This window comes from Notechis scutatus, chromosome 3 (assembly GCF_049901735.1).
Source record: "Notechis scutatus isolate UNSWTSFEM ecotype Mainland chromosome 3, rNotScu1.2, whole genome shotgun sequence".
Classification (NCBI taxonomy): Eukaryota; Metazoa; Chordata; class Lepidosauria; order Squamata; family Elapidae; genus Notechis; species Notechis scutatus.
The window spans coordinates 4,566,589-4,700,930 of NC_142011.1; the positions used below are offsets into that span (position 1 = coordinate 4,566,589).

General features: G+C 43.9%; 4 protein-coding genes, 1 long non-coding RNA gene and 2 other non-coding genes across 8 annotated transcripts; 4 read left to right on the forward strand and 3 right to left on the reverse strand.

Annotated features, from left to right (window-relative positions):
* The first annotated feature begins 8,839 nt into the window (after positions 1–8,839).
* Positions 8,840–50,953, forward strand: CSNK2A1 (casein kinase 2 alpha 1). Its single transcript, XM_087959144.1, has 13 exons — positions 8,840–8,934; positions 26,994–27,218; positions 30,186–30,297; positions 35,179–35,280; positions 36,439–36,489; positions 38,523–38,582; positions 40,113–40,196; positions 41,441–41,551; positions 43,627–43,728; positions 45,256–45,356; positions 46,536–46,684; positions 49,025–49,111; positions 50,822–50,953. Exons 2-13 carry the CDS (start codon positions 27,118–27,120, stop codon positions 50,932–50,934), a joined length of 1,173 nt encoding a protein of 390 aa, XP_087815270.1. The 5' UTR covers positions 8,840–8,934; positions 26,994–27,117; the 3' UTR covers positions 50,935–50,953.
* Positions 50,954–55,934: 4,981 nt separating this feature from the next.
* Positions 55,935–64,581, forward strand: LOC113427590 (uncharacterized). 2 transcript variants are annotated; one of them, XR_015749081.1, is made up of 6 exons: positions 55,935–56,186; positions 57,352–57,839; positions 58,685–58,792; positions 60,563–60,711; positions 61,254–61,347; positions 64,274–64,581. It is a non-coding gene; the product is annotated as an uncharacterized LOC113427590 (long non-coding RNA). The 2 variants fall into 2 exon arrangements; XR_003372875.2 differs by lacking the exon at positions 60,563–60,711.
* LOC113427592 (small nucleolar RNA SNORA5) lies at positions 58,909–59,041 on the forward strand. Its single transcript, XR_003372877.2, has one exon. It is a non-coding gene; the product is annotated as a small nucleolar RNA SNORA5 (small nucleolar RNA).
* LOC113427591 (small nucleolar RNA SNORA5) lies at positions 62,468–62,602 on the forward strand. The gene has a single exon (XR_003372876.1). It is a non-coding gene; the product is annotated as a small nucleolar RNA SNORA5 (small nucleolar RNA).
* On the reverse strand, positions 64,155–76,765 carry LOC148131064 (immunoglobulin kappa light chain-like). Its single transcript, XM_087962383.1, has 4 exons — positions 76,623–76,765; positions 71,789–72,121; positions 66,359–66,673; positions 64,155–64,468 (listed from the first exon to the last, which is right to left on the reverse strand). The coding sequence occupies exons 1-4, from the start codon at positions 76,720–76,722 to the stop codon at positions 64,323–64,325; spliced, it is 894 nt and encodes a 297-aa protein (XP_087818509.1). The 5' UTR covers positions 76,723–76,765; the 3' UTR covers positions 64,155–64,322.
* Positions 76,766–79,970: 3,205 nt separating this feature from the next.
* Positions 79,971–101,497, reverse strand: LOC148131065 (signal-regulatory protein beta-1-like). Its single transcript, XM_087962384.1, has 4 exons — positions 101,380–101,497; positions 87,718–88,041; positions 86,510–86,830; positions 79,971–83,553 (listed from the first exon to the last, which is right to left on the reverse strand). The coding sequence occupies exons 1-4, from the start codon at positions 101,477–101,479 to the stop codon at positions 83,411–83,413; spliced, it is 888 nt and encodes a 295-aa protein (XP_087818510.1). The 5' UTR covers positions 101,480–101,497; the 3' UTR covers positions 79,971–83,410.
* Positions 101,498–122,619: 21,122 nt separating this feature from the next.
* LOC113430004 (tyrosine-protein phosphatase non-receptor type substrate 1-like) lies at positions 122,620–125,217 on the reverse strand. Its single transcript, XM_087958974.1, has 4 exons — positions 124,989–125,217; positions 124,488–124,850; positions 122,710–123,030; positions 122,620–122,639 (listed from the first exon to the last, which is right to left on the reverse strand). Exons 1-4 carry the CDS (start codon positions 125,215–125,217, stop codon positions 122,620–122,622), a joined length of 933 nt encoding a protein of 310 aa, XP_087815100.1.
* Positions 125,218–134,342: the final 9,125 nt, after the last annotated feature.

Below are 134,342 nucleotides of genomic sequence, written 5' to 3' on the forward strand. Positions count from 1 at the left end.
TCAATATTTGAGGGGCTGCCCCAAAGAGGAGGAGGTCAAGTTATTTTCAGTGGCGGGATGCAAATAATTTAACAACCGGTTCTCTGCCTTAATGATTTCTTCCAACAACCAGTTCACCAAATTGCTCAGAAAATTAACAACCAGTTCTGCCAAACTGGTGTGAACCAGAGTGGTCAAACAAATGGCAACTTCAAATCTCAACAAATAAATGCTCTGTCTTACATATTGGCAAAAAAATCAGAAAATAAAATACAAGCTGAATAGTCAAGATCTTGTTGATGACCTAAGCTCTGTAAAGGACCTTGGAATACTCACCTCTAATGATCTAAGTGCTAGAGCCCACTGCAACTACATAGCCAAAAAGGCATTAAGAGTTGTTAACCTAATCCTACGTAGCTTTTTCTCTGGTAATATCACACTACTAACCAGAGCATACAAAACATTTGCTAGACCAATACTCGAATACAGTTCATCAGTCTGGAACCCACACTACGTATCTGATATTAGCACAATTGAGAAAGTCCAGAAATAATTCTCCATGGTCTAGAACTAAAACCTTGAATTACGCTTCGGTCTGACTTAAGCATGGTATATAAAATCATACATTGCAATGTCCTACCTGTCAATGAATACTTCAGCTTCAACCATAACAACACAAGAGCACACAATAGATACAACTCAAAGTAAACCGCACCAAACTTGATTGCAGGAAATACGACTTCAGCAATAGAGTGGTCAATGTCTGGAATACTCTACCTGACTCTGTGGTTTCTTCCGCAAATCCCAAAACTTTAACCTTAGACTGTCTACTATTGACTCACCCCTTTCCTAAGAGGACTGTAGGGGCGTGCATAAGCGCACCAACGTGCCTACCGTCCCTGTCCTATTGTTTCTCTTATTTTTTATTTTCTTATATGTACCCATTTCATGTATTCACAACTATGTATACATTTATACTTATTATCTTGTAAACAATTGGCAAATCAAATAAATAAATAAATAAAATAAAATAAATTATGGTCATATTTGTATGTAAATGTGGAAACCTGTAAATCATGCTGTTCACTAAAAGGAGACGTTTTTAAAATGTGGAAAATTGAAATAAAACTTGTTTTTAAAAAAATAGTAGTAACTGTGAGAGTCCTAGTGGACGATCACTTAAACGTGAGCCAGAAGTGTGCAGCAGCTGCCAAAAAAGCTAATACGATCCTGGGTTGTATAAACAGAGGCACAGAATCAAAATCACGTGAAGTATTAATCCCGCTTTAGTAAGGCCCCACCTGGAATCCTGCATCCAGTTTTGGTCACCATATTACAAAAAAGAAATTTGGAAAAAGTGCAGAGAAGAGCAACTGAGACGATTAGAGGCCTGGAGACTAAAACATATGAAGAATGGTTGGACGATTTGGGTTTGACTAGTCCGGAGGAAAGAAGGAATAGAGGGGGCCATGATAGCAGCATTTCAATATTTGAGGGGCTGCCCCAAAGAGGAGGGGGGTCAAGTTATTTTCAGTGGTGGGATTCAAATAATTTAACAACCGGTTCTCTGCCTTAATGATTTCTTCCAACAACCAGTTCACCAAACTGCTCAGAAAATTAACAACCAGTTCCGCCAAACTGGTGTGAACTGGCTGAATCCCACCACTGGTTATTTTCCAAAGCACCTGAAGGCAGAGCAAGAAACAATGAATGGAAACCAGTCAAGGAGAGAAGCAACCTGGAATTAAGGAGAAACTTTTTATTTTGTATTTGTATTTATTTATTTATATTTGCCAATTGTTTACAAGATAATAGGCATAAGTAAAAACATAGTTATGAATACATGGATACATATAAGAAAAATACAAAAGGAAAACAATAGGACAGGGACGGTAGGCACGTTGGTGCGCTTATGCACACCCCCCTACAGACCTCTTAGGAAAGGGGTGAGGTCAATAGTAGACAGTCTAAGGTTAAAGTTTTTGGGGTTTGGGGAAGAAACCACAGAGTCAGGTAGAGTATTCCAGACATTGACCCCTCTGTTGCTGAAGTAGTATTTCCTGCAATCAAGTTTGGTGCGATTAACCTTGAGTTTGTATCTATTGTGTGCTCTTGTGTTGTTATGATTGAAGCTGAATTATTCATTGACAAGTAGGACATTGCAATGTATGATTTTATATACTATATTTAGATCGGACCGAAGGCGGCGTAGTTCTAGCTTTTCTAGGTCTAGAATTTCGAGTCTGCTGGCATAAGGTCTTCTGCAATGAGTAGAGGAGTGGAGAACTCTTCTTGTGAAATATTTCTGGACTTTCTCAACTGTGTTAATATCAGATACGTAATGTGGGTTCCAGACTGATGAGCTGTATTAGAGTATTGGTCTAGCAAATGTTTTGTATGCTCTAGTTAACTTCCTAACAGGGAGGACAATTAACCAGTGGAACTGCTTGTCTCCAGAAGTTGTGGGTGCTCCATCACTGGAGGTTTTTAAGAAGAGACTGGACAGCCATTTGTCTGAAGTGGCATAGAGTCTCTTGCTCAAGCATTGGTTTGGACTAGAAGACCTCCAAGGTCCCTTCCAACTCTGTTATTCTGTAATGGAAAAACTTGTTCTGTAACCAGCTTTTAATCTGGGTCAGTATGGCTCAGGGCTGCCATCTAGCTGAGACGGAGGTTAAACTTGGCTACGCTAAACTACAGTACAGGTAGTCCTCATTTTAAGACCATAACTGAGTACGGAATTATGGTCGTGAGTCCCGACAGCCATTAAGCAGATTATTGCATAACCTTTTCCTATTCCATGACCGTCTTTGCAGTGGTGGTTAAGAGAATATTCTGTTCATTAAGTGAGTGTAGCGGTCGTAAACCGAATTCTGCAGTTGTTAAGGGAAAAGCCACCGTTGTTAAGCAAACCCATTGTTTGCTTTGGGGCGGTTTTTTTGGTGGAAATTGGAAGCAAATGTCGGTTTCTGGCCATAATGTCATAAATTGTCTTCACGTGATAGCTGGCGCTGCCAATGGAGCAAGAACTGAACTTGTGTTCCCGTCAGAAGTTCAAATCTGTTGAAATTAGAAGTGGGAAGAATATTATTATATACAACAGGGGTCCCCAACCGCCGGTCCGCGGACCGGTACCGGGCCGCGGAACAAGCCTTACCGGGCCGCTGGTTGCTGGCGCCGCCATCTTTTTGGTAAAAAAGCAATTTTTCGTCAAAAAGATGGCGGCGCCAGCGTGGTGAGCTTTTCCGGGTAGAAAGCCATTTCTACCGAAAAAGCTCACCAAAGCGCTATGCGCCGCTTATTTGACGAAAATCACTCGTGACGTCACGGAAGTGATTTTTCGCCAAAAAAGATGGCGGCGCCAGCTGACGCTGAACCGGGCGCGGCGCCCAGCTGGCGCCGGAACCGGGCCGCGGCGTCGAAAAGGTTGGGGATCCCTGATATACAAGATTAACAACAACAAACAACAACAACAACAAAAACAACAACAACAACAACAACAACAACAACAACAACAACAACAACAACAACGATGATGTAAAAGTTCCCCTCGCACATCCTTGCTCATCGTTTCTGGCTCTAGGGGTCGCTGCTCATCTTCGTTACAAAGCCGAAGAGCCAGTGCTGTCCGAAGACATTTCCGTGGTCATGTGGCCGGCATGGCTAAACACCGATAAGGCGTACAGAACGCCGTTCCCTTCCCACCAAAGGGGTCCCTATTCTTCTACTTGCATTTTTCACTTGCTTTCGAACTGCTAGGTTGGCAGAAGCTGGGACAGGGAATGGGAGCTCCCTCCGTGACGTGGTGCTAGGGATTCGAACCGCCCCATGGCCAACCTTTCTGATCGACAAGCTCAGCATCTTAGCCCCTGAGCCCCCACATCCCTTTTATTAATAGCAATAGCAATAGCCCTTAGACTTATATACTGCTTCCCAGCCCTCTCTGAGCGGTTTACAGTGTCAGCCTCTGGCCCCCAACAATCTGGGTCCTCATTTTTACCCACCTCGGAAGGAGGGAAGGCTGAGTCAACCTTGAGCCAGTTGGTCAGGATCAAACTGCTGGCAGTGGGCAGAGTTAGCCTGCAGTACTGCATTCTAACCACTGGGAGGGAGAGAGGGAGGGAGGGAGGGAAGGAAGGAAGGAAGGAAGGAAGGAAGGAAAAGAAAAGAAAAGAAAAGAAAAGAAAAGAAAAGAAAGAAAGAAAGAAAGAAAGAAAGAAAGAAAGAAAGAAAGAAAGAAAGAAAGAAGGAAGGAAGGAAGGAATAGCACTTAGACTCATATACCGCTTCTCCCAGTGCTTGTACAGCCCTGTCTAAGTGGTTTACATAGTCAGCCTCTGGCCCCCAACAATATATATATGTCTATATCTGTATCTAATCTATATCAAATCTATATCTATGTCTAATCTATATCTATGTCTAATCTATATCTATATCTAATCTATATCTATGTCTATATCTAACCTATATATCTATATCTATATCTAATCTATATCTGTGTCTATCTCTATATCTAATCTACATCTATATCTATATCTGTCTGTCTAATCTATATCTATATCTAATCTATAGCTATTAATGATTACAAATAATAAATAAGTAAATATATATTTACTCATTTATTATTTGTAATCATTATTTTTTTATTGACATGTTTCTTTTATGGTTTTTATTTTTATTTTGTTTAAACAAAATAATGAAACATAGCATATTTGCCTAAAGAGTCCTGGCACTATATATCATCACTACATATAGAAACAGCCCAAAGCTCTGTTTTGGTAAATTTTTATCAATTACCCAAAGCAAAGCTGCTTTTTTTTTTTCAAGAAGCAACTGGACTTTCTGGTTTTTCTTTGAAGATGTTTCGCTTCTCAAGAAGTTTGTTGCAGGAATTGGGCCTGGCTAGTCTAGTGAAGAGAAGAGAAGAACCAGGGGAGACAGGATAGCAGTGCTCCAATGTTTGAGGGGCTGCACAGAGAGGAGGGGGTCAGGCTATTTTCCAAAGCACCTAAAGGCCAGACAAGGAATAATGGATGGAAACTGAACAAGGAGAGAGATTCAACCTGGAAATAAGGAGGAATTTTCTGACAGTGAGAACCATCATCGAATGGAATAGAAGTTGCTTCAGAAGTTGTGGAAGTTTCATCACTGGAGGCTTTCAAGAAGAGGCTGGACTGCCATCTGTCAGAAATGGTATAGGGTCTCCTGCTTGGGTGGGGGGTTGGACTAGATGACCTACAAGGTCCCTTCCATCCCTGTTAATCTGTTCCTGTATCTAAGTGAAACGTCTTCAAAGAAAAACCAGAAAGTTCAATTGCCTCTTGAAAAAAGCACCATTAGGACAACCATGACCTGGATGACGGAGAATCTCTTCAGACTCCCAGTAATGGAGAATCCACAACTTCTGGAGGCAAGCAGTTCCACTGGTTAATTGTTCTCACTGTCAGGACATTTCTCCTTAATTCCAGGTTGCTTCTCTCCATGATTCATTTCCATCCATTGCTTCTTTTCTTGACTTTTCCTTGATTGGTTTCCCGTTGCTTCTTGCCCTGCCTTCAAGTGCTTTGGAGATTAGCTTGACTCCCTCTTCTTTGGGGCAGCCCCACAAATATTGGAAGACTGCTATCATGTCCCTGCTAGTCCTTCTTTTCATGAAACTAGACGTACCCAATTCCAGCAACTGTTTTTTGTATGCTTTCACCTCCAGTCTCCTAATCATCTTTGCTACTGTTCTCTGCGTTGATTGTAGAGCGCAGTGTGTGTTTTTCCAACAGAAATGTGCTTTGGGTTCAGTTTGAAGTGCATGCATTTTATCTATTTATTCTCCTTTATTGATGCATTTTATAACACAGCACTTTTTGTTTAGCACTACCAGGAATTAAGTCTGCATTGTATAAATCCGCACTACATGCGTTGTAGCGTTTTATTAGCATTGGCTGAGAAGGCAGCATGGCTAAGAAGCATGGGTAGAGTTAAAATGCCCTCTAGTGGGAAATGGTGATTTATTTATTTGTTAACCAAGTAAAGATAACAGGTATAAGTATAAACATGGTTATGAATACATGAAATGGATATGAATTAAAAAAGAAACAATAGGACAGGGACGGTAGGCACGTTGGTGCGCTTATGCACGCCCCCTACAGACCTCTTAGTAGGGGGGTGAGGTCAATAGTAGACAGTCTAAAGTTAAAGTTTTTGGGGTTTGGGGAAGAAACCACAGAATCAGGTAGAGTATTCCAGACATTGACCACTCGGTTGCTGAAGTCGTATTTCCTGTAATCCAGTTTGGTGCGATTACCCTTGAGTTTGTATCTATTGTTTGCTCTTGTGTTGTTGTGGTTGAAGCTGAAGTATTCATTGACAGGTAGGACATTGCAATGTATGATTTTATATACTATACTTAGATCGGACCAAGGCGGCGTAGTTCAAGGTTTGTCTAGGTCTAGAATTTCGAGTCTGGTGGCATAAGGTATTCTGCAACAAGTAGAGGAGTGAAGAACTCTTCTTGTGAAATATTTCTGGACTTTCTCAACTGTGCTAATATAAGATACGTAATGCGGGTTCCAGACTGATGAGCTGTATTCAAGTATTGGTCTAGCAAATGTTTTGTATGCGCTAGTTAGTAGTGTGATATTAACAGAGAAAAAGCTACGCAGGATTAGGTTAACAACTCTTAATGCCTTTTTGGCTGTGTAGTTGCAGTGGGCTCTAGCACTTAGATCATTAGAGGTGAGTACTCCAAGGTCCTTGACAGAGTTTGGATCACCAACAAGGTCTTGACCATTCAGCTTTTATTTTCTGATTTTTTTTACCAATATGTAAGACAGAGCATTTGTTTGTTGAAATGTGAAGTTGCCATTTGTTCGACCATTCTGACACATAGTCGAGGTCATTTGCAAATGCTACCCTGCTTCCTTTTTGTGATTTTAGGCTCTTTCGGTCCTAGAAGGAGATAATGGCCAAACCACTTCGGGAATCTTGCCCAGAAAAATTCAGAGGTTTGTCCAGGCAAAGAGTGTCTGTTTGCATGTGTATTGCATTTCATTTCCACCCATCTCACTCTTGTAAGCTTTTGTTGTTTATACAGGTCGTCCTCAACTTATGGCCACACACAATGGAGCCCAAAATGTTTCTGTTGCTAAGCAAGACAGTTGTTAAGGGAGTTTTGCACATTTTACGACCTTTCTTGCCAATGTTGTTAAGTGAATCACTGCTGTGGTGAAATTAGTAACAGGTTGTTAAGTGACTTTCATCCCCTCCATCCACTTTGCTGGCTATGGGGGGGATCATGTGACCACAGGAAACTGCAACCGTCATAAATGAGAGCTGCCAACCCTCTGAATTTTGATCATGTGACCGTGGGGATGTTGCAGCAGTCATAAGTGTGAAACGGTCATTTTTTCAGTGCCGGTGTAATGGTCACTAAACAAATGCTATCTCTATATAAATTTGTTCAATGAATAATTAAAACAGATAATAAAAGTCCCATAAGTGTTGGGAATAAAGCGGCATATATTTTAATAATAATAACAATAACAATAATTTCCTGATTCTTGCAGCCCAAGGACAAGCCATCAGAACGAATGCAATCAAAGCCAGAATAGAAAAATCTGCTGATGACCCCAAATGCAAACTGTGCAAAGAAGTGGATGAAACCATCGCTCACATGCTGAGCTGTTGCAAGACAATAGCTGAGACTGACTACAAACGTCACAACACAGTCGCTCAGACGGTCCACTGGAACTTGTGTCACAACTACCATCTGCCTGTAGCAAAGAACTGGTGGGATCATAAGCCTGAAAAAGTGGTCGAAAATGAGCATGCAAAACTACTGTGGGACTTCCGAATACAGACTGACAAAAGTTTTGGAACACAGCACCCCGGGTCTCACAATTGTGGAGAAGAAAAAAGTGTGGATCGTCGGCATCGCCATACCCGGTGACAGCAGAATCGACGAGAAACAACTTGAAAAAAATCACCAGATATCAGGACTTGAGAATCGAACTGCATAAAGAGACTCTGGCATAAACCAGTGCAGGTGGTTCCAGTGATACTGGGCACACTGGGTGCTGTGCCTAAAGACCTAGGCAAGCATTTGAAAACAATTAGCACTGACAAAATCCCCATTGGTCAGCTGCAGAAGGCCACCTTACTGGGATCTGCTCGCACCCAGTCCTAAACGCTTGGAAAGTGTTGGACTAGTGATTTGTGATATGAAACCCAGCATAGTTATCTTGCTTGCTGTGTACACTGTCATAACAACAACAACAACAACAACAACAACAATGCAAAATCCAGTCTGAACATCTGGCTGACTGTGCAAAGAACAACAACCAGAAAACTGAAGAACCGAAGAAGCTTCTTGGATGAGAAGTGAAATGTCTTCAAAGAAAGTCATCCCCATCGTTCCCAGCCAGACTGTCCCGATGCCATGAGATGAAGCCTGTGGATAGGAGGGAGGGAGGGAGAGGGAGAATAAGAGAGAGGGAGGGAGAGAGGGAGAGAGAGGAGAAATTGCAAGAGAGAAAGAGAGAGAGAAAGGGAGAGAAAGAAATTGAAAGAGACAGAGAAATTGAGAAAGAAAGAAATTGAGAGACACATAGAAAGGGAAAGAAAGGAACTGAGAGACACAGAGAGAGACAGAGAAGAAAAGAGAAAGAGAGAGAGAGAGAGAGAGAGAGAGAGAGAATTGGGGGAGAGGGGGATAAGGCAGGCCGCGCCTCTCAACCAACTCCATCTCCCAGCATTCGCGCGGAAGGCGAGGGGCATAGAGGCACGAGGGCAAGAGAGGCCAGGGGGGCGCGAGGAAAGGCGGAGGACCGAAGCGAGCAGCTTCCGCTTCCGGCCAGCCTCGCTTTGGGCCCTGCGGTGGCGGCCGAGCCTTGTGCCGCCGCCATATTGTCTGTGTGAGGCCGGTGAGGCGGGTGGACGGCGGGGCGCCCGGCGGCTGCTCAGGTAACGGCGAGGCGGGAACAGTCCGAGAAGCGGGGGGAGGGGGAGAGCCGGGCAAGGGGAGGGAACCCTCCTGCAACCCCTTTGGAGGAGGGGCAGCGATGAATGGAGTGGCGGGCGCTCCCCCTCCCCTCCCCGCCTCTGTAGCCTCCGGGAAGGGAGGGGGGCAGAGGGGAAAAAAGGGGGTTCCTTGAATGGGGGCGCTGCTCCCGCCAAACCCTCCCCCGCCCATTGAAGCGAGGCTCCTTTGGGGTGGGCCTTCCCTCGACTCCCCTCCCCTCCCCCATTTCGGTGCTCCTTCCCCAACCTGGCGCCCTCTAGCTGCGCTACATTCGCCCCTCCCCCCACCAGAATGGGGTGGGGGGTGGGGGTCCTTGGCAGGCCGGGCTGGGGAGGGAGGATCCCCCAACAAGAGGGGGGAGAGGGACACCCCCTGTTGCAAGAAAGTCTGATGGGGGGAGGGGCCCAAGGACCCCTCCCAAACCAAGACCCCCTTATATCTAAGTTAATGGGAGAGCAGGCGGGGAACCCCACCAATAGGGAAGACCCTCAGATTCTGGCTTTAGATTCTCCCTCACCAAGGGACCCCCCCCCTCCCCCAATATATCTAAACTAATGGGGGAGCAGGCAGGGGGACAACCCCCCCAATAGGGAAGACTCTTAGATTCTGGGTTGATTCTCTCCCTCCATGAACCCCCCAATATATCTAAACGAATGGGGGAGCAGGCAGGGGGACAACCCCCAATAGGGAAGACTCTTAGATTCTGGGTTGATTCTCTCCCTCCATGAACCCCCAATATATCTAAACGAATGGGGGAGCAGGCAGGGGGACCCCCAATAGGGAAGACTCTTAGATTCTGGGTTGATTCTCTCCTCCATGAACCCCCAATATATCTAAACGAATGGGGGAGCAGGCAGGGGACCCCCAGGAACACACTCAAATTCTGGGTTAAGATTCTCCTCCACCCAGGACTCCCCAACCAAGACCCCCTCCCCATATCTATACTAATGGGGGACCGAGCAGCGGGACCCCCCCCAATAGGGAAGAGTTTTGGATTCTGGATTCAGATTCTCCACCAAGGGCTCCCCCAAGCCAAGAACCCCCCCCATATCTAAATGGGGGAGCATTCAGGGGGACACCCCTTCCCCCAAATAGGGAGGACCTTCGGATTCTGGATTCTCCCCAAAGGACCCCCCCCACCCCCAATCCAAGACACCCTCCCACCCTATATCTAAACATTGGTAGTAGCATTAGATTCCTGCCTCCCGTGCTAGATGGCATATGGGGGGCAGGATCTGGTGCTAATGCTACCAGCAATATTTGGATATCTGGAGTAGGGGGGGTGTCTTGTTTTGCAGAGTGATGGAGAGTCTTCATTCAGAATCTGAGAGTCCTCCCTGTATGGATGGTGGGGGGGTTGGAGGTCCCCTTATTTGCACCCTCCATTCATTCATTCATTCATTCATTCATTCATTCCTCTAGGGCCGATTCAGGGGCGTCTTGGCTCCTGCAGCAACGTTGGGATCCTGGCATCGGGATGGAGAGGGAGGGGGGGGGGAAAGCTGCAACTCGCTGGCAGTGTGATGTTGGCAGTGTGATATTGTCGTTGTGCGAACAGGGAGGGCGAAGGGAGGCTGGCTGGGAGGTCTGCAGTGCTGCATCGTTCCTAGGTGGTGGGGTTGTTGTGGTTGTAACTGGGTTTCATTGGAGGGGCTGCTAATCCCAGTTTGCATCCTGGTTTACCATGGGCTGCAGGGCGTCCCAACACGTGTCTTTTGCTTGTGTTCAGGATCTCTTTTGTGCTTTGAGGGATCTTCTCCCCCCCCCCTCTGATCAAGGAGGAAAGGTGCATTTAAAAAAAAAAAAAAAACTTTCTCGTTCCCTGTGGTTTTCTGGTAATTGAGCTGAGCCTCTTTGAAAAGACCAGTGGGGCTCCAGTGTCTGGCAGCTAGAAATAATTATGGGTGGTTTAAATCATGCTTGTTGATCTCCCAGTCAGAAGACCTTTGGCTTGGGAGTTAGTTTCTCTGGAGGTTGTTTTCTGCTTTAAACTTTTGTTTGTTTGTTTTCCCCCAGATCACCGGGTTAAGAGAGAATATTTGTAGCTCCGGGTTGAACTGGGAGGCTCTTGGTGCTTTCTGAGCTGGCTTGTCTTCTTGCAGATGTTGCATTGCCAAACTTGGTAACATCATCAGGGCTGGAAGGGAATGACCTTTGTGGAAAGGAGGAGGATTATGGGGTCCCTGATGATCTCTGAGCTTGGTGGTTTTCTTGCAGATGTTTCATGACCCAACTAGGGGATATCTTCAATGCTAGAAGGGAGTAGGGTTTGCAGAGAGGAGGAGGATTATGGGGTCCCTGATGTTCTCTGAGCTTGGCTGTTTTCTTGCAGACATTTCGTGACCCAACCAGGGAACATCTTCAGTGCTAGAAGGGAGTGGCATTTGCAGAGCAGAGGAGGATGTTATGGGGTCACTGGTGCTCTCTGAGCATTTCATGACCCAACTAGGTAATATCATCAGTGCTAATCTAGCACCGATAATGTTATCTAGTTGGGTAATAAAACGTCTACAAAAAAACCAATCTCAGAGACAGTAACAACCCCATAGTTCTCCTCCTCCTCCTCCTCCTCCTCCTCCTCCTCCTCCTCCTCCTCCTCCTCCTCCTCCTCTCCACAAACCCCATTCTCTTCTAACACTGATGATGTTACCTAGTTGGGTAATGAAACGTCTACAAAAAAACCAATCTCAGAGACAGTAACAACCCCATAGTTCTCCTCCTCCTCTCCTCCACAAGCCCCATTCTCTTCTAACACTGATGATGTTACCTAGTTGGGTAATGAAACATCTGCAAACAAAACCCAACAAAACTCAGGAGCCCCTTTCTCCTTACTACTGGTTGAATGTATTCAGGGCATCGTTACTCAGGGCATCATTACTCCATCCCTCAGTTGGCAATCTTCAAGAGACAGCTGGTGATTACTAAGCAATCCTGTGGGTTTAAAACAGTTAAGCAGAACAGTTTGGAAACTATTTCTTGTATTTGAAACTTGTTGAGGCTTTTCCAAAGCAGGATTGCGCCTCTTGTTGTAAGTAAAAAATGTTACAGACGCAGCCCAAACTTTCTGTGGCTAAGCAAAACATTGGTGAAATGAGTTTTGCCCCATTTTACGACTTTTCTGGCCACAGCTGTTAAGTGAATCACTGCAGGGGGTTCAGCTAGTCACCCGGTTGTTAAGTGAGTCAGCCTTCCCCATCGACTTTGCTTGCCAGAAGGTCGCAAAAGGGGGACCCCTGGACACTACATCTTAAAATATTGCCAAGCATCCAAATTTTGACCACGGGGACGCTGCAACAGTCATGTGTGAAAAACGGTTGTAAGTCCCCTTTTTTCCAGGGCTGTTGTAACTTCGGTCACTAAATGAACTGTTGTAGGTCGAGGACTACAACCGTAACGACACTGGGGTGTTCCTTATCCTTGCAACGAGGACATCACAGCTGCCTCTTGCTCTCAATTTCCTCCCAAAGGTTCATTTTTCCTGCATTTCCTGAACTATGTTGTGTCCTCCCTCCTTAATCGTTGTGGAAAAACCGTCCTGGTTGCCAGGAATCGCAAGAGCCGCCTCCCTCTGATTTCTTAACACAGGTCCTAAATATTGGTGCCAATAGTTGTGTAGTTGTTCTTCCTGGGGTTCTGGAAGGATATGTAGAGCGTACCTATGTTTGTTGGATATAGTAAGCTGGAACGAGAGTAAACAGAGAAAAAAACACAGTAAATACAGGTAGGGCTCGGCTTACGGCCACGTTTGAGGTCAAAATTTGTGTTGCTACGTGCGACGGTTAAGTGAAACCGTCATAAATACGAGTCAGCCGCCACGTGATCATGGGGATGCGACAACAGCCGTAAGTGTGTGAGAAATAGTCGAAAGTCCCCTTTTTTTTTCCAGTGCTGTTAATAACTTTGAATGGTCACTAAGGGAACTGTTGCAAGTCGAGTTCGGCTTACAACCACAACTGAACCCAGCATTTCTTTTGCTAAATGAGACAGTTGTTAAGTGAACTCTCTCTCATTTTAGGGCTCGCTTCGGTTCTAACTAACCCGTTGGGGAAAGGGAAGGATTTACAGCTAGTCCTCGACTTACGGCCACAATGGAGCCCAACGTTTCTGCTGCAAAGCGAGGCATTTATTAAGTGAGTTTTGCCCTGTTTTACGGCCTTTCTTGGCCACAGTTAACTGAATCGCTGCAGCTGTTTGGAGAGTAACGTGGTGGTTACATGAATCTGGCTTCCCCATTGGCTGGTCAAAAGGTGACCAAAAAGGGAAATCACATGACCCCAGGATACTGCAACGGTCATAAATATGAGTCAGTTGCCAAGTGCCCAAATTCTGATCACATGGCCATGGAGATGCTGCAACAGTCATAAGTGTGAAACACTTTTCTTCAGTGAGGTTGTAACTTCGAATGGTCACTAAACACACTGTTGTAAGTGGAGGATTACCTGGATGAGGAACCGGCCATGTGTTTTGTGTTACTCAGGGAGATTTTTGAGGTGGGAGATTATAGAATCACAGAAATCCAGGCATGGAAGGGACCTTAGAGGTCTTCTAGTCCCAGGGGTCGCCAACCTTTTGGACCTCAGGGACCACCAAACTCATAATTTTAAATCCCGCGGACCAGAGACCCTGGGAAAATCCTCAAAAATGTCTGAAGGAAAATTCCCCACCCTGTTTTCCCACCGATCGATCGTTCTTTATTTGGGATTGCAGGATACCATCCCCAGCTCTGTTCTCAGGGGGGAGAGAGAGACTTTTGGCTTTTTGCAAGGAAAACAGCAGAAGTCTTTCTTTCTCTCTCCCAAGCTCCGCCAGAAATGAGTCTTTGTGAGACTTGTCATGCCGGCGCAGCCTCTTGGAGCAGGAGGCCTTGCAGGGGCCCAAAGACTCATTTCTGGAGGAGTTTGGGGGAGAGAAAGAAATACTTCTGCTGTTTTCCTTGCATGCAGCCAAAAGCAGAAGCAGAAAGAAGTGGAAAGAAGCAGCCCGGTGGCCAGTCGAGGCACAAGTGGGGCAAGTTCCCCCACCCCGTTTTCCCACCGGTCAATCGTTCTTTATTTGGGATTGCAGGATACCATCAGCTCTGTTCTCAGGGGGAGAGAGAAAGAGAGACTTTTGGCTTCATGCAAGGAAAGCAGCAGAAGCAGCAGAAGTCTTTCTTTCTCTCCCCCAAACTCTGCCAGAAACGAGTCTTTGCCGACGCAGCCTCTTGGAGCAGGAGGCCTTGCAGGGTCCCAAAGACTCATTTCTGGTGGAGTTTGGGGGAGAGAAAGAAAGACTTCGGCTGCTTTCCTTGTATGCAGCCCAAAGCAGAAGTGGAAAGAAGTAGCCCGATGGCCAGGCATGTGGGGCGAGTGGGACAACTTCCTCCCCTCCACCCTTTTCCCCCTCCCCTCACTACCTCGTGTTGTTCACAATGCAAGCGACGCAAGTTCCCATTTGGGCCGTGTGGGCGGCACAGCCTTGTGTTCCCGCGCAGCTTGGATTCATTGCTTTGGGGGGGTGACATTTCTCTGCGGACCGCCACAATTTTCTCGCGGACTACCAGTAGTCCCCAGTCCACTGGTTGGCGACCACGGATCTAGTCCAATCCCTGTTCCAAGGTCATCTCAGCCAAATGGTTGTCCAATCTTTTCTCAAAACCCGCCAGGGATGGAGCATCCCTGGAAGGCAAGCTTGTTCCATAGATTAATCGTCCTATAACTTTTTATACTACAATTTAGAATAGATCTTGATGCTTCCCCCTCCCCAATCCCCGTTTGTTTATAGGTATGGCTTCCATGTCTCCATCAATAATACTGTGGAGAGAATGGGGCCTTCTCATGCAGGCAGCCCTGAACTTACGACCACAGTTGAGCCCAGCTTTTCTGTTGCTAAGTGAGGCATTTGCTAAAAGTGAGTTTTTGCCCCATTTTTATGAATAGTCTTCCTTGCCCCATTTGTTAAGTGAACCACTGCGATGGTTAAATTAGTCACACGGTTGTTAAGTGAATCAAGTCACAAATACGAGTCGGTTGTCAAGCACATTCGAATGTAAATCGTGGCCGCGGGGATTCTACAAGTCGTAAATGTGAAAAACAGTCGTAAGTCACTCCCTCTTCCCCCCTCAGGTTGCCGTTATAACTTCAAACGGTCACTAAATGAACTCTTGTAAGTCTTGCACCACCTGTATTAAATTTTTGGGTTTTTTTTGTTTGTAAACATCTGATCTTACTGTCTTGGGGAATTTGTTTCCTCCCCTCTTTAAAATGACAGGAGTCTCTAGACCCCACCTTTACCTGAAGGTAGAAATGTCTGTTCGAGAGGCATAAGGAATCTCCTCCTAGTTTTTACTCTTGTCTGTTTGATCATGGACTTTATACTGTGGTGAAAGTTGAACCGTGAATCAGCTAGGAACCGTGTTTTACTGCGGGCAAGGCATGATTTAATTGGCGAGTCCAAATTTGGTGGAAGAACTCAAGAGTAGATTTGTTAATGGAATTCTTTGGGTGGTTTGCGATTTGTTCATTCTTGTAGGAAAAAGCAAAATCACTGGCCTTTATTTTATTTTATTTTATTTAGAAAATTCATATTGCCGCCTACTCCCACATGGCAGATAACAGATAATCAGAGTTGGAAGGGACCTTATAGGTCATCTAGTCCAACCCCCCACCCAAGCGGGAGACCCTACACTATTTCTGACAAATGGCAGTCCAATCTCTTCTTGAAAGCCTCCAGTGATGAAGCTCCCACAACTTCCGAGGGCAACTTTTGTTCCATCGGTTGATTGTTCTCACTTTCAGAAAGTTTCTCCTTATTTCCAGGTTCCTCTCCTTGTTCAGTTTCCATCCATTATTCCTTGTCTGGCCTTCAGGTGCTTTGGAGAATAGCTTGACCCCTTCCTCCTCTCTGGGGCAACCCCTCAAATATTGGAAGATGCTCTCCTGTCTCCCCTGGTCCTTCTCTTTGCTAGACCAGCCATGCCCAGTTCCTGCAACCGTTCATCGTATGTTTCATCCTCCAGTCCCCTAATCATCCTGGTTGCTCTTCTCTGCCCTCTTTCTAGAGTCTCAGCATCTTTTTTATAATGCGGTGACTCAAGGTGGCTTACAGGGATATAAAAACAGCATATAAAAATAACACACCCCTCCCCAAAGTTATTAATGTAGAAGTTGTCCTGGACTTAACAACCACAACTGAGCTCAAGATTTCCGTTCCTAAATGAGACAATTATTAAGTGAGTTTTCACCCTACGGAGTCCCTCTATGAGGGAGATGGGCGGTTTAAAAACCTGACAGGTAGATAAATAGGTTTTATGAAAAGCGCCATTGTATTCTAGAAACCTTCCAACTCTCAGACAAACAGGGAGAACTATGGTCTCCTGTCGGTCTTATTTTCCAAGTAACCATAACCCTAATCTATGCAGCCAAGCAAAGGAAAGTGTGAATAACAGGTAAATTCAGCTTCTGATGGTCTTTGTGGAGAAGGTTAGGTCTCAGGCGGTTCTATTTTGATGCCTACAGGTAGTCCTCGACTTACGACGACAGTTGAGCCCCACATTTCAGTTGAGCGAATATCGTCCCCTTGTGCAAACTTTTCCAGCCACGGTCGCTAAGTGAATCAGTGCGGTGGTTACGTTAGTCACGGGGATGTTAAGTGAATCGAGCTCCCCCATTGACTTTGCTTGTCAGAAGGTCGCAAAAGAGAATCACGTGACTTCGGGACACAGCAACCGTCATAAGTACATGCCAGTTGCCAAGCCTCTGAATTTTGATCACATGGCCCTGGGGATGCTGCAATCCAGGATTGTGTGAAAAACAGCCGTAAGTCCCCCCCCCCTTTTTTTTTTCAGTGCCGTAAAAACTTCGGACATCCACTAAATGAGCAGGTTGTAAGTTGAGAATTGCCCGTATGCAGTTTCCTAATTTAAACCCATTTGACTTCCAGTGGAGTTTCCACAGACAATCTACCTTTACAAGGTGGTTCTTTGTGGACCAATTGAGTTTTAAATTGCACATAAACCCAAGTTTATTTAAACTTTACCCTTGAAGAAACAGGAGGGGTTTTATAACGTCTGTTAAACACCATTTCTGCTTAACCAGTTTTTTTTTTCCAAGAAGGCTTTCCATTGCAGCCAAGATTGGCAATGGGGATGTCAGCTAAATTAAGTTGCCAATTGGGCATGTCCTTTCCCTGAAAATGGCTTCTTTTCACGAAATAACTATTATGGAATTTACTTCATGCTGTTGAGTAATGTTTCTCACTCTTGTGCTGTTTTTTTTAAACACTTGTGCAAAAACATGGGAATTTGGGTATCCAATAATATCGTGTTTCCCTGAAAATGAGACCCTGTCTTATATTTTTTTCCACCAAAATGCCCAGGTCTTTTTGGGGGGTGTTCCTCCTTGCTGTCTGCGCCCTTTACTGTATAACCTCTGCGCAGAAGGCTTTCATGGAGGCCTTTGCAGCCAATAACAGAACTCCGGATCGATCTGGAGCTCTGTTATCGGTTACAGAGGCCTTCGGGAAAGCCTTGCAGAAGAAATGGGCCGGCAAAGCAGATGTCAGGGGTGTGTATGTGCAAGGCCTGGTTGCAACTATCCAAAGGCAAGTAGTAAGGCAGCTCCACCATCCCCACCCTAGATTAATTTTTACCCATGCACCCTGGAGTGGGCGAGGTCTTAGGGCAGAGGTCTTCCAACTTGACAGCTTTAAGACTTGTGGACTTCAACTCCCAGAATTCCTCCTCCGGTCATGTTAGCTCAGGAATTCTGGGAGTTGAAGTCCACAAAGTCTTAAATTTGCCAAGTTTGAAGACCCTTGACTTAGGGCTTATTTTTTGGGTGGGTGTAGGGCTTATTTTGGGTGCACGTGTAAAAAAAACAAGCTAGGGCTTACTTTCGGGGGAGGTCATATTTTTAGGGACAGGGCAAAAAATGAAATGGTGGTAAAGCAGAAATCCCTGAACTTTCTGACTTTGTGGACTGGCTGGGGGCAGGGAGGCGGGGGGAAGAGAATGGTTATGTACGAGCGGCAGGCAAGCATGTAGCAGCCCGGTTCTGAACGGGCCTTGGACCAGTAGGGGTTGGTGACCTCTGTAGTAAAACACTAAATGTTGAAATGAAAATGGAAGGCCTGGCCTAACGTTACCCTGAGTGAATTAATCATGGGAGGAAGGATGGTTTTTCCTCCCTGGTGAGTAATTGCAAGGTTGCGTTGTAATCGGCTGTCAGTCTAAAGGTTCCCCTTTGCGAACCCGGAGATTCTTCCGTTATACTGCAAGGATTGACTTCGCATGAATTCCTTGAATCCAGTTTACAGTGTATCTCAACCGTGGCGACTTTAAGATGGGCGGACTGCAACTCCCAGAATCCCCCAGCCAGCCACGGCTGGCTGGGGAATTCTGGGAGTTGTAGTCCACCCATATCTTTAAAGTCACCAAGGCTGAGAAATAGTCTTTTATAAAGATTTCAAATTTAAGAATAAGAGATGCAAAGAGTCTTTCAGCTTTTTTTGACGTTTGTAGCATCCTGCGATCACTTAATGATATTTTTGTTGGAAACCGGTGCTTCTCCTTTCTGTCAGAACCCCCTTATAGCAAACTGGTTTGTTTAATGGCCCTGCTGCTCCCTTTATAATTGCCCTGTTGCTTAACAACCACTTCAGAAAGTGGAAAAATCAATCATGGCCCCGTGGCGACTTATTTCCCCAACCCTGACCGTAATAGCAGGCGCACTTATTGTCATAAGGACAGCCAAGGACTTCACACCATTTTACGACTTCTCTTGCCACGTTAAGTGAAACACTTCAGTTGTTAAAGTAGTAACCCCGTTGTTAAGGGAATTTGGCTTCCCTGTGGACAGCCCACTCCGCTGGTCGCCAAAGGGGATCACATGTCCCTGGGACACTGCAACTGTCATAAATGCGAGTCAGTTGTCAAACGTCTGAATTTTGATCGCATGACAGTGGGGATGATGAAATGGTCGTAAGTGTGAAAATTGGTTATCTCAAAAGGGCTTCTTTTTCAAGAGACAACTGGGCTTTTCTGGTTTCTTCTTTGAAGACGTTTTGCTTCTCATCCAAGAAGCTTCTTCAGCTTTGACAGGACAGTGGAGAACGGAAGGATTTATATTCCTTGCAGACAGCTGGTCATTTGCATCCTTTTAGAGGGTCATTGAGGCCACTTGGAGGTTTATCTGTGTCCACAGGGTCACCTGAGTGGTGCTCTTGGATCCTGTAGTCTGCAGTTCCTTCAAAGGGTGTTCCTCCCAAAGTGCATGGCTAAAAATCTATGGAGATTCTCCTTCATCCAGATCACAGTTGTCCCCAAGGTGCTTTTTTTCCAAGAGGCAATGGGGTTTTCTGGTTTTTCTTCTTTGAAGATGTTTCACTTCTCATCCAAGAAGCTTCTTCACCTCTTCCTGAATGGTGAAGGATGGAAGGATTTATATTCCTTGAAGACAGCTGGTCATTTGCATCCTTTTAGAGAGCTGTTGAGGCCACTTGGAGGTTTAAGGACTGCCTGTATACCGATTTTGGCCCTGGCCTTGCTAGTTGTGCCTCTGCTGATCATAAAGTATGATGATCATAAAGTATGAAAAATAAATAAAATTAAAAGACGGGGAGAGTCATATTCCCCCTGGGATGAGTCAAGATATTTTGCATCTTTGCAAGAGACGCCCTTCACACCCGGTCGAGCAATGACGCAGCACGCTCCTCCTTACAGTGCAAATTCCGAAAACTTGCTCGCAGAGGTAAAATATTTGGGAGGAGACTTTCTAAATATTTTGTGTGGGGTTTTTTTTTTGAACATGGCTTTTATATTTAGTCACTTTTCTCGCGTCTTTCCCTTCCGAAGGTAGGAGGTGATATCTTAAAACATAAGTGTCATATAAATTGGGTACAGAAATCTGGGTCTTACTTTTCGTTGAGGCTTTGCGTGGAAGGAGAAAAGGAAGTTAACATTTTATACGGGTCGCCCCCTTTTAGAAGAACCCAGGTGAAGCTTTCCAAGTCTTCAGCTCGTTAGTCCCATTTGAAGAATATAATTGGATTATTGACATTGAGTGACGGTTGAGAACTGACAGTTCATGCCCTGGTCTAAATTAGCGTGCAGGTAATTCTTGGCTTAACGACCACCATGGAGCCCCAAATTTATGTTGTTAAACAAGACATTTTGCGACCTGTGTGTGAATGGTATCACTGCAATTCATGGCAAGATGCGTGGCAAATCAATTTAAGAAATAAAAATGTTATACAACAGAAAACATGAGTCTAAAGTGGAATCAAAATGTACCAGAGTGTCACTTATAGCAATAAGACTTATAAGGATGAGACATAGATACATAGATTGATAAATCAATAGATGAGAGAGAAAGAATTACATTAAAGAATCTTAAAAATTAGACAGTTATCTTTTAAAAAAAAATAGAGATAGATGACAGGTAGTATCTTTTAAAAATTAGAGAGGTGAGATGGAAACTTTTAAACATTAGATGATAGATAGATACAGAGATAGATCTCTTCTTTCTTTCTTTCTTTTATATATATAAAGCGAAATACCACTCGTGCATCATCACAAAATCTCCAGAACCGTAAAACATACAAACTTGAAATTTGGCACATATGTTCCTCTTGGCTTCTAGGTGTTCACCAAGAAAGGATTTTTCGAATTGACCATCAGAGCATTAGTATTTCCTATATTATTATTATTAACACGCTCTGATGCTAAAGAGTTCTACTCCCCCTCCCCACCTGAAAAGAAACCTGTTCCAAATGCAAAACACAAGCAGAGGAGTTTCAGTTTCACAGCAGCAAGCAGCTTTAGTACAGAACAGTTGAGCTAAGCCACGCCCAGGCTCCTTACTGTCTCCTTGTTGCTCACACAGCAAATACTGCTTCAGTTTCCAAACGGCCCTCCACTCTCTGACACACCGACAAGACGCTAGCCAGATGAATACCGATGGATGCTGGTAGGAAGAGGCAGAATTCCCTCCCCCTTATTTTCCTCCCCCAAAATTAAGCCCGACCACATAGTTTCGTAGCGAAGAACTGGCATAGAGCTAGTAGATAAGAGATAGATAGATGAGAGAGGTAATAGAGAGATGCATAGAGATAGATAGATGAGAGAGAGAGATAATACGATGGATAGAGATAGATGAGAGAAAGGGGTGGTATCCTTTTAAGATTAGATAAATGGACTGATTAGTTGATTCTTGGGGTGGGTATTAGGGTTGAGGTTGGGGAGAAGCCATGATGGATCCCATGCCAGTCACCCACAAATCTCTCTCTCTCTCTCTTGGTTGGATGGCTCTGATTTTTTGTTTTCTTTTAGATTTGTTAAGCAATCAGACATCCACCCCTGCTCTTTTGTTCTACTTCCATTTCCTGTTCCCTGGCTTGAAACCGAGCTCGTTCTGATGCTTCTGGTTTCCAGGAGCTGCCCCCCGTCGTCTGTCATCCATTATTCAGCCTATCCGCCAAAGCACCATTCTGCTCTTCCAGTTTTTCACACCGGTTCCAGCAGTCGGGGCTGCAAAATCCCTAGACCAGAGAGCTGAAAGTGTGCTGCTGTGTGTGTGTGTGTGTGTGTGTGTGTGTGTGTGTGTGTGTGTAAAATGCTTCTGCTCACAAAACGCATAAATCCTGTGGTTTTCTGTTCCATTTTCGTTTATTGAAGGGTGGTCAGTTCAACATTGATGATATTCCCTAGTTGGGTCCTGAAACGTCTGCAAGAAAACAACCCCACTCGGAGAGCACCTCAGTTCAACCCTGAGCTACAAATAAATCTCCTTTATATGGGGAGATAATTACTGGGAGAGTTATTCATTTTGTTTGTTTGTTTTACAAACCTAGGTGTTCGCGTTGAGTTGAGAGAACTCAAAATACATTACGTCCTCCCATCAGAGCTGTTTTTAAATGTTAAAAGAATTCCGCAGTGGTGTGGAATATTCCCTATTTCACGGAGGTCTATTATTTGCAAAGAAAATAGAGAAAAGGGCCACGATTGCAAAAAAAAAAAAAAAAAAAAGAAGAGGGAACCAAAGAATGGAAATCAAACACATGCTCTCTGGTTTTGGAGATTCTGGATAGTTTTGTGCAACAACGGCAGAAACATGGAGGCCGTGTTGGTTTCGGTGTACGTTCCTCATAACTGCAGCTTTCAGCTTTTAATTTCTTCAAATATAGACTTCCAACAGTTTAGTGTCTGTTGAAAGCTACAATGGCACTGAAATACCTGACAAGCCAAATGTCAACTCATAAAACATTCCTATGCCTGTTTTATTTAGTTGCCATATAAAAAAAAAGGGGGGAGGAAATTTGGAAGAGCAGTGCAGCAGTTTGGAAGCAGAAGTACATTCCAACTCTATATCTTTAAAAGATTGTAACTAATATACCAGAGCTTTTGCCCGGGAATATATTTAATAGGAGAACACCAGCGTGAAGGTGCTCAATGGGAGAATCTGGTTTGTGAGACACCCAGGGTGGAGGGGGGAAACAGGGTCCCAGGGGACTGGAAATGACGTAGGCCAGGGTTGGCTTCATACAGGGCAGGGCCAGGATGTCACCTCTAATGAATCCTTTGAAGCTTTTTGAAGTTTGGCTTGAGAATCATTTCATTAGGGCGATTGCTGGAATCCTGACAGTGAGTCAGTGGGGCAGCTGGATTCTCTTAACAGCCAGGTTACCAACTTATCAGCGGCAGTGTTTCACTTAACAATGGAGGCAAGAAAGGTGGTAAACAGTCACTGAACCAAGTGCTTGACTTTGCAACAGAAACCGGGGGCTCAGTTGTGGCCGTAACACGAGGACCATCTGTATTATAAGAATTTCTTTGTAGGTCCAGTGTCAGCCTCTCCTGGGTGCTGGAGAGTCAGCGAACAAACCACTTTACTCCCAGGCTTGTAGGTGAATTTCAAAGGTTTCGAAGGAGCCAGAAATGGAAATGTGGGGGTACACAGGTAGTCTGCAGGTTATGACCGTAATTGAGCCTGTCATTAATTGGGTCGTTAGGTGGCCCTGCCTGATTTTAATGCCTTTTTTGTCGTACAGGTTACTTGTCATGTAACAAGTATGTACTCACAGTCATTAAAGCAAACTCATTTTACATCTGATGGGTGATATATAGGAGAATATTCAAATGCTTATGTAAATTGTAGCCTTCCTGGAAAAATTGGTTTTTAGGAAATTATTTCTTTGTCTTCTGTTTACGTCTTTCTTACTCTGCTTTGTGGTTTGTATAGTTGTTCCTCGACTTAAAAACATTGGTTTAGGGACTGTTCGAATTTACAACGCCACTGAAAAAAGTTTTTTCACACTTAACGACCGATTGCAGCATCCCCACAGTCACATGATCAAAATTCAGCCACTTGGCAACCGTCACATGTTCACGACGGTCTCAGCGTCCCGGGGTCACATAATCCCCTTTTGCGACTTTCCGACGAGCAAAAGCCCACGGGGAAGCCACATTCACTTTACAACCATGTTGCTAACTGCAGCGATTCACTTAATGACTGTTGTAAAATGGGGGAAGGTTTTCACTTAGCGACAAAAATTTTGGACTCAATTGCATTCATTTTTACAGCATAGGCCTTCAAACTTGGCAACTTTAAGACTTGTGGACTTCAACTCCCAGAATTCCCGAGCTAACATGACTGGAGGAGGAATTCTGGGAGTTGAAGTCCACAAGTCTTAAAGCTATCAAGTTTGAAGACCCCTGAATAGATAAAGAAAGAGAGATATATAGAAGAGAGAGAGAGAAAGATAGAATAGATAGAATAGAATAAAAAGAGGTAGAATAGATAGAGATAGGATAGATAGGTAGGTAGGTAGGTAGATAGATAGAATAGAGCAGGGTCTTCAAACTTGGCAACTTTAAGACTTGTGGACTTCAACTCCCAGGATTCCCAAGCTAACATGACTGGAGGAGGAATTCTGGGAGTTGAAGTCCACAATCTTAAAGCTATCAAGTTGAAGACCCCTGGAATACATAAAGAAAGAGAGAGAGATATAGAAGAGAGAGAGAGAAAGATAGAATAGATAGATAGAATAGAATAAAAGAGGTAGAATAGAGATAGGGTAGGTAGGTAGGTAGATAGAATGAGCAAGGGTCTTCAAACTTGGCAACTTTAAGACTTGTGGACTTCAACTCCCAGGATTCCCGAGCTAACATGACTGGAGGAGGAATTCTGGGAGTTGAAGTCCACAAGTCTTAAAGTTGCCAAGTTTGAAGACCTAAATACATAAAGAAAGAGAGAGAGATATAGAAGAGAGAGAGAGATAGAATAGATAGATAGAATAGAATAAAAAGAGGTAGAATAGAGATAGGATAGGATAGGATAGGTAGGTAGGTAGGTAGATAGAATAGAGCAAGGGTCTTCAAACTTGGCAACTTTAAGACTTGTGGACTTCAACTCCCAGGATTCCCGAGCTAACATGACTGGAGGAGGAATTCTGGGAGTTGAAGTCCACAAGTCTTAAAGCTATCAAGTTTGAAGACCCCTGGAATACATAAAGAAAGAGAGAGAGATATAGAAGAGAGAGAGAGAGAAAGATAGAATAGACAGAATAGAATAGAATAAAAAGGGGTAGAATAGAGATAGGATAGGTAGGTAGGTAGGTAGGTAGATAGAATAGAGCAAGGGTCTTCAAACTTGGCAACTTTAAGACTTGCGGACTTCAACTCCCAGGATTCCCGAGCTAACATGACTGGAGGAGGAATTCTGGGAGTTGAAGTCCACAAGCCTTAAAGCTATCAAGTTGAAGACCCCAGATTTACAGGGTTAACTGTAAAAGTTAGACCTGATCCAGCCTTGATTTTTAGCAACATAGCTTAAGGCAGGGGTCCCCAACCCCAACCCCCCCAGGCTGTAGCCCACCCCCGGGCCTTGAACCATTTGAAACCGGGCCAAGGAAGGGGTGGGCGAGTGCATTTTTACCCATCCCCACTTGCATGAACAACGGTCGAGCGCAGGCATGAGTGGTGGGGTGCCTTTGCAATATCCTCTCCTCCCCTGGGCAGCAAAGCTGAAAAAGGTTGTGGGACTCACTTGAGACTTTCAAGAAGAGATCGGATTCTGCCATTTGTCAGAAACGGTGTAGGGTCTCCTGCTTAGGCAGGGGGGGGGGGTTGGACTAGATGACCTACAAGGTCCCTTCCAGCTTTGTTACAATCTGTAAACCTGTGCAGATCGCCTCGTCCTCACTGTGGATCGTGCCATAAACGAGAGCGATCCTTTTGGAGAACAGAAAGTGGGTCGTTGGTGCTCAGAAAAACCTCTCGTCCTGCCCTCAAAGCACGCCAGATCCGTGCGGCTCACGAGGGGGGAAAAAAACAACAACCACAGAACATTTTGCACATCCCCGCTGAAGCTTCCCTATGGTTTGGAACGTCCCAGCCACCGAGTCCGATGTGCTGCCAACATTAACTTTAAATTAGACTTCGCACACTTCGCTAGAGCTCTGGCTTATGGCGAAGCCGGAAGGGAAGAAGTGTCCATGCTGACTAGAGATCGGGATGAGTAAAATGCCCAGCTCTGGGGGGAGGAGGAGGAGGGGGAGTCAAGGCCTCAAAGCCTTACTATCTTGTCCCTTTGTGCCAGGGGGTAACACAATTATTGCAGTTCCTGCATAGCGCAGAGAGGGTCAAACTTCAAATATTCTATTTATGTAACTCAATGCTAATCTTTATTCGGTCAGAGACCAGGGTGTCGAATTACTGTGCAGAAATGACAGAATACAGATAATGATAATAAAATGCAAAAGAAAGGGGAGAGAGAGAGAGAACCTACGTGTATGTATGTATATATGTGTGCATGGATATGTGTGTATGTATATGTATATGCCTGTGTCTGTATACCTACCTACCTACTTATGTCTGTCTATCTACCTACCTATCTACATCTGTGTCTTAGCTACCTACTTACATCGTATCTATATCTATCTACATCTGTCTTCTCACTGTGTCTGTCTGTCTTTCCATATCTATCTGATCTATTATCTCTCACATCTATCTATTATCTCTTTCATCTATACCTGTCTATGTTATATCTGTCTGTCTTAATTTATCTTTCATCTATATCTATATCTAATCTATTATCTCTCAATCTTTCTCTCATATCTAATATCTCTTTCATCTATATCTATGTTATATCTGTCTTTCTCTTAATCTATCTCTCATCTATATATCTAATCTATTATCTGTCTCTCTTAATCTATTATCTCTCATATATATCTATTATCTCTTTCATCTATATCTATGTTATATCTGTCTTAATCTATCTTTCATCTATATATCTAATCTATTATATCTCTCTCCCTCTCTTAATCTATTATCTTTCTCATCTCCCTCCCTCCCTCCCCCCCCCTCTCTCTGTCTTACCTTTACCTTATCTACCTACTCAACCATGCTCCCATCTATCCATCCATTTATCTTCTAAAAGGGGTTAGAACCACTCCTGTGGCATAAAGTGCAGACCGCCAAGCAGTACTTTTGTAGACAGAGAGGTGGAATTGGATTGATCTAATAACACCGGTAGCATTTTAAAGATAAAAACAAATTAGACTGGCCAGGGTATTTAATAAAAAGTGGAAATACTAACTCGTGACTTTGTTTATGTACTATCGATCTGCTCTGTGATGCATGACATGGAGGAGACTGAGCAGTAGACTTCTTGCTTTCTCTAAACCGGCGGTGTCCAACCTTGGCAACTTTTAAAGACTTGTGAACTTCGACTCCCAGAATTCCTCAGCCATGCTGGGGAATTCTGGGAGCTGAAGTCCTCAGGTCTTAAAATTGCCACGGTTGGACACCCCTGCTCTAAGTGGCAGAAATGTTGCACTACCTTCTCTAACAGAAGAAAACTCTCCTTTTAAATAAAAAAGCCTTTAATGAAAGGTTAAACCTTGAACCTCCTTGATATTTAAAACTTAAGTTTCAGTCCAAACTTGTGGAACTGTTTGGTCACCTACCTTGAAGCGTCGCTTTCTTTCTTCAGCGTCCTTGCATTTTTTTTTTTTGTCTTTGCAGTGAAGAAGAAAAAAACAACAACCATCCAGATCCCCATCTGAGGCAATCCTGGGATCGATCCGGGATCCGGAAGAGGCGTGAAGGCCAGATCCGTAGACCAGCTCCACCTGCCAGCCTGTCCAACATGTCGGGGCCTGTGCCAAGCAGGGCCAGAGTTTACACAGATGTAAATACACACAGACCACGGGAGTACTGGGATTACGAGTCGCATGTGGTGGAGTGGGGGTAAGTTGTCCTGGTCTAGATGTGGCCTCTTGGTTCCTTTTTGGTTCCAAAGCTCTTGTAACACTTTTACAAGAGGTTTTTATTCTGTTCTGTAAATTCTATTCTGTTCTATGGCGATTCTCCCCCCCCCTCCAGGTCACGGTTGTCCCAGAGGTGCTTTTCCCCCCCTTCCTTCTTCCAGAGGCAACTGGACTTTCTGCTTTTTTCTTTTGAAGGCGTTTGCTTCTCAGCCGAGATGCTTCTTCAGTTCTTCGACTGGATGATGGGGAAGGGAAGGATTTATACCCTTTGCGGACAGCTGGTCATTTGCATCCTTTTTAGAGAGTCATTGAGGCCACTTGGATGTTTGTCTGTGACATCTGGGTCATATGAGTGGTGCAAATGGATGTGGAGCCTTCTTGGAACTGTTGAAAGGACTCTGTTCTGTCCTTATCCTGTTCTATTTTCTGCTCTATTTTATAATCTCCTCCCTTCCCCCTCTCACCCTCTCCTCCTCCTCCTCTCCTCATTCTTCTATCTTCTGTTTTCTTCTCCCATTCCTCTTTTCTCTCTTCTGTTTTCTTCCATTTTTCCCTTTTTCTCCTTCCCTAACCATGTGAGCCGCCACACTCCACTGCCAGCTGGGGCCAGAACTCATTGTCTTCTGGGGATTGTCCCAAAGTCACCCAGGCATCTTTCATACCTAAGGTGGGACTAGAACTCACCGTCTCTTGGGGATTGGCCCAAAAATCATCCAGCTGGTGTCATTTCCCACCAATGTTGAAAGGATCCATCGCATACTTTATCCCTCCTCCCTCCGTGGCTAAAACCATGCATGTGGTGGAGAAGCTGGGATCTTTCAAAGCCAGTCAATAAGAAAATAAAATTGGTCAGGGAATGATTTAGTGGCTGCTGCAGAATTAAAAAAAGAAGAAGGCTTGATTCACTGCCTCTCCTCCCTATTAAAAGGGAGCCCTTATTGACACATTATCTGTTAGGTGTATCTTTTCAAAGCAACCTATATAGCACTCTCACCTCTATTTTGTATCACGTCCCCGCTGCAGTGTGTTGGAAATTAGGCAGAGAGATTATTCAAATCTCTGAGTCAGCTTCCATGGCTGAAGGTGGCCTTGTTTCTGCACTCTTAGGTCCTAATCCTGTCATTCCTGAAAATTATTTAGAGAATTAGGGAACTAGAGGCTAAAACATAAAGAGGAACAGTTGCAGGAACGGGATATAATCTCTAGTCTAACAAAGAGAAGGACTCGGGTGATATGATAGCCATCTTCCAATATTTGAGGGGCTGCCAATGAGAAGAGGGGGGTCAGCTTATTCTCCAAGGCACCTGAAGGTGGGACAAGAAGCATCGGATGGAAACTTAATTTAGGGGAGAACTAAAATTCTAAAACGAAGGAGAAATTTCCTGACAGAACAATTAACAGTGGAACTCCTCGCCTCCAGAAGTTGTGGGTGCTTCATCACTGGAGGTTTTCAAGGAGAAATTGGACAGCCAGCTCACGCAGAGGGGTTGGACTAGGAGACCTCCAAGGTCCCTTCCAACTCTCTTATTCTGCAGTCTATTAAATTTGCATCCTGCCCAAGTGGCAAGGACTCTTATGTGCATTAATCTGTGAACCGTTGCAGATATTCTGCCGGTTTTAGCCAGCAATTGGTTTAGATGGACGAGTGCTCTCTGCACATGTTAACTCTTGCTACAAACAAACAAAAAATCTGGAGCTTTTTGGTCTAAATTTTGACCGTGGGAAGAATACATAGGAAGGTCTGGTGGTTAAGGGACCAGGCTAAAAATTGGACCATTGAGTTCTAATCCCGCTTTAGGCATAAAAGCTGGCTTGGATGACGTTACGCCAATCCCCAAAAGACCCTGAATTCTAGTCTTGTCTTAAGAAAAAACAAAGTCAGCTGGGTAATTCTGGACCACTCACCGGGAGTTCTAGTTCCGCCTTCATCATGAAAGCTGGCTAGGTAACTTTGGGCCAGTCGCCAGGAGATGATGAGTTCTAGTCCTCCTGGATGACTCTGGGACAATCACTAGGAGACTGTGAGTTCTAGTTCTGCTTGCAGCACGAAAGCAGGCTGGGTGACTTCGGGCCAATCACCAGGAGATGGTGAGTTCTAGTCCTGTCTTAGGCACGGAAGCTGGGTGGGTGACTTTGGGCCAATCACCAGGAGATGGTGAGTTCTAGTCCCACCTTAGGCATAAGCTGGGTGGGTGACTTTGGGCCAATCACCAGGAGACAGGTGAGTTCTAGTCCTGTCTTAGGCACGAAGCTGGGTGGGTGACTTTGGGCCAATCACCAGGAGATGGTGAGTTCTAGTCCTGTCTTAGGCACGGAAGCTGGGTGGCATGTGACTTTGGGCCAATCACCGGGAGACGGTGAATTCTAGTCCCATCTTAGGCATGAAAGCAGCTGGGTGACTTTGGGCCAATCACCAGGAGATGGTGAGTTCTAGTCCTGTCTTAGGCATGAAAGCTGGGTGGGTGACTTTGGGCCAATCACCAGGAGACAGTGAGTTCTAGTCCTGTCTTAGGCACGGAAGCTGGGTGGCTGGCTTTGGGCCAATCACCAAGGGGATGGTGAGTTCTAGTCCTGTCTTAGGCACGGAAGCTGGGTGGGTGACTTTGGGCCAATCACCAGGAGACGGTGAGTTCTAGTCCTGCCTTAGGGGGAAAAACAAGACTGGCCAATTACCAGGAGAACTGAAGTTTCTTGGATGAGAAACAAAACATCTTAAATAAAAATTAAAAAGTCCAGTTATCTTTGAAAGTTGAGGTAAGATGTCTTAGTCAGAAAAAAATGCTACCAGAATCCTGATTTTTTTCCCTACTGCAGACTTAACAGTTCTTCTACACTGAGTGATTTCTTTGAACATGAGAATGCTTTTAGTTGGTGAATCATTTAATTCTTTCCCCTTGCGTCATGCTCCTCTTTCTTCTTTTTTTCTTTTGGTCTTTTGTCATTACAGGAATCAAGACGATTATCAGCTAGTTCGAAAGTTAGGCCGGGGCAAATACAGCGAAGTCTTCGAAGCCATCAACATCACAAATAATGAAAAAGTAGTTGTTAAAATTCTGAAGGTGAGGCTGCTGTGCAGAGGGAGATATTTTTATATATATAAAAATGCCCCTTATAGTTAATTTCGGTCAAATTTTTATGTCTTGTCATTAGAATCACACAGGAGATCGTATGCCAGTTGACCGCTTCGTTAATTGGCCTGTCCCTGTTGTGTTCTGGGGTAAATGTCTACAGTAAAAATAAAATTATCAATAGAAGAGAATATTTGTAGCTCAGGGTTGAACGGAAGGGTCCTTGGTTCTCTCTGAGCTCAGTGGTTTCCTTGCGGACGTTTTGTGACCCAACTAGATAACAACATCAGTGCTAGAAGGGAGGAGGAGGAGGAAAGGAGAAAAGGGAGAGAGACAGGAAGCGGGGGAGGAGGAGGAGGAAAAAGGAGGAGGAGGAAGAGGAGGAGGAGAGGAGGAGGATGACTGTGGGATCCTTGGTGCTCTCTGAGTTTTCTTGGTTTCTTATAGACATTTCATTACCAAACTAGGTATCACCATCAGTGCTAGAAGGGAGGAGGAAGAGGAGGAGGAGGACGAAAGAGGAAGGAGGAGGAGGGGAGGAGGAGGAGGATGACTGTGGGGTCCTTGGTGCTCTCTGAGCTTGGTGGTTTTCTTGCAGACTTTTCGTGACCCAACTAGATAACATCATCAGTGCTAGAAGGGAGTGAGGTTTGCAGATATTTCATTACCCAATGAGGTAACATTATCAGTGCTGGAAGGAAGTAGGGAGGTGGAGGAAGAGGAGGAGGAGGAGAACATTGGGGTCCATGGAGCCTTCTGAGCTGGGTGGTTTCCTTTTAGGCGTTTAATGACCCAACTAGATAACATCATCAGTGCTAGAAGGGAGTGTGGTTGGGGAGGAGGACGACGACTGTGGGGTTCTTAGTGTTTCCTGCGCTTGATTTCTTGCAGACCTTTTATTACCAAACTAGGAAACATCATCAATGCTGTTGTGTGCAAGAAAACCAGATGATTCTGGGCAGCTCTTTTACTGTTAATTACTGTGTCAATATTTTAAGAACGGGACTTTTAAAGATAAAAGATAAAAATGTTAACGGTGGCGAACAGCAGTGAAACAGAGATATGCATGCCATCTTAGGATGATCTTGGGTGAGATCTTATACCATCCTGGTTAAATGGTTGTCTTGTCCCGTCTTGAAAACCTCCAGTGTTGGAGCCTCCACAACTTCTGGAGGCAACTTCTGTTCCACTGGTTAATTGTCCTCACTGTTAGAAGATTTCTCCTTAGTTCCAGGTTGCTTCTCTCCTTGATTAGTTTCCATCCGTTGTTTCTTACCTGCCTTCTGGTGCTTTGTAGAATAGCTTGACTCCCTCTTCTTTGGGGCAGCCCCTGAGATATTGGGACACCACTGTCATGTCACCCCTAGACCTTCTGTTCATTAAACTAGACGCACCCAATTCCTGCAGCCGTTCTTTGTATGTTTTAGCCTCCAGTCCTTTCATCATCTTCGTTGCTGTTCTCTGCGCTCTTCCCAGAGTCTCAACGTCTTTGTTCTGTATCGTGGTGACCAAAACTGGACGCATTATTCCAAGTGTGGTCTTACCAGTGCAATATTAAGTGTTTTATTTATTTATTTATTTTGCCTGCGCTCAGGGAGATGACATAACAGAGCGTCTGGCCTACTTTTCCTTCCACGTTTAAGAGCTGCTGGGAAGAAGGTTTTAAATTTGCCTTTTGGATTAGCTGAAAACTTCATATTCCTGTGACGTGAATCCATATTCTGGAAAGGCTCCAGAAAGAGTGCAGAGAAGAGCAACTAAGATGATTAAGGGCCTGGAGACTAAATCATATGATAAACGTTTGCAGGTATTGGGTATGGCCGGTCTAGATAAAAGAAGAACTAGGTGTGACATGATAGCAATCTTCCTATATTTGAGGGGTGCCACAAAGAAGGAATCAACCTATTCTCCAGAGCAGGGGTCGCCAACCTTTTGGACCTCAGGGACCACCAAACTCATAATTTTAGATCCCAGGGACCACTAACCAGTTCTGTGAGTGTGGCCTAATTTGTGGGTGTGGCTTGGTGGTCATGTGACCGGCTGGGCATGGCTTGTATGCAAATATTATAAATATTGATATAAATATTGATATATTTTTTTTATAAAAAAGAGCAACTTTTACCCAAAATCAGGCAAAGCAAGCAGATTGAGTTGCTCACAGAATCACAGATTCATTCAGAGATCTATCTATCTGCCATCGGCTAGCTCCATCTGTCACATAACATTTGCTTGCAAGCAAACTCATAAAATTTGCTTGCAAGCAAACTCACAAAATTAACTCACAATACACCATGTATGTAAATATTGAATTTTTTTTATAAAAAAAAAGAGCAACTTTTATCCGAAATCAGGCAAAGCAGGCAGATTGAGTTGCTCACAGAATCATTCAGTGATCTATCTATCTGCCATCGGCTAGTTCAGTCTCTCAAATTTGCTTGCAAGCAAACCTTCAGTCCTAAGGGAGGTTCAGCTGTGCTGAGTGGAACATCTAAAGACGAGCTAGAAAGCAAGAAATCCAACCATTTCCTGCTTCCTAGCTAATCTAAATCTCCCGGCACAGCAGAACAGCTGATGGTCGGAAAAAGGAAAAATAGCAATTTAGCAGGCAAGTTTGCTGGGTAAGGAGTGAGTGGGCGGGGAGGGTTCCCGCTGGCCATGTGGGCAGCGCAGCCTTGTGTTTCTTGCGCAGCCTGGATTAATTGCTTTGTGGGGGGTGCTTTGGGGGTGAGATTTCTCTGCAGCCCACCAAAATTTTTTCACGGCCCACCGATTGGCAACCGCTGCTCCAAAGCATCTGAAGGCAGGACAAGAAGCAACGGATGGAAACTTAATCAAGGAGAGAAGCAACCTGGAGAAACTTGCTGATAGTGAAGACAGCTAATCAGTGGAACACCTTCCCTTCAGAAGTTGCGGGTGCTCCCAACACTGGGAGTTTTTAAGAAGATGTTGGACCATCATTTGTCTAAAATGCTATATAGGGTTTCCTTCCTGAGGACTAGAAGACCTCCAAGGTCCCTTCCAGCTCTGTTATTCTGTTCTTTTATATAACTTAAATATTTGCATCTGCAAGTTTTTTTTTTTAAAGAGTTACAATGGTCTGTTCTACTGGGAAGGAAATCTAGGGAGCGGTTCCCAAATCACATTTGCACAGAAGAAAACAGATCTTTGGGTTGTGTCATTGTTTTCCAAATCATTGACTTCATTAATTAGGGATTCTGGGATAATTAACTCCTAAGGGCCCAGTTCCAAAGAGCTCAGTGAGGGTTGCAGGACCAGTGGGTTTTTCTTCTTGTTTTTCTCTCAAAATAACAAGACTTCCAGAATCTTGCAAACCTGTTTTTTTGAATTTCCACTCATTTCACTATTCTATTACCATGGGAAGTACAGTTTTTGAGTGAAGGAGACTCAAAGAGTTGCCCAAAGTCGACTTCCTGAATTACTTTACTGATAATTCTTGGTTATTCGTTTCAGAATTAATTGAAGCTGAGCATTGGAAATTCTCCTTGGTGCATGTTTGATGGATGGTCGTGTCAGGAGTGCTTTCTGAGCTTGGTTTTTCTTTTTTTGCAGACGTTTTCATGACTCGCCTAAATAATATCAGGGCTAGAAGTGAGTGGGGTTCGCAGAGGAAGGAAGAGGAAGGACTGTGGGGCCCTTGGTGCTCTCTCAGCATGGTTGTTTTCTTGCAGACATTTCATGACCCAGCTAGGTAGCATTGTCAGTGCTAGAAGATAGGGGGTTTGCAGAGGGAGGAGGAGGAGGAAGAGTTTGGGGTCCTTGGTGCTCTCTGAGGTCCATTGTCTTCTTGCATATCTTTCATTACCAAACTGGGTAACATCATCAGTGCTAGAAGGCAGGGAGGAGAAGGAAGAGGACTGTGGGGTCCTTGGTGCTCTCTGTTTGGTTGTTTTCTTGCAGACGTTTCATGACCCAACTAGGTAACGTCTTCAGGGCTAGAAGGGAGTAGGGGTTGCTCTAAGTTTATACACAAAGATCGTCCTTGTCCGTGTTGGTAGGAATGTTCTTGGCGGTTCTTTGATTGGGCTGTGATTTGCTGTTTAGCTTGTTGGTCCGAGCTGCTAGTTCCTTGGTCGTCCTGCCAAAACGAACAGAGCAAGCCACTTAACATGTAAACAGAGAGCAAAACTCCACTCCTGTTGCACTGATGGTATTCCCTAGTTGGGCCATGAAACGTCTGCAAGAAAAATACCAATCTCAGACGCTGACAAAAGCATCAAGGAGCCTGCATCCTCTTCCTCCTCCCCTTCCTCTCCTCCTCCTCTCCACAAACCCCACTTTTTCTAGCACTGATGATGTTCCCTAGTTGGATCATGAAACGCCTGCAAGAAAACGATTATGCTCAGAGAGCAACAAGGACCCCACAGTTATCATTTTCCTCCTCCTCGTCCTCCTCCTCCTCCTCCCCTCCCCCCCCGCCTCTCCACAAATCCCCCTCCATTGATAATGTTCTCTAGTTGGGTCATGAGACGTTTGAAAGAAAAGAACTGTGCCCTGAGAACACCAAGGACCCCAGTTTAAGCCTAAACTAGAAATAAGTCTCTTCTATTAATGCTTTATTATCCTTTGTCTAACAACTTGTCTACAGATTCTTGTTCATCTCTCCTCTGAATTTACATACATCTTTTTCAAAAGACACAATATTTGCTTCCACAAACTCCCACGATGCAGTTGCCACTTTTCTGCTGCGAAATTAAATGCAACCTTGGTTGTTGTTTTTTGGTAACCCAAATATATTCAGTAAACAGAATCAATAAGAAATGCTGGTTGCAGCTACAGTGGGGAATTCCCCCCCCCCCCCTCTCCTGGAGCTTTGGCTGACCCAGATAACTGATTGCTTTTTCCTTTGGTCAGCCGGTGAAAAAGAAGAAAATTAAACGAGAAATAAAAATCCTGGAGAACTTGCGAGGTGGCCCCAACATCATCACCCTTGCCGATATAGTAAAGGATCCAGTGGTGAGTTATTTTGATGGGTGGCAAGTAGGTGGGCTGAGGGAATACAGGGTCCAAAGGCATTGGGTTTTTTAAATTTAATTTAATTTTATGTATAAAAAGATAAAGAGAATGGATTCCCATCTGTCAGAAATGGTGTAGGGTCTCCTCGTTGGGCAGGGGGTTGGACTAGATGACCTACAAGGTCTCTTCCAACTCTGATTATCTGTTATCGATCTATCTATCTCTATTTTTATTTTTCTATCTTATCTCTACGGTATCTATATCTGTCTTACCTCTTTCTCTTGTCTATTTATCATCTACCTATTTATCATTATCTACCTATCTACCTATCTCTCTCTCTCTCTCTCTCTCTCTCTCTATCTATCTATCTATCTATCTATCTATCTATCTATATCTATTTCTTATCCATTTATATTTATCATCTATGTCTGTCATCTATATCTGTCTATATCTATCTGTCTATATATCTATCCATCTTTCTGTCTTTCTACATCCATCCATCCATATGTATAACTGTCTGTCTGTGTGTCACATTTTAAAATTGACCATCTCCCTCACAGAGGGATTCTGGGCAGTGTCTATTGTTCTCTTTGTACTGTTGTTATCTGCCCGGAGTCTCGACGCTGAGATGGACAGCCTATAAAACTAATAAGTCCGGGATCTAGTTCATCAGAGGCGCCGAGTCCAGCTCGCAAGTTTCAGACAAGACCTCCTGTCACCTGACTAGGCAAAAGAGCACATTTTAAGCCGGGTCTGGCTAGGATGGGCCAAACTGCTTACCAACACCTGTTGCCTTTGTCATTTTCAAATAATAACCTAATTAGAGAACCTCCAAGGACTGTATCATCATCGGGTAGCTCAGCATTTCAGGCATTGGATTCTAAAATGGTAAAAGTGACATTTTATTTCCTGTTTTCACCTCTGGTTCTCCTCCCCCCCACCAAAATAAGGCCCGTTCTGAATAGTTTGATCCTATCAGGCCTTAGAATTAATTCGGCTTTCTGCAAAATGCAGCCTTCTCCCTCTATAAGCTTTTCCTGGATTCTAGAAATGTCGGCCAGCAATCCAGCCTCTGAGCAGCCTTTAATGCGGCCTAATAAATCATGCATTGGAAGAACCCCAGGTGACTTGACCTTCTCTCTTCCTTCCCTCTCCTAGTCACGGACCCCTGCCTTGGTGTTTGAGCATGTGAACAACACAGATTTTAAGGTACGTTTTCCCATCCGTCGGAGAGTGCAGCGTTTTTTAATTTCTTGGCTTTGGGGTGTGTGTGTGTGTGTGTGAGATAGGAAAGCAAGCCTCGATGGGGACATGGAAGCAAAGTGATGATGAACCTGGAAGCGCATTAGTGCTTTTTTAAAAAAGATATGTTTTATTGATTTTATGTTTTTTTAAAAAATAAACCTAAAAAAGTTTTCGTACGTTCAGAGTTTTGCAGCGATCATTCAGCGCCAGAAAAAATAAACCCAGATGGCTGATGCTTCCTTTAACATCTTTATAAACTGAATAAGTAGATTTTACAAACCAGTTGTAGATTTCTCCCAAGGTGGAGCAAACTCAAGACAGAAACATGTTGCAAGTTCAGAGCAGAGCTCCAGTCTTCAGCAAGTAAGCAAGCAAGCAAGTTTCATTTTCAATAGACAGGCTCAGAGCTCAACATAGCTGCAGAGTTGCAGAGCTTAATATAGAGCCACGCCTCGACTATGTCTAGTTTCAGTTTCCAGCCTAGGCTACTTCTAGTTTCAGTTTCCAAACTGTCCTCATTGGCTGATTTAGTCACTATGCCTATTCATTGGCTGACCTTGTTACCAAGCTCTATTCCAGTTCATGAATATACTCTTGACGCCATATCTATCTGAACAGCGTGTTGTCTGGGCACAGTTAGTTTTAAGTAAAAGTACAACAATAATCATAATCATAATAAATATGTCAACCCCTCACAGCTTCAACCTCGAACTGTCTACCTCACCCCATTCCTAAGAGGTCCTTAAAGGGGGCATGCATAAGCGCCCCACCGTGCCTACCGTCCCTGTCCTACTGTCCCCATTCATGTGTATTTACTTCCTTTGTTCTTGTTTATGTTCCTACTTATACTTGTTATCTTGTACAAACAAACAAATGTCAATATTAATCAGAAAGTAATAGTGCAATTAGTTTATCCATCTTGCAAAATTTTCAACACAAAAACCTTTTATTATCTTTTTAGTTTCTAACCTGTTTCTATTAGTTTAGCCATTGGTAAAACAAGTCCCAAGTTAAAAAGAATTCTGCTTCTTCCTTTTATTTTCTTTTAAATGTTAATCTATCCATGTCAGCACATTCTAATATATAATAATATATCTAACAAACCCCACTCCCTTCTAGCACTGATGAAGTTCCCTAGTTGGGTAATGAAAGGTCTGCAAGAAAACAGCTAAACTCAGAGAGCACCAAGGACCCCACAAGGCCGCCTCCTCCTCCTACTCCTCCTCCTCAACCCCACTCCCTTCTAGTACAAGATGCCATCTAATTGGGTAATGAAACACCTAAGAAGCACCAAGCCAGAGACCCCAAGGACCCCCACCCCTTAGGAGCCACACCCACCGCCCCAACCCCGTTCGAGCTGCAAAGAGTCTCTTTCATTAGCTTCTATTTTATTTCATTGGTTTCCTCCCTCTGGCCTGTGAAAATATTTGCCGGTTCACAACTTAACAAACAACGAAGTAATGATTGACACATGTTCCCAACTCCTTCCTCTTTTAGCATTTGCGCTCCAAACTCCTTGCAGTGTAGGTCCCGAACACTGAAATTTCCCAATGCAGGACACTCCCAAGTCAATGAGGGGTTTACTTTGGGGGTTCCGTAGAGGCCATCTATCTTTTTTTGCTTTGTAGGCACTGCACTCAGCCACTAGGTGGCAGCTTAGTGAAAAAGATTAAATAGAGCCCCTGATTTGCACCCCCCTTTTGTTAATGGGGAGGGGGGCGGCTTTGGCCTGGGGGATGGTGTCAATTATATGTGCATTACAGCCCCACCTCTGAAAACAGGTGAAAAAAAAAAAAAGTCCTCAGCTACAGGAATCGACGCAGGAAAAAAATTAAATTAGGCCAATGACCAGTTCAGCAAAGGTTTTTAACTCTGTGCATTTTTATGCCACCTAGAATAGCATCTTGGGCAGTGAGATTGTGTGTAGTAACTTCCTTGTTGGGTTAGACATGGGAAGGTTGCTGCTTTATTCATCTTCATTTGTTCCTTTCCGACAGCAACTATACCAGACGTTAACGGACTACGACATTCGGTTCTACATGTATGAAATCTTGAAGGTGAGTTGCCTTCCGTGAAGTCTTTTGAGATGGCCCCGGAAATGGCGTTTTGCGAAATAAGAGGCCGGCCATTTTGAAGCGGATGATGTCTTTCTTCTTTCGCCAAGGCGTTGAACAAGTTTCTTTGGGTTAAGACAGACCAGGATAGATGAAATCAGATGTCTCTTCCTTCAGAAGTGTCCCCTTCCTCCTTTCCTTTTCCTTCCCTTCCCTTCCTCTTTTCTTCCCTTCCCTGCCCTTCCCTCTCCCTTTCTTTTACCTTTCTTACTCTTTCTTTTCTTTCCTCTTTTATCTTCCTTTCCCCTTCTTTTTTCTTCCTTTCCCTTTCTCCTCCTTTTACCTTTCTTACCCTTTGTTTTCTTTCCTCTCCTTTTCTTTCCCGTTCCCTCCTTTCCCCTCCCCTCTTGTTCTCTGCTGTCCGCCTTCTCTGTTTTCTTTCTCCCTTCTTCTCCTTCCTCTCCTCTCCTTCCCTTCTCTATTTTCTTTCTCTCTCTCCTCCCTCCCCTCCCCCACTATTTTAATAGCATTGTAACCAATAGCATCTGAGAGTAGTAAGATTGCTTCCTCTTTAAGAGTTGCCATTCCTTGACAATCTCCCCTTTCTACCTTCAGTGAGAATTGCCTAAGAAAACGTTTCTCAACCTGCACGTGTCTAAAATGGGCGGACTTCAAATTCCCAGAATTCCCCACGCAGGCTGAGGAATTCTGGGAGTTGAAGTCTACAGAGTTAAAGTTGAGAAATCCTGGTTTTTAAGGTTTTGCCTTGTTCTTCCAGGCCCTACCCTGCGCCTCACAGAGCATCCTCCCTGCTGCCAAGGCACCTCATGCTTTACTTCCCACCTTTCGGGGTCCCCACAGGCCTTGGGCTGCATCCCAGCCCACCCTGCCCCACACCCTCCATTAAACCCCCACGTCAGCCATTCAACACTTTTAAAGCTCAGCTTAGGGAAGAAAGATAGGTTGCGACTTCCGAAGCGGCCGCCATTTTCTTTTTATAAATATTTTTATTAAACCTATCATTTTATATCGCTTTTTACAGTCTTTGCAGCGCTCCAGCATCAATATTACTCTCTCTCTCTCTCTCTCTCTCCCTCTCCCTCTCCCTCTCCATCTATCTATCTATCTATCTATCTATCTATCTATCTATCTATCTATCTATCTATCTATCTATCTATCTATATGGCATTCAGCTTTGTTCGGGTATTTTCCCACGTCATTGTAGTTGTGCTTTTAAAGTTGTAGCAACGTTTGGCAGAATCTCATCTGCCATCATCAGGCTTCTGTATGGCAGATGAGATTCTGCCAAACGCTTGCTACAACTTTAAAAGCACAACTACAATGACGTGGGAAAATACCCGAACAAAGCTGAATGCCATACATGTAAGTACCGAAAACTTAAGAAAACATACACTGAATTGTGGCCCTTCGGAAAATGGGACTCCCTATCATTTGTTCCACTTTGGGCGTGATGTGACTTTCATATACGAAACCCCCCTTTCTGATGTTGGGGTGTCTCTCTCTCTTCTCCAGGCCCTGGATTATTGCCACAGTATGGGCATCATGCACAGAGACGTCAAACCTCACAACGTCATGATTGACCATGAGCATCGAAAGGTAAGGACCGCTGGGCCTTGAGGGGGTCCTTCCCTCTCTGTCCTTCGGGGAGCTGCTACGTTTCCCTACTTGCATTGTGGGTCAGGTCTTGCTAAAAGCTGATTATTTATTTTATTTATTTATTTATTTGATTTACTCTGTAGAGATTCTCCATCATCCAGGCGATGGTGGTTCCCAAGGTGCTTTTTTCATGAGGCAGCAGGATATTCTTGTTTTTTTTTCTTCGAAGACGTTTCGCTTCTCATCCAAGAAGCTTCCTTCGGCTCTGACAGGATGGTCAGGAAAGGAAGGATTTATACTTCCTTGCAGACAGCTGGTCATTTGCATCCTTTTAGAGGGTCATTGAGAGGCCACTTGGAGGTTTATCTGTGTCCTCAGGATCACCTGGTTCCTATAGTCTGCAGTTTTTTCCTCTGGAAATCCATTCCTACTCCCACGCCATTCCAAGGGGATCCATCCCAAATTGTATAACTAAAAGTCTCTAGAGATTCTCAGTCACCCAGTCCTTAAAGGTGCTTTTTTTTCCAGGAGGCAACTGGACTTTCTTCTTCTTTTTTTTTTTTTCTTCTGAAGAAGTTTCGCTTCTCTTCCAAGAAGCTTCTGCGGCTCTGACTGGATGGTGGGGAAGGGAAAGATTTCTATCCCTTGGAGACAGTGACCATTAGTGACCGTTCAGAGTTACAACGGCACTGAACGAAGGGACTTTAACGGCCGTTTTTCCTACTTCACGACCATTGGCAGCCTCCCCACATGATCATAATTTAAAAGACTTGGCAAATGGTTCATATTTACGACGGTTGCAGCATCGTTTATGACCGTTGCAGCTTCCTGGGGTCACTGGATCCCCTTTTGCAACCTTCTGATCCGCAGATTCAATGGGGAAGCCAGATTCACTTCACAACCGTGGCAAGGAAGGTCGTAAAATGGGGTAAAATTCATGTAACAACTGCCTCGCTTAGCACCAAACAGAAACGTTTGGGCTCCATTGCAGCCGTAAGTCGAGGACTGACTAAAATTCAATGGTACTTTTGAACCGTGGCTGTTTCATTTCTGAGCCGTCTCAAATAATTAATTACTTTTGGATTTCTACAGAGTTTCTCTCCCCCCACCTTTGTTTCTGGTTTTGTAAATTCTCTTCTGGCAGCGGGGTTGCAAAGTTGCCCGAGTGTTGCTGCCAACCCAGGAAAAAATATATATACATATATTTCACCTTCCATCTTTAATCTCTCTCCTTCATTTTTCAGCTGAGGCTAATAGACTGGGGTTTGGCTGAATTCTACCATCCGGGTCAGGAATATAACGTCCGAGTGGCTTCCAGATACTTCAAAGGCCCCGAACTCCTTGTAGATTATCAGGTAGTAGCTCGACATCCATGCTTCGCTATGAAACTTATGTGGTCAGGCTTAGCTTTTGGAGAGGAAAATAAGGGGGAAATAATTCTGCCTCTGCCTACCAGCGTCCATTGGTATTCGTCTGGCTAGCATCCTGTCAGCGTGTGAGACAGTGGAGGGCTGTTTGGAAACTGAAACATGGAAACTGAAACAGTATTTGCTGTGTCAGCAAGGAGCCTGGGCGTGGCTTAGCTCAGCTGTTCTGTACTAAAGCTGATTGCTTCTGTGAAACTAAAACTCCTTGAAACTCTTCTCCTCTGCTTGTGTTTTGCATTTGGAACAGATTTATTTTCATGAGGGAGGGGAGTAGAACTCCTTAGCATCAGAGAATAATAAATAATAATAATAATAATAATAATAATAATAAACAATAATAAACAATAATAAAAAAATAATAATAACAATAATAATAACAACCACCAGCACAACCACAACAACAAACGAAATGCTAATGCTCTGATGGTCATTTTGAAAAATCCTCTCTTAGTGAGCACCTAGAAGCCAAGAGGAACATAGGTGCCAAATTTCAAGTTTGTAGGCTTTAGAGTTCTGGAGATTTTGTGATGATGCATGAGGGGTATTTCGCTTTTATAGAGAGAGAGATTTGTGCTCTTGATGTGGAATGATCACAAACCTGGAAAAAAGGGATTGATGGATTGGCTGCCCCGGTAGAACCTAAAAACAAAAAAGGAAGCAAAATGAAATGAATAAATAACGATATTTAGAGCCAGTTTGGTCTAGCGGTTAAAGCACCAGGCTTGAAACCAGGAGAGGGGGAGTTCTAGTCGCGCATTAGATAGGAAAACCAGCGGGGTAATTTTAGATTGGTCACCAGGAAGCTGTGAATTCTAGTCCCGCCTTAGGCATGAAAGCTGACTGGTTGACGGGCCAATCAACAGGAGGTTGTGAGTTCTAGTCCCGCCTTAGGCATGAAGTGGGTGACTTTGGGCATTGGCCAGACTCATTAGGAGACAATGAGTTCTAGTTCCACCTTAGGCACAAAAGTTTCACTGGGTGATAGATACAGATAGAGAGATGATAACAGATACAGATATGTGATAAATAGATAAATTAATCAGATAGATAGGTAGGCAGGCAGGCAGGCAGGCAGACTAACTCAGACAGACAGATGGATGATAGATTAGACAGACATTATGGGTGGATGGATAGAGGAAAGGAGAAAGAAAGGAAGGAAAAGAGAAAGGAAATGAAAGAATGAAAGAAAATGTCATGCCCCTGTTGGAGACTGACTCCGAGGGACAGGAGGGTGGCAGCCGACAGGGAGTGGAAGTGTGGCTCCAAAGGTTGTGGAGGAGGCTGGGGAAGGGCAGAGGCCGGCTGGGCAGTCAGAGGAGGACCCAGGCCCATCCCCTCTCCATCCTAGGGCACACAGGGAGGAGAGAATAAGGGAGAGACAAGAATGGCATGGTCTACGGGGTAGGAAAGGGCCTTGATCCCCTTCATGAGCTGCAGCTGTGAGAACTGGTTAAAAGGACGGACATGCGTATGGGCCAGTGCTGGAAACAAAGCGTGGAAATATCTCTAGTCTGTCGTTCCTCTCTTGAGTTTGGCGTCCTTCCCAGTGTGTGTTCCGATATCTGTGGACGTCTTCAAGCCCTTATCTTGCCTGGCTCCCATAATTGTTTCAGTGTGGTTTGTGTTGTTTTTACTCTTCATAATTTATAGGCATTTTTAGTTTAAATGGCATTTCCTCCTTTCCATAATTGTTTTTGGGGGAGTTTTTTTGTCTCCAGTCAAGGATATTTGGAGTTTTGAAGCAAAGTGAAGGAATAAAAGGGGCTTCCTCTGTTTTTGGGACTTGGCTTATTTTGTATCCCCACCCTAGGTCATCACAGAAAACATCACTGGACATTCATTGTATTGAATTATATTTCTGACTAAGCATAAGAGTCACAGAGGTTTTTTATTGTGTGACGCAGTCCAACATTTCCAAGCGAACACCGCCCGTGCTGGTTGGGTCTTTCCCTTGTCAGTCTGCGAGCGCGCCATGCTCATGAGTTTCCTTCCCTTTCTCATAGATGTACGACTACAGCCTGGACATGTGGAGTTTGGGGTGCATGCTCGCCAGCATGATCTTCCGAAAGGAGCCCTTTTTCCACGGTCACGACAATTACGATCAGGTGAGAAGAGTGCGGGGAGCAAAACCTCGCCGCCTGCACCTTCAGCATGAGATCAGGTATGGGCAGATGGGTAGATGCCCAGGTAGACCCCATGGCATGTCCTCCTGGTAGGTTGTTTAACCCTGACCCCCTCCCTTGTCTGTGCAGCCTTTGAATGGGGGTCTACAAGTCCCTTGTTAGCCAAAAATGCTCCTTTCAGGGCGCTGTTTTGGGGTCCCTTCAAATTCACAATTCAGCTTCTGGCCATTGAAACGATGAGAATTGGCTTAGTGGCCTGGCTCACGCAGGCAGGTATATTGTAGAATCCAATCTGGGTTGGTCATCAGGACCGGAAGTTTTGTCTTCTGAGCTTTCGGACTCGTGGTGGAGTCCATCTTCATGAGGATGGATGGATGATACTGATAGATAGATAGATAGGAGATAGCTGATAGATATACATAGCTGATAAATGATAAATATAGATAGATGATAGATATAGATAGGTGATGATGATAGAAACAGGATGGATAGATAGATAGATAGATAGATAGATAGATAGATAGAGTAGATATAGATGATAGATTGATAGATTTGATAGATAGAATATAGATAGATAGATATGGTAGATACGCTAGAGATAGATATGATAGAGATAGATAAGTAGATAGATAGATGCAGTAGAGATAGATAGGGTAGATACGGTAGATTAGATAGATAGATAGATAGATAGATAGATAGATAGATAGATAGATAGATATGGTAGATAGATATGGTAGATAGATATGGTAGATACGATAGAGATAGATACAATAGAGAGATTAGATAGATAGATGCAGTAAAGATAGATAGGGTAGATACGGTAGATATAGATAGATTGATAGATAACGATATAGATAGATAGGTAGGTAGGATGGTAGATATGGTAGGTAAGCTAGAGAGATATGAGAGAGAGATATGCAGTAGGTAGAGATAGATAGATAGATAGATAGATAGATAGAGTAGATAGAGTAGATGTAGATGATAGATTGATAGATTTGATAGATAGATAGAATATAGATAGATAGATATGGTAGATACGCTAGAGATAGATATGATAGAGATAGATAAGTAGATAGATAGATGCAGTAGAGATAGATAGGGTAGATACGGTAGATATAGATAGATAGATAGATAGATAGATAATAAATATAGATGATAGATGGATGGATAGATACATGATAGATACGGACAGACAGACATAGAGATATAGAGATGGATGGATGGATATAGCAGGGTCATAGGATCATAATAGCTATAGCGCACACACTGCTAGAGGGAAGTTTCCAGAAGGTGGGTTCCAGCAGGAGTTGCCAAGCGTCTGAATTTTGATCACATGACCGTGGGGATGCTGCAACGGTTGTAAGTGAGAAAAACAGCCATAAGTTGCTTTTTTTCCGTGCCGTTGTAACTTTGAATAGTCACTAAATGAACTGTTGTAAGTCGAGGATTATCTGTAATGAATTTTTTTTTTAATCATTGCATCCACTATCTCCCGTTGTCTGTCCGCAGTTGGTGAGAATAGCCAAAGTCTTGGGAACAGAAGACCTATACGACTATATTGACAAATACAACATTGAGCTGGACCCCCGTTTCAATGACATCCTGGGCAGGTAGGGTGGAATGGATTGAGAGCCAAACATGTCCCACAAATTATGTCTCTGTGTGGATGGGTGTGTTAGAGGAAGGGAGGGGAATGGAAAATCCAAGAAAGTCCAGTTGCTGTAGGAGATGACCAGGCTGAGCCGAAGGAGAGACGGGGGTGTCAAACACGTCATAAGCCACGAATCCCTACGTTCCCACAAGAGGTCTAAGTCCAGCCCGCCTGGGATGCCTTCTTAGTTTCCACTCATTTCCCTTGACCGTTAGAAGCTCAGATTCTTGTAGCAAACTTAAGCTAGCAATAATCCTTTATACTCGTTTGAACTTCCCGAATATCCTGATTGACAGTTGACTTTTGGAACATTATCTTTGGGATCCTGGTTTTGGAAAATGAGCCTGGGGACACAGAGATCATCAAGTGCCTGGTTCGATTCTCTCTCTCTCTCTCTCTCTCTCTCTCTCTCTCTCTCTCTCTCTCTCTCTCTCCTCTCACATCTATCTTTCATCTATATATCTAATCTATTATCTCTCTCTCCCTCTCTTAATCTATTATCTTTCTTCTCTATCTATCTATCTATCTATCTATCTATCTATCTATCTATCTATCTTTCATCTATATATCTAATCTATTATCTCTCTCTCCCTCTCTTAATCTATTATCTTTCTTCTCTATCTATCTATCTATCTATCTATCTATCTATCTTTCATCTATATATCTAATCTATTATCTCTCTCTCCCTCTCTTAATCTATTATCTTTCTCATCTATCTCCCTCCCTCTCTCCCTCTCCCTCTCCCTCTCTCTGCTTGAAAAATGTGGGGTTTTATTTTTGTAAGGTGCCCAGAATACCAATAAAGGAGAATATTTGCAGCCAAGGATTGAAATGTGGGTTCCTAACATCATCAGTGCTAGAAGGGACTGACAGCAAACCCCACTCCCTTCTAGCACTGATGGTGTTCCTTAGTTGGGTAATGAAACACGTGCAAGGAAACAACCAAGCTCAGAGACCACCAAGGACCCCAGATCTTGGGGTGAGTTGAGCGGCCATGTAAATTTCCTTAAATAATAAGACAGTTTAGATGAATAGAGTCGCCATGGCGAATAGGCGGCGATACAAATCTAATAAATAAACGATGATGCACCTACCAGAGTTAAAACAGTTGCGCTTCTTCCTTCTCTCTCTCTCTCAGGCACTCACGGAAACGATGGGAACGTTTCGTCCACAGTGAGAACCAGCACTTGGTCAGCCCCGAAGCCTTAGATTTCTTGGACAAGTTGTTGCGATACGATCACCAGTCCAGACTGACCGCCAGAGAAGCCATGGAGCACCCTTACTTCTGTGAGTCTGGTTCTCGGGAAGGCCAAGTCAAGCTGGCAGGATGAAAACCCATCAGGAAACCTGCAGCTTGAAACAGCTGATCGTCGGGGAGGCTGATCCAACCGACAGTCAGCTGCTTGGGCTAAGCGGGCTGTGCTGAAGCTGAAACCAGGTTGTTTGCCGCAAGGAGGCAAATGGCTGGGAGGCAGAGGCTAAAGGGTGGGGGCTGGCGGGAGGGTGGGGCTTTGGCAACATTAGCTGTGTTAAGACGCACAGACGTTTCCATCCACTTGGGAAAATGCGTCATATACACCGAAAAAATACGGTAAATGTTCCCTTTTATTAGGAGCACCGGCAAAAGGTCTCTCTCTGTCTACGCAGGCTAACAAGTCTGTCCAGCAGGGAGATGAAAAGTTGTCTTCCGCATCTATTCATCTCCACCCCCTGCCTTTTATCCCCAGAGCTAGGGTGGGGCTTCACTAGCAGCAGTGGCTCCTCCGTCCCAAGGACTGGCCCATAGATTTCCACTGCTCTCCTCTCCTCTGCCTTCTGCTCATCCATGTGTCAGGCACTGGACCCAGCTGTACCTCCTCTTCCTCATCAGCCACTTCCAGTCCTGGGGACTGTTGACTCCCAATCTGAGGGCTGACGGATGGCTTAGGCTCCGCCTCAGTGTCTCTCACTCTCTCTTTCTCTCAGCCAAATCCATTCCCTCTTCCCCCCTCGGAGCTCTCAAGTTGTCCTGATGTTGGCCCTGATTCCCACACCATCACTTCCTCCTCTGATTTGGCTGCTGGAGGGGCCCGCGGCCAACAGGCCGTAACAGTTGCCGAGCTGGCGGGGGAATTCTGGTGTCAACTCATAAAACATTTTGTATACACGTTTTATAGTTGACTAAAGAAAGAAGGGGGGGAGAGTTTCAAAGATCAGGTGGCAGTGTGGAATCGAAAGTACATTCCATTCATATTTTCTTCAAAGACTGATTAGATGACTGAAGCTTCTGACGTGCAAAAATCTAATTGGAGAACATGATTGATGACTCTTGGCTATGGACATTTTTCATTGGATGATACGCCCAGAGGGGTGGGGGGGGGAGCAGGATCAAGGGTGACAGTGAATTACGTATCTCTGAGTTGGCATTAATGCCGGAATGTTAACTTCTAATTTTTTTAGTTTTGGGAGTGTGGCTTGAAGCTCATGATTTAATTGGAGTAACTGCCGGAATCCTGACATCTGGGAGTTGAAGTCCACATATCTTAAAAATTGCCAAGGTTAGGAAAAAAATAGGAGTTGAGGCCCTCTAAATGTATTAAACTACAGGATTGTTAGTCGGTGGGTTGGCTAAGGATGTTGGCATTTGTAGTCCCTCATGTTTGGAGGGTTCTGGAAGGCTGCACGAAATACAGATAGTCCTTGTCTTAACAGTTCATTCAGTGACAGTTCAAAGTTACAACAGCACTGCAAAGAATGACTTATGACAATTTTTCACACTTACGACCTTGGTCAGGTGATCAAAATTCAGATTTTTTTTGGCACCAAGACTCACATTTATGACGGTTGCAGTCTCCTGGGGTCACATGATTCCCCCTTTTGCGACCACCTTGTTAAGCCTGGATTCCCCAACGGGTGTTAAGGAAAACAAACTAAACAGAACGTGCAGCGAAGTCAGATAGGAAGACAGGTAATTGTGTGAGATAAGTTTTCTAGTTAACACGCAGTAAAAATACAGATACGCTTGTGTTATCAAAAATATTGTTTATTCCATTTAAGAATTATAGCATAGTCAAATGTAACGGTCCATTAGTCATATATCAATTTCAGTCAAGTCTTGTCGGGGATACTCTATTTGCAAAGTCCGTGTTGAATAGCCAATGTCAGTTCACTTACAATAAATCAGTCCAATCTTTATCTTCTCTCCGTTGAGAAATATCAACACTCCGTTTTCTCTCCCCGTTCCAGCAAAAACGCAGTCATCAATCCTTCCAGTAATTAGGGATCTTCAAGCCAGAGAGAGCGAGCTACAATTGCCTCGCTTCTTATATAGTGCTTTTACAACCACACCCTTAATTACATTCTTGCAGTTAAAGTTACACACACTTTAACTAACAAACCATGATACCATATTTATTATTTTACCAGTTAGGGTAAACAATGTTATCCCTAACACACCTAAACCAGCAAAGTCCACGGGGAAGCCAGATTCACTCAACAAACGGGTTTCTAAACTGATGACCTGCAGCGATCCACTTAACAACTGTGGCTAGGAAAGGTCATAATATGGGGGGGGGGGGGCAGAGCTCACTTGACAAACGCCTGAAGCCCATGCCGGGGGTCATCGTCTTGTCTTCCCCGTCTTTTCAGACCCAATTGTGAAGGACCAGGCTCGGATGAATTCGGCCAGCCTTCCAGGGAGCAGCACACCTGTGAGCAGCGCTGGGATGCTGTCAGGTGAGTCCCTCTGGGATGCTGTGGTAGGGAGCAGCCTGGTTCTCCCGAAAGCCATTCTGTCGTGCTGCTTGGGCTCCCCGACAGGGCAAGCCACTGCGTATAAACCACCCCACTTCCCTTCTAGCAATGATAATGTTCCCTAGTTGGGTCATGAAATGTCTGTAAGGAAACAGTCAAGTTCAGAGAGCACCAGCAACCTCAGTCTCCTCCTCTTCCTCTTCCTCCTTCTATTCTCCTCTTCTACCATTGATGATGTTCCCTAGTTGGGTCATGAAATGTCTGCAAGGAAACAAGCTCAGAGAACACCAGGGACCCCAATCCCTTCCTTCCATCCTTCCTTCCTCCCTCCCGTAATGACATTCCCTAGTTGGGTCATAAAATGTTTGCAAGGAAACCACGTTCAGAGAATACCAGGGACCCCAATGTCCTCTCCTTCCTTTCCTTCCTTTCCTTCTTTTCTTTCCTTCTTTTCTTTCCTTCTTTTCTTTCCTTCCTTCCTTCCTTCCTTTCCTTCCTTCCTTCCTTCCTTCCTTCCTTCCTTCCTTCCTTCCTTCCTTCCTTCCTTCCTTTTCTTTCCTTCCTTCTTCTTCCTTCCTTTCCTTCCTTCCTTCCTTCCTTCCTTCCTTCCTTCCTTCCTCCCTCCCCTCCCTCCCTCCCTCCCTCCCTCCCTCCCTCCCTCCCTTCCTTCCTTCTATGATAACCTGGGGCGTGGCACAAAGGCAACACAGTTAGAGAATAAGTCTGGATCCCTTTATTAGCTCCAACTTTGCTTCCAGTGTTCCGGTTACCATCCGGTCTGGAGAAAAACTCTCCTCCGAACCTGCAACAGCCTTTGGCTGCAGATATTCCAATTCAAACGTTTTAAACTAAAAACTTTAAACTATGAATTCAGCAAGGCAAGATAAGATAATAAATCCGGCAGGGTAAGATAAGGAGTTCCAGAAGTGAAGTAACAGAGTGGTAAATCCAACCAGTTGGGAGGATGCCAGGAACTCATAACATCAGCCAACACAAGATAAACTCAACGTTTGTTCCCAAGAAACACCTCTCCCAACTGCCTCTCCTTTAAACTCTATTCCCAGGTGTGCCCTTGTGAATGGAATCGAGGCCTTTTCCTTCCCCATAAGCCACGCCACTTACATTGCTCTCTTCATTCCTCCCTGCGTGCCCTAGGATGAAGAGGGGGTGGGCCTTGGTCTTTTTCTGAACCTCCTCTCCCTTGTTCTACCTCTCCCCTGCTCTGCCCAGCCAGACTTTGCCCTTCCCCAGTTTCCTCCACAGCCAACGGAGCCACACTCCCACTCCCTGTTGGCTGTTTGTCTTCCTCCTCAGATTCAGACTCTGACAGGGGCATGACATTTTCCTTCCTTCCTTCCTTCCTTCCTTCCTTCCTTCCTTCCTTCCTTCCTTCCTTCCTCCCTCCCTCCCTCCCTCCCTCCCTCCCTCCCTCCTGATGTTCCCTAGTTGGGTCATAAAATGTCTACAAGGAAGTTCAGAGAGAACACCAGGGATCCCAATCTCCCCTCCCCCTCCCTCCTTTCGTTCCTTTCCTCCCTCCCTGCTGATGATCCCTAGTTGGGTCATGAAACGTCTGCAACGAAACAACCAAGAGCACCAAGCACACCAGAAGCCATTCTCATTGGGGGAGGGGGCCAAAATTTCTCACTCCGGGTCACTAATTTTCTCCTTTTTTTCCTCTTCTTCCCCCAGGAATTTCTTCTGTGGCAACGTCTTCCCCTCGGACCTCTAGCCGGCTCCCCGTGATTGCCGCTGCCAACCCGCTGGGAATGCCAGTACCTGCTGCCGCAGGGGCTCAGCAATAAAGGACCCCCCACCCCACCCTGTCTCCCAGACGCCGGACTGGAGCCACCCAAGCGCTGAGGGTCCTCCTCCACTCACACACCCCCACCCTCCACAGCCTCTTGTAGCCAATGTGGGGAAGGGGGGAGGAAGGAAAGAGAGACAGGAGGAGCCATGTTGGAACTGTTGCTTGTGGATCGATTGTCGTTCTGTCACATCATCCATATGTATCTTTCTCTCTCTCTCTCTCTCCCCCCACCCCCGGATACATACATATATACATACATACATACATACATACATACATACATACATACATACATATGGTATTCGGCTTTATTTGGGTATTTTCCCACGTCATTATAGTTGTGCTTTTAAAGTAGCAACGTTTCGGCAGAATCTCATCTGCCATCATCAGGCTTCTGTATTGTGTTCATCTGGCAGCAGACTTTACAATACAGACGAACATTGTAAATCTGACTCACAGACGAACACAATACAGAAGCCTGATGATGGCAGATGAGATTCTGCCGAAACGTTGCTACAACTTTAAAAGCACAACTATAATGACGTGGGAAAATACCCGAACAAAGCTGAATGCCATACATGTAAGTACCATGAAAACTTTATGTATTAATGTGTATATGTATGTATGTGTGTGTGTGTGTATATATATATATATATATATATATATATATATATATATATATATATATATATATATATATATATATATATATATACACACACACACACACACACACACACACACACACATACACATACATACATACATACATACACTGATGGATCTTCTAACGCCGAATCCCCTCCTCCCTCCCCAGGCCTGCCTTTTTTTTACTTGAACTTTTTGTAATTCAGAGGAAAACCCCTGGCAAAAAATATATACATACATACATGCATACATTCATACATACATACATATATGTTTTTTTAAGTTTTCGCGGGTACTTACATGTATGGTATTCAGCTTTGTTCGGGTATTTTCCCACGTCATTATAGTTGTGCTTTTAAAGTTGTAGCAACGTTTCGGCAGAATCTCATCCGCCATCATCTGCCAAAACGTTGCTACAACTTTAAAAGCACAACTATAATGACGTGGGAAAATACCTGAACAAAGTTGAATACCATATATATATATATCTTCACCCACGGGGCGATTCACAGACCCGTTCCTCGTCTGTTCCTGCTCTCCCCATTTCCCAGGTCCTCCTTGAAGACTCTCCCAAACTGAGGACGCCGGTTCTTCCTCACCTCGGTTTCTCTCGTCCTTACGACGCGCCGATGCCTCTTCTCTCTCTCCCGCCCCCCACTTTGCAGGGGAATATAATATCTTCCCATCGCCTGCCCACACCTCTGTGGAATTCCAGCCTTGGAAAGCCGGCAAAGATTTGGAGGACAAGGGGCGTCTTGGGAAGCCACGTCGCCGTGGCCTGCAGCGGCTTGGAACGGATGGTTTGCCGAAAAAAAGAGGACAACATGCTCCGTTATCCTATGGGATGGTCTTCTCAACATCTTAATCCAAAGCCTCCAGGCCTCGCCATCTGATCCATGCCACCCCTCCAAAGTTAGCATCCGGCTCCACCGCCAAGCTCTTCCCCGTTACGTTCTTCTGGGATTCTGGGAAAAAAAAATAATCCAACTTTTCACCTGTTTTTCCTGGAGAAATCCATTTTTTTCACCTGTTTTTTTTTTTTTCTCCTGGAGAAATCCATTTTTTCACCTTTTTTTTTTCCTGGAGAAATCCAATTTTCCCTTTCCTTCTCGAACTTCTAACAGGTTAGATCGTGGAAAGAAAAAGAAAAAAACCCCAAACGGATCTAGGGGTTGCTTGCTTGCCCTGCCTACCCTCCCATATATCTTTTTCTCTCCACGTGCCATGTGGTGGCAGGGGTGTGTGTCCACGTGCGTGTGACTTAGAGGAACTTGGCGGAGAGTTGCAAGCCGGCTGTGATTTTCGAGAAAACAAAAAGGCGTGTGAAAAACAATGCAAAAAACAAGGCCAGCTTGTAAGAGAGCCTCCTGGTGAAGGATGGTATCCAGTCCCTGTGTGACTGTGTGTTTGTCTACTACTATTACTACTACACACATACACACCCACGTGCACACCCCAGAAATGCAGAGGCCTCTGTAGGTAAATCGGTCTCGCTCTTCTTTATGCTGAAATAACCTTACGTGGGAATTCTCGGCTGTAAATAAAAACTATTAATTTTTTTTTTAATTTATCAAAGGTTAGGTTTAACGTCGCCTGCGCGGAGTCTCTTCCCCGGGTCAGTATCAAAACGTTTTACATGACGCGCAGCCTCTTAACCCCGAATTGGGGCTTCGGACCAGGAGGCTGGGATCTGGGTGTGTATGTGTTTGGGGTGTGTATGTTTTTTTCCCATTTCGGCACCTTGCCAGGAATTCGGTGGCCGCCACGACCCAGTGCTCGGAAGCCTTACAAGAAGCGTGCTCACAAGCCAAAATGTCGTTCGGGTTTGGGGGTGCCTGCGTTGTCCTCTCGCTGAGCTGGGACGTCAAGGGGGCGGCCGCAGCGAAGGACAAGATGGAAGCTCCTCTTTCCGAATCACCGCGGTCTGTAGCTCGCTGTCGGAGCCTTGGAAGCCCCATCTCAGATCCTCCGTGAAAAATCTCCATTGGCAGCATTGCTACGCGTGGCCTGCTAACCGTCTTGGGGAGGCCTCGAGTTCTATAAATATATGCAACTTTCTGGAAACTTGGGAAATTGGGGGCACGTATTGCGTTCGTCGGGGACGGGATGGGTGCTGGAGCAGGAAGCAATAGCACGAGACTCCCCCCCTCCTTCCCTCTCCTTGGCAGATGAGAAAGGACTTCCGGATGTCCGACGGCAGGAAATTTCCCATGGTGGCGCCTGCGGGAAATTGGGAAAGGCAGCACAGGTGTGCCTAGATTTTGCACTAGGACAGCTCCCTTCCGGAGGGTTCTGGAGCCGGGGATCGACTCAACCCTTTGCTTTCTTTTGATCCTTGAATTTGGCAAGCAGGGCAAAAGGAGGGATTCATCGCATGCTTTCCAGAGGGTGCCGGGTGCGAGGTGACGAGGATTTCAGGGGTTGGGGGGGGTCACCAGGGGGAGCAGTATCCATCCAAGCTAACCCAAGATGGAAATATTGAGGTTGAGTTGATGTAAACCAGTGTTTTCTCGACGCCTGCCCCTTTAAGATGTGTGGACTTCAACTCCCAGGATTTCCTGGGAGCCAGGGAATTCTGGGAGTTGAAGTCCACGCACCTTAAAGGGGCAGGCGTCGAGAAAACACAGATCTCAACTTTCTTCCCGGTGCTTATCCTGGCCTTGCAGCCCAAAAACCTGCAGATTGTAACAACGTCTGTGTTGTAAATTACCTCATCTGTATACGTCGTATCAGAACACTTTTTAAATTACTCAGCACTTCCTGGGGAGATATATCTATGTATATATCTATATACATATATATATATTCTCATTTTTCTCGGGAAAGGGGATGCTGGCATTTGGTGCGTGTTGGCAGGAAATGAAAAGGAAATGAAACGCCAGTATAAATAGCCCTATTTGCAAATTTGATTTTTTTTTAAAAGAAAGACCTTGTTTGAAGTGATCTTTTTTATTATTTTGTTGAAATTTAGATTGGTTCTCTCTTTCTCTCTCTCTCTCTCTCTCTCTCTCTGGATTTACCTGAATGGAATTGTAGTGTCACTATTGAAAACTAACCTTTAATTGTGCTGAGAAGTTTGTGCCATGGAGGTCTTTAATTTTTTTAAAAATAAAATCATTGAAACAAAAAGTCTGGTGAATTCTTACTCCTAAAAAAAAAGAAAAAAAAAGATGTGGGATAGATTTTCACTCCTAGGACAGAAAAGCTGGTTTTAGACTAGGAGTCTTCAACTTTGGCAACTTTAAGCCTGCAGAACTTCAACTCCCAGAATTCCCCAGCTGTTTTAGCCGTCTTTCCTTGTGGATTGCTGAGTCCTTGACTTAATAATTTGCTTAGTGACCGTTCAAAGTTACAACGGCAGTGAAAAAAGTGACTCGACTGTTTTTGCAGCATCCCCGCGATCACCTGATCAAAATTCAGATGCTGAGCAAATGACTCCTATTTATGACTGTCGCGGTGTCACGTTTTCCCCCTTCTAACAAAGCAATGGGGAAGACTGATTCGCTTAACAACCAGGTGGCTAAACTTATCAACCTGCAGGGATTCGCTTAACAACGGTGGCAAGAATGGTCGTAAAATGGGACGTAATCAAATGTCTCACTAGGGAATGTTGGGCTCCATTGTGGTCGTAAATGGAGCACTAGTATATTTCCTGCGTTTTATAATGCACTTTTCTGCCCTTTCGGAGCCAAGGAAGACATCAAATAGTTTCATGTTTGGCCATGAAACTTTCATTGGTGGAAATTCAAACTATGGTCCATCAAGAGCCAAAATGTGCTTAGAAAATATATTGGAAATGTGCAGAAATGAATAGATTAACACTTGCAATTAAAGGGAAAGAGCAAACTGAATATTATAAAATATGGGAATTATTTTATCGATGGCTGGAGGAAAAAATATGAAAGCTAGAAATAGCCAATAGATTAGTGAAATACAGAAAATAGCTTTATAGAATTAAACTTGTTAAGAAGTTATAGTAATCGAGATATATATTAATAAGATAAAAATAGAGAATGAATACCAAAGTAGTAGAACATGGATGTAAATTTTAATTGCTATTGCACAAGATATTTGTACCCAGACGACATACCGTTAAATGGAAGATGAATTGTATGCAATTTAAAATATTGTTTTTAGAAAAGACCATAGAGATACTATAGAGAAGAGCCGCGTACATCTCATGATGAATCCTGGCTAATATTGAGGCTAACGAGCCCCTTCCACAGAGAAGAGTCGGGAAACCGACGGCTTACCTTTAACAAAGATGGCGTCGGAGGCATTTCCGGCTGCTTCCCTTTCTCTGGCCATGTGAGAAAGCGCAGTGATTTGCCGTAGAAGAGCAGGAGGAAATGACGTCACGGTGGTTTCCGGTTCTGAGCGAGGAGAGCGCGTGGCCGGGTGAGTGGCATGGCGCCTGAGGGAGACGAAGAGCCTGGCGGAGGAGAGACGGCGGAGGCTTTCGAAGAGGGTTTGGCGGCGGGGACAGGCTGAGGGAGGCCCAGTAAGCGCGGGGATAGGGCAGGGCCGCCGGTTGGGTTGAGGAGGACTTCATCCCGCAGACTTCCTCGCCAGGCTCCAGGTTGGACTCGTCCTTCCGAGGTGGGTAAAATGAGGAGCCAGATGGTTGGGGACAGCAGGCCGACTCTGTTCACCGCTCAGAGAGGGCTGGGAAGCAGTATATATGTCTTAAGTGCTATTGCTTGCTGTCTATGTCTTCTCTCTCTCTCTCCCCCCATGTCTTCTATCTATCTATCTATCTATCTATCTACCCTCTATCTATCTATCTATCTATCTATCTATCTATCTATCTATCTACCCTCTCTATCTATCTATCTATCTATCTATCTATCTATCTATCTACCCTCCCTCTATCTATCTATCTATCTATCTATCTATCTATCTATCTATCATCTATCTATCTATCTATCTATCTATCTATCTATCTATCTATCTATCTATCTATCTACCCACCCTCCCTCTATATCTATCTATCTATCTATCTATCTATCTATCTATCTATCTATCTATCTATCTATCTATCTATCCTCTATCTATCTATCTATCTATCTATCTATCTATCTATCTATCTACCCCTCCCTCTATCTATCTATCTATCTATCTATCTATCTATCTATCTATCTATCTATCTATCTATCTATCTATCTATCTATCTATCTATCTATCTATCTATCTATCTACCCAACTATCCCTCTATCCATCTATCTATCTATCTATCTATCTATCTATCTATCTATCTATCTATCTATCTATCTATCTATCTATCTATCTATCTATCTATCTATCTATCTATCTATCTATCTAAGCTAGCTAATTATTTATCTACTGTATCTATTCACCCACCCACCCATCCATCTTATCTATCATCCATCCATTTATCTTCATCTATCATCCATCTGCCCTATCCATCCGTTTATCTATATCTCTATCATCCATCTATCTACCCATATCTAATGGGGGTGGGTGGGTGGGGGTCGGGGGTTGCATATGCATTGTATCATTGGTGCAGGCATGCACACTTTTGGCTTGCGACGTGGGAAAGGTTAGCTATCACTGCCCTATACCATTTTACACAAATGGCTGTCCAATCTCTCCTTAAAAACTTCCAGTGTTGGAGCGTTTACAACTTCTGGAGGCAAGTTGTTCCACTGGATAATTGGTCTAACTGTCAGGAAATTTCTCCTTAGTTCTAAGTTGCTTCTCTCTCTGATTAATTTCCACCCATTGCTTCTTTTTCTGCCTTCAGGTGCTTTGGAGAATAGCTTGACTTGGCTATCATGTCACCCCTAATCTATGATGACCCGGGCTTGGCACGGAAACCACACCACCAGAACGAAGATTTAACTCCCCTTTTTTTGTTCCAACTCCCCCCCCCCCAAAAATCCCTCCGTTCACTGCAAATCCAGGAACAAAGCTCTAAGCATGCACCTCCAATAGTTCCTGGCTGCTATTAATCGAGAGGAGCAGCTCAGTTCTGAGAGCAGCCACGGTTCAGGGAAGTTGGCTCCAAGGAGTCCTCGTCACAGACAAGAAGTCACTGGTACTGCAGCATCACCCGGAGTATAACTGTGTCACTGCGACCTCACACATAGCCAGGCCAGCGTGGCAAACAAGGCAGACAAGCCCAACAAAGTATCCAGAGGTCGGTAACAGCAGGTGAAGCTGGAAAAAGCAACTCTTGCTCATGACAAACATACCTCCCAACTGCGTCTCTTTAAAACTTCATTTCCCCAGGTGAGCTTTGTGAAGGGGTGGGGCGCCCTCCTCCCAAGTAGTTGGGTTGCCTTCCACTCCATTCTCCCTGCTTGTGGGGAGGAGGTAATTGCTCGTCTGCTCCGCTGCCTGTCCTGTCCTGCTCACCTGATCTCTTGCTCACCCTCACTGGCGACCCTTCCCAGGCCTGAGGGACCCAGGACTGCCTCGTCCTGCTCCTCTGGTCATTCTCCATCAGCTCTGTCTCAGACTCAGGCTCCGACGGGGCCATGACATAGTCCTTCTTTTCATTAAACCAGCCATGCCCAGTTCCTGTAACTGTTCATTGTATGTTTTAGCCTCCAGTCCCCTCATATCTTCGTTGCTCTTCTCTGCACTCTTTCCAGAGTCTCAACATCTTTTTTATAATGTGGTGACCAAAACGGGATCCATTATTCCAAGTGTGGCCTTACCAAGGCATTATGAATTGATATTATAATACATTATAAAGTGGTATTATAATGTGCTCATTATTATGAGCCATGGTGGCGCAGTGGTTAGAATGCAGTATTGCAGGCTACTTCTGCTGACTGTCGGCTGCCGGCAATTTGGCAGATCAAATCTCACCAGGCTCCAGGTTGACTCAGCCTTCCGTCCTTCTGAGGTGGGTCAAATGAGGACCCAGATTGTTGGGGGCAATTATGCTGACTCTGTAAACCGCTTAGAGAAGGCTGTGAAGCTCTGTAAAGCGGGATATAAGTCTTAAGTGCTATTGCTATTAATACTTCCTGTGATCTTGATTCTGTTAATGCAGCCTAGAACTCTGTTGGCTTTTTTGGCTATAGCACACACGCCTGGCTCATAATTTTTAAACACTTATCTTTTAGCATTTTAATGTGAGGCCAGAGCAAGTTCTTAAATGGCCGTTGTCTCCAGACCTGTTTGAGGCAGAGACGGAAGATGAGAGCACCACAATACAAACCGAGGCAAGAGAGGTAAGGCCAATGTAACAAGGTTTTTTTTTTTTTTCTTGCATCAGAATTCTCTTCCAGCCTGTCCTGTTTTCTCACGGGTCCCTCAACTGTGAGTACCTTTGGCCAGGGGAAGTCTCTGCAGCTGTGTCAAATTCATTTCCTACCTTTTCATGGTGGGCATTGGTCCAAACAGCTGCCAAAGTAATACCTGTAGTTCATGGGCCTCGGAATTCTTTGTGGATTCTGGGGATAGTTTTTCTGCAGACACCTGTTTCCGCTCGTCCATTTTGTGTGTGGCGTTATGCAGACAAGGAGAAAAGTATTGATAAAGGAGAATATTTGTAGCTTGGGGTTGAAACGAGGAGTCCTTTGATGCTCTTTGAGCTTGGTTGTTTTCTTGCAGACATTTCTTAACCCAACTGGGTAACAACATCAGTTCAAACCCTGCTCCCTTCTAGCACTGATGATGTTACCTTGTTGGGTAATGAAATGTCTGCATGAAAATCATCCCAAAGGTGTTTTTTTCCCCCCCCCAAAGTCAACTGGACTTTCTTTGTTCTTGGTTTTTCCTTTCAGCAGTCCCAAAACCACAGCCATTTGCATTCTGATTCAGATAACCCCAATGATACAGATAAATTTCCAAACATCCTCAGTGACTCTCAGAGAGCTAACAACCCAGATGACTGCAAAGGCTAGAAATATTTCTATGTTCCCCATCATTCAGTCAGAACTGAAAGATCTTCTTGGATGAGAAGTGAAATGTTTTCCAAAGGGGGGGAAAAAAAACACAAAATCCAGTTGCCTTTTGAAAAACATCTTTGGGACAACCACGACCTGCATCAAATGAGAAACTTCCTAACAAGTGTGGACAATGAACCAGTGGAACAGCTTTCCTCCAGAAATCGTGGGTGCTCCGTCGCTGGAGATTTTTAAGAAGAGACCGGACAGTCACTTATCTGAGAGTGTATAGTTTCTCCTGCTTGAGCAGGGGGCTGGACTAGAAGACCTCCAAGGTCCCTTCCATCTCTATTCTGTTCTGTCATTGAGAATCTCCATGGATATCTGCGTGAAATCAACCAAAACTCGGAGAGCACCAAGGACCCTATCGGGGAGAAAAAGTTTCCAACAGGATTCTGTGTTAAACAGAATTAAGTCCACCTTACTTGTTGCTTACTTAACTGGATGGGTTGAATGGATTTTAGAGAATACACTTGGTGTTCATAAGAGTAGAAGAGGGGTGTCAAACTTGATTTCATTGAGGGCCGCATCAGGATTGTGTTTGATCTTGGTCGAGGGGGTGTAGACGTGGCCAGAGTGGATGTAGCCAGCCTGACATCACTCATGTCAGGGGCACCTGTGGTGGCCAAATGCTAAGGCAGGACTTCCCTCAGACCCTCCCTCATTATAATCCCTTCCTTCCTTTCCTTCCTTCCTTCCTTCCTTCCTTCCTTCCTTCCTTCCTTCCTTCCTTCCTTCCTTCCTTCCTTCCTTCCTTCCTTCCTTCCTTTCCCTCCTTCCTTTCCTTCCTTCCTTCCTTCCTTCCTTCCTTCCTTCCTTTTCCTTCCTTTTCCTTCCTTGCTCTCTTCCCATCTTTTTTCTTTCCTCTTTCCCTTTCTCCTTTCCTGTCCCTTGCATGCTCAAATGCAAAAGAGGAAACATTTCTCCTTTAGCCCTCTGCCCTCCCAAGCTCCATTTTCGATGGAAGAGGGCTGCAGGAGGCCGTCGCGGCTGAAAACGGAGCCCAGGGGTGGCCTCGTGGTCCAGACCCTGTGTTCCGGATCCAGCCCGCAGGTCTTGAATTTGACACCCCTGGAGTAGAAAGTCTTGGTCTGATTTAAGCTGCCTTGGCAGAAAAAGGTGTGAGATTTCTCAAACCAAACCAGGCAGTTTGGTGGCATCTGGCCATGCAAGACTTCAAGACCAGTGGTAACAAATACAAGGTAAGCATGTAATGTGAACAGTGAAGAGACCTGATGAAGATTCACCGGTAATCCTGGCTTATGAAACTGACTTGACAAAAGAAGGGATGTGTCAACTCATAAAATATTTCTATGGTCTTTTTAGAGTTGCCAACAGAAAGAGAGGGGGGAGCAGTGCGGCAGCTTGGAAATCGAAAGTGCATCCCATAAATAGTTTTTCAAAGATAGTAACAAGGTGACTGAAGTTTCTGCCATGCAAATATCTAACTGGAGAGCGTGATTGATGGCTCTTGGCTATGGAGGTGTCCCATTGGAGAATATGAATTACAGTACACCCAGGGGGTGGGGAAAAACCAGGGTCAAGGGTGACAATGAATGATGTGTCTCAGAGTCGGCTGCACCCAGGCAGTGCCGGACATGTTAACTCTCAATAAATCCTTTTTAAGTTTTGGAAGTTTGGCTCAAGACTCACGATTTAATTGCAGGAATCCTGACAGGATGAGCATCAGTTACGGAAATAATGCTTCCTTAACTTTATCCCACTCTCTTTTTTTTCTCTAAAGGAAACTGAATTTCCCTCTTTTGTAGAAGATTTCAGATTAAGGTGGCGGATGTTGTGCCCATCTAATGGTTGCCTGCCCTTTAATCTTTGCAGAGGTGAGGGCAGAGGCCAGCTGGGCAGTCAGAGGAAGAATCGGGCCCATCCCCTCTCCATCCTAGGACACGCAGGGAGGAACTGAGAAGGAAACAACTTGGCTTACAAGAGAGGAAGCGGCCATGATTCCCCCTCATTGGTTGCAGCTGGGGAGACTAGTATATAAGAGAGAGGATTAAAACACAGCGTTGCCAGAAGCAAAGTTATCTTCGTTGGCGTCCTTCCAACAGACTGTCCCTTGTTATCTCCTTAAAATTGGTAATTATCCTGGTCAGTTGTGGAAATTCCGTCATTGTAGTTTGTTTTAGGTTTTTATTTCACCTCTATCTGCTCATTGTCTTGCTTTCTTTTGAAGACTATTTTTGAATAAGTTTTATCTCCAACTGAGAATTATTGAACAGTGGGGCCAAGTTGGAGGCATTAAAAGACATTTATTTACGTTTTGGATTTTATCTGTTTGTGTTACGCTCTGGGCCATCATAACATGCATAAATGTTTTTTTTAATATATTTTTTTTCAGTTTTCCACATTTTAAAAACTTTTTTAGTGAACAGCATGATTCCGGGTTTTCACATTTCCATGCGAGCATGACCATAATTAGATACTCATCTTTCACATTTAGTTTCATATCTTACCAATACTTTACGTACTTTGTTATTATATTTTTCCCCAAATACTTTCCTCCAGCTTAAACCTTAAATAACTCTCATACCTTCATATTCATTATCCTTTTATACTTTTATCTGTCAGGTTTGCAATTTCATTGCATATTCTTATTTCATCATTTCACAAATTCTAATTCAATTCAAACAGTTCAAAAAGATTTCCCCCCGCAATTACTAATTTGAGTGTGCCACCCATACAGCTTATATATTCTTTAATTAACTCCCTTTTAAATTCCAATATTCATTTAACTTTTAATTATTGCCTAAACAATTAATAATCATAATCTCCTAACAACTATATAACATATATATACCTTTTAGGTCAGCATGCATAAATGTTAAATGATATATTTATGATATATTTCAGGATATGGGTTCTTGTCTCTTAAGCTCCAGTTTCTAGGTTAAAATTGTCACAGGAACTGCTTTCTTTTCTTTCTGAACCGGCGCCTCCAAGTGCAGCCATGTCAAATTCGGTCCCTGCCTGCTCCGTGGTGGGAACCGGCCCTGAGGCTGCCACATCAGAGCTGTAGTTCATGGGCCTCTGGTTCACGTAGTTGGACCCGGGGATAAAAATAGGCTACAGACATGTATGGTATCTGGATGGGTATGGTTGGCAGGATATAGGTATAGGGATAGTATAGGACAGGGGTCGGCAACCCATGGCTCTGGAGCCACGTGTGGCTCTTTCATCCCTCTGCTGCGGCTAGCTGTCGCTGGTTGGCTCCACAATTAAGAGGGCTTTCGGTTAGGACAGGTAGAGGAAAAAGGACGCCATGCTAGGAGGGAGACTCTATGGTGGGGGAACCAGACTTCCAGTTGACAAGAAAAAGGATGCTGCGCTAGGAAGAGACTCTATAGTGGGGAAAACCGGACTTCCGGTAGGCAGAGGAAAAAGGACTCTGCACTAGGAGAAGACACTATGGTGGGGGGAACCGGACTTCCGGTTGGTTCTGGAATTGATAATGATTTTGGTTAGGATAGGTAGAGGAAAAAGGACACCATGCTAGGAGACTATGGTGTGTGTGTGGGGGGGAACTGGACTTCCGGTCGGCAGAGGTAAAAGGATGCTGCACTAGGAGGAGACTCTATGGTGGGGGAACTGGATTTCCGGTCAGGAAAAAGGACGCTGCGCTAGGAGGAGACTCTATGGTGGGGAACTGGATTTCCGGTCAGCAGAGGTAAAAGGATGCTGCACTAGGAGGAGACTCTATGGTGGGGGAACTGGATTTCCGGTCAGAAGAGAAAAAAAGGACGCTGCACTAGGAGGAGACTCTATGGTGGGGGAACTGGATTTCCGGTCGGCAGAGTTAAAAGGATGCCGCACTAGGAGGAGACTCTATGGGGGGGAGCGGACTTCCGGTCAGCTCCAGAATAGAAAGGGAGGCTTCCGGTTAGGACCTTTGTCGCTCTTGTTTTAAGCAGGGGGTTGGACTAGAGCAGGGGGTTGGACTAGAAGACCTCCAAGATCCCTTCCAACTGTTATTCTGTAAATCTGCCACCCACTCCCAAGCCCCAAAACTGGTCCAGAAGGAGACCATGCTCAAAAAGCCACTGAGAAGTTCAAGAGCCAGAACTCTCACGGTCGTTTCTGTAATGTCCATCTTTTTTTTTTTTTTAAAGTGTTAAACTAGACCAAGATTAATAATATAGGTAGTCCTCGACTTAACGACCACAATTGAGCCCAAAAATTACATCGCGAAGCATTTGTTAAGTGAGTTTTGCCCCATTTTCAGCCCCATTTTTGCCACAGTTGTTCAAACGAATCACTGCAGTTCACTGCTATGTCAATCACATGGTTGTTAAGTGAATCCGGCTTTCCCATCGACTTTGCTTGTCAGAAGGAGGGGGGTCACATGGTCCCAGGACCCGGCAATCGTCATAAACACGAGTCAGTGGCCAATTGTCTGAATCCCCACACAACCATGAGGATTGCTGCATCGGTCATAAGTGTGAAAAACGGCCGTAAGTCACTTTTTTCCAGTGATGATGTCACTTTGAACGGTCACTAAACGAACTGTTGTAAGTCGAGGACTACCTCCAATTCAACTTTTTTTTTAAAAAAAGTATTTAAATATTTTGAAGATGGGTTCATTTAATTTTGGAATCCAAGAGGATGGGAAGTTGATTTCTTTCTCTCTCTCTCTCTCCCCAAATAGTTTTTATTCCTTCTATTCATTTGTAAACAATACAGATCATTACAGAAAAAAAGCATTGTACATTTATTAAAAAAAAAATAACATTCTTCTCAATTTCCCGGCAGATCTTCTCTCATCCAGGATGTCGTCGGGAGTAGTAGTTAAATCGGGATTTCAGCCTTGGGAAGACGGGGCAAAAGGTCTCGCAACGCAGCTTCCACGCGACTTCATTTTGAAAAGACTCGCGAAGAAAACAAACAGTCCCATTTTGTTCAGGAAAAGGCCCAGATAGAGACCCATCATGGATTGTTGCAGCGAGCCTGCTGGGGAAAAGACGGTGGATCATTTTGATTTACTTGTAATAAAAGCTGGAAGTCTTTCGTTTAATAGCTTCCTCTCCTGAGTGGGGGGGAAAAAAAAGTATTTCGAAACACATTTGCTTGTTCTAGTCTTTCCCCATTTCCGTGTAGCTTGCAATGTTTCACTTCATTTTCCCTGTTGTTCCCCAAAGACTTGATTTTAGATGAATTAGCAGATCCACACCAGAGATGGTGAACTAAGCAGGTTCTGACCAGTTCTGGAGAACCGGTAGCGGAAATTTTGAGTAGTTGGGAGAACCGGCCAATCCCACCTCCGACTGACCCCACCAACCCCATCTATTCTCTGCCTCCCATTGAGTCCCAGCTGATTGGCTGGGTCTTCTTTGGTTGCCCTGCACAGGAGAACGGAGCTGCAAAGCAGGTTAGTGGGGTGGGGAGGGAATGGAGATTTTGCAATAGCCTTGCCCTGCCACTCCCACCAAGCCACACCATGCCCACCAAGCCCCGCCCACAGAACCGGTAGTAAAAAAAAAATTGGATCCCACCACTGATCCACACACTTTATTTCATTATACAAGATATGTTAACACTGACTTCACGTTGGGTGTAATGGGAAAACAACACAAAATTGTTTGCACAGACATGGCAAAAACCTGGTTTCCACGCCTTTTGCCCACCAGTTCTGCATTTCTATAATGTTAATCTCTCACAGCTTGTTGGCCAGAATTCTTCCAAATAGTATCCAATATTCTTTATTTACTGGATTGTTATCCCGCCTGTATTATTTTGTAAGCAACTCAAGGCAGTGAACATACTCCTTCCTCCTATTTTCCCCACAACAACCACCCTGTGAGGTAGGTTGGACTAGCCCAAAGTCATCCAGCCAGCTTTTATGCCTAAGGCCGGACTAGAACTTTCAATCTCCTGCTGATTAGCCCAAAGTCACCCAACTAGCTTTCATGCCTAAGACGGACTATAATTCTCCATCTCCTGGTGATGGGCCCAAAGCTTTCATGTCTAAAGCAGGACTAGAACTCAAGTCTCTTGATGATTGGCTCAAAGTCACCCAACAAGCTTTCATGCCTAACTTCGCTCATTGGAAGGTCACAAAAGATGATCACCTGATTTGCCAAGCATCTGAATTTTGATCCCATGATTATGCTGCAAAGTTCATAACTCTAAAAAATGATTATAAGTTACTTTTTTTCAGTGCCATTGTAACTTAAAACAGTCACTAAATGAATTGTTTCATATCAAGGATGACCTGCATTAACTGTGCACAAGTCAACAATGTTCTGACCCAGCTCCCCAAACACGACAAACCCTCTGAAGTGAACTCAAAAGATTCCTTTCATTAGGAATGCCAGCAGCTCCGGCCAAAATAGTTTCTCTCCCACCACAGGCTAACAAGTCCGTTCGTCCGGGAGGTGAATAGTTATCTGCCGCACCTAGTCATCTCCGCCCCCTCCCTTTTATCCCCAGAGCTAGGGTGGGGCTTAGTTAGCAGCCGTTGCTCTTCCTTCCCAAGGACCGGCCCATAGATTTCCACTGCTCTCCTCTCCTCTGCCTTCTGTGCATCCATATGTCAGGCACTGGACCCATTTGTTCCTCGTCTCCCTCATCAGCCACCTCCAGACCTGGGGGTTGTTGACTCCCCATCTGAGGACTAAGATGGCCTCTGCCTCCATCTCTAACAGCTCCGTTCCCTCTTCCCCCTCGGAGCTCTCAGGTTGATGCTGACCCTGACTCCCACGCCACCTCCTTGTCTGATTCACTTGCTGGAGGGACCGCCAGCCGACAGGCCACAACAAGTAATTTGGACTCAACCTGGACTGAGATGGGGAAGGAGAAAATGGAAGAAAAATTCATCAACCTCCCCTCCCCACTTACCTTCTCCCAGTTCTGTCTTAATAAACAGTCTTCTTGTAGCCTTAAATACCGTCGAGTTATGTTTAACCAGACAAGTGAAGAGCGAGGAGTTCCAATTTTCGGTGGCCATGATTTTCAGGGAACTCTGGCGAGAGTACGTCCCGTTTGAATTCAAAGTTGCCCTAGCAGACTTTCCTTTCCCGCTGGGATTCTTGCAAAACAAGTCCACTTTGGCCACGTTTGGATAGAAATATTCTGCGTTGCAAGTAACCGTCACTGAGGTGTTCAGCTGGATGGGAGAAAGCGGGTCGGTCTCTAGACGTACCGTGGGAAGAACTGAGCAAAGAAGACCAAAGAGTTTGATCAAAAGAAGCTGGGATTCATGGTTCCTGCACGCAGATGCGTCTGGAAGACTTAATGCGGTTTGGTCTCTGATTGTGGTATGGGTGGAAACAACCCTTGTACGAAAAATCCAGAACCTGGTTTGCAGGAAGCCCAAGATCAAATCTTAACCACCATGAACAAAGAAAAAAGAAAGAACTTGTTCTGACCCAGATCTCCAAACACGACAAATGCTCTGAAGTGAACTCAAAAGATTCCTTTCATTAGGAATGCCAGCAGCTCCGGCAAAAAAGTTTCTCTCCCACCACAGGCTAACAAGTCTGTTCGTCCGGGAGGTGAATAGTTATATGCCACACCTATTCATCTCCGCCCCCTGCCTTTTATCCCCAGAGCTAGGGTGGGGCTTCGTTAGCAGCCGTGGCTCTTCCTTCCCAAATACTGGCCCATAGATTTCCACTGCTCTCCTCTCCTCTGCCTTCTGTGCATCCATATGTCAGGCACTGGACCCAGTTGTTCCTCGTCTCCCTCATCAGCCACCTCCAGACCTAGGGGTTGTTGACTCCCCATCTGAGGACTAAGATGACCTCTGCCTCCATCTCTAACGGCTCCGTTCCCTCCTCCCCCTCGGAGCTCTCAGGTTGATGCTGACCCTGACTCCCATGCCACCTCCTTGTCTGATTCACCTGCTGGAGGGACCGCCAGCCGACAGGTAATTTGAACCAGGCATGATATTCTTCCGATTAAAATCGGAATTCCAATTTTGGGAATCGCCCCTCCTTTCCCCTACCCCTTCTTCTCCTCCTTCCCCTCCCTCGGGGGCCCCGAGTCAGGAGTTGCTGGCGCGGCTCCGCGCAGCTCCAGTCCTGCGTTGCCTCAGGAAGGAAAAGGCAAAAAGGAAGAGCCGCGGCGGCGCTTTGCAACAGCAGCAGCGGCTCCTGGTTTTGCCTTTCCATTCCCGAGGCAACGCGAGACTGGAGCCGCGTGGAGCTGCGCCGGCGGTAGCAACTCCTGACAGCCCCAGCTGGATACCTGAGCGGAGCCCGGGCGGTGCGAGCGGAGGCCGCTGAGCGGCAGGAAAAGGGAGCTGGGCCAGCCACAGACCAGCCTCCGTGCAACACGCCACGCCGCGGCCCGGCGAGGGAAAGCAGCGGGCGCTCCCGGGCGCGCGGCGGGGGTCTCTTGGCCGGCCCCGATTTTTTTTCAGAAAAACTCATCAACCTCCCCTCCCCACTTACCTTCTCCCAGTTCTGTCTTAATAAACAGTCTTCTTGTAGCCTTAAATACCGTCGAGTTACGTTTAACCAGACAAGTGAAGAGCGAGGAGTTCCAATTTTCTCTGACAGCTCCGTTCCCTCTTCCCCCTTGGACCTCTGAAGTTGTCTTGATGCTGACCCTGACACCCACACCGCCTCCTCATCTGATTTGGCTGTGAGAGGGGCTTTCGGCCGACAGGCCACAACACGACCTGAACCAATTCTTGGCAAATCTCTGTCCTCATTAAAGTTTACTTTGGGTGTGTCTGGACCTTGCTACCATCATAAATAGGAGTCGGTTGCCGAGCATCTGAATGTTGATCGCGTGACCATGGGGATATCGCAACACTCTTTATGTATGAAAAACTGTTGCAAGAGGCAAATTGACTTCCTAGTTTTTCTTTGAAGAGGTTTCACTTCTCATCCAAGAATCTGCTTCAGCTCTGACAGGAAGGCGGGGAAGGGAAGGATTGATATTCCTTGCAGACAGCTGGTCATTTGCATCCTTCTAGAGAAGAGTTGAGGCCACTTGGAGGTTTATTCTGTGTCCTCTGGGTCACCTGAGTGGTGCAAATGGGTGTGGAGCCTTCCTGGAACTGCTGAAAGGACGGTGTTGTAGACTGGAGATAGATTCTGTTGTATCCCCCTCCCCCTTTGTTGAGAAAGGGCTCTTTTATTTGGAGATAGATGGCTTCTTGGACCCCTCTTTCAAACCAGTGGCCCTCTCGGTCCAAAATGTGGACTTTGCTGTCTTCAAAAGAGTTGCTTTTGTCTTCTAAATGCAGATAGACTGTTGAATCTTGTCCTGATTGTCAGAGTATATTCATGAACTGGAATAGAGCTTGGTAACAAGGTCAGCCAATGAATAGGCATAGCAACCAAGTCAGCCAATGAGGGCTGTTTGGAAACTGAAACCGGAAGTAGCCTAGGCTGCAAACTGAAACTAGAAGTAGCTTAGGCATGGCTCTATGTTAAGCTCTGCAACTCTGCAGGTATGTTAAGCTCTGCAGCTCTGAAACTATGTTGAGCTCTGAGTCTGTCTATTGAAGATGAAACTAACTTGCTTGCTGAAGACTGGAGCTCTGCTCTGAACTTGCAACATGTTTCCGTTTGAGTTTGCTCCGCTTTGGAGAAATCTACAACTGGTTTGTAAAATCTTATTATGTTTATAAAGATGTTAAATGCAGCATCAGCCATCTGTGTTTATTTTTCTGTCGCTGAATTATCGCTGCGGAACACTCCCTACTGATGGGTTTGCCCTCCTATGTTGTGCCATGTGTTTACGAAGTGGCTGTTTTGTTTCCCAAATGTACAGATCTGCACAGGGTTCACTGCATTGTAGTGCATATAATGGATATTGGAATGAAATCCTTCCATTTTCCCCACTATCTAGTCAGAGCTGAAGAAGTTTCTTGGAGGAGAAGCGAAACGTCTTCAAAGAAAAACCAGAAAGTCCAGTTGCCTCCTGGGGGAAAAAAAAGCACTTTTGGGACCACCCTGACCTGGGTGATGGAGAATCTCCATCGGCATCTACCACTTGTAACTTAAAATGGTCACTAAATCCATGGTTGTAACTCGAGGACTTACTTGGATGGCCACATATTTGCAAATGCTGATCACAGGATTCTAAGTGCTGCAAACCACTGTAAATATGTGCCAAGGGACAAACAATGAGTTAAATGTCAGGGGAAAGCAACCAGAGCCACACATGAATAATGAAAGTTACTAACTTTATTGTTTACCACCTCTATTACAAGAATTTCCCCCAGATCGCTTGCCTTCCCCTAGGAATGACCAGATAATGCAGGGGTGACCAGATCAAGGCCAGTGTGTCAGGATTCTGGCAGTTACCCCCATTTAAATCATGAGCCGAAACAAACTTCCAAAACTTCAAAAGGATTTATTGGGAGTTAACATGCCGGCACCGCCTGGGTGTAGCTCGAATCTGAGACACATCATTCATTGTCACCCTTGACCCTGCTTTTCCCCCCATCCCCTGGGTGTATCGTAATTCATATCCTCCAATGGGACACTTCCATAGCCAAGAGTCATCAATCATGCTCTCCAGTTAGAATTCTGCACGGCAGAAACTTTGGTCACCTAGTTAACTATCTTTGAAAACATTTATGGAACGCACTTTCAGTTTGCAAGCTGCCGCACTGCTCTCCCCTCCCTTTCTGTTGGCAACTCTAAAAAGGCCATAGAAATATTTAATGAGTTGACACCTTGTGCCAGATCCAGCCTGTGGGGTCCTTTAGATCTGGTCCGTGGGGCTACCGTGCGGTACCCTGCCAAGCTCCATTTTTGCTGGCAGAGGGTTTCAGGGAGCCGTCACAGCCGAAAATGGAGTTCAAGAACCCATTTTCACTGGCAGAGCATTTGGGCCACTACAGGCACCCCCAACACAAGTGATGTCAAGCTGGCCATGCTCACCCCGCCCCCCTGAGATCAAACACAAGCCTGATGCAGCCCTCAATGAAATCAAGTTTGATACCCCTGAGATAAAGCTGCTTGGATCCTGGGTGTAAGTCAAGCTTATGCTGCTTGGCAACTGTGTAAGGATGCCAAGCTACCGTATTTTTCAGAGTATAGGACCCTCCGAACTTTTAAGACGCACCTAGCTTTTTTGGGGGAGAGGGGACAAGAAAAAAAATGCCTCTGCCAGCAATTTACCTCCATGCAGCAAACAGCCTGTTTCAGTGTCGGCACAGTCTGATTTACGACAAGCAGCTGATTGTTGGTCGAATCGGCCTGATGATCAGCTGTTTCAGGCTGCAGGGATCACCATCAGGTATTGCTGCCTCAGCGTGCCCCATTTTCGGCCCCCGCATCCCGTTTTCAGCCTCCTCACCTTTTTCAGCCTCCGCGTGCCCCTTTTTGGCCCATTCCAGGTGGCGGGGATCGAAATGGGTGGAAAACGGGCCATGTGGAGGCCAAAAAATGGGATGCAGTGGCCAAAAGAGGGATGCACCGAGGCAGCAATAGGCTATGGCGATCCCTGCAGCCTGAAATAGCTGATCGTCGGGAGGCTGATCCAACCAACAATCAGCTGCTTGTGCTAATCCGGCTGTGCTGAAGCTGAAACAGGCTGTTTGCTGCAAGGAGACTGTTAGGAATAACATAGGTTACCTAACATAGTTTGGGTAAAATAATATATATAGACTATGATAGTGAGTTTAAGTGTGTGTCACTTTAACCGCAAAGCAATGTAATTTTGGGAGCAAGAGAACTGGATTGATTGCTGGCTTACTGGATTGCTTGCTGACGATGATGGATTGAAGATAACTGCGTGTTCTCTGCTGTTGCTGAAGGAAGAAAGGAGGTTCGACTTCTTCATATCTCTACTGCAAGGAGATATATTACTGGACTGATATTTGTAAGTTTAATGACCTTTTTTGACACTGGACTTTGCAACTGAATAATCCCCGGACGGACTGAACTAGTGTATGATGTATGGACTGTTTGACTATGCTATAAATCTTATTGGAATAAACTATTTAACTAGCACATTGTATCTGTTTTACTGAGTGTAAACTACAACAACATTTATCTCACATATTTGCCTGCCTGCCTGACTGCTGTGCAGGTTCTGCTAGGGTGTATATCCCTAACAGAGACAAATTACTGGGAGGCAGAGGCCGAAGGGTGGGTGGGCTTTGGCAACATTCGCTGTATAAGCCACACAGACATTTCCACCCCCTTTTGGGGATGGAAAAAGTGCATCTTATACTCCGAAAAAATACGGTAGTTCCCTGCTTAATCCCTCCGTCCATCCTGGCAGTTTTCCCCACAGATTTACTCCACAATGTCTCAGTTGACAAGAGCGGATCTCCCTCCCTCTCTGAACGGCACCTACCTATCACGTAGACCGCAACCTGTTTCTTTAGATTAGATTCTTCCCTTCGGAGGACTTTATTGATCGTAAAGCAGTGATAGGTCCCGTTATCATCAGGTTCCATGTTGCTGAGGCTGATGCTGAAATCCGTTCTCGATCCTGGAACGAGCCTCACCCCGCGAGAAAATTGGTAACGCTCCCTGTAAGTTAACTTCGGGTCATTGCTCAATTCTTTGTACCATTTTGCGATAGCTGGCAGATCCATCTGAGTCAGGGTACAGTTGAGAGTGAGGGTCTTGCCTGCTGTGATTTGTATGAACTCAGGTTCGATGCGTAGTCCGGGACCACCAACCGCTGAAATGGAAAATACCTTCTGTTTATTATTATTACCTTTATTGTCAGAGTACAACATGTGTACAATGAGATTGCCTGAGCGTCCCTTCATGCACACACACCCCAACACAACTCACAGTGAGTTAATCCAGTCCCAATCTTATGCTATGTGACTTTGTTGCACAATGCACCGGCCCCACAAGTCTATCCTACTATGTTGACATGACGTTATTTTCCGTTCAGGAGTCTGACAGCCCACGGGTAGAAACTGCTCTTCAGCCTGTTAGTGTGGCTGGCTATGCTTCCTGGGTGTCAGGATTCGCCATGTGTGCTGGCTGAGAGAAGGTTAGCACTGGAAGCTTCTGCCTTACACTGTTATTTAAAGGTATAAACCCACCCACCTAAATGCTTCTATCTCCTATCCACGCCCCTAATTATTCCCTTAACCATCCCTTATTCCCATCATCCGGTTTACCTAATGTCCACTATTTCCTTCCCTGTCCCCTATCCATCGCTGATGATTCCTATCTCCTTGTGAGTAAACTAAATAGTTAAACCCCACCCACCCCCATCGCCCGTTCCTCCATCACAGTTACTGGCTGAATGTATAAAGGCAGACAGATAAAACTCCACAAAGGCATCCATACCAGGTCTAATTGAATCATCAGGCTTCCTCAAATATAACTCACGGTTACATCGAGATTCACCTCAGTGTCCAATTCTCTGTATAGCTGACTTATCTTTCTCAGTTCAGCTTCGGCAGAATCATCAGATTAATGTCTAACAATCCATCAAACACAGACAGGAGTTTCCCTTCAAGGATCCCCTCGCACGTCATGATTCTCCGACGCTGCAGCTGTCACAATTACCCAGAAGTATCTATCATCGGCAGGGTGCGACAGCTCCTGCAGATGTACTGATGGGCTCAGATCATCTATCATCCCTAACGGAGCTCAATGCTGTATCTCCTACCCGATGGTAGGAGAGTCAAGAAGTGCTGACCAGGGTATGAGTCCCTGAGAAATTTCCTCACTCTTCTAAGGCAGCGAGCTCTAGCGAGGTCATCTAGTGGTATCAAGCAACAGCCCACGATGTTTTGTGCTGTGCTCACCACCCTCTGTAATGTCTTCCTACCCACGGTTGTCAAACCAGCATACCACACTGTAATGCTTTCTATGTGAGGATGCTTTCTATTGTGGACTGTTTATCTATTTGTTCTGGAGATCCAAAAGGGCCATAGTTTGAGCAACGGGATATGTGGCAGGATTATTTAGATCCCACTTCTGGGCCTGATGCCATCTTACTTTAACACTAGATTTTCCCTTCTGCACACCCAGTCCGAGTAACAGAGGGATTCAGTCAAGAGCAAATGAGATAGATAGCACCACCACTAGATGGACCTGCAACTGGTTGACAAACTGTACTCAACGAGTAGTCCTTAATGGGTCTAAGTCTACATGGAGGGATGTAAGCAGTGGGGTGCCACAAGGTTCCGTCTTAGGCCCAGGACTCTTCAATATCTTCATTAACGACTTAGATGAGGGAATAGAAGGGAAAATTACCAAATTTGCCGATGATACTAAGCTGGCAGGAATAGCCAACACCCAAGAAGATAGGCTCAAGATCCAGATGGATCTTGACAGACTTGAACCCTGGGCCCTATCTAACAAAATGAAATTCAACATAGAGAACAGTAAAGTCTTACATTTAGGCAAGAAAAATCAAAAGGACACATATAGACTGGGTGAAACCAGGCTTAATAGCAGGAACTGTGAGAGGAATCTCGGAGTCTTAGTGGACAACCAGCTAAATAGGAGCCAGTAGTGTGCGTCAGCAGCCAAAAAAGCTAATGCAATCCTAAATTGCATTAACAGAGGGATACAATCAAGATCAAGGGAGGTACTATACCACTCTATAAAGCCTTAGTAAGACCACACCTAGAGTACTGCATCCAGTTTTGGTCCCCACACTATAAAAAAAGTTGTTGAGACTCTAGAAAAAGTACAGAGAAGAGCAACCAGGATGATTAGGGGACTGGAGGCTAAAGCATATGAAGAACGGTTGCAGGAACTGGGCCTGGCTAGTCTAGGAAAGAGAAGCACCAGGGGAGACAGGATAACAGTCTTCCAATATTTGAGGGGCTGCCCCAGAGAGGAGGAGGGGGTCAAGCTATTTTCCAAAAAGCCAGACAAAGAATAATGGACGGAAACTGATCAAAGAGAGATTCAACCTGGAAAGAAGAAATTTCCTGATAGTGACAACAATCAACCAATTGAACAGAAGTTGCCTTCAGAAGTCTTGGATGCTTCATTGCTGGAAGTTTACAAAAATAGACTGGACAACCACTTGACTGGAATAATATAATGTATCCTGCCTTGAGCTGGGGACTCAACTAGAAGACCTTCACGGTCTCCTGGTGATTGATCCAAAGTCACCCAGCTGGTTTTCACGCCTAGGATGGGACTAGAATTCCCTATCTCCTGGTTTTTTGGACTACACTTTCACGACTAACCTGAACTGGCTCCTCATTATGACGATCGCTGTATCATTGGACTCTTGGCTTCTTACGCTGCACGAGTTTGAGTCCCCATCAGAGCTGTCTCTGATTACAGAAAATGACGTATGCAGACCAATAGCTAAATATGAACTCAGCCCTGGAAAACACAACAGGTGAGAAAGAAACTCAAGATCCCCTCCTTTGACTCTCTTTGGTATAAGAAGAACAGATGGGGAAACACTTTCATGGTTCTGTTATTATAACTCAGGCCAATAAAGTTGAGTTTCAATGTTTCGGTATTGTCAGTTCCCCAATCTAGCTGATCTCAAAGGACTGACTCTGACATGAAGCAACAGAGCTAACCACTCCCTGACCACATATTACAACAAAGATGACAGATTTACAGATTAACAGTATTAGAAGGGACCTTGTAGGTCATCTACTCCAACCTCCAGCCCAAGCAGGAGACCCTACTCTATTTCTAACAAATGGCAGTCCAATCTCTTCTTGAAAGCCTCCAGGGATGAAGCTCCCACAACTTCCGAAGGCAAATTTCTGTTCCATGGGTTGATTGTTCTCACTGTCAGAAAATTTCTTCTTATTTCCAGATTTAATCTCTCCTTGTGCAGTTGCCATCCATTATTCCTTGTCTGGCCTTCGTGTACTTTGGAAAATAGCTTGATCCACTCCTCTCTGTTGCAGCCCCTCAAATATTGGAAGAGTGCTATCCTGTCTCCCCTCGTCCACTGGGCCTGGCTAGTCTGGTGAAGAGAAGGACCAGGGGAGACAGGATAGCATCTTCCAATATTTGAGGGGCTGCCCCAGAGAGGAGGAGGGGGGTCAAGCTATTCTCCAAAGCACCCGAAGGCCAGACAAGGAATAATGGATGGAAACTGAACAAGGAGAAATTCATCCTGGAAATAAGGAGAAATTTTCTGACTGAAAACAATCAACTCATGGAACAGAAGTTGTGGTAGCTTCATCACTGGAGGCTTTCAAGAAGAGACTAGACATCCATTTGTCAGAAATGGTTTTAGGGTCCCCTGCTTGGGTGGGTGTTGGACTAGATCAGGGGTTGCCACCCTTTTGGACCTCAGGGACCACCAAACTCATAATTTTATATCCCATGGACCACTAATATGGATTTTGGCTGCAGGAAAAAAGTCTGCAGGAAAATTCCCCACCCCGTTGTCTTACCAATCGATCATTCTTTATTTGGGATCGTAGGATACTGTCTCCTGCTCCATTCTCGGGGGGCGGGGGAGGAGAGAGAGACTGTTGGCTTCATGCAAGGAAAGCAGCAGAAGCAGCAGAAGTCTTTCTTTCTCTCCCCCAAACTCCGCCAGAAAAGAGTCTTTGCTGGCGCAGCCTCTTGGAGCAGGAGGCCTTGCAGGGTCCCAAAGACTCATTTCTGGCAGAGTTTGGGGGAGAGAAAGAAAGACTTTGGCTGCTTTCCTTGCGTGCAGCCCAAAGCAGAAGAAGAAAGAAGCGGAAAGAAACAGCCCGGTGGCCAGACCAGGTGTGTGGGGCAAGTGGGGCAAGTTCCTCCCCTCTGCTCTTTCCCCTTCCTCACTACCTCGTGTTGTTCGCAATGCAAACAACACAAGCCTTGTGTTCCCGCACAGCCTGGATTAATTGCTTTGGGGGGGACATTTCTCGGCGGACCACCAAGATTTTCTTGTGGACCATCAGTGGTCCCCGGCCCACTGATTGGCAACCACTGGACTAGATGACCTACTAGATCCCTTCCAACCCTGTACATCTGTATTTGATGGTGTTCGAACAAGAGAGAAAATGCTATGCGAAAATCAAGATACCCAAGGACGACACAATATTGAAGATGCCACACTCCAGAATTGGAGAGGAGGTGAAGGCAACCTCAGAGGGACATGATGAAGAAGAAGATCGTGCAAGGACATGTCTTTGAGGCAGGTATAAGTGTGGGCAGCCTTTAATCCACATCTTTAAACAACCATTTACTAATCTCCCTGTCTTCCAGCTGGAAATCTGAGCAACAATACTCACTTATTTCCTGAAACGAACACATCCTCAGGTCTCGGAGAAGCAAGAGGGACCACAGCTGAAATGGACCCAGGATGGTCAAGGAGGACCTCAAGGAAACCATGCTGGTAGCAGCAGGAGAAACATCTGGAGCTATTTCATTTCTGGATCCTCCCCAAACACTTTCTTTTCGAGACAAAAGGGGAACTTGCGTTTCCTGCTAAATAAATTTGAACCAATTGCCTCGTTTGGGACGGTTGCCCTATAAGAGAGTGACTAAGAAGAGATTCTGGAGTTGTAAATTTAGAATTCTCAAGACGGAGTTAATTAAACCGAGATGGAGACTTCAGCAGCAATTTCTGTTTTGTTTCACCCCGTTGGGTCATGAAATGTCTGCAAGAAAACCACCAAGCTCAGATAACTCCCTAAGGACCCCACAATCCTCCTCCCTCTCCTCTTCCTCCTCTTCTTCTTCCTCTCCTCCTCCCCACCCCTTCCCCTCCTCCTCCCCCCACAAATCCCATTCCCTTCTAACACTGATGATGTTACTTAGTTGGGTCATTGAAACATCTGCAAGAAAGCAACCAAGCTCAGAGAGCTCTCTAAGGAACCCACAATCCTCTTCCTCCTCCCCCTCTTCTTCCTCTCCTCCTCCTCTTCCTCCTCCTAAAGCCCACTCCCTTTCATCCCTGATGATGTGACCTCGTTGGGTCATGAAACGTCAGCAAGTAAACCACTAAGCTCAGAGAGCACTAAGTCCTGATAATGTTACCTAGTTTGGGCATTGAAACATCTGCAAGAAAGCAACCAAGCTCAGAGAGCTCTAAGGACCTCACAATCCTCCTCCTCCTCCTCCTCCTCCTCCTCCTCCTCCTCCTCCTCCTCCTCCTCCTCCTCCTCCTCCTCCTCCTCCTCCTCCTCCTCCTCCTCCTCCTCCTCTGGAGCAAATCGCTCCATTCCCAAGGACCCGATAGGCAACCAAACACTTTTTGCCCAGATGGAGAAATGGAGACTCAAAACTTCATGTGCTTGTAGAAGGGACAGTTTGAAATGGAGTGATTAGGGCCGTTTCAAAGGGTCCCCTTTGCAAGCACCCAAAACTTCATCTCTCTCTGGGCGAATAGCGCACAGCAGAGCCAGGCAGAGAAGATCCCGATAAATGCTGCCCACTCCGTCCCACCGTCTCACAGCTTGCCTGCGGCCACATCAAACAAACACCCACCCAGGGCATTGGTGTCGACCTGGAAGCTGACCTGGCCAAAGCCATTTTTGACTGCTTCAGTGTTGCCACACTAGAGACAAGGGATGGGGAGGGAGGATTTGAAATAGAGGGGATTCTGTAGCTAAAACAAAGTATTTTCTGTTGGGAACCAAGGACATTCTCACACCTGGTCAGAGGAGGGAGGAGTGATGCTACCAGGTTGCCAGATTGCACCATGATTGGACCATAGCATCAGGGTTCTGACCAATGCCCTCATTAAATCATGAGCTTCAAGCCAAACTTCAAAAGAAATCCAGTTATTTATTAGGATGTCAGCACGGACCAAGTGAACCCAACTCTGACCTCACTTAATTTGCACTTTGGCTCGGACCCTGTTTCCCCCTCCCCCCGAGATGCGTCATCAGTCACATTCCTCAACAAAGCAATTTCACGGGTTGTAGAAGTCACTCCCTCCGGCTACTGTGGGTTTCCGTGGAGATGACCTTGACAGTACCGGCTGGAATGTGCTTTGTTTTGGTCTGTTGCAGCTGTGGAAAAACAAACCGTGGGATGGAGAGGGCGGGGCCGGTAGTAGCTGCATTCCCGCATCCATCGGCCCCCATGTTCACCACCTCCTGCACTTTAAAAAAATATGTTCTATCAATATAAGAAAAGGTACAAGACAAGGATGCCCACTATCACCTTTGCTATTTGTATTAACTTTGGAAGTGTTGAATAGAAATATCAGAAACGACAAAAGTATAAAAGGAATGAAAATTAAAAAGGAAGAATTTAAATTGCAAGCCTTTGCGGATGATTTGGCCTTTATTTTGGAAGACCCTTTAGAAACAGCACCAAAATTGTTGGAAAAGATAGAGGCATATGGTAAGGTGGCTGGCTTGAAAATAAACAAAGATAAAACAAAGATCTTGATAAAGAATATGCTACTAAGACAAAAAGAAGAGCTGGCAGACTTATTGAAAATTCAAGTTATGAACAAGGTTAAGTATTTGGGGATACATTTGACAGCAAGATGTAGTACAATAAAAGAGAACAATTACATTAAACTTAAACAACAGATAGCGTTAGATTTGATGAAATGGGAAAATCTACAATTGTCATTAATAGGGAGAATCTCAACAATCAAGATGAATATTCTACCCAGAATTTTATACTTGTTTCAGACAATACCAATTAGGCTTGGAAAAGACTATTTTGAAGATTTAAATAAAATTGTGTTGAAATATATATGGCAAGGTAAGAAAGCGAGAATAAAGTTAAAACTTTTGCAAGATGCTAGAATAAGAGGAGGATTTGGTTTGCCTAATTGGGAGTTGTACTATCAATCTACAAATCTGATGTGGGTTAAGGAATGGATAACACTAAGAAATGCTAGTTTGTTGACATTAGAAGGACATGATTTATTGTTGGGGTGGCATGCTTTTTTATGGTATAAAGGAACTAAAACACAGGGGTATTTTAGAAGACATTATATACGGGAGTCTCTGTGGTTAAACTGGGAGAAGATTAAAAGACAACGTTATTTGAAAATTCCAGTCTGGTTATCGACTATTGAAGCATTTTCTTATCCTATAATATACAAAAAGGAACAAACAGTTAGATATGGTGAAATATTGAATGAAAAGGGTGAACTCAAATCTATACAAAAGCCAGAGGAACAAGGTATAAAGATGAATTGGTTTTCATATGCGCAAATACGTTCTAGATATGATAAAGATTCTAAAATGGAAGGTTTCTATGATAAATTGACTGATTTAGATAAGATTTTGACAGGTACTGATGAAAAGGTGATTAAAAAACTGTATGGATATTTATTAGAAATTAAATTAGAAGAAGTTAAAGAAACTATGATTGCTTGTGGGAAGAATTTTGGATATGGGATCGATTTAGAGAAATGGCAAAAATTGTGGTCTCAAAATTATAAAATGACAATGTCAACAGCATATAAAGCAAATTTGTATAAGATGTTTTACAGGTGGCATTTTTCCCTGACAAGAATAGCAAGAATGTTCAAGAATAAATCCGAAAAATGTTGGAAATGTCATCAGACACCTGGCTCATATTACCATATGTGGTGGACTTGTGCGGATGCTAAAAAATACTGGACTAAAATCCACACGTGGTTGGAAAAAATGACAAAAAAACATATAGACTTGAAACCAGAGATATTTTTATTGGGAATTTTACCTGAAATATATAGTAAAGACTTGAAATACCTGATTGTAAATGTATTAATAGCGGCTAGGATTGTATTTGCTAAAAACTGGAAAAATGAGAAAACACCATCACATGAGGAAATCATTAAGAAAACATTGGAATGTGCTGAAATGAGTAGATTGACATTTGAAATTAGAGAACAAGAGGATAAACAATTTTATAAAATTTGGGATCTTTTCTATCAATGGTTAGACAATAAAATACAGTAATGAAATATGTAGACTTTTAGAAAATAATAAATATATAAAGATGTACTTCTTTCTTATTATATCTACAAAATGATTTTAGGATAGTTTTGGGATGATAATATGAACTGTTATAAAATAAACTAAGTAAATTATGATTTTCTTGTAAAACATGAATGAAAAAAAGTATAGTCAAATGATTGATTAATAATGATACTAAGGTATTTAATTTTTGATTGAAAATATGAGATTATATGCAATGTAATTGTAATTGAAGACTACGAAATGGAAGCACAAAACAATTTGTAAACCAACCAGCACACTGTATGTACACCTATGGAAGATAGCTTGATGTTTTTATGTTTTGTTTGTTTATGTTTGTTTTTAAAAACCAATAAATTTTTAAAAAAGAAAGAAAATAAGACCAGGTCTTATTTTTGGGGAAACACAATATCAACTAGTTGTGATTCACTTCACAACTATGGCAAGAAAGGTCTAAAGGGGGCAAAGCTCACTTAACAAATGTCTCACTTAACAACAGTAATGTTGGGCACAATTGTGGTCATAAGTTGAGGACAACTTGTAGTTTGCAATTGCTTGCAAAAAGATACTTTGCATTCTATTCTTGGTTTGTTCACATGCAGTTTGGAATTCTCTAGACTTTCAGTTTGCTTAATGACGGCAGAGGTCATTTAATGAACTGAAGCAAACAGCAAGCCCAATCGTTGTTCACTTAATGACCTGAGTGATTTGCTTAATGAACATGGTAAAAAAGGTGTTGTAAAAATGATTCCGATTCATTTGACAAAGCTTTGATTTACGAGCCTAACGGGCAAATTCCATGAAGGCCGTATCTCAAGGACTACCTGTATAGACCCAGGTTGTTGTGGCCCGCCGGCGGCTGACAGACCTGGCAGCAGAGTCAGACAGTAGTGAGGAGGTTGGGGAGGAACCTGGGCCAGAATTGGAGGCTGAGGAGGGTTCACACGAGGGCTCTGCATCAGAGGCAGGGATGCCAGGGCAGGCTGGCAGTCAGCAGCTCAGACAGCAGTGAGGCGGGGGAGCTTATGGAACCAGTTCCCAGCCTGCACATGCACAGGGCTACCAGAAAACAAGAACAATTGAGAAAGCAGGGTCAACTCAGGAGTAAGGCCCCTCCCATGGGACAAAAAAAGAGGAGTGAATGGGATGTGAGCTTTCGCAGGAAGCAATTAGTTCATCTGGTCGATGCAAGCTTTGAAAAGTTCTGTTTGACTCTGTGTCAAGTTTGGCCTTGCCCTGCGTCTGGCAATTAAGTTCTCTGGCTGCATCCCAAGTGTGATAAGGTGGGTGTTTATAAACATTCCCCTGAAAGACTGTTTGTGAAGCCTTGCAGGCTGTGAATGAACGTAATTCACATCCATGGAAATAAAAAGAGGTTTTGCCAGGACTAAGATTGCGTTTTATGCTTTCTAAGGAAGCCTAGGTCAGAACAGAAGTATTGTCTCTTCTTCATATTTCCAAAGCATATCTACACCCTCAATTTATGCAAACTTTTATATTGGCTCCTTTATAACTTCTTTAAGCAAATGCTTTTAATTTTTATTTCCTTCCTTATCTTTTTTTTTTTTTTTGGAAGAAAAATTCAATCCAATTCAAGCCAGGAGAAAAACCGTGGAAATAAAATGGAGGCTGGCTGGAAGGAAAGGAGGTCTCTGTTTGTTTGGTTTCCCAGAAACTACAGTGACAGCAACATGTTTCTGGGGTAGCTGACAAAATGGCTGAATGAGTGGATGGATTTATATAGGGTTCTAGGCAGTGGTGGGATTCACATTTTTTTTTTACTACCGGTTCTGTGGGCGTGGCTTGATGGGCGTGACAGGGGAAGGTTACTGTAAAATCTCCAGTCAGAGGTGGTATTTGATGATTCTCTGAACTACTCAAAATTTCCGCTACCGGTTCTCCAGAACTGGTCAGAACCTGCTGAATCCACCACCTGTGGTTCTCGGGTTTGGTGATTGAGATGCTCCAGAGGGGTTGTGCAATGCAGTGAGCCTTGTGTCTTTTGCTATTTCAATGGTGGTGGGTTAATCCTATTCTGTTCTGAAGGTCCTGTCCTTGGAGCTGGGTGGGGGGATGTAAATTATTCATCCCAACAGCTCCAACCTTGGGTGGCAGCTTGTGGCTGAAGGCGTTTTGTTTATGAATAGGATGACCTGGACTTCTTAATAAGTACAAAATATTAATCTCTAAAGACTTCAAGCTTATGCTTGAGGCTATGGCAGGAAGATTGGGGTGGCTTTTTTCCTTTGTTAAGATTTTTTTCCATTTCTCCTTTGGGGAAATATAATATTCTGCCTCTTTTTAATATGCCCCAAAATATTTCATTCTCTAGGAAGTAGGAGGGGTGTCCCACAATTTAAATGAACGTCAAAATTGCTTCAGCTTACTTGTTTTATTTTTTTTAGAAAAAGCAAACCCAAAGAATAAGAAATTTACCTTTAAATATCGGTTCCTCTGCGCCACAGACCCAGCAAAACAGTGTGAGCTTGATTTTTATATCTCCATTTCAGTTTTATAGGCTTATAACATGATGGGGTTGCAAGGATGAAGCATTATACAAGTATTTTTTAGCAATGATATGATTGATTCCCTAAGCCAGTGATGGCGAACCTTATCGTTGTGGTGTGCTGAAAGTGTGTGCGCATGGGCGTGCCAGCACCCACAATGCAATGCGCTCCGGTCCCCTGCGCATGCACGTGCAACCCCCCCTGCCCCCTTACCTGCACTGCGCATGCACGTGCCTCCAAGCTGGGTTTTTTTTTTGGCCCGTTTGAGGCCTTTTTTGCCCTCCTGGGGGCTCGAGGGAAGCCTCTGTAACCTTTGGAGGCTGAAAAACGGGCCCGTTTTGGCACTTCCAATTTCAGCACTTCTGGTATTTCCAGAAGGCCCATTTTCCGGCCTCCAAAGGCTGCAGAGGCTTCCCTCGAGCCCCTGGGAAGGCAAAAACATCCTCAAACGGGCCAAAAATCAACTGGGAGGCGCACGCATGCGCAGTGCAGGTAAGTTCGGCTGGCGCTTGCAGGCCCGCACAAATGGCTCGGTGTCTCAACTGTGGTATGTGTGCCATACGTTCGCCGTCATGGCCCGAAGCCGATTCTTTCTCCTCCTGAAAATCTTTCGGGAATAGGAACCCTTAACTTGAGTTTTCAGACGGCTTCGTTTCCTGGGATGTTCTGGAGTGGTTTCTTGCACAGTTTTATTAGGAAGAGGAAAGAGACAAGAAGAAGGACGGCTGCTTTGTTCAGGAAAAGGGCAATCCAGAGACTAGTGGGAGAATTTGGTGTCCAGCCTGTGGAGAAAAGACAGTGGATTATTTTGATTTAATCCTAATAATGTCTGTTCAAAGTGTGGGAGAGGTCTTTGGGGGGTGGGGGTGGGGGGCAGGGCAGATGGCTAGGTGTCTGTGCAGGGCCACCTAGGATCTCCCCCATGCTGAGGCACCCTAATTGAGATGATTAAGGGCCTGAGATGAGAGAGAGAGAGAGAGAGAGAGGGAGGGAGGGAAATAGAAAGAAAAGAGAGGGAGGGAGGGCCTGAAATGGGCCTGAAATCAGCTGGGAGGTGCGCGCATGCGCAGTGCAGCTACATTTGGGTGGGCCTCACGTCCCCGCACAAATGGCTCTGCCATAGGTTCAGCATCATGGCCCTGAGCAGATTCTTTCTCGTCCTGAAAGTCTTTTGGGAATAGGGATCCTTAACTTGAGTTTCCAGACTGACTCGCTTTCCTGGGATGTTCTGGAGCGATTTCTTGCACAATTGCATTGACACAGCTTTATTAGGAAGAGGAAAACTACTAGAAGATGGACGGCAATCGAGAGACTAATGGGAAACTTTGGTGTTGAGTCTGTGGAGAAAAGATAGTGGATTATTTGGATGTAATCCTAATCAATTCTATTCAAAGTGTGGGAGAGGTCTTTGGGGGGTGGGTGCAGAGCAGATGGCTAGGTATCTGTGTTAAGTATGCATCTAGGATCTCCCGCACCCTGAAGCATCCCACCTGAAATGATTAAGGGCCTGAGATGATTAAGAGAGAGAGAGAGAGAGAGGGAGCAGGGGTGGGATTCTACTAGTTCCCACCTATTCGCTAGAACCGGTTGTTAACATTCTAAGCAGTTGGGAGAACCGGTTGTTAGAAGAAATTACAGAGCTAATCCTGTAAGGAAGGCAGGAAGGAAACATTCTGGTGTTGCTTATAGAAACTGCCTCTCCGTTAACCCTTATTACGTTCTTGGCAGGACTAGATTTCCTGTCTCATGAACTTCTCTAGAGTTTTTTTCCCCTCCTTTGCTGGTACTTTGCTAGTGTGGAGTGACTATTCAAAGTTACAATGGCACTGAAAAACGTGACTTATGACCATTTTTCACACTTACGACCATTGCAGCATCCACAGTCACAAGAGGCCAGGCAAGGAGAAGCGTGCCTCGATGTGAGTGATGTTGAGTTGGCCACACCCAGCCAATAACATGACCACCAAGCCACATCCACCCAGTCACATGACCACCAAGCCCACCATCTAAGCCACGCCCACAGAACCGGTTGTTAAAATTTTTGAATCCCACCCCTGAGAGGGAGGGAGAGAAACAGAAACAAAGAAAAGAGAGGGAGGGAGGGAAGGTGGAAGGAAGGAAGGAAGGAAAGGAAGGGAAGAAGGTAGGGGGAGGTAGGTAGGAAGGGAGGGAGGATAGAAAAATAGATGAGAGAAGAAAGAAAGAATGAAAGGAAAAAAAAGAAATGAAAATGTAGCACCAATAATCATACTGTAGGTGCCTTAGGTAAATTCCCAAACATCTGGACCATCACTTGAACATCATCATTGGCATTGACAAATTCAACGTCGGACAATTGCAAAAGGCAACTTCACTCAGAACACCTTACACCCTATGACGATATCTATTAACATCATCAAACATGCACCTCTTCCTATCCCAGGTCCTTCAGGAGGTCTTGATAGGTGGACAATCATGGCAAATCTACTCTGAACATCTGGCTGATAGTGCGACAGACCATAATGATACACACCACTACAGCAAACTGAAACAACTCTAGGATAATCAGGATTAAATTGTATCTCACCAACAGGGAACTCTATTCATCTTGATGTCAGGGTTCTGGCAGTTCCCCCAATTAAATCCTGAATCTCGAGCCAAACTTCCAAAACTAAACAGGATTTATTGGGAGTTAAAAAGTCTGGCACTACCTGGGTGTAGCCGACTCTGAGACACATCATTCATTGTCACCTTTGACCCTGGTTTCCCCCCACCCCCCCTGGGTGTATCATAATTCATATTCTCCAGTGGGACACATCCATAGCCCAGAGTCATCAATCATGTTCTCCAGTTAGAAATTTGCAGAAACTTCAGTCACCTAGTTACAATCTCTGAAAAACTATGTATGGAATGAGTTAGGAATGTAAGTCACCTAACAGCTATTTGGGTTGGAAATATATAAACCAGGACAGACATTTTAATACTGTATCTTTAAGAGCATGCAAAAACTGTAATTGGGTGTGGTTCCGCAAATGGCCATAAGATGGAGCCAGAAACCTGGGTTGTTTTAGTCTCAGGAAGTCTCAGAAAAGAGTCTCAGTGAAGTGAGTGAATCTCTGTTTCCTTCTGTTGGAAAGAGTTGCTGTTCCTCCATTTTTCCTTATTGACTGTTATTCTTGGATTTGATGTAAGTCTGTTACTGAACTGTTTTTTGATACTGGACTTTGATATTGGAATTATCCCTGGACTGAACACTGACTGCTTTAAATGTGAATGACTTGGACTGCTTGTTTGGACTGTGCTTAAACGTTTATTGAAAGTAAAAAACCTACATTAACTGTACAGTGCATCTGTGTGCTGTGTGTGTGTGTTATTCAAACACTACTCTCACTACGTCTCCCTGTACGCGCTCATTCTCCTAATGGGGAATTACCTCAACAGAATGCACTTTCGATTTCCAAGCTGCCGCACTGCTCTTTCAAACCCCTTTCCCACCTCCCTTTCTGTTGGCAACTCTAAAAAGTCCATATAAATGCTTTATGAGATGACACTTGACCCCATGTCACTGGGATGTAGACAGCCAGAGGTCTTTCTGAAGACCTACTCCTCAAGACCACTGGTCTGTGAGGTAGCTTGTGTTGAGAAAATGTTGTTGGGGGGCTGAGAAGCTGCTTAGTGCCTTAACTCTGCCATGGAGGGCCCACTGCCAGGTTAAGATTCCATGGCCTCGTCCCTCTCTGTGACCCGGAGCTCACCTACCTCTTACGACTTCACCGAGTAGAAGGTCCTGCTGTAAGGAGTCCTCCAAGGAGCTGTGTTGGACCCGGCATGACAGCACTGACCCCATATCTTCCGGTCTGAGCAAGATGTCCACCGTGCTCTCCACGCAGTACCGGATGCCCGCCTCCATAGTATAATTCAGAATGTCAGTCCAGGCAGCTTGTATTTCATTGCTGTCCTTTAACCAGACGACTGTGATTTCTTGGGAGGGGAATTCTTTTGCAGAACAACTGAAAGCAATCTGGGATCCCACCGTGATGCTGTCTGGAGGACCACGAAGCAAAGGCTGGGATGGATGAGCTGAGAAAGGAAGCATGAAGACATCAGCTGATGTTCCCTCCTACCAAGATACCATGCCCCCGTTGGAGCCTGAGGGGAGGACAAGCTGGAACTGGAGCCGACAGAGATCGAGGGGGGCTTCGTTGGCCTTGGAGGAAAATGGGGAATGGCAGGGCCACTCAGGCCAGGGCCTTTCAGGATTGGGACAGTTTGTAGGCAGGGAGGAAAGGGGACAAGATGACCTAAGAGAGGCTAAGCAGCGAACACGAGAGGCAGAGCTCAGGCGAGGAGCAAGGACCACTCCCTCCTGATCCAAGAGCTCGGAGAGTTGGAGAGAAGGTGAGAATAGCGCAGGCTGACCCGACTACTCGGGAGGAAAGGGAGACCTCGCCCCTCTTCACAAGGAACACCGAGGGAATGAGACTTAAGGAGACATTGTGGGGAGGGGTATTTGTCGGGAACAAACGCTGAGTCCCTGAACTTTGAACTTTCCTGGATTCCTTGCATTTTTTTCTGGCTTTCTGGACATTACTTGGATCCTTTAGTTTCCTGAACTTCTTGATTTGTTCTGTGCAGTCTTGGTGTACACAGTGGTGGGCTGGACTATTTGCAACCAGAGGCTATTTGAGGGGTGTGTTTATGTGTTTGTATGTGATCACTTTGCTCTGGGACTTGCCAGAAACGTGCTGGGAGCATTTTGGGGGAAATTTGGAGCACCAAAGGTGTGGTTTGAATCGCCATCTGCCTGTGTTATCTCTGTGCTGTGCCCCAGGGTCATCACGCAAGTCTTCCCTCCTACCTCAAATTCCCCGAGGAATTAACCTCATCCAACAAATCACCCAGAGGCCAAAGGAGTTGGATATTTGTTCCCCAAATTCCTTAATCTCAAACATTTAAAGAGCACCTACCAATCACAGAGACCACCGATCTGGTCTTGATAGATTTTCTGCTTTGGGGACCTTCCTTGACCAACGAGCAGCAGTAGGTCCCGCTATCTTCAGGGCTGATGTTGTTGAGGCTGACACTGAAGTCAGTTTGCGATCCTGGAACGAGCCTCACCCCACGAGAAGATTTGTCACTTTCCCTGTAAATTATCTTCTGGTCATTGCCCAGGTCTTTGTACCATTCGGCGCTTGCTGGCTGATCTTTCTGAGTCAGGATACATGTGAGAATGAGGGTCTTGCCTGCTGTGATTGTCACAGATTCCCGGTTCGTAATGGGCCGCCCACCAACTGAAAAGGAAAACGGCTTACTATTATTATTATTATTATTATTATTATTATTATTATTATTATTATTATTATTATTATTGTTATTAATTGCACAGTCAGTCAGATGTTCAGACTGGGTTTGGCATTTTTGTCTACCTCTCAAGTCCTTACCAAGGACCTGGGATAGGCAAATCTGGATGTTTGATGGTGTTACAGAGATCACTGCAGGATGGAAGCTGTTCCAAGTCAAGCTGCCTTCTGCAATTGACCGATGGCAAATTTGTCAATGCCTATGGTTTTCTTATTCTTAACATTTATGAATGGGCACAGTTCTAGACTGCCTTAACAGAGGGGTAGAATCAAGATCACGTGAAGTGTAAGTACCACTTTATAATGCCTTGGTAAGGCCACACTTGGAATATTTGCATCAGTGGTGGTATTTAATTTTTTTTAACTACCAGTTCTGTGGGCGTGGCTTGGTGGGCATGGCAGGGGAAGGTTATTGCAAAATCCCCATTCCCTCCCCACCTCACTAACCTGCTTTCCAGTTCCGTTGTCTTGTGCAGGGCAACCAAAGAAGACCCAGCAGATCAGCTGGGATTCAATGGCAGAGAAGATATGGGGTTGGCGGGGCCAGTCAGAGGTGGGATTCACCGGTTCTCCAAACTACTCAAAATTACTGCTCCCCATTCTCCAGAACTGGTCAGAACCTGCTTAATACCGCCTCTGATTTGCATCCAGTTTTGGCCACCACAATGTAAAAAAGATGTTGGACAAGAAGCAATGGATGAAAACTAATCAAGCAGAGAAGCAAACTGGATTTAAGGAGAAATTTCCTTGACAGTGAGAACAATTAATCAGTGGAATGGCTTGCCTTCAGAAGCTGTGAATGCTTCAACACTGGAAGTTTTTAAAGAAGAGATTGGACAACTATTTGCCTGAAATGTTATAGGGTTTCCTGCCTGAGCAGGGGGTTGGACTAGAAGACCTTCAAGGTCCCTTCCAACTCTTCTCTTCTCTTCTACTCTCTACTCTACTCTACTCTACTCTACTCTACTCTACTCTACTCTACTCTATTCTCTACTTCTACTTCTACTCTACTCATTCCTATTCTATTCTATTCTATTCCATTCTATTCTATTTCTATTTCTATTCTATTCTATTCTATTCTATTCTATTCTATTCTATTCTATTCTATTCTATTCTATTCTATTCTATTCTATTCTATTCTATTCTATTCTACTCATTCCATTCCATCTATTCTATTCTATTCTATTCTATTCTATTCTATTCTATTCTATTCTATTCTATTCTATTCTATTCTATTCTATTCTTATTCATTCCATTCCATATATTCTGTTCTGTTCTGTTCTGTTCTGTTCTACTCTACTCTACTCTACTCTACTCTACTCTACTCTACTCTACTCTACTCTACTCTACTCTACTCTGACGTCCCTTTCAGTCCTATGATTCTATGTTCCATCTTCTTCTAGAACTGCTCTTGGTTCTTTGGCCTATATATAAAAACAATTACCTTTAATTTTCTTGAAAACCATGCTCTTTTGCACAGTATCTTCACAGGCTTTCCAAGGACCAAGGGAACGCTTTCAGGAAAAGCTACCGAATTGTCCAAGCATCTTTGCAGAAGCTAAAAACCCAGCAACAGCCCCTCTAAATAAGTATGCCTGTGGCTGTGTGTGTGTGTGTGTGTTTGTTTGTGTGTGTGTGCGTTTGTGTGTGTGTATCTCCCTGTGTCAGCCACCTCATGTCTGTGTGTCTCACAGTCCGTATCTCCGTTTGAAATGGAAAATTAAAAGGGGAGAGGACAGACGTACGGGAAACGTTGGATGGCGTACATTCAGAACGGACAGAAGTTGTTTTTAATCTCTCACAAGAAAGTTGCGCAAGTCAAACCACTCTAACGATTTGTCACTTGTGGGTACGATGTGGAATCGAGCAACAGCAAAAAACCGCTGGGTCTATTTCCAAGGCTGAAAACTGTTTTGTTAGATGAAGGAAAGTAGATAATTCCAAACACGACCAAGACCACGTAGGCAGAAAAGTGGGGCGAGGAAGAGAGAGGAGGAATAAACCATAGAATAATAGGGCTGGAAGGGACTTCAGAGGTCTTCTGAGTTCTAACCCAGGACTCTTCAATATCTTCAGAAACGACTTAGGGGAAGGAATAGAAGGGGAACTTATCAAATTTGCAGAAGATACTAAGCTGGTCAGAATAGCCACCTCCCTAGATGATAGTGTGTAGAGTCCTCCAGGTCATGGTTTGTCCTAAAGGTGCTTTTTTCACAAGGCAACTGGGTTTTCTTGGATTTTTTTTTCTTTTGAAGATGTTTCGCTTCTCATCCAAGAAGCTTCTTCAGCTTTGATAGGATGGTGGGGCCTGGAAGGAGGTATATTCCTTGCAGACAGATGGTCAGTTTTTTTTTTCCTCTGAGAATCCATTCCTACTCCTACCCTACCTTTGGGACAACTGACCTGGATGACTGAGGATTTCTATAGACCTTTAGCTATGCAATTTGGGATGAACCTCTTTCGAATGGTGTGGGAGTAGGGATGGATTTCCAGAGGAAAATTCGCAAACTACAAGGAACCAGGAGTGCTACTCAGATGACCCTGAAGACACAGATAAACCTCCAAGTGGCCTCAGCGGCCCTCTAAAAGGATGCAAATGACCAGCTGTCTGCAAGGAGTATAAATCTTTCCACTCCCCACCATCCAGCCAGAGCTGAAGAAGCTTCTCAGAGCGGAAGTGAAACGTCTTCAAAGAAAAACCAGAAAGTCCAGTTGCCTCCTGAAAAAAAAAAAAAAAAGCACTTTTGGGACTGCCTAGAATAGATGATAGGCTCAAGATCCAGATGGATCTTGACAGTCTTGAACCCTGGGCCCTATCTAACAAATGAAATTCAGTGTAGAGAAAAGTGAAGTATTACACTCAGGCAAGAAAAACCAAAAGGACACATACAGTCTGGGTGAAACCAGGCTTACTAGCGGTAACTGGGAGAGGCATCTTGGAGTCTGAATTAATTGGAGAAAACCAATTAAAAATATAAGTCAGCAGTATGCAGTGGCAGCCAAAAAAGCCAATGCAATTCTAAGTTGCATTAATACAGGGATTCAATCAAGAGCGTGTGAGGTACTAATACCACTCTATAAAACCTTAGTAAGGCCACACCTAGAGTACTGCATCCAATTTTAGTCACCACAATATAAAAAAAAGAAGTTGAGAAGTACAGAGAAGAACAACCAGGATGATTAGGGGACTGGAGGTTAAAGTATACGTTGAATGGTTGCAGGAACTGGGCCTTGTTAGTCTAGTGAAGAGAAGGACCAGGGGAGACATGATAGAGTCTTCCAATATTTGAGGGGCTGCCACAGAGAGGAGGAAAGGGGTCAAGCTATTCTCCAAAGCACCTTTGAAGGCCAGACAAGAAATAATGGATGGAAACTGAACAAGGAGAGATTCAACCTGGAAATAAGGAATTTTCTGACAGTGAGAACAATCAACCCATGGAACAGAAGTTGCCCTTGGAAGTTGTGGGAGCGCCATCACTTGAGACTTTCAAGAAGAGACTGGACTGCCATCTGTCAGAAATGGTGTAGGGTCTCTTGCTTGGGGGTGGGTGGGTTGGACTGGATGACCTACAAAGTCCCTTCTAACTCTGTCAATTTGTTAGGGGTCCCCAACTCCTGGGCTGTGGACTGGCACTGGCCCATAGCATGCCAGAAACCGGCCATGCAAAGAAGCAAAGCCCCACCTGCGGGATGGCAGACAGCACATGAAGCTGCACCCTCTCCAGTCCGTGGAAATAACCTCTCTCCATGGATCTAGTATCTGGTGCCCAAAAGATTGGGGGTTGCTATAAATCTAGTGCAACCCCTTGCTCAAGGCAGGTGACCCTATCCCACCCTAGACAAATGACTGTCCTATCTCTTCTTCACCGTTCCGCTGATGAATTGCTCTCACCGTCAGGAAATGTTTTCTTAGTTCTAGATTGGAGCTCTCTTCCACCCTTCTGGTCCTGCTCTTTGGTGTATTGGAGAATAAATCAATCCCCTCTTCTTTCTGGTAACCCCTCAAGTTGGGAAAGACAGTTATCATGTCACCCCCTAGTTCCCTGTTTCTCCAAAAATACGATCTATCCGGAAAGTAAGTCCTAGCTTGATTTTTTCACATGCGCTCAATATAAGCCCTACCCCCCAAAATAAGCCCTAATTAAGATCCTGCCCACTCCAGAGTGGATGGGTAAAAATTAAGCTAGGGTGGGAATGGTGGTGTGTGTGTGTGGAGCTGCCCTACTACTTACCTTTGGACAGTTGTAGCCAGGCCTCGCACCCGCCGACACCTGCTTTGCTGGCTCATTTCTTCTGCAGCTGGCAAGGCTGGCCAGGCTTTCCTGAAGGCCTCTGGAGCTGAGAACAAAGCTCTGGATCGATCCTGAGCTCTGTTATCAGCTCCAGAGGCCTTCAGGAAAACCTTGCCGGTCGCAGAAGGAGAAGTTCCTGAAGGCCTCTCACAGCAAAAAGGAGGCTGGGGGTGACACACGCAAGTGAGGCTAGTCAGTGGATGACATCTATCCGAAAATAAGGCCTGGTGTCTTTTTTGGTGGCAAAAAATATATAAGACAGGGTCTTATTTTGGGGGGAAACACAGTAGTCTTTCTGTCATGTCCCCATCAGAGCCTGAATGTGCAGCGGAAGATGAGCTGCGAATGGAACCGACAGAGATCGAGGGGTCGGCTTTGTTGGTACGGAGGAGCAGGCCCAGTCAGGCTATAAGGCCTGTCAGGATTGGGACAACTTGTAGGCAGGGAGGAAGGGGGGCAGAATGACCAAGAGAGGCTAAGCAGTGAACATGAGAGACAGAGCTCAGGCGATGAACAAGGATCACCCCCTCTTGATCCGAGAGCTCAGAGAGTAGAGAGAAGGCAAGAACAGCGCAGGCTGACCCAACTACTCAGAAGGAGAGCACCCCGCCCCTCTTCACAAAAAAAACTTGGGGAACGAGACTTAAGGAGGTGCTGTGGGGAGGGGCATTTGTCGGGAACAAAGGCTTAATTCCTAGAACTGGTCCATCACAACAGACTCATTCCACTAGAGGCCTGCCTTGCTTGACCATCTGGGTCATAACACCTTTCACTTCATTAAGCTAGATGTGCGTAGGCCCCTCAACCCTTAGTCATACAATTTAGCCACCAGACCTTTGAAATCAAATTACGTTAAGACTTGGTTCCTTATCTTAATCTGCACACATTTAGAAAAACATCCTGGTTTTCTAGATAACAGATTTGTACTTATCGTTAGATCACACACCATAGATGTTGTGGTGTTCAGATAAGGCGAATAACTTGAGGGATGCATGACAGGGAACTTGAGGTAACACAGATGAATCAATGGCTGGAATCCATCAAGGCCTGGATGAGGGGAACCGGGATTGAACTGAACCCCAAGACAACAGAGTGGATGCAAACCCCCATTCAATTAACATTCAAACTGTGGTTAGCTTTGATTCTGAACGGGATTGTGTTTCTTGAACAAGTAGGCTTGCAACTACAGGGTCTTCTGTGCTGGGGAGTGGTGGGCCTTCTCAGGGATTAAGTAGTAGTTGAACTCCAGAGTCTATGGTGGCTCTCAGCCATCCAAGTCATGGTTGCTCCAAAGGTGTTTTTCTTTTCTTCAAGAGGCAACTGGATTTTCTGGATTTTCTTCAAAGATGTTTCAGTTCTCATCCAAGAAGCTTCTTCCGCTCTGAGTGGAAGGTGGAGAACGGAAGGATTTATATTCCTTGCAAGACAGCTGGTCATTTGCATCCTTTTGGCGAGTCATTAAGGCCACTTGGAGGCTCATCTGTGTCCTCAGGGTCACCTGAGTGGTGCAAATGGGTGTGGAGCCTTCTTGGAACCGTCAAAAGGACTGTGTTGTAGAATGGAGATAGATGATGTCCTAATCCCTCCCCCTCTATTGAGGGAGGGCTCTTTAGTTTTGACACAGATGGCCTCTTGGACCCCTCTTTCAAACCAACAGTCCTCTCGGTCCAAATTGTGGACTTTGCTGTCTTCAGAAGAGCAGCCTTTGTCTTCTAAACTCCAGGTAGAAGGCGGAATCTAGTCCTGATGAGAAGCGAAATGTCTTCGAAGGAAAACCCAGAAAGTCCAGTTGCCTCTTGAAAAAGTACTTTTGGGTCGAGTTCCAGGGTTTTAGTGTTCATCATTGCCCAACCTAGCTGACCTCAGATTGTGATCGAGGTGTTGTGAAGCAACAGGGTTAACCTCTCCTTGCCCACATGATTGCAGCAAAGAAGGCATGTCCATCAGCGTCTAGCCTGGAAGAAGAACCTCAACGTGAGGACTGAGTCCCACAATTCGTTCGAAGCACGTTTCATTCTTTCTGAGCGGGCAGAAAAATCAGGCATAAAATTGGTCATCTACATGTGCCAGCCTCTACCCTATGTCGTTTGTCTCTGGAAACCCATAACTTTTGTTTAAGGGACCTTGGATGTCTTCTAGTCCAACCCCCTATTCAACCGGGGAACCCGTACCATTTCAGACCAATGGAAATAGAACAGAACAGAGTAGAATTAGAATTGAATTAGAATTAGAATCCAATTAGAACAGAATAGAATTAGAATAGAATAGAATAGTAAAAACAATAGAATAGAATAAGAACTAGAATAGAATAAGAACTAGAATAGAATGGGAACTAGAATAGAATAGTAAATAGAATAGAATAAGAATAGAATAGGAATAGGAATAGAAAAAGAATAGGAATAGGAATAGGAATAGGAATAGAATTAGAATAGAATAGAATAGAATAGAATAGAATAGAATAGAATAGAATTAAATAGAATTAAATAGAATAGGAATAAGAATGGAATGGAATGGAGTAGAGTAGAGTAGAGTAGATTAGAGTAGAGTAGAATAGAGTAGAGTAGAGTAGAATAGAATAGAATAGAATAGAATAGAATAGAACAGAATTAGAATAGAATAGAATAGAATAGGAATACCGTGTTCTCCAACAATATGCCCCCCTCAATAGGAAGTCCCAGCATGTTTTCTAGGCATAAAGTCATATTAAGCCCCTCCCCCCAAATTTAGGCCTATTTTAAAACATGCGAAATGTGAGGGAAGGGCGGGGGACGGGGGACTTGCCATTAGGAGCCTGCCTCTGCTGCTTCTTCTGCTACCGTTGCTTTCCCTTCTGCCCGTGCCGCTGCCATGTTTGGAGTTGCCACCGTGTTTGGAGTGTTGCCACTGTTTGGAGCACGTTTGGAGCAGCGGCGGCATTCCAAACGCGGAAGCGGCAGCTCCAAACGCAGAAGCGGCAGCTCCAAACGCGGAAGCGGCAGCTCCAAACGCGGAAGCGGCAGCTCCAAACGCGGAAGCGGCAGCTCCAAACGCGGAAGCGGAAGCTCCAAACGCGGAAGCGGCAGCTCCAAACGCGGAAGCGGCAGCTCCAAACGCCGAAGCGGCAGCTCCAAACACGGAAGCGAAGCTCCAAACGCGGAAGCGGCAGCTCCAAACGCGGAAGCGGCAGCTCCAAACGCGGAAGCGGCAGCTCCAAACGCGGAAGCGGCAGCTCCAAACACGGAAGCAGAAGCTCCAAATGCGGAAGTGGCAGCTCCAAACGCGGTGGTGGCAGGATGCAAGGAGGGGGGGAATTAAGTCACCCCCAAAAAGATGGCCTAGCCCTTTTCCCGGGGCACCAAAATAATAATAATAATAATAATAATAATAATAATAATAATAATAATAATAATAATAATAATAATAATAATAATAATAAGACCCGGCCTTATTTTATGAGAAACACAGTAGAATAGAACAGAAGGGATTTTGGAGGTCTTCTAGTCCAACCCAAGCAGGGGACCCTATACCATTTCAGACAAATGGTTGTCCAACCTCTTCTTAAAAGCCTCCAATGATGGAGCACCTACAACTTCTGGTGGCAAGCTGTTCCACTGGTTAATTGTCCTCACTCTTAGCAAATTTCTCCTGAATTCCAGGTTGCTTCTCTCCTTGATTAGTTTCCATCCGTTGTTTCTTGTCCTGCCTTCAGGGGCATTGGAGAATAGGTTGATCCCCCTCTTCTCCGTGACAGCCCCTCAAATTTTGTCACTCCTAGTCCTTCACTTTGTAAAATTAAACATACTCAATTCCAAACGTTTTAGCCTCCAGTTCCCTAATTCCTCTTTGCTGCTCTTCTCTGCACTCTTTTCAGAGTCTCAACATCTTTTTTGTACATCGTGGCAACCAAAACTGGATGCAGGATTCTAAGTGTGGCCTTACAAAGGCCTTATAAAACAGTTTGTGTGGCCTTCCGGTTGCGTGGCTTCGGTGGCAGCAGGAATTAGCGACTGCTCGCGATTCCTGCTGCGCTTGCTGCCAAGGTGCCCTCGATCCAAATGGGTCTGGGGATATGGCTGCCCTGTAGAGGCAGCCGAAGAGAGAGGGGATCCGGACAGGGGTTTGGGGTGTCGCAGACCCTCCCCAGCCGGAAAAACCCCTTTTTCCCAAGGTGGTGGAGCGGCGGTCAGTGATGGCCGTCACAAAGAAGCCTGCAGCCGGATAAGATTTGTGCTGGAGGAAGCTGAAAGTGAAAGTGCTGGCTGAGCTGAGACAATAACAACTCTTAAATACCCTGGAAACTGAACTGTTTGAATTGCCTGAGGATACATTGTTTCCCAAAGAAGATCGGAAAGCTGCGGTGAAAGCTGTCAAGGGAAGGTTTTTTTATTTACTCTCCCTCCCCATAGAAATAACAGACGGAGATATGGAAAAACTACTTGGGCACAAGGTAATTTAATTTGAAACTTAAAGCCAAGGGATAAAGGATTTCTGGACATTGGATTTAAAAACTTAAAATTCCTTTTATTTTTTACAAGGGGAAGGGAAGAGATAAAGACTCATTATAAGATTGTACTGAAGGAGATTGCTTTGAGCCTATAAGAACAGGATTAAAAGACATTAAGACTTCTAGAAGATCATCTTGGAAGTGTGTATTTGAATTCTACCCTAAAGGAGGTGAAAAGATAGAAAGAAGAAAGTGCTAAACGAAACTGTTTGCTCTGATTTGGTTTGCTTTGTGACTTTGAGATTTCTGTGAAAGCTTGTTAAAAAAAAGGGGATTAAAGACATTAGGGTTGCGTTAAAAAGAAAGAAAGAAAAAATGGCATTATCTTTTGAAGGATTACAAATGGAATTTCAAAGACTGAAAAAAAGAAGATAAGGGCTCTTCTGGATCTATCTTTCATTCTTTGGAAATGGCGATTTCTACCTATCAAGAAATACGACAACGACAGGAAGGCTGGGATGAAGGAGAAGAAGCCATCTTTAATGGACAAACGCACTTAGTGGAGGAAGAAAAGCGGAAGCGGGGCAAGGAAAAGATGAACTTAGAACTTAAAAAAGCAACCAAGAAAAAGAAAAATGAGATGAAAAAGCGATATGATGTCAGAAAGCAACAGAAAAGAGAAATACAGAGAGGGAAGACTAAGAGAGTGAAATTGGAGAGATGGGGGGTCAAAAAGTTAGAATGGAGAAGAAAGAAAGGGGAAAAGGAAAGAGAAGTCATGAAGGCTTTAAACAAGATACTAAAAATGAATTTTTTTCAGAGATAAGGGGTGAGATAATTTTTTTAAAAATGATTCTGCAAAAGTACATAAGAATGCAATGTAGGTATTTGAAGCTGAGTTAGAAAATTAGAATATTATATGATTTAAAAATGTATTAAAGGGAAGCCATGATTTAATTATAGAGTTTAATCTCTCATGAAATATTATCTTTATTGTTTAAGAATTAATAATAGAATTTAATTTCCTATGAAACATTGTTTTTATTATATTATAAATTTAATATTTCTTTTTTACTTGTTTTTAGTTTTATTATTATTTATCAAACTCAATATTATTTGTTTGTTTTATTATTTTGAAATGTAATACTTTGAATGTACGGAGCAGAATCAGCACGGAAAATATGTTTTATTTTAAGTGTTATTTAGGGGAAGATAAAAAGTTGTCATACTTCAATTTGGGTTTACAGGAGAAATATTGTATTAGATAGAAAAGATAAGTAGGTGATTGAAAGAAAACGGACCAAAGATGCAAATATAATTATTTAATTGAGATGGAATAAATAAAACAGAATTAAAAGAATGAGTAGGAGAGAGAAAATATATGGAAAATTAGAGAATGCTAAATAAGATATGAGATAGTATATTAAGTGAGTATAAATTTTGATTGATGTCTGTATAAAAAGAGTTAACTCGGGGTAAGCCACCTTCCAAAAAGAAGTTTTATGTATTTATGTTTTGTGTAATGTTTGTTGAAGTCTGACAGGATGTGGAAGAATACTAATGAAAATATATTCAATGAGTATATATTTTTAAGGCAGAAGAAATATGATTAAATAGAAGGAAAGGGAGTAATAAAGAAAAGTTTTGAAAAGATATGAAGTTGATTAGATAAGATAAATATATATATATAGAAGTGTGATAATTTGGAATTATCTTCTTTTCAAATAAGATGGTTTATTTGTTTCTTCTAGAAAAGATATTTTATGTTACTACATCCTATGTCTTGTTTGTGTGTGTTAAAAAAATTAATAAAGTTTGTTTAAAAAAAAAACAGTTTGTGTGATCTTGATTCTCTCCCAATGCAGCCTAAGATTGCATAAGCCCTTGACTTTGGCTAGGATGTTATGCAACATCTGTAGAGCCTTTAAACATCTGGGGAGCCATCTCATCCCAATGGGATTGGCCTGCCCCATTTGGTCTGGCAGAAGGGTCATGCTGAGGACACCATTGGTCAAGGGGACTGGAGACTAAAACATACGACGAACGGTTACAAGAACCGGGCCTGGCTAGTCTAGCAAAGAGAAGGACCAGGGGAGACAGGAGAGCATCTTCCAATATTTGAGGGGCTGCCACAGAGAGGAGGAAGGGGTCGAGCTATTTGCTAAAGTGCCTGAAAGCCAGACAAGGAATAATGGATGGAAACTGATCAAGGAGAGATTCAACCTAGAAATAAGGAGGAATTTTCTGACAGTGAGAACAATCCACCCACGGAACAGAACTTGCTTTTGGGAGTTGTGGGAGCTTCATCACTTGAGACTTTCAAGAAGAGATTGGACTGCCGTTTGTCAGAAATGGTGTAGGGTCTCCCGCTTGGGCAGGGGGTTGGACTAGATGACCTACAAGGTCCCTTCCAACTCTGATGATCTGTTTATCTGTTATCTTAAGGAGTTTTGACTGGCAGGATCTAGGAGAAGGAGAGACATTTCTGCTATGGCCCTCACCCTGTGGAACATCTTTCTCTCTCTGTGTGTGTGTGTGTGTGTGTGTGTGTTTGTGTGTGAGGTCTACCCTCCCCCTTTTGCCCTTCCAGGAGGGTCTCAAAATCTGGCTTTGCGGATTGGCTCGGATCCTTAATGCAAGTGATCTACGCTGGAGATGGCTGGTGGATTAATAGGAAAGATACCACCACCTCAAGCACTGTTCTTGTTCTTGGTTTTCTAGCATTTTGATCTCATTGATCTCACCAATTTTACCACTTTTATGTTCCTGATTTTATCATAGAATAGAGTAGAATGACATAAATCGGAAGGGACCTTGGAAGCCTTCTAGTCCAACCCCCTGCTTAGGCAGGAAACCCTAGACCAGTGAGGACTAACCTTTTCCACGTGGTGTGCCAAAAGCACGCCCGCGTGCGTGCTTGCTTACCTGCACCAATGATCCATGCATGCGTGACCCTCCCGCATTGCATGCCTCTGCGCGGGTGCACACAACCCCCGCACGCTGCATGCATGCGCTTCTCCCACATGCACGTCTCCCCCTCCGCATGCACGGCAGATACCTGACAATCAGCTGGCTGGCGGGGAGGCACACGGGCATGCGCAGTGAGGCTCTTCCAGGCGACCTCTTGCATGCCGGCAGAAGTGGCTCTGTGTGCCACTTCTGGCACGTGTGCCATAGGTTTGCCATCACGGCCCTAGACCATTTCAGACAAGCGACTGTCCAGTCTCTTCTTAAAAACTTCCAGTGTTGGAGCACTCACAACTTCTGAAGGCAAGCAGTTCCATGGATTAATGATTAATTATTAGATTAATTCCATAGATTAATTATTCTGTTAGGAAGTTTCTCCTTAATTCTAGGTTGTTTCTCTCCTTGATTAATTTCCATCGGTTGCTTCTTGTCCTACCCTCAGGTGCTTTGGAGTATAGCTTGACTCCCTCTTCTTTGGGGCAAGCCCTGAGATATCAGAACACTGCTATCATGTCACTCCTAGTCCTTCTTTTCATCAAACTAGACACACCCAATACCAGCAGCCGTTCTTCGTATGTTTTAGCCTCCAGTCCCTTAATCATCTTCGTTGCTCTTCTCTGCACTCTTTCTAGACTCACAACATCTTTTTTTACATCAGGGCAACCAAAACTGGATGCACTATTCCAAGTGTGATCTTACCAAGGCATTATAAAGTGGTACTAACACTTCATGTGATCTTAAATCTATCTCTATTAAGGCAGCCTATTAGGATAAAACAGAGTTTCTTTGCAGTGAGATGGGGAGTACATAAATTTAATAAAATGAATAAAACAAACAAACCATCATCAGAAGCATTGAAGCTGCTGCTCAAAATGCAAGAACTGTCCACATGTTCTTTACCTCAAAGCAGCTTAAGAGCCCCACTAAACCAGGGACCTTTTTAAAAGCTATTTTTATTGTTTTTAAGACAAGCATAAACAAACACAACATAAAAACATCAAACCTTCTTCCATTTACGTGCATACAGAGAACAAGAAGATAAACAATTTTATAAAATTTGGGATCTATTCTATCAATGGTTAGACAATAAAACATGGTAATGCAATACGTAGATTTTTAGGACATAATGAATATATAAAGATGTATTTTTTTTAATTATATCTACAAAATGATTATAGGATAGATTTGAGATGATAATATGAACTGTCATAAAACAAATTAAGTAAAATATGGATTATCTTGTAAAACATGAATGAATAATAGTATAGTCACATGATTGATTAACAATTATATTAATGTATTTAGGAATATTTGATTGACAGTATGAGAACATATAAAATGTAATTGTCATGGAAGACTACGAAGTGGAAGCACAATACAATTTGTAAACCAGCCAGGGACCATTCTTGATCTCACCCCCCCAAACCTCACCCCTCTTCCTGGCCGTTCCTACTTTTTCACCTGGCCACTCAGGGAGGAGCCCACGGAAGAAACTTTCCCTTCAAAGGGTCCATAATCTGGAACCTGCTGAGGAATCTACTAACCTCCCCACCTCTTCCAGCTGGAAATCTGAGCAAAAATACTCACCTATTCTATCAGAGGAGCACTCTGTCAGGTCTTGCACAAGGAGGAGGAACCAAAGTTGTAGGGGACCCAGGATTCGCATGGAGGACCTCAAGGCAGCCATGCCAACAGTGGCAGGAGAAACATCTGGGTCTACTTCTCACCCCTCCCAAACCGTTTCCTTTGAAATACGGAGCAAAAGAGGAACTCACGTGTTTCCTGCTTCTGAGTTTGAGCCAATTGCCTTGTTTGTTTGGCACAGTTGTTTGGTGGAAGTGTAACTAAGGAGGCATTCCAGAACTCTAGATTAATAATGTCCCAAAGTAGAAGATAACAGATGGAGGTGATGCCAGAAGAGGCTGGAATAAACCAAGATGGAGACCTCAGCAGAGATTTCTGTTCTGTTTCACTGATGATGCTACCTGCTTGGGTAATGAAACATCTGCAAGAAAATCACCAAGCTCCAAGAGAACCAGGGACCCCACAGTCTTCCTCCTCCTCCTCCCCCCCTCTCCCTCCACCTGTTCTCTGCCCTAATGACCAGTTGGGTAGGCGTGGCTGGGTGGGCATGGTCAACTTGAACCTGGGTGGGCATGCGCTCAACTGAACCTGTTGTGAAACCGGTAGAAGCTCACCCCTGCCAACAGGGGAGTATCCCTCCCAACAGCAGTGTAAAAAGCTTAAAACAACCCTTCCCCTTTAAGAAAGTCAAGCCCCAGCAAAGAAAAAAAAATTCAGGAGAAGCTCAGGCAACAGTAAGTCTGGGCGTACTGCCAAGAACCTTTAGCTGTTATAAGGGTTAACCGAGGGACAGGTTCTGTAAGCAGGGCAATAAAGAGTAGGTTAGAAACAACACCAGAATGTTTCCTTCCTGCCTTCCTTACAGGATTAGTCCTATAAAATGGGGGGAGAGATTTCTTCCAACAACTGGTTCTCCGAACCGCTTAGAAAGTTAACAACCTGTTCTCACGAATAGGTGCAAATTGGTTGCAGATATATATCTTATAAGATATATAAGATCCTAATAAGTGTACATTTCATGAAGTTTGTTGTTGTTGGGGGGGGGGGGGAGGGAAATAGTTTGATTTTAGCTGAAGTTGATTGGTCAGGAATCAACATCAGACTTACCGTATATACTCGAGTATAAGTCGACCCGAATATAAGCCGAGGCACCTAATTTTACACAAAAAACTGGGAAAACTTATTGACTCGAGTATAAGCCGAGGGTGGGAAATGCAGCAGCTACTGGTAAATTTCAAAAATAAAAATAATTAATTTGGGAAACGATCTCACTATCATGAAAGGTTTAATTGATTCACTAACCCAAAAGAAGAAGATGATGATGACAGCGGGAGGCAGGAGTCACTCTCTTCCCCTCCCTCGGAGGCCCCCTGAGTCAGGAGTCACTACCGCCGGCGTGGCCCCAGTCCCGCCGCCTCGGGAAGGGAAAGGCAAAGCGCTTTTTGCCTTTCCCTTCCCGGCTGAGCTGTTGGGAGTCGCTGCCGCCGGAGGCCGCGACTCCACACCATTTTTTTTTTCAGAGGGAATCTGACTTGAGTATAAGCCGAGGGGATTTTTTCAGCACAAAAAATGGGCTGAAAAACTCGGCTTATACTCGAGTATATACAGTAAAGATTCCTGGCTGTGTTGTATTTTGCTATTTCACCACAAGAGGGAGGCAAAGACCAGAATATTGCTCCGAAGCCATCAGGGGAAACGAAACAACCAGTTCATAAATGCATGGCACAACATAGGAGAATAAACCCATCGGGATAAGATTCAGCCGGACATCTGCATTTAAAAGACAAAGGCCGCTCTTTTGAAGACAGCAAAGTCCACATTTTGGACTGAGAGGACGGCTGGTTTGAAAGAGGGGCCCAAGAGGGCATCTATGCCAAAATTGGACAGCCCTCCCTCAACAGAGGGGGAGGGATAGGACATCATCAATCTACAGTCTACAACAGCATGATTCTTTTAGCAGTTCCAAGAAGGCTCCACACCCATTTGCACCACTCAGGTGACCCTGAGGACACTGATAAACCTCCAAGTGGCCTCAAGGACCCTCTAAAAAGATGCAAATGACCAGCTGTCTGCAAGGAGTATAAATCCTTCCATTCCCCACCATTCGGTCAGAGCTGAAGAAGCTTCTTGGATGGGAAGTGAAACGTCTTCAAAGAAAAACCAGAAAATCCAGTTGCCTCTTGATAAAAAGCATTTTTGGGATAACCATACCCTGGATGACTGAGAATCTTTTTTTTTTTTATAATAAAGTTTTATTTGGGTTTTCACACACAAAATACAAGTAAAACATCTTTTTTGAAAATAGCATGGTCCCAGGTTGTACTTCTTTATACAGACACAAAACTCAATTTCATGCTCCTTTTTGTATTCTATTCCATATCTTATACTATTTTACATTTTCTATATAGTTTTTCCCCTCTTTTAATTTTTTCAATTTTATTTTGATTATCTCATCTCAATTCAAATCATTATATTTATACTTTTGTCTGTTGTGTTTCAATTTCATATTATCTTTTCTCATTAAACAAATTTTCTCCTGTAGTTACTAATTGGAGTATGACACCTTTATATCTTTTAATTACATCCATTCAACTCTTATTTAAACTTCAATATATACCTCAAGTTTATGACCTTCAATATAATACATAATACATAACTTCCAATCGAATTCTGCTTGGCACATTCTTATAATACACACTATATTCTTTTTTTTTAAAAAAAGAAAGATTGTAAATATATGTAATTATAAACCCTCATTCCATTCCAGTTCAGTTCTATCATTAATAATCATTAAAACCATAACATCTTTAACACTTCTTTTCAATTAAATATCATACTTCCTTAAAAACACATATAATCTCCATAATTAATTTTTCCCTTATTTCTCTTCACATAAGTTTTATAAATCATTAAATATACCTTTTGTTACATTTATTTATTGACAAGCATTCCACTGAATTACGATAGTTATCAGACATTTTAATCATACATTGTTTCATATTTTCTAAAATTATTTCTGCTTCTAATATAACCATACTATCTTATGTACCTTTGCAGAATCCCTTTTTCCATTAAGTTTTCACCCATTATCTCTAAATAGGCCCTGTTTCTCTATATTTTGCTTCTGTCCTTTATAACTTCTTTTCCTTTCTTTCTTCCCTCTCATCTTCTCCCTCCCCTTTTTACCCCCTTGTCTCTCTAGTTCTAATTCTCTCTTCTGCATTTCCCTCTTCTGTTGCTTTCTGATTTTATACTTATTTTTCACTCTATTGTTTTTTGGGGTTGTTTTTCCCAATCTTAAACTTTCCATTCTCTTTCTCCCCTTTCCTTTTTTCCCCCCATCTAAGATTACTTGTTCATTAAAGATGGCTTCTTCTTTGTCGCAATCTTCTTGTTCTGCAGGCATTTCTTGTTGTTTCTCATAATTCCAAATCTCCATTTTTAAAAACTGAAATATGAAGCCAAAAGAACCTCTCCCTTCTTGTGCATCTTCTTTGTACTTTTTAAGTTCCATTTTCAGTTCTTCTAAAAGTGGAGCCATTTTAAAAGGTTTTAAACAACCACCCGAATGATTTTAGTCATTCAAAACAATAACCAAGAATCCAGAAATCATCAAGTAATCCAGATAGTCCTAAGTTATATCTTCTTATTTCTTTTTTGACTTTCTCTTCCTGGGGTTTTTGTTGCGATATTTCAGTTAGAATGTATCTTTTGGAAGTCTTGTTGAGATTTTGCTGTAAATTCTTTTTTAATTCCAGGCAGTCTCCTCCCTTCCAGATCCTGCCCCTTTATTCTTCCTCTCTCCTTTCCTGTTTTCAAAAGCTTTTAATTATCCAGAAATATTTATTATCCCTTTGACTTTTTATTTTCAGCATTAAATGCCTATTGATGTCAAAGTGGATTTCCCCCCCAATTTCTTGCTTAAGTCTCTTAGCTGTCAGTATAGGAAAAGGAGAAAACCAAATCTTTTCCCTTTTCTCTCTCCTTCACAGCTTAAAAATCTTCTTAGGGAACAATGTTATTGTTTTTTAACAGTTTCAATTCCAGGGTACCTTATTTGTTGCTTTTGCTGTTTGACCCGGTCAACCAAAACTTTCTCTTCTTATCTTCCTCCTGCACATTCTTTTCCGGTCGAGTTCTTCTTTGTGGTGGCCATTTCTGACCACCGCTGCAACCGCCTTCGGGAAAGGGAGTAATGGCCAGCTGGGGAGGAGAGATGCGGCTCTCCTCAACCGTGCTGGCAGTCTCCCCCCTCTTCACCACCTCTACGGTGTGGCTTAACCCCGAAACCAGCTGGCTTGGGGCGCTCCAGCGGCGAGCACAGATCGAAGCCTCGCAGAGACGAGGTCTTGGTCTGTCGCTGAAGAAGCTCAAACCGGAAGTCCGATGACTGAGAATCTTTATAGACTCCTTAGCCATCAATTTAACAGAATTATTCTGTACACAATAAACCTGTAGTGGTGCTGTTAGACCACAAGAGGGAGCCAAATACTTAAAACATTGCCTGTAAACTGCTAATTTAACAGAATAAGCCTCACAATACAGTTTTTTTGTGTCAGTTTGCAAATTATCACACATGGTTACTAGAAGAAAACAAGAAAGGAGATGTTCAGCTTTCCCATAAGACGTATTTTGGAAGAATACTCAAGGAAACTCTTCAAGTAATTCAGGCCATGGAAGCTAATGTGGAAGTTGTGGGAGCTTCGTCACTTGAGACTTTCAAGAAGAGATTGGACTGCCATTTGTCAGAAATGGTGTAGGGTCTTCTGTTGGGCGGGGGGTTGGACTAGATGATCTACAAGGTCCCTTCCAACTCTGTTAATCTGTAAATCTGCAAAGATTGAAGTAGAGATTGATAGGCTCACAAAGGAACTTTGTGAGGTGACTCTTCAGCTTACTAGAGAAGTTAAACAGATAAATGATGGAGTGGATTTTTGGAGCATAAAATAGAGAAGAGAGACATTCAATACGAAGCTGAGTTGGACAAGAAATCCTATTGAAATTACAGAACTAGGAACTTCAGCTATGGGTTCTGAACTGCCCATGGATTGGGAGAAGATATATGATCAGGAATGATCAAATGGCTCGAATAGTAGCTCAAGTGGGAAGCAAAAAATAAAAAAAAAATGAATTAGAAATATATAAGATATACGGAATAAATTCCCACCTTCCACAATCAGGAAAGTTCTGAGGGATGCATTTATCTACTTTGTAAGAAGAAGAACAAGTTTGAGATTGTCACTTTAAATCGACATTGAAAATTGATAAGGTGGACATAATCGTCCTGAATGAAATCTCTGTTAGAATTTCAAGAAAGAGGAAAACCTACGTCTTCCCAACAGATACCATATTTTTTGGAGTATAAGATGCTCCGAAGTATAAGATGCACCTAGCTTTTAGGGAGGAAAACCAGAAAAAAACAAAATCTGCCTCTGCCTCCCAGCAATTTGCCTCCTTGCAGCAAACAGCAAACAGCCCGGTCAGTTTCAGCACAGCCTGATTAGCACCAGCAGCTGATTGTACGTTGGATTGGCCTCCTGACGATCAGCTGTTTCAGGCTGCAGGGATCGCCATCGCCTTTTGCTGCCTCCGCGCGTCCCATTTTTGGCCCATTCCAGGCGGCAGGGATCAGAACGGGCTGAAAAATGGAGCATGCGGAGGCCAAAAATGGGATGCGGAGGACGAAAACGTTTGTCCCAAAGATGCTTTTTCAAAAGGCGACTGGATTTTATTTTTTCCTTGAAGACGTTTCGCTTCTCATTCGAGAAGCTTCTTCAGAACTGAAGAAGGATGAACAGAACTGAACTTTTCGGATGAGAAGCGAAACGTCTTCAAGGAAAAAAAAAAGAAAAAGCACCTTGGGACAATCCATTTTAAGATAGATTCATTTTAGTCACAGACATGGCAAAACAATGCGAGGTTTATTATTTATTTTTTAATCTCCATGTTGATTTTATAAGCTGATAAGGTTATATGTTTGAGAGAGTGAAGCATTTTAGAAACATTATTATCGATTCATTAACTGTATCATTTCTCATCCTGAAAAATCTGTCAGGAACAGGAATTCCTAACTTGAACTTCCAGATTATTGGACTACGTGGGGTTTTCCTGGAACAATATTTTTTCATTGTTGCATCCAACGTCTATGGGAGATTCTCAGCCATCCAGGTCATGGTTGTCCCAAAGGTGTTTTTTTTTTTTTTTTCCAAAAGGCGACTGGACTTTCTGGCTTTTCCTTGAAGATGTTTTGCTTCTCATCCAAGAAGCTTCTTCAGTTCTGACTGTTACATCCGACCTTCTTTATTAGGAGAAAGGAAGAGTTGGAAAGGATGACTACTTTGTTCAGGAAAAGCGTGATGCAGAGAAGAAGAAGGGAATGTTGCGGTGAGCCTGGGGAGATTAAAAAAAAACCCAGTGGATTGTTTTCTTGGGTTAGCTTGGGTAAGATGGGCGGCAAAATAAATTTTACAAACAAAATAAAATAACCAGGTAGCAACCCCCACTGATCAATATATTACACCAACTCTCTGGGTCCTCATTTTAGTGACCTCAGAAGGATGGAAGTCTGAGTCAACTTTTTGCTGGTCAGAATCGAACTCCTGGCAGTGAACACAGCTTACAATACTGCATTCTAAGCACTACGCCATCACAGATGTAGATATAAAAAATAATAACAATCTTTTTACACAGATGTGGAACATACTGATTTTCTTCTCTTTAAAAAACCACCACCACTTCTTCCAAGGCATCTTACAAACCTCGTCCTCATCCCATCCGAAACCTATTTTTGCTTACATCCAAGAAGGAAAGGAAATGATAGCTGATTTTTAATAGAATTGATTGATTTTTATAAACCCTTCCCTATTGGAAACTCATTCAGCAGTCTTCACTCCTTAGAATGAATATTGCTCCTTTCTAAATCTACAATTTGCTTCACAAAAATTAACACTTCCTCCCCTCTCTCTTTATGTCCTGTTTTTTTTTAAAATAACCTTTATTGAAAATTTAAAACATTAAAATACAAAATACAATACAGGTTTTTAAAATGAAAATGTTGTGTATATTACAATCCATTTTGACAGTACTTACATTTAAACTATTATTCCAGTGTGTATTTTATACTCCTAATTGTTCCTATATATACAGTATATATACCTCTATCTTTCTAAACTATGCATTCCTTATTTATTTGATTGCTTGTTTCTATTATTTAATCCAAAGATACCAATTTTCCCAAACTGTATAATAATTGAGTCTTCCTTCTCTTTTAAATCTAATGTATGTTTGTCCATTTCCGCGCAATAGAAAATCTTTTGGGTTATTAAGCCATCTGTTGGCATAGAATCTCTTTTCCAACATGTGCAAGTGCTAATCTCACCGCTATAATTATATGTAGGATTAGATATTTTATCTCTTTCATATAATTCCCTTTGATAATTCCCAGAAGAAATATTTCTGTGTTAAATTCTATTTGGACTTTTGTAATTTCCTGTAACCATTTTCATATTTTGGTCCAATATTTCTTAATTTTTCGGACATAGCCACCACACGTGAAAGAAGGTATTCCTATTTTTATAACTCCAACCTAATTCCAAAATGGCTCAATGGACAAGATCTCCAATCTTCTCCAACATCTTAATTCTTTGATGGGGTTGCAGTCTGGTGCATTGACAGGACTTTGTTATGAAGAGAAAATGCAACAGAGAACACAAAATATTCCCAGGAAGGGGCTCAGAATATCACAAGTCCTTCCTTCTTAAGGTTCGGTATCTTAAAACCATAAGTGTATGAAAGAAAGACCCTTTAAATCATGATGTATTAAAGAGTAATACAATCTAATCTTTAAAAGAACAATCTGAAAAACAAAGGGAAACCAGAGGTGGTGAATTCAACAGGTTCCTGGCCAGTTCTGGAGAACCAGTAGTGGAAATTTTGAGTGGTTAGGAGAACCGGCAAATCCCACCTTGTACTGGCCCCGCCCCCCTCAATTCTCCGCCTCCTGAGTCCCAGGTGATTGGCTGGGTCTTCTTTGGTTGCCCTGCACAGGAGAACGGAGCTGGAAAGCAGGTTAGTAGAGTGGGGAAGGAATGGGGACTTTGCAGTATATCCTTCCCCTGCCACGCCCACCAAGCCACACCTACAGAACCAGTAGTAAGATTTTTTGAATCCCACCACTGGGAAAAAACCTGCAAAAGTGTAAATTAGCGAATTTTCAGAAGAAAACAAAAGACATTTACTTCCTTCAAGTTGTCGCGTAATGAAGAGCATGGTGGTTTTGTTGACCAGAAACTGCTGGACCTGGCAAAGGAAAATGGAAATGTTTCTGTCTTCGGTGGCCATCCTCTTGAGGTTGCTCTTGAGGGAAAAGGTCCCGTCAGGATTTGAGGTCTTCGGGCCAACCGTTCCTTTTCTGCTTGGGGCATCCTTGGCAAACAGCTCTACTGTTGCATCTTCTGGATAAAAAAAGCTTTCTGCATTGCAAGTGACCGTCACTGAGGTGTTCAACTGGACAGGAGAAGGTGGGTTGATCTCAAGATGCACCTTGGGAGGAACTGAGCAAAGAGAGCCAAAGAGGTCATTCAAAAGAGCCTCAAATTCATGCTCACAGTCCCAAGTGATTCTGTTCTTCCAATGGTGGCATGTGGGAAATAATTCCAGGACAAGTAGGATTAAAATATATCTCACCTATTTGGAACTCTACTCAACTTGACCCGGTCTTACTTTCTTTTGGGACTCAAAAGAAGCATGTCAGTCTGTGCTCCATTTGAAATCCAAGAAAGAAATACTCAGACTCCAGTGATTAGAGCAAAGTTTTTTCTTTTACTAAATTTCAAAGTGGAAGCTACAGAGAAGATTCTGAATCTAAAGGATTTGGCACGCAGATCACATATACAAAGGGATGGAGTTGTTCCCACCCCCCAAAGTCCAGAAGATTCTTCCAATTAAAAGTTCTGAATATGATCATGTGGGCATCTTCAGGTGGTGATGAGGCCTCTGTCCGTTGACCTTGACATATTTTGATAAAACTTCGCAGCTGCGCAAAAGGGAAAGAAAGCTAGCAAGGAAATGGAAAGTTAAAGACAAGAATTTATACACCCCCTCCCTTTCTTACCCACAGTAAAGGAATGTAACACCTCCAGCTCTCTTCCCTTCCAAGTCTCCCCTCCTCCCGTTGCTAATAACAGCCGAAAGAAAGAAAGCAGTGAGCATAGTAGCAGAGAAGATGCAGAAGATATCTTGATGCTGACAAAGCACCAGGTCTTATTTTGGGGGGGATGTCTTCCCCACTTACCTTAGGACCACTGCAGCCTGGCCCCCTGCACCCTGACACCTGTCGCGCTGTTGCTTGACTTCTTCTGCAGCTGTTTGCAGCCGCTCGCAAAAGGAAGCCACATGGCCCATGTGCCATGTGCCGGTGCCACAGCACATGGCATGACACAACGAGGCTCATCATGCCGGTGCCGCTGTTCATGGCAGGAGGCTGCATGGTTTGTTGTGCCATTGCATTCATGAACGACAGCACTACCACAACGTGCCATGGGGCATCCTGTTGTAAGTGGTGGCACTGGCGCATGTCATAGTCACAAGCGGCCGCAGAAGCCATGCAGCAGCGTGACAGGTGTTGGGACATGGGAGGCCTGGCTGCAGCAGTCCTAAGGTAAGCGGTGCGGGGCACATGGGGCATCTCCATTCCACCACCACCACCCTAGCTTGATTTTTATGCATGCACCTGTCAGCTCATAAAATATGTCTATGGTCTTTTTAGAATTGCCAACAGAAAGAGAGGGGGGAGCAGTGCGGCAACTTGCAACCGAAACTGCATTCCATACATGTTTTCAAAGATAGTAACTAGGTGACCGAAGTTTCTGCCGTGCAAAATTCTAACTGGAGAGCATGATTGATGACTCTGGGCTATGGAGGTGTCCCATTGGAGAATAGGAATTACGATACACCCAGGGAGTGGGGGGAAACCAGGGTCAAGGGTGACAATGAAGGATGTGTCTCAGTGTCGGCTACACCCAGGCAGTGCCGGACATGTTAACTCCCAATAAATCCTTTTGGAGTTTTGGAAGTTTGGCTCGAGATTCATGATTTAAATGGGGGGTAACTGCCGGAATCCTGACAGCCCCTACCTCGTACAACCAGATGGTGGGCAGGGCTTAACCAGGGCTTATTTTGGGTGGTGGGATAGGGCTTATATTAGGTGCAGGTGTGAAAACCATGCAGTTGATCTTCACCTGGTGCTGACCAATTCTTGATCTTCTTTGCTCTTTTCTCTGCCGTTTCTGTTGTTATTACTAATTCTTTCATTTCAACTTTTTTTTTTATTCTTATCCACCTCTTTTAACCAAGCTGCATCCTTGTTGTATTTCTTTCAGTTATACCCTATCTGTGCCCAGAACTGCATTGTTTCTTCCTTGTCTGAAATTGTATAAGGTCTCCAACTAGAACAGGGGGTTGGACTAGAAGATCTCTAAACTCCCTTACAATGGTGTTACTCTGTTTGTGCTGGTTAGACAGTATATAGTTAGTTGGGAATTGGGAGCTATCCAATTAAGGGAATGCTTCATTGGAAATGTAGTTAATGCCAACATAACTGTGAGTTATACCTTGAGGATGCCTAATATAATCCAATAAAAAAAAAAACTTTGTATGGAAGCCTTTGTAGTGTTTAACTAATTGTCTCTACATTCAGCCAGAAAATTAGAGAGACAAGCACACTGTTATTCTGCCTCAGGAAAACAGACTCAGAAAAGTGAATTTGGTTCCTTATGTTGTAAATGGGATATTCCTCCATGCTAGATCTTGTAACTTCCAACTCGATGAATCATATCTATTTATAACATGCCCAGGGCCTTTTTTTTTTTTTTTTTTTTTAGTAATAATGCTAATGTTTGCCATGGCATACATCTTCCTTTTCAGATGCCTTTTTTTTTAAAAAAAAAAATGCCATTGGGTCATCTATATTTATTGCTCATATAGATTGAGCAATATTTGTATGCCAAAATTCACCCTTTGTCATTTCTTCCTCTATCCCATGTTGTAATCTTCTCATTGTATAAAGACTTTTCAGTTCCCACCTACTTATTTGGAAGTTAGTCACATACAGGGATGCACAGAATTTGGTAATTTTAAAAGGTGATAAAGATAATCTCTCTATATAAAAATGTGTGTGTGTGTGTGTGTGTGTGTGTGTGTGTGTGTGTGTTCCAACATAACTCTGGGACCGCCTCAAGCAATTTCAACCAAACTTAGTACACAGATGACTTACTCTCTGGAAACAAATGCTGTGGGGTAAGACACCCCTAACACCCCTCGGGGTGTGTGTTCTGTTAAGATACAGCCTGTCATGCCTTAAAATGGCTTCTACTGTACAACACGGTGGACTTGCCATAGTAACGGCTTCACAGTAATCCACAAGGGGTCTCTATTGAGAGTTTTCGCAGCGATAATTCTGCGCTAGAAAAACAAACGCAGATGGCTGATGCTTCATTGAACATCTTTATAAACACAATAAGATTTTATAAATCCGTTGTAGATTTCTCCAACGTGGAGCAAACTCAAACAGAAACCTGTTGCAAGTTCAGAGCAGAGCTCCAGTTTTCAGCAAGCAAGCAATTTAGTTTCATCTTCAATAGACAGACTCAGAGCTTAACATAGCTTCAGAGCTGCAGAGCTCAACATAGCTGCAGAGTTGCAGAGCTTAACAATAGAGTCACGCCTAGGCTACTTCTAGTTTCAGTTTCCAAACAACCTTCATTGGCTGATTTAGTTAATATGCCTATTCACTGGCTGACTTTGTTACCAAGCTCTATTCCAGTTCATGAATATACTGACAGGCTCTCTCTCAGCCCTGCAAGGAAACGTCAGGTGATTGGTCAAGTGCAATAAAAAAAAATGAAACACCAGCATAGACATAGAAACTCCCATGGAAAGGAATAGAAGACTTGTAATGCTGCGCGAGAGACAGTACAACAGCGTGAGTTTCGACCACACTATTTTCCTGTCTGATAAAGGATTGGGATAAATAAATACCAGGGCAATGCCAGGTTATTGGCTAGTATAAGATAAAAATTGAAATTTCCTCGTGCACTCTGATTGCTAACATCAAGGTGCAAGAAATCAGGAGCCAGGATAGCATTCAAAAGTCCCACACGTTTATTTCATGTTACCTTTATACAAGAATCTCATCTACCAATGGTCAAGATGAATTGGTACCAAATATAAGTCGACAGACTTCTGGATTTAGGTAAACGTAGATAAGATTGTCACTTTTTACTGAGAATTCACAAGGTGGGTGCTATATGGAACAAAACTGACTGAATGTGGATGTTCTGCTTTGGGTACCACAAAACCCCCCTCCCAGAAGGGAACAAGGGAAACAAATTGTGAAGAGAGGGTGTGACAATCCTGCAGACCCTGTTCAAACATCACTTATATGCTATGTCCTGGATAGAAGGGAGTGAACTGCCAATAATCTGCCAATAAATAAGAAGATCAAGAAAGATAAAATGTTTTGCTCAATTTATAAAAGCGAAATATCTCTCATGCATCATCACAAAAATCTCTAGAACCGTAAAGCCTACAAACTTGAAATTTGGCCTGTATGTTCCTCTTGGCTTCTAGGGGCTCACTAAAAAAGGATTTTTCGAAATGACCATCAGAGCATTTAGAGTACTTCCTATATTGTTATTATTAACACGCTCTGATGCTAAGGAGTTCTACTCCCTTTCCCCACCTGAAAATAAATCTGCTCCAAATGCAAAACACAAGCAGAGGAGAGGAGTTTCAGTTTCAGTTTTAGTTTCACAGCACCAAGCAGATTTAGTACAGAACAGCTGAGCTAAGCCACGCCCAGGCTCCTTGCTGTCTCCTTCTTGCTCGCACAGCAAATACTGTTTCACTTTCCAAACAGCCCTCCACTCTCTCACACTCTGACAGGACACAAGCCAGATGAATACTGATGGATGCTGGTAGGCAGAAGCAGATTTCCCCCCCTTATTTTCCTCCCCAAAAACTAAGCCCGACCAAATAGTTTTGTAGCGAAGCACAAAATACATTCCCAATATGCCATGATAAGATTTTGAAAGAAAAAGGAAAAGTGAACAAGCTTGAGATTGTCACTTTAAATCTAAACTGAAAATTGAGAATGTGGACATAATCAGAGGCACAGTGATGCCAAATCTATGGAGCATTTGACGCCACCTTTAGGCTCAGCCTAGTCAACAGCTAAGTGTTTTCACTTTACCATCTTGTTTCCTCCCTGAGTGGTGTGGTGGCCTAGAGGTGGAACTCTTGCCTCACAATCAGGAGGTTGTGAGTTTGATCCCAGGTAGTGGCAGATATTTCTCTCTCTGGGCACACTGAGGCTGTATCTGCTGAACAAAACTCCACATTGGCAACAGGAAGGGCATCCGGCCATTAAAACACTCTGCTAGCTCCAATCAGTTGCCCAGACTCCACTCCGCAAGGGATGATGGGGTCATTAAATGAAGATGAGCTTAGTTCCTCCCTCCATAAATTGTTTTATAAGCTTTACCAAAGTTTAATTCCATGAGAGTCGTAGGTCCCAGATTTTGGATTCATTCTTAAGTTAGTCTAGTCGAGACACCCTGGTTTAAAATCTATCACTCTATGGTGCAGTGTTGCACCCAGTTAATGGTTACATACAGACAAAAGGGGACAGATTTAGTAGTATATAGATATATAGATGTAGATGTTGATAGGCAGAGTTGGGAAAGATGCAAAACAACCCACTTCAAAAATAGAATCCCAGATTTTAAAACAGGGGAGGGGGAATAGAGTAATTCTCCTTTGACAAAGTTGTGAGGTCAGGCCTGAAGGGTGACTTGGAAAACAATGGATTTTCTCAATCTCTTACTTCCTCTTCAACACTTAACAACTTTTCAATCAGGCCGTGGAAGGTGGCAATAACTGGTGGGCTCTGCTTGGACATTAGTTGGCCTTAAATTGACCCTACCAAGGAGCATAAGCAGAGATTAAACACCAAGATGACTACAAGGCCAACAACCAAGCAATGAGATGTCCCAATCTCAAAGAAACAAGCTAACAGGAAGCAACAGCCCACTCAAAGAACCGCCAGAAACACTTCCGCCAACAAGCAAGTGGACATAAACAGAGAGAAACCCCTCTAGCACTAATGATGTTCCATAGTTGGATAACAAAACATTTGCAGGAAACCAACAAAACTCAGAGAACATCAAGGATCGCACAGTTCTCCTCCTCCTTCTCCTCCTCCGCTGCACAAACCCCACCACTTCTAGCACTGATGATATTCCCTAGTTATGTAATGAAATGTCTGTAATACAACCAAGATCAGAGAGTAGCAAGGACTGCATTTTTCCATTTCCCAAGTTTTGAGTTACTAAGGAAGTGACCAATATCCAATCAAGGAGCTCATGGACATTCACAGAATAAATTCCCAATATGCCACAATGAGGAATGTTCCAAGGGATGCATTAGTACACTTTGAAAGATAAAGAAAAAGTTTGAGATTGTCACTTGAAATCTAAACTGCAAATTGATAATGTGGATATAATTGTCCCCCTTAGAATTTTTAGGAAGGCATTCCTTCCAGATACTTTGAAGCAGAGAAAGTTTTCATTTCATTGGACAAACTTGAAAAAGTGATGTTTCTTTATTGAGAGCAAAGATTTAGACTGAACACTACAGAAAAAAAACTAAGGAAGAAACCCCCCACTTAAGTTTAAACACAATCCTCAGACCCTGGTTGAGGATCGCTTATACTGTATATATCACACCCATATAAGTCCAATTAACTCCAATTAGCTCATTGAATTCAAATCGCTCCCTCAAGTTTATCCTCATGGAATAGATCTTTTTCTTCTCTTATTTTTGAATTTAATCAATAGTATTCTACAAACTTTGGGAATTATGCAGCATGACATAGAAAGACAGAAGCCATGCATTTACAAACTCATTATACATACAAGACTACCTTAAAGCTTTCTTTCAATACACATATCATAAAAATCCATCTTAACTAACTAAGTCACTAAATTTAGGACGTTCCCTCTAGCTTCTCTTCATAGGATGAAATCTTTTTCTTCTCAAGGGGGTCTATTCAAGTCTCTTTTCTCCAAGAAGTTCTCAGCTTTATTTATATCCATTAAAAAACGTACCAAAGTTGTTCTGTTATAAGTTGTAGATCAGGAGTGTCGAATTCAAGGCTGGGGCCTGGATCCAGCCCACGGGGTACTTAGATTTGGCCCAGGGGAATGCCCTAGTGCTTCTGCTAGCAAAAACAGGCTCCCGAGCTCTATTTTCAACTGGCATGGCCTCCTGCAACCCTTGGCCAGTGAAAATGGAGTGTCAGCTTTGGAAGCCATATTAGCACCAGACGCTTCCACGCTGCCACATTCTTGAGCGTGGGAAAATAATGGGAGGGGGGAATTTCTTGGAGTGTATGTGGTTAGACATAATAGCATTCTTCTTCTAAGTCAAGGTCATGTTATTTCTGCATCTGGGTGAGAGGACGTCTCAAGTCGGGATGGAGGGTGATTGGGGCATGTGATGCCATGAGGGGAGCAGGGGGTGGATTTGTAATTTTTTTACTTGTTGCAAGGAAACCCAAAACTTTCAAATTGAGATAGGTTGGCGGCCTTACATTCAAACAAGACACAAAAAAGACAATTTGGATTTTATACCACCTTTCAGAAATTAGATAAAATATTACAGGGAGGTGAAACAAAGATGATTACTAAAGTATATAACCACCTACTGGAATTCAAAATGGAGGAGGAGACGGTTAAAGAGACACGATAACGTGGGCCAAAAATTTCGGTTATACCATCGATTTGGACCAATGGGGACGATTATGGCAAACAAAGTACAAATTAATGCTATCGGTCTCCTATAAGTAGAATATTTATAAAATGTTTTATCGGTGGCAACTTCCAACCAGCGAGACTGGCCAAAATGTTCCCCAACCTGTCATCCAAACGTTGGAAATGCAACCATAGCCAGGGAACGAATTTTCACATGTGGTGGATGTGTCTCTAAGCACGAAAGTATTGGCTCAAAATCCGAGCATGGTTAGAGGAGTTAACAAAAACAAAAGATCCAATTCAAACGATTTGTAATTTTTTACTTGTTGCAAGGAAACCCGCAAGTTTCAGATCTGGGATTTCCCAGATGTGCCAGTTTACTACTCAAATAAAAAGAACCTTGGAGAGGATGTCTGTCTCGGAGTTATTTGTTGGAGTGGAGGTTTTCTGGAATGCTGATGTGGAGCTTGAGTTTCACTGGCTGAGGGTTGCAGGAGGCCGTTGCAGCTGAAACGGAGCTTAGTTTTGGCTGGCAGAGGGCTCGGGCCTCCACAGGTGTCCCCGACAGGAAGGATGTTGAGTTTGCCATGCCCCCCGGCCCCCCCAAGGTCAAACACAACCCTGATGCGGCCCTCAAGGAAATTATATTTGACACCCCTGTTGTAGATTAACCTGAAGGAAATCTTCACATATTAAATTTTTCTTCACTGAGATGTCTATCATATCCTTTCTTCTCAAAGAATTCTCGATCTTGTTAGTATCCACGGGGAAAAAGCCCCAGCCTGGCCTCTTGAGAGTTGTGGATTTACTTGGCATTCTTGTTCCAATTGCACCATCTGGGATAACAGAATAACAGTGTTGGAAGGGACCTTGGAGATCTTCTAGTCCAACCCCCTGCTCAAACAGGAGACCCTATAAAATTTCAGACAAATAGTTGTCCAATCTCTTCTTAAAAACCTCCAATGATGGTGCATCCATGATTTCTGAAGGCAAGCTGTTCCACTATTAGGAAATTCCTCCTTCATTCCAGGTTGCTTCTCTCCTTGATTAGTTTCCATCTGTTGATTCTTGTCTTGCTTTATGGTGCTTTGGAGAATAGCTTGACCCCCTCTTCTTTGGGGCAGCCCCTCAAATATTGGAACATCATATCACCCCGGTCCTTCTTTTCATTAAAGTAGACCTACTGAATTCCAGCAACCATTCTTGATATGTTTTATCCTCCAGCTCCCTAATCATCTTTGTTGCTCTTCTCTGCACTCTTTCTAGAGTCTCAACATCCTTTTTATATCATGGAGATCAAGTGACACCCTAACTTTCTTTCTATCCATAAATGTATTGAATGATATAATTCCCAGCAAACATTCCCCATCTATACAGACACAAGTATGGAACCTGGATATTTAACATTCTGTATCACTTCTTCATATTTCAAAAACATATATCTACAGCTCGAAATTAAATGATTTTTCTGTTTGGTCCTTTATAACCTCTGTAAACAAATACTTTTTATTTCTTTCCTAATCATTTAAATGCGTGTTGAAAGAACAGCTACTTTCGTTTTCTTGTTGTTGTTTTTTTAAAAGCAATCAGCATTTATGTCTATGTATACCAGAGGTCTCCAAACTTGGCAACTTTAAGACTTGTGGACTTCAACTCCCAGAATTCTCCAGCCAGCATATCTGGCTGAGGAACTCTGGGAGTTGAAGACCAAAAGTCTTGAAGTTGCCAAGTTTGGGGACCCCTGATTGTAGATTCTCAGTCATCCAGAACATGGTTGTCCCCAAGGTGCTTTTTGAAAAAGGTGACTGGATCAGTGGTGGGATTTATTTATTTTTTTTTACTACTGGTTCTGTGGGTGTGGCTTGGTTGGTGTGGCTAGGTGGGCATGTCCATGTGACTGGGTGGGTGTGGTTTATTTTTTGCTTTTTTGCAGCCACTCCCTCCACCCATTTTGGGGCCTTCTGGGCCTCAGAGGGGGGGGTTTGATCGGAGAAGGCTCCCCTGGAGCTCAGGAAGGCAAAAAATGGAGAGGGGGGGGGCTGAGTCCATCCCTCCATTATTTGCTTTCCTGGGCTTCAGCAAGGGGAATCCCAGCACAGCAGATCATATGAGGGGAAAAAAAGAAATACCTTAAGGCAGTGATCCCCAACCTTTTTTATGGCGTGGCCCGGTACCGACATCAGCTGGGCGCCGCCATCTTGTTTTGATGAAAAAGTGTTTCCGGTGAGCTTTCTACCCGGAAAAGCTCACCGGAAGCACTTTTTCATCAAAACAAGATGGCGGCGCCTAGCAAGCCAGCAGCCCGGTAGGACTTGTTCCACGGACCGGTACCGGTCCGCGGACCGGTGGTTGGGGACCCCTGCCTTAAGGGATGAGCATCAGGCAGGTGGGGTGACCGAGCATCACGCAGGTTGGGCAAGTGAGCCAGCAGCGATCGGGGCAAGTGAGCCAGCAGCAACTGGGTGACTAGGTTGGGGTCATGGCCAGCCAGAACTTATTACCGGTTCAGCAACCCATGCCAAGTTCTTGCTACCTGTTCATGTGAACCGGTACGAACCGGCTGAATACCACCACTGGACTGGATTTTGTTTTTCCTTGAAGACGTTTCACTTCTCATCCAAGAAGCTTCTTCAGTTCAGTCAGAATTGAAGAAGCTTTTCGGATGAGAAGTGAAACATCTTCAAAAAAAAAAAAAAAGCACCCTTGGGACAATCAGCATTTCTATTTTAAGATAGATTCATTTTAGTCACGGACATGGCAAAACAATACGAGGTTGATTTTTAAAAAAAAAAAAAATCTCCACATTGATTTTATAAGCATTTTATAAATGTTACACATTTGAGAGAGTGAAGCATTTTAATAAAATTATTATCGATTCATTAACCATATCGTTCCTCATCCTGAAAAATCTGTTGAGAACAGGAATTCCTAACTTGAGCTTCCAGATTGTTGGACTTTCTGGTGTTTTCTGGAACAATATTTTTTCTTTGTTGCATCCAACGTCTATGGGAGATTCACAGCCATCCAGGTCATGGCTGTCCCAAAGCTGTTTTTTTTTCCAAAAGGCGACTGGACTTTCTAGTTTTTCCTTGAAGATGTTTCGCTTCTCATCCAAGAAGCTTCTTCAGTTCTGACTGTTGCGTCTAATCTTCTTTATTAAGAGAAAGGAAGAGATGGAAAGGATGACTACTTTGCTCAGGAAAAGCGCGATGCAGAGAAGAAAAATGGAATGTTGTGATGAGCCTGGGGAGATAAAAAAAACAGTGGATTGTTTTGATAATCTTAGCTTGTTTAATCTTAGCTTGTTTAAGATGGGCGGCCAATAAGTTTTATGAATAAAATCAAATAATAAAAAAAAGCCTTGCTCCATCATACATATTCCAGATTTGCATCGAGGGTTTCATCCCAGTATAATAACAATAAAAAAAACATGAAGATGGCAGACACTTTTCACTCCTCTATATGTTTTATCAACTCCACTGCATGAGATCAGCCTATAGATAGCAATAGCTGTTAGACTTCTATACCGCTTCACAGTGATTTACAGCCCTCTCTAAGTGATTGACAGAGTCAGCATATTGTCCCTAACTATCTGGGTCCTCATTTGAGTGACCTCGGAAGGATGAAAGGCTGAGTCAACCTTGAACTGGTCAGGATTGAACTGCTGTCAGTGAACAGAGTTAGCCTACAATACTGCATTCTGGTAGATAGATAGATGATAGACAGATTATAAATATATGATAGATAGATAGATGATAGATAGATGATAGATGATAGATAGATAGATAGATAGATGATAGATGATAGATAGATAGATGATAGATGATAGATGATAGATGATAGATAGATGATAGATAGATGATAGATAGATGATAGATAGATAGATGATAGATAGATAGATGATAGATAGATGATAGATAGATGATAGATAGATAAATGATAGATAGATGATAGATAGATAGATGATAAATAGTTGATAGATGAATAGATAGATAACCAGTAGATAGATGATAGATAGATGATAGTTAGATAGATGAGATGATAGATAGATAGATAGATAGATAGATAGATAGATAGATAGATAGATATAGATGGCAGTAGATACATAGATTGATGATAGATAGATGATAGATAAATAGATGATAGTTAGATAGATAGATGATAGATAGATAGATAGATAGATAGATAGATAGATAGATAGATAGACAGAGATAGATAGATAGATAGATAGATAGATAGATAGATAGATAGATAGATAGATAGATAGATAGATAGATAGAAAGAATTCTTTATTGGCCTTGTCCTCATCCCATCCAAAACCAAATTTTGCCTACATCGCAGAAGGAAAAGAAATGATTTGATTTTTTTAAAAGAAAAGATTGGTATTTATAAACACTAGGGTGTCTTCACTACTTAGAATGAATATTAATTCTTTCTAAATCCATAATTTTCTTCCAAAAAATTCACACTTCTTTCTCTCTCTCCTTTTCTTCTATTTTTATAACTCCAACCTTGCTCCAAAATGGTTCAATGGGCAAGATCTCCACTCTTCTCCAATATCTTAATTCTTCAATGGGGTTGCAGTCTGGTGTATTGACAGGACTTTGTTATGAAGAGAAAATTCAACAGAGAACACAAAATATTCTGGGAAGGGGCTTCATATATGACAAGCCCTTGCCTCTTAAGATCTGATATCTTAAAACTTAAGTATATGAAAGAAAGACCCTTTAAATCAGGGATTGCCAACCTTTTGGACCTCAGGGACCACCAAACTCAGGGACCAGAGACCCTGGGAAAATCCCCCCAAAAGTCTGAAATTTCCCCACCCTGTTTTCCTACCGATTGATCAATCTTTATTTGGGATCATAGGATACTGTCTTCAGCTCTGTTCTCGGGGAGAAAGAGAGAGAGAGAGAGAGAGACTTTTGTCTTCATGCAAGGAAAGCAGCAGAAGCAGCCGAAAACTCCACCAGAAATGAGTCTTTGTGAGACTTTCATGCCAGCGCAGCCTCTTGGAGCAGGAGGCCTTGCAGGGTCCCAAAGACTCATTTCTGGCAGAGTTTGGAGGAGAGAAAGAAAGACTTTTGCTGCTTTCCTTGTGTGCAGCCCAAAGCAGAAGAAGAAAGAAGCAGAAAGAAGCAGCCCGGTGGCCAGGCCAGGTGTGTGGGGTGAGTGGGGCAAGTTGCCCCCCTCCGCCATTTCCCCCCTCCCCTCACTAACTTGTATTGTTTGCAATGGAAATGACGCAAGCCTTGTGTTCCTGTGGGCCATGTGGGCAGCACAGCCTTCTGTTCCCACACAGCCTGGATTAATCACTTTGGGGGTGACATTTCTCTTCGGACCACCAAAATTTTCTCGCAAACCACCAGTGGTTCCCGGCCCACTGGTTGGCGACCAATGCTTTAAATCATGATGTATGAAGGAGTAATACAATCTAATCTTTAAAAAAATGATCTGAAAAACAAAGGGAAAAGCTGCAAAGCGTAAATCAGCAAATTCTCAGCAGAAAACAAAACACATTTACTTCGTTGAAGTTGTTCTGTAATGAAGAGTGTGATGGTATCGTAGACTAGAGACTGGGAATCCTGCTGGACCAGGCAAAGGAACATGGAGAAGTTGATGTCTTTGGTGGACAACATCTCGAGGTTGCTCTTGAGCGAAAAGGTCCCATTGGGATTCGAGGTCTTCATACCAACCTTTCCTTTTCTGGCTTGGGCACTCTTGGCAAACAACTCCACTTTTGCATCTTCTGGATAAAAGCTTTCTGCATTGCAAGTGACCATCACCGAGGTGTTCAGCTGGACGGGAGAAGGTGGGTTGATCTCAAGATGCACCTTGGGAGGAACTGAGCAAAAAAGATCATTCAAAAGAGCCTCAAATTCATGGTTCCCGCATGCAGAATGGGGTGGAAGTTCCAAGTGATTCTGTTCACCCATTGTTGCATTGGGGGAAATAATTCCAGGACTAGTAGGATTAAAATATATCTCTGTCAGTGCTCCGACATATCCACCCCCATTCAAATCATAAGTCTCTAGCCGCATCTCTCAGAGTTAAAAAGAAGATTTATTAGGAGTGGCCATGTTGGTGTTAGCTGGATGCAGCCAACACTAAAATACATCATTCATTTCCCCCTTTGACCCTGTATGTATATTCTCCAATAGGACACATCCATAGCCAAGAGTCATCAATCATGCTCTCCAATAATATTCTTGCACACCAACAGCTTTGGGCTGCCAACACGATTATCTGAGGTATTTAAGGAATGTACTGCTTTCCCCCACTCCCTTTCTGTTGGCAACTAAAAGACCAAAGGAGTATTTTTTAGTTGACAATCTCACCAATTTGGAACTCTAGACAAGTTGACCCAAGTCCTTGGGGAAAGAGTCAGACGTTACCACAATTCCCAGAAAAGAAGACCGGGTCTTTGTTTCTTTTGGGACCCAAAATAAGCACCAGGTCTTATTTTCAGGGGATGCCTTCCCCGCTTCCCTTAGGAGCATTGTAGCCTTCTACACCCGGACACCTGTTGTGATGCTGTCAGACATCTTATGCAGCCGCTCACAGCCGTTCATGGCATGAGGCCACCTGGCTTATTGTGCTGGTGCTGCCGCTTACGGCAGGGCGCTGCACAGCTCATTGTGCCAGTGCCACTGCTCACGAGATGGCTCACATGCTGGTTCAAATGCTCATGGAAGGAGACTGCATGGTGTATTGTGCCATTGTGTGCACAAGCGGCGGCACTGGCACAACATGCCACACAATGTCCTGCTGTGAGTGGTGGCACTGGCACAATGCACCATGTGTCATCCTGCCACAAGCAGTCACAAGTGGCCGCAGAAGAAGTCAGGTAGCAGAGAGACAGGTGTCGGGGTGTGGTAGGCCCGGCTGCGGCAGTCCTAAGGTAAATGGGTTGCAGGGCAAGTGGGATAGCTCCACCCCTTCTACCCCCACCCTACCTTGATTTTTATGCATGCACTTCACCCCACCTCATACAACCAGATGGTGGATGGGACTTAACTGGGGCTTATTTTGGGGGGTAGGGCTTATATTAGGCACAGGCATGAAAATTGGAATAGGACCTATTTTGGGGGTAGGTTGTATTTTAGAGAAAACCTGATAGAAGCTTTCTCTAAAAACTTGTTCCCCACAACCACAGCCCTGTGAGGGAACTTAGGTTGAGAAAGCACGACTGATCTTAATGGGCTTCCATGGGTTGAGAACTTGATTCTTCCTGTTGCTATTCCTTCTACCAGCTCTGGACTTAATGGCCTCATCCCCCTCTGCAACCAAAGGTTCACCTACCTCTTAGGATATTCCCAAGTGCAAAGGTCTGCTGGAGAGGACCATCCAACGATCTGTGTTGAATCTGACAGGTCAGCTGAGACTTCACGTCGCCTTCCTCCAGCGGGATTTCCACCCTGCTCTCTGCTCGGTAGGAGATGCTCCGCTTTTCATCAGAATTCAGGATGTTGGTCTGGGCAGCTGGTATTTTTTTCCCATCCTTCAACCAGATGACCGTGATCTCTGAGGGGAAGAATCCCTCTGAGTAGCAGCTGAAGGAGGCCTGAGACCCTGCTGTGATTCTTTGTGTGGGGCCAAGAACCACAGGCTGGGATGGCTTGGCTGAGGGAGAAAGTAGAGAGAGAGAGACATCAGTTGACGTTCCTCACAGACAATACAGGAGAACACGAGATGGTTTTTGGTTGGAGAGACTCAACTTTGAACATGGGAATTACTCCCATGTGTCTCATGGGTGACTGGGAACTCTCCATCCCTAGAAATGAAGCACAGAGGGCCACTTACCAATTACAGAGACCAGAGTGCCTTTTCCCGAAGCCAGCTCTCTCTCTTGGACCCATGGCACGAATATCACACAATAGTAGGTCCCGGCATCTTCAGGCTGGACATTTTGGATGTTGATGCTGAAGTCTGTGTTGGATCCTGGGATGACCCTGATCCCCCGGTTGGAAGCTCCTTGATTATCACTGTAAATGGGGGGCTGGCTTCTGTCCAGCCCTTTGTACCACCGCATGTTTTCGAATAATTTTTTTGCAGACAGTGTACACTTTAGAGTGAGGGTCTCTCCAGCTTTCACCGATATGGTTTCCGGAAGTTGGGTTATCTCTATATTCTGCCCTGTAACAACTGAAACAAAAAAGAGACACTTTTGTACCTGGGTTTCCTCTAGAAAGTGGTCATCGCTCTTCTAGAGACAGAAATCTACTCGGGGAAGAGGTGGGCTGCTTCAAGTTCAGACCGGTTCACCTGAACCGGTTCTGATTCTGTGCAGTTCGGAGAACCGGCAAATCAGACCACCGACTGGCTCCATCCCTGCCCATTTTTCAGGCCATTTTCTAGGGGTTCATATTCCCCATTCCGATTTTTTTAGCAACTAGCTTGTCGTGAAACTATGAATGGTGAGGCTTATTCTGCTAAATTAATATCTTATAATTGGCCTGAAAACAGTCCGAAAAACTGCCTGAAAATGGCCCAAAAACACTGTCTGCGAGAGGAAGATAAACTGCAAAAACTGTAAAAGTGGTATGAAATGACGAAACCTGTTTAATAAAGATATTACTGAAAAAGAACAAAATATATGCTTCAATATTTACAAAATGTGAGGGGGTGTACTCACTTCTGTGATATACTGTATATATTAATCACTGCCCGTTTTGAGTACATAGCAAAAAAAGGAAACTTGAGAATTCACAAGGTTGATGCTACATGGAACAAAACTGTGGCTGAAGGTGGATGTTCTGCTTCAAATACCATGAAGCCCCCTCCCAGAAGGGAACAAGAAAACAAATTGTGAAGAGGGTTGTGACATGCCAGACAATCCTGCGGACCCTGCTCAAACATCACTTATATGCTATGTCCCGGTTAGAAGGGAGTGAACTGCCAATAACCGGCCAATAAATAAGAAGATCAAGAATGATAATGTCGGCTTCTGTCGGGTACTGGACACTTTTCACAACAAACCACATTTCTCATAGATAAAGATGTGTGATGTTAGAGTTTATTGCAGTTCTTCCAATCACAATCAGCAACAACAACGGCACTCCGTGCAAAGTCAGCATTGCGAGCAACTAACTCTCCATGCTGTTTATATCTCCCTCCCAACTAACCTAACAACTGCCCATTAACTAATTTTCCGCACTCCCGCCCCGTGCTTAATCAATTATGCCTATCTACTCCCTTTTCTCCTACCCCGTGTAGATCACCCCCTATCTGGTTACATCCCATCCTATCCTCCTCCCTGTCCAACGCAGTATCTGCACCAAGAGGGAAACACAGAACTAAAAACAATTCAAAACAATCCACCGTCACCTCATCACGCCCTCTAACTACTGCACCACCACGGCTCACACGGGATATAATCTATACAGAGTAAATTCCCAATATACCACAATGAGGAATGTTACAAGGGATTTTGAAAGAAAAAGAAGAAGTGAACAATCTTGAGATTGTCACTTTAAATCTAAACTGAAAATTGAAAATGTGGACATAATTGAAGGCACAGTAATGCCAAACTGATGGTGCATTTGACTCCACCTTTTAGGCTCAGCCTAGTCAACTCCTACAGCTAGGTGTTTTCACTTCACCATCTTGGTTCCTCCCTCCCTAAATTGTTTTATAAAATTTACTAAATTTTAATTCCATGAGAGTTGTAGGGCCTGGATTTTGGTTTCGTTCTGTAAATTAGTCTAGTCGAGACACCCTGGTTTAAAAACTATCACTCTGTGGTGCACTGTTGCACTCAGTTAACGGTTACATACAGACAAAAGAGGACAGATTTAGTAGTATATAGCTATATAGATGTAGATGTTGATAGGCAGAGTTGGGAAAGATGCAAAACAACCCACTTCAAAAATAGAATCCCAGATTTTAAAACAGGGGAGGGGAATAGAGTAATTCTCCTTTGACAAAGTTGTGAGGTCAGGCCTGAAGCATGACTTGGAAAACAATGGATTTTGACAATCTCTTACTTCCACTTCAACACTTAACAACTTTTCAATCAGGCAGTGGAAGGTGGCAATAACTGGTGGGCTCTGCTTGGACATTAGTTGGCCTTAAGCTAACCCTACCAGGGAGCATAAGCAGAGATTAAACACCAAGATGACTACCTGGCCAACAACCAAGCAATGAGATGTCCCAATCTCAGACAAAGAAGCTAACTGGAAACAATAGTCCAACCAAAGATGGTATGGTCCCAATATCTTGAAATCACCACCCCAAGGATCAAATCAAACCAGGAGGTCCCAGTTGATCCCAGAGCTCTACTGTTCTTCCTCACTTGTTCCTCACGTAGTCACTTGGGGTGGAACCAATGAAATAAATCTTCACCTCCCCCAGGGAAATCTGGTCATCGCACTGTTCAGAAAAGAACATCAGGTTCAAAGCAACCTTAATATTACTCTTGCGCTGGATTCTACTCCAGTTGTAAATCTGAAAATAGAACCTCCCTCATCTCCATTATCAACACTCACCCAGATCCTGCAGAAGAAGAAGCAGCGGTAGCAGCTGAAGAGGACCAGGGATTATCTTGAAGGACTTCAAGGCAGCCATGCCGACAGCAGCAGGAGAAACATCTGGAGTGACTTTGCATCTTACCCACTAAGACTTTCTTACAGCAGGAGGAGAAAAAGAGGAACTCTCATTTCCTCATCAATTTGGATCATTTCTCAAGTTTGAGTTACTAAGGAAGTGACCAATATCCAATCAAGGAGCTCATAGAAATTCACAGGAGTCCCATCGACTGGTTCATTGGTTGACTCCAGTGATTTGGAGGTTTGACCAAATGATGGTGGGACCTGGGTTTGGAATTACTATTTAGTGTATGACGATTTATAGAAAGCCAGGAATCTACTATGTCGGAGACAGTAGATGTTTGGTAGCTGATGCGACCCAGAAGTGACCACCAAGTGCATCCAAGTGTCCACCAAGGCATATCCAAGTGGGTGATGTCACCGTTGCCTGGAACACCCAATGGGGGCTCTCATCCCTGCATGGGTTTCCACCAAAGTGATGCCTATTTATCTACTTGCATTTTGATATGCTTTTGAACTGCTAGGTGAGCAGGAGCGAGCGGTGGGAACTCACCCCATCATGCAGTATCTGGGTCTCGAATTCGAGCTTGCTGATCGTCAAGCCTGTCTTCTAACCATAGAGCCACCGTGCCAATTGCAGGCGTCTGGCAGTCAGCAGAAGTAGCCTGCAATACCGCACTCTAACCACTGCACCACCATGGAGTGGTAGGAACTTAGTCCTAACATTCATTGGTTGCAGGAAAACATCTATAGAACATACAAATTCACCTAGTAGTTTCCTGGGTTGTTGTTTTTTTTGGGGGGTTGGAAATTGAGGTTCCGTACTTCTAAAATGGCAAATGGGGGAAATGATGAAATTTGGCCATTAAGGACAGCCCGTAACTTCCGTATTTTTAAGTATAGGATGCACTTTCCCGAATGGGCAGTGGTGAATGGGCCACAGTGAACAGGCCGCGGTGAACAGGCAATTGGGCTGAGACAGTGGAGAATGGGCACGGGTGAACAGGTCATGGCGGCGCGAATGGGTGGCGGTTAATCGGCTGCGGCAAAAGGGCCAGATGAATACCGGTTGTATGCTGGGGGGCAGAGGCAGATTTTTTCCTCTTCTTTTCCTCCCCCAAAGCTAGGTGCGTCTTATACTACGAATGGGCAGAGAGGGTCAGGGCCAGCCAGGGGCACGATTTGCCAGTTCTCTGAACTGCAGAGAATCGTAACAACCAGCTCTATAGAACCGGTCTGAACTGGTAGAATCCCACCCCTGCTTAGAACTATAGAATAAGGAACTTCAAACATGGTTCCAAGCTTTTCCTGAGGTGTCTGGAGAAAATAAGATAAGCTTTGCTGCCTTTTTTTTTTTCTGTGAGCACACTGGCACATGTTAACAATGAAATCCTGTTCCCTGGTGTTGAGGTATTCCCCATTAGGAGAATGAGTGCACTTAGGGAAACGTTGTGAGAGTGGTGAGGAATAGCACCCAACCAGCATACAGATACACTGAATAGTAAAAGGTAGGTTTTACTTCCAGTAAACGGGTAAACAAAGTCCAACAAACAGTCCAAATCATGCACGGTTAAAGCAGTTAGTATTCAAAACAATCAGTCCAGGGATAATCCAAAAACAAAGTCCAGTATCATATACGAAGTTCAGGAAACGGAATTTGCTAACAGTTGCAAAAACTCACAGCAACCCAAGTAGAACGACGATCAGGCAAATATGGCAAAACAGGAAATGCAAGAAGAACAAACCAGGTTTCTGGCTCCATCTTATGGCCGTTGGAGGAACCTCAGCCAATCACAATTACAGCATTCTGTTAAAGATACAACATTAAATAACTATCCTGGTTTATATATTTCCAACCCAACTGTTAGGTGACTATCATTCCTAACAGAATGTACAAGAGTGTACGTATACATAACACACATATACACATGCTATATACATACATAAATATATACCTGAACCATATATATATATATGGTTGCACTGGCACGAAGCCGAAAGCACCAACCTGAGGATGGCGAGTGGGACATTGCCAAAACGTCACCAAGATACTCTTAATCTTACACGGGAAAAGACCCGAACGCGGGTATTTGTATGTGGATCTTTGGTTATTCGGGTTTTCTCCCGCGTAAGATTGGAAGTATCTAGGCAACGTTTCAATGATTTCTCATTCATCATCTTCAGGCTTCTGTCTTCAGCTCTGTGCTTCTCAGAGTAATGTGAGCTTGCAGCTGCTTCTTCCTTTTAACTGCTAGTGGGGGTGTGACTTGATTGGGTGGGGGCTTGGCTGTGTTCTGATTGGGTGGGGATGTGTTCTCATTGGTTGGGGGCCTGGCTGTGCTCTGATTGGCTGGGGGGCTGGCTGTTCTCTGATTGGCTGGGGGTGTGTTCTGTTCAGGTGGGGGCTTGGTTGTGCTCAGGTTAGTCTTAATTGCTGGGGGATTTGAGCTGGTGAGCTGTGATCTTGCTGTTTGGCTTCGTGTTCGTGGTCGTGCCACATCTTCATGGTGGGCGTCAGTTCGCTTCATGTATGAGTCGGAGGGGTTTGAAGCGGGTAGTGATGCAGCTGCAGTGCGGCTTCTGGTCCGTGGTCGTGTCTCATCTTCTGTGTGGGTGTGAGTCTGCTTTCTATGTGGAAGTGTGGTGGTAGCATCTTGTGTGGCCCTCGTGGGTGTGGGTCTGGTGTCATTCTTCATATTAGGTACTCGTCTGTTCATACACACACACACACACACACACACACACAAACAAACACACATATATACATACACACACACGCACGCACACACACACACAAATATATATCAATATTGTGGCTCCAATTCCCGATCCTGTGCTGTTAGAGGAAGAGGACTTGGAAGATGAGGAGGAGGAACTGGGAATGCCTTCCTCCCCAGGACCTTCCTCTCTGGCAATGCCTTCCTCCCTGATAATGCCTCAGGTTTCAGCAGACAACCGAGAGGAACAGCCTGAGATTAATCAGGAGAAGGAGGGCATATCGGAGCAGCCCCTGACAGGGAGTAAAGAGGAAGAGTGTTGGCTTGATCCTAGGCAGCGTCGTAGGGAGAAACGTGAGCAGCAATGTAGGAGGCGTGGGAGGGTCAGAGAGTGAACTGAGTCACTGAGCCACACCCCACAGGGGATAAAAATGGGTGTGTTGTCGGCTGGAACTTTGTACGGGACAAAGTTTAATCTTACTTCAGGTTTTCTTGTGAATGATTTTCGTGGTCTGCCTTGTAATTATCAGTGAGTAGCTTTTTGCTTGTTATTAATTCGGACTTGGCAAGCAGAGGGTGTTGGAATGCCAAGGACATTATCAGTTCCAAAGAATTAACTCTGTGAAGTCGGAGCCAACTTGCCTGCCTGTGTTTGTGTGAGTTTGTACTCTTTCATCTTTTGGGAAAGAAGAAAAGTGAGACAGAATATATCAATGTCCATTTTGAATACGTAGTGGAAAGAGGAACTTTAGAGTTCACACAGTTGATACTATATGTCAGAAAATCATGGCTGAATCTGGACATTCTGCTTTGGATACCAGGAAGTCTCCTCCCAGAAGGTAACAAGGAAAATAGATCATGAAGAGGATGTGTGGCATGCCAGGCAATTCTGCAGACCCTGGTCGAGCATTGCTTATGATGCTATCTCCTGGTTAGAAGGGAGTGAACTGCCAATAACCTGCCAATAAATAAGAAGATCAAGAATGATAACATTTTTGGCTCAATTAATACACTGGGAAGCATAAAAAATGACTTAGAAATATGTAACGTATGCAGAATAAATTCCCAATATGCCACAATGAGGAATGTTCCAAGGGATTATTTAGTACACTTTGAAAGATAAAGAAAAAGTTTGAGATTGTCACTTGAAATCTAAACTGCAAATTGATAATGTGAATATAATTGTCCTATAATTGTCCCCCTTAGAATTTTTAGGAAGGCATTCCTTCCAGATATTTTGAAGCAGAGAAAGTTTTCATTTCATTGGAACAAACTTGAAAAAGTGATGTTTCTTTATTGAGAGCAAAGATTTAGACTGAACACTACAGAAAAAAACTAAGGAAGAAACCCCCCACTTAAGTTTAAACACAATCCTCAGACCCTGGTTGAGGATCGCTTATACTGTATATATCACACCCATATTAGTCCAATTAACTCCAATTGGTTCAATGAATTCAAATCGCTCCCTCAAGTTTATCCTCATGGAATAGATCTTTTTCTTCTCTTATTTTCAAATTTAATCATAGGATGAAATCTTTTTTCTTCTCTACGATGTACATCCAAGTCTCTTTTCTTCAAGAAGTCCTCAGCTTTATTTATATCCATGAAAAAAATGTCCCAAAGTTGTTCTGTTAGACGTTTTGGATCAGGGGTGTTGAATTCAAGGCCCGGGGGCCAGATCCAGCCCACGGGGTATTTAGATCTGGCCCAGGGCAGGGCCCTGGAAACAGCAAAGGTCTGGTCCATCGTGCTTCTGCTAGCAAAAACAGGCTCCCGAGCTCCGTTTTCGGCTAGCACGGCCTCCTGCCACCCTTGGCCAGTGAAAATGGAGTGTCAGCTTTGGAAGCCATATTAGCACCAGATGCTTCCACACTGCCACATTCTTGAGCCTGGGAAAATGGATAACAGATAACAGATAATCAGAGTTGGAAGGGACCTTGTAGGTCATCTAGTCCAACCCCCCACCCAAGGAGGAGACCCTACACCATTTCTGACAGATGGCAGTCCAATCTCTTCTTGAAAGCCTCCAGGGATGAAGCTTTCACAACTTCCAAGGGCAAGAAGTTCCATTGGTTGAAAGTTTCTCCTTATTTCCAGGTTGAATCTCTCCTTGTTCAGTTTCCATCCATTATTCCTTGTCTGGCCTTCAGGAGCTTTGGAAAATAGCTTGACCCCCTTCCTCCTCTCTGTGGCAGCTCCTCAAATATTGGAAGATGCTATCATGTCTCCCCTGGTCCTTCTCTTCCCTAGACTAGCCAGGCCCAGTTCCTGCAACCGTTCTTCGTATGTTTTAGTCTCCAGTCCCCTAATCATCCTGGTAATTTTTTACTTGTCGCAAGGAAACCCGCAAGTTTCAGATCTGGGATTCCCCAGATGTGCCAGTTTACTACTCAAATAAAAAGAACCTTGGAGAGGATGTCTGTCTCGGAGTTATTTGTTGGAGTGGAGGTTTTCTGGAATGCTGACTTGGAGTTTGAGCTTCACTGGCTGTGGGTTGCAGGAGGCCATTGCAGCCCAGCCCATTTTGGCTAGCAGAGGGTTTGGGTTGCCACAGGCGCCCCCAATAGGAGTGATGTCGAGTTGGCCCCCTGGCCCCTCTACCCTGGCCTCCCAAGGTCAAACACAACCCTGATGCAGCCCTCAAGGAAATCAAGTTTGACACCCCTGTTGTAGATTAACCTGAAGGAAATCTTCACATATTAAATTTTTCTTGGCTGAGATGACTATCATATCATTTTTTTCTCAAAGAATTCTTGACCTTGTTAGTATCCACGGATAAAAAGCCCCAACCTGGGGCTTACTTGGCATTCTTGTTCCAATTGCACCATCTTGGGAGGATTACATTCAAACCACCATCATAATAAAAGCTGGTGTCGGATTTATGTGCCAAAGGTACAGTTATTTGCATTGTCCAGCATTTTGTAGAGTTGCCACCGTGGTTTGATAATTTTCTACACCTAATTGTGTCACTTGTTCTTCTTTAACATCCTCTGTATAATTAGCATATTTTATCATATTTGGACACAGAAAGCAACATGAGATAGACAATTAATTAAATTAGGTAATCGAATAACAGAATAATAGAGTTGGAAGGGACTTTGAAGGTGTTCTAGTCCAGGGGTCACCAAACTTTTGGACCCCAGAGACCACCAAACTCATAATTTTAAATCCCGGGGACCACTAATATGAATTTTGACTGACAGTGACTTGCTTATGTTGGAGAGAGGGAGGGAAAAAGGGAGAGAGAGAGAGAGAGAGATCGAGATCTGATCTAACCCCTCTCTCTCCCAACCACCCCCTCTCTCACACACACACAAACACACAGAGGCAGGGGTGGGATTCAAATTTCTTATCAACTGGTTCTGTGGGTGTGGCTTAATTTGTGGGTGTGGCTTGGTGGTCATGTGACTGGCTGGACATGGATTGTATGTAAATATTATAAATATTTATGTAAATATTGAATTTTATAAAAAAAAGAGAGTAATTTTTACCCAAAATCAGGCAAAGCAGGCAGGCAGATTGAGTTGTTCACAGAAACACTCAGAGATCTATCTATCTGCCATCGGCTACCTAAGTCTGTCATATAAAATTTGCTTGCAAGCAAACTCACAAAATTAACTCACAACACACCATGTATGTAAATATTATTTTTTTTTTATAAAGAAAGAGCAACTTTTACCCAAAACCAGGCAAAGCAGGCAAGCAGCTTGAGTTGCTCACAGAAACACTCAGAGATCTATCAATCCGCCATCAGCTACCTAAGTCTGTCACATAAAATTTGCTTGCAGTGAGATTTCACCAAATAATAGAAGCTTCAATCCTAAGGAAGGTTCGGCTCTGCTTAAAAGCAGAGCCGAAGATCTAAAGATCAGCTAGAAAGCAATAAATGCAAC

Bases quoted from the DNA above. Each gene is read 5' to 3' on its own strand.
- CSNK2A1 (XM_087959144.1), top strand. From the start codon at position 27,118: ATGTCGGGGCCTGTGCCAAGCAGGGCCAGAGTTTACACAGATGTAAAT. The intron at 38,583-40,112 runs GTGAGTTGCCTT...TCTCTTCTCCAG, and splicing joins ACATGTATGAAATCTTGAAG to GCCCTGGATTATTGCCACAG. The intron at 46,685-49,024 runs GTGAGTCTGGTT...CCGTCTTTTCAG, and splicing joins CATGGAGCACCCTTACTTCT to ACCCAATTGTGAAGGACCAG.
- LOC148131064 (XM_087962383.1), bottom strand. From the start codon at position 76,722: ATGGTTTCCTTGAGGTCCTCCTTGACCATCCTGGGTCCATTTCAGCTG. The intron at 72,122-76,622 runs GTGAGTATTGTT...TTTCCATTTCAG, and splicing joins GTGTTCGTTTCAGGAAATAA to CGGTTGGTGGTCCCGGACTA. The intron at 64,469-66,358 runs GTAAGTGGGGAG...TTTCCCCAGCAG, and splicing joins TAAGACAGAACTGGGAGAAG to GCTCGCTGCAACAATCCATG.
- LOC148131065 (XM_087962384.1), bottom strand. From the start codon at position 101,479: ATGGCTGCCTTGAGGTCCTCCATGCGAATCCTGGGTCCCCTACAACTT. The intron at 86,831-87,717 runs GTAGGTGCTCTT...TTCCTTTCTCAG, and splicing joins ATCGGTGGTCTCTGTGATTG to CTCATCCATCCCAGCCTTTG. The intron at 83,554-86,509 runs GTAGGTGAGCTC...TTTTCTCCACAG, and splicing joins ACTCGGTGAAGTCGTAAGAG to GCTGGACACCAAATTCTCCC.
- LOC113430004 (XM_087958974.1), bottom strand. From the start codon at position 125,217: ATGCGGTGGTACAAAGGGCTGGACAGAAGCCAGCCCCCCATTTACAGT. The intron at 123,031-124,487 runs GTAGGTGAACCT...TTTTTTGCTCAG, and splicing joins ACTTGGGAATATCCTAAGAG to TTCCTCCCAAGGTGCATCTT. The intron at 122,640-122,709 runs GTAAATGTGTTT...TTTGTTTTTCAG, and splicing joins TACAGAACAACTTCAACGAA to ATCATTTTTTTAAAGATTAG.